A 141,664-nucleotide genomic window follows, 5' to 3' on the forward strand; every position below is an offset into this window, starting at 1 on the left:
AGCCAAGTGAGGCAGAAGTGCTGGCTCGTCCCAGCTGTGGGGCTGTGGTTTCTTTAGAAAGGTCACCCAGCCAAAGCTGAGGGCCAAGGCCAGGGCGAGCTTAACTTAACTGGGATGAAGAATAAGTATTAGAAAGGAACCACATTCTATCCAGGTATTTATGTTTTTGACTATTAAAAACTTGTAAAATTAAAGCCATAAATAACATGCACATGGCTAAAGAAAGGTTAAATAATACTTTGAAGGCTTACGGCAAAAACCTCCTGTTCCTTATTCTTTTTTTCCCTCAGGCCCAGTCCTATCCCCCAAACCAACTTTTTGGCACTTCTCCAACTGTTCTGAGTCCACAAATCCCTGGGGGCTCTTGTTATATGCAGATTTGACCCAGTGAGGCAGGGGCAAGTTCTGAGCCCTGCATTTATGACAAGCTCCCAGGTGCTGTGATGTTGGTGTGTGGGCCACACTTCCTATTGGAAGGTTTTAAGTCATTCTTTTAGCTGTATGGTTTGGCAATCACTTTTAGACATTATTCATTTACAACCTGTTATAATAGATGAGGTTTTCATTCCTACACCAGCCTCAGATACCTTCCTATAGCTACAATATCATTTTATTTACTATTTGTGTCAGTATTTAAAACCCATGTTCATATTATAGTGACTATGTCATGTTGTTCACTGCAGAGCCACGTAACGATCTGTTATTACATTATATTTCTTATGCTGCCTTTTGTTTTCCTTGGAGTTTTGAGTTGCCTTTCTCTTCTTCTTGCCCATAATAATCCTCTGTTTCTTCTCTAAAAGCTCACCAGAGAGATATTTGATGTAGTCCCCTTTTCTCTGGAAGACGTCCCTACCCCGACTCCTTCCACAGATTCTAACAAAAACAAGTCCTTCCTCCCCCTGAGCTCTCCTCAAGTCATTTGCTCCTTCTAGAATACCTGCCCTTGTCCCCTACCATCTGCGCTGCACAGGCTCACAAGCAGCCTGTTGAAGTAGTATTCATGGCTCCGATCAGAACACAACCTTCTGAAGCCATTTAGCTTCTCCACTCCCCTCAGTGGACATGCCTCCCTCTGCTTCCCTTTAATTCCCTTATTCTTCTGTGTGCATGTATGTGCGCACACACATACTCATATGTATATAATGTACATATGTATGTATTTTTACATCATAATGTTTCTTATTCTGTCTTAATTCTTGGATGTTTGCTTTACCTCATGCAGTACAAAGTCACCTCATCCATTCATGGATTGCACTGCACCATGTGGCTGAGGTTTTCCTACCCTCCTCTTTCCCTTCCCTTCCCTTGTCTTCCTATCATTAGCTCCTGTCTTCATTCTTCACCAATACTCCTTTTACTTCCTCTTTTCTCCCATATCCCTAATTTAAGGCAGCACATTTCTTGAGGGAACCAAAACTATTTCATGAAAAGAACAGTCATCGAAACCATCTCCAGGCTTTCAGCAGCCTGTTGGGGTGGAGGGAGGTTCAGGGGTGAGCACGTCGGTGCTACGCGGGTGCTCTGTTGGTCTCCTGCCTGCCTGCTTTTCAGTCCTTTATTTAATCTATGTCTACCCAACAGGTCTGTGTGTAGGACATGGACATTGTCCCCTGGGGACTGTATCGTTTATAATAACTTCTTAGGGGATGCTCTTTCCTCTGTCTTGGAGTGGCTCTTCCTTTTCCTGCTTCAGCTCTGAGCATAAATGTGCCTTCTCAGAGAAGCCCCTCCCTGTCCCCCCATCTGAAGTAGCCTCATACTTTCTCTTTCCCGCCACCCAGCCACCCTCTGTCACATGACCCTGTGTGGTAGGTTAATTTCACTGATGTCCCCAGTCAACAGCCTTTGCTACCCATATCCTTTGAAATGAACTTTGCAGCTTTTCACATCAAGAGGGAAAAGAAATTTTCCACTCTTGACTCTGGGCTGACCTCGTGACTTGCTTTGACCGATAGAATGTGACGGAAGTGATGACATGCCAGTTCTGAGCCCAAACCTTGAGAGGCCTTGTGCACATCTACTCTCTCTTGGAGCCTTACTGTCAGCACCTGTGCAAAGCCCGGCCAGGATGGGAGACCACATGCCCGAGAGCTAAGGTCACCCTAGACAGCCAGCCCTGGCCAGCTTGTTCGCTTACACATGAACAGGCCCAGCAGAGGTCAGCGGGCGTTGGTTGAGACCTGAAGAACTGCCCAGCTGAGCCCAGCTTAAATTGCTACTTACAGAATTATGAGCTAAAGAATAATCCTTGTTTTAAGCCACTATGCTGTGGACTGGTTTTTTACACAGCAATAGCCAATGGATATACTTGGGGGTCCAACTCCTACCGCCAGAGATAGATGGACTATCTCTGGGTCTTAGCACTTGGCTTCGGAAGGCTGCTCTATGTTGTTCAGGGATGTACTTTTTCTAAATGTGGTTAGTATTGAAAAGCAAGCAGTCATTTCTCAAGTGAAACCCAGGGAGCCGTCCGAAGCCTGGGGAGGGGGCCTGGGTTCACGTTCCTCCGCGATCGGCAGGTGGAAGCGCAGGTGGGTGACGGCACCAAGGAGGAGGAGCCAGGAGGCCTGGGGTCAGCTGCTGACCATCAGGAGGCTCTTCGTGGGGCCTCCATCACAGGGACCTGACCTTTGATGTGGTCTTTCTGATGTGGCCATTTTTAAAACTGAGGACATTTTGACACGGTTATTTTAATGCTGTAGACCATTTTTGACTTTTCAAAAACATCAGCCACTGACCGTTCAGCTTTTGAAAAAGTTGTCAAACCTCAGCATAGCCTGGGGTCAGAAACAGGGCGGGGGGCAGAGTCCTGGCCTGCCCTGGGGGCTGGATGAGGCTCCGGGAAAGAGTCCATTTTTAATATGTATTTCTTACAGGAAAAGAAGAGTTCAAAGTTTAACGGTCCGATTTTAGGCTCACGAAAAGCCCCCAAGTTTAAAACAAACCCCGTCAGTATTCAAGGCAGTGTGGTGTCAGTGAAAGAACAGACAAATAGATCAATGAAACAGAAGAGAGAGGCTAGAAATAGACCCCCATTAATATAGTCGCTGATGTTCGACACAAGAGCAGAAGCAATGCAATGGGGCAAAGGTATCTCTTCAACAGGTGGCACTGGAACGGCTGGCCGTCCACACGCAGAACAATGAAGCTAGACACACACCTCACACCTCTTACAAAGATTGACTTAAATAGGTCACAGATCTAAATGTAAGACACAAAACTATTAAACTTTCAGAAGATAACATAGGTGAACCTAAGTGTCCTTGAGCATGGCAATGACTTTTTAGATAAAACTCAAAAGGCACAATCCAGGAGAGAAAGAATTGAGAAGCTAGACGTCATGAAAATCACAAACTTTGGCTGTGCAACAGATACAGCCCAGAGAATGAGAAAATAAGCCACAGACTGGGAGAAAATATTTGTAAAAGACACAACTAATAAAGGACTGTTCTCCAAAATACACAAGGAACTCTTTAAAATGCGTCAAGAAGAAAAATAAACAACCTGAATTAAAAATGGGCCAAAGATCTTAACAGATATCTCACCAAAAAAGATCTATAGATGACAGATATGCTCCACATTTGATGTCATCTGGGAAATGCAAATTAAAACAATGAGGTACCACTACACACCTATTCAAGTGGCCAAAATCCAGACCACTGACACCATCAAACACTGGCGAGGAAGTGGAGCAAGAGGAACTCTCTCATTCATTGCTGGTGGGGATGCGAAAGGGCAGGGCCTTTTTGGAAGACGGGGGGCAGTTTCTTACAAATAAATGTACTCTTACCAAATGATCCAACAGTCATGCTCCTTGGGATTCTCCCAAGTGTGTTTACAACTTACGTCCACCCACAAACCTACACATAAGTATTTATAGCAACTTTAGTCATAATTGCCAAAACTTGGAAGCAACCAAGATACCCTGCAGTGGGTAAATGGATAAATAAACTGTGATACATCCGGACAATGGAATATCATTCAATACTAAAAAGATATGCGCTATCAAGTCATGAAAAGGTGTGGAGGCCTCTTAAATGTATGGCTAAGTGAAAGAAGCCAATCTGAAAGGGCTAGGTGCTGTATGAGTCCAACTATGAGAGCGGACCCTAAAAAACCCAGAACTATATTCTGGAGGGCGGGATCCCTGTAAGACAGGCCTCCTTGGCTACCTGAGTGTTCTAGGAACCCGTCTGTATCAGTGTGCCAGCTGGCGTTGCTGTGAGAGGCTGCGTTCGGCTTCAGTGAATTTTTCTTGAGGACTCTTTTAACGCATTTGCCCATTTCATGGTGGGCGATTTACGAGTGTGACCTGCCCTCACCGCCCTGGGTGTTCAGTAGTTTTTGACCAAAACCCTCATGACCCGGATACCTCACCCTCCCTATTCGCCCGATCTCGCCCTAAGTGGTTTTCTTTTGTTTGTTTGTTTGTTTCCTGAGATGAAAAAAGTCCTCAAAGAGTAATGTTTTGCCGATGTGGAAGAGGTGAAACAAAAACCAGCAGAAGCACTGAAAAGCATCAAAATCATAGAGTTCAAAGGCTGTTTTGAGCAGTGGAAACGATGTCTCGATAGGTGTGTTGCCTCAAGGGGAGAGCACTTGGAGGGTGACTGAAGGTCAAACGTGTAAGAATAAATGCACAATTTTTTTATAAATAAATTCTAGTTGTTGGGGGGTCCCCTCTCTCGTATAGGACATTCTGTAAAAGGCAAAACTATGGAGACGGTGAAAAGATCCGCGCTTGCCAAGGGCTGGGGGAGGCAGGAATGAACAGCAGAGCAGAGAACTTGGGGGCAGAGAAACTACTCTGGGTGCCACCATAGTGGTGGATCCCTGTCGTTAAACACTTGTCCAAACCCACAGAACACACTCCACCGAGAATGAACCTCACGCGAACTGCAGCCATCAGGTGATAGTGCTGTGTCTGGGTCAGGTCACCTGCCCTAGCGGACGACTCGTCCTGGTGGGGGTGCCGACCGCGGAGGAGGTCGCCCACGTATGGCATCAGAAGGCATGTGGTGACTCAAATTTGCCATGAACCTAAAAGGCTCTAAAAAATAAAGTCTATTCAAAATTTTTAAAAAGCCACCTCAGCGCATCCTTGTCATCGTCTCCGCAGAGGTTAACTGTGGTCTGCGGGGTGCCCGCCCTCCGCCGGGGGCGCCGGGAGAGGGAGGGTCTGAGTGTTCTGGGTTCACGCTGCTGCTTCCCTAGAGTCAGAAGTGGGAGAGGGGACAGTGGCCGGCAGGGCACGGGGCCTGGCTCCTGCGGGGCCCGGCTCAGGGGGAGCTGTCATCGGTCAGCTGGTTCTGGCAGGCGGGCCCCACGCCGGGAGCCCGTGGGGAAACCGTGCGCCTCTGCTGTTTCCTCTGAAGGCTTCCACGTAGCAGCCTGTGAGCTGTTAGACGCGGCCTCGGCTCATGTCATTGTCCACGTGAACCTCTTCGTGTCTAATAAATCTCACACCTGGCATCAGATCAGAGCCGTGGACCCCGGCCTCCGCCCCCACACGCTCAGGCCCCACGGACTCTCCCGCTGCCGCCCACGCCCTTCTGTCCCAGCACATTGTGCTCTGGTCCTCAGGCAGGTCAAGCGCTTCCTGCCACTGGCTCCCTCTGCAGGGAACAGTCCGCTCCAACTTCACCTTCAGGGGAACTTCTTTTCCTAAGTGTCACCTCTTCAGTGAGCCTTCCCTAAGGCCTACGGTCACTCTGTCCTGTCTCTGCTTTAATTCTGTTGTTTAATTTAATATTATTTTTCGCATTTACTGCTTCATCCCTACCTCTTAGGTCAGAGCTGGCACCTCATAGGAACTTGACACATAGAAGGCGAGCGAAGGGCTCAGATGGGCTCTTCCACTGAGGAAGAGTGTGTCAGGGCAGGAGGGACGAGTGTTAGCGTTACGAGCTGAGGCACGTGCAATCGCAAATCCTGCGAGTGGGCTCACAGTTCACGTGCTCTGAGCACCAGGCCTTGGGGGTGGAGGTGACAGTTACTTCCCTTCTCAATAGCTCTTGTTCTGCAAGAGCTTGGCAGCTGCACGATGAACTGGACCTGCCTCTGAGCTCCAGACACGCGCACTGTGCCCACACCGCGTCCAGCGTTAAATGGGTCAGCCTCCCTCCAAAGGCACATCCCTCCTGTGCTCCCTCTCTGTGTCAGGTCCTCAACTCTTTCCAGAGCCTCCAAGTGACCTCGCGTTTCCCTGCCTGTGACGCTCCATCAAGTGCCCGCTCCTGTGGGCCACGCAGCTGTGCCTTCCCGTCCCTCTCCTTCCTGCTGCGCCTGCCGGGTGTGGACAGTCGCTCATTCATTCCCTCTCTCTCCATCCCCGCTTCGGTCTCCTGATCGGACTCCCAACTTCCCATGGCTGTTCACGGGAACTGAATTTGGCAAAAAGGAGAGAGCCCTTTGAAGGTGATTGAAGGTCGAATAATTACACAATTTTCTATAAATAAATTCTGGGATTCTGAGGGGTCCTCTGCTTGTATGTAGCTGTTTACATTTAAATTTAAACCGACTTTAATAAAATAAAAAGAAAAAACAAACAAAAAAAAACCAAAAACAGGTTCTCAGTCACCTAACACAGTTCACGTTCGTCGCTACCAAGTGGTTGGCACATGGCAGGGTGCAGATAGGAACCTTGCAGACAGCTGGGGCCGCAGCGCCTGCGGGAGGTTCCTTTCTTTCATTAAAGTGATCAAGCGGGGATTAATACATCCCTAGAATTCTCTGCTGGGCTGCAGCCATGGCCAAAACCCCAGGGGCGCCGGCCTCCTGGAGGCAGCGGGCCAAAGGAGAGTGCCTCGGGATTTTATTCCTCAGAGGTTTGTCCCTGGGGTCCCTTGTCACTGCACGGATCAGACCCTCGGCACCAGACGCCAGTTAACCTCTCGCAGCCGCGCTGGAGTCCCCAAGTGCAGATAAAACCTTAATCAAGGAAGACTAGAGACCTCGCATCACCTTCCCCCAAAGCCCCCAGGGTGCCTTTGGAATATCACTCTCCCAGGGTGTATCGAAGGCTCAGGAGGAGGCCAAGGTCATGAATCTAGTTTACATATGGGGACCTTGGAAAGCAGAGGTTTGAAGCCGAAGTGCGTTAGACAGTCGGAACGTGGGGAAGAGGGAGTATGAGCCGAGGCCTGGCACCCCGTCGGCCCCTCCCGTGAAGCCCACCGGGTCTTTTCTCTTTGTAGACAGCAGAGGCTACGGACTGCAGCTTCCACTCCACAATCGACCCCTGAATGCCCGGCAACTCCCGACACAGCATCCGGCCCTGGGGCCCGGAGCGGACACGCGCCCTGCCACGCCCTTCCGCAGGGTGAGAACGCAAAGAGAGAAGTGCTCTTTGCCCAAGGTAACCTGCAACCTCTTAGCATCACCCGCTCTGAATTCCACCTGCAAAGAGAAAGCCGCAGCAACGAAAACAAAAGAGTGGTCTTTCCTTCTAAGGAATGAACCTAAACTGGGCAACAGCCAGCAACAGACTCACAGTCGTCCCAGGCCCCTCTGGGGAATGAGTAAGCCCTCTCTCCCACCTCCGCACAGCCTGTGCCTCCCCAGCCTCCTCTCTGCCTCCCAGGGCAGGAACCTGGGAGTTCTAAAGCACCTCTTCCAGGACCAGATGCTACCTAAGTGTTCCTGACTCACCCGGACCACGGGGGTCCCACAGCAGAGGGAATGTTCCCCTGATGGTGCGTTTAATCCTTCTCTTCTTCCGTCTTCCCCACTTCCCTCGCCTCCGCCATCTCAGCCGACCAGCCGGCCGGCAAGCAGCGTGTGCACGCAGGCCCTTACCTGGGGAAGAAACAGCCGGAGCCACGAGGAGGCGGGAGGCACAGCATCTTCCTGCACCCACGGTGCGTGCGTGTCTCAGCCTTCCCAGGTCCCCGTCAAACACGGGGGAGCAGCGAACGCATTGCTCCCCTGTGCAAAGACAGCCGGAAAGTCAGCAAGGGGAGGCTTCTCTTTCTCCCATGGCCCCTTCCTTTCCTGCCGATAATTGATCGCCAGGGCGGGGGGAGAAGTGAAAGGCTGACTCTCAGTCACGCACCATTTTAGACACAACACTTAATGTGGGACGAGGGAAGGATCTCATGGCTCCCACGAGGCTGCTGAATCAACTGTTGCTTTCACTCTTAGTGTCACGGCCTGTCCCCTTCAGGGGGACTGATCGTTGGCCTTTCCTGTTCAGATATTAAATTCGACTGCATCTTACATATTGGTTTGTTCTGTCCAAATGGACGGTGAAGGCTGGGTCCCGTGTATAGGCGGCCCGGGCTGCAGCGGAGCCCCACCGAAGCCACAGGGCGCTAAACACGCTGACAGAGTAGCTCAGTCTCCATGGGACTGTGGTTGGGATTCTCCCCGGAAAGATCATAAAAGAGGAGTCTGTCATAGGCACAACAGAGAATCGACCTTGGTCTTTTCTATGTGCCCAGTGGGGGTACAATTATGTCTGGAAGATGTCCTCTGTGAGCTTCATTAAAAAATATAACATTTTGGCTCTGGCCGCGTGGCTTGGTTGGAACGTTGTCCCGTAAACGGAGAGGTCAGGGGTTTGATTCCCAGTCAGGGCTCATACCTAGGTCGTGGGTAGGTGTCTGGTCTGGGCGTGTGTGAGTCACCCAGTTTCTCTCTCTCTCTCTCAAATCAATAAGCATGTTCTCTAGTGAGGATTAAAATAATAATAATAATAATATATATAACATACACACACACACATATACATTTTGTATGTTTAGGCTTTTTCAAATCTCACCTAAACCCCCATAGTTAATAAAATGAAACATATTATGTATTAATGTATCCGATGTATTATGGCCATGTCAAAATAAAACCTTACTGTATTTGATCCCAATTTTAAAAGTGCTTGAGGTCCACCAACATTCCCTGTGCTTCTAGATATGTGTCACATGCTGACTCTAAAGTAGCGCCGTCCGGTAGACTGTTGGGGAGGACGGGCATGCTGTCCCTGGCTACCTCACACTTGCAATGTGGCCAGGGGGACTAGGGAACGTGTTACATTTGAATTAATTTCAATTTAAATAGGCACATGTGGCTGGAGCTACCCTATGGGATAGCACAGCTCTATGGCTTTGGGTGCCTCTGTCCAGGCCAGCACTGGAGGGGCGCTAACCCCGCACAAGCCTGTCCAGACAGCCCCACTGGGAGAAACCTTGTACACGTCCACTGTGAGCAAGCCGGAAGGCTGACTGCCCTCGCTGGGCCTCTCCACTTCCATTTCCCCTGTAGGCAGCTCTGCTGTCTAGGAAAAAGCATTGTTCTTTCATGACCAGCCTGCACGTACATCTTCAGGGAAGACGGTTTTCCCTTAGCCCAGCAGTTCTTGGCTTTTCATTTCCCGTTGTAAATCTCACTGTTGAAAGCTGCAGTTGGTGACACCCTGTTCCCCACCCTCCTGGGCCAGTGACAACACAACAGGGCTGGCCTGGCTTCTCTTCTGGTGTTTTCAGTGGGTCGCTGCTGGCTCAGAACTCATAGAAAGCTTGCCTCTCACACAGGCAGACAGGAAGCCAGTTCCTCCCGGGCGCGCTTGGTGACCTGCCTTCTGCATTTTCTCATGCTGCCCTCCACGGTAAGTACCACCTTTCTTCCTCCTCCCTGGTTCCCAGGGCCCCTGTGTCCTCAGTTGTGTGCTGTTGTAATAGCTTCTAAATCCCAGGCTTTCATGTATTTGTGCAGTGGTCACAAGCACCAGGCTTCTAGGGTAAGGAATGAGATGCCTAAGAGGTGATGGATGCACTGGATTGTAGCCCATGCAGATGATGGGGCACTCAGCAGCCATCCAGTTGGATGTTGTGACTCCATGTCCTGCGGGCATTGAATTGGCAGGGACAGTTCACTAGAAAGCAATTGACCATTTTGTGTGCAGTTGCATTCCACCGCCCATTACGGCGCGCTGTGTGTGTGTGTGTGTGTGTGTGTGTGCACGCGCGCACGTGTGCCTGTTACAGAGGAAAATGTACAAGAAGTTACCTCAGAAAGTTCACAATGGCTAAACTAGGAAGAGATGCTTGTGGTTTTTACCTTCCTCACTGTGCATGTTTGCTTTGGGGGGATTTTTCTGGCACAGTGTGAAAACACTCCTATGTAATCAGATAACAGTCAAGCTACTTTATTTGAAATGACTCATCAGAGAAAGATTGTTTTGTTCTTCCCAACACCCCCTTTGTTTAGTTCTTCATTAGCCGGTGCTCGATTGCCAGTGGGCCACCAGCTTGCAAGAGCCCCTCTCTCCCAATGTCAGCAAGCCATCCCAGAGCTCGGACAGTCTCTTTCTTCCAATATCTGTCTCTCTGCTCTGAGGACCCCTCATAAGCTCACACTGGGAGCCCCCGGGACCCAGGTCAGGGTCTATGGGAGTGGGGGCTGGGTGGGCACCTGACCCTAGAGCAAACTGGACAGAGCTCGAAGGATCCACACTGCTGACTTGCGTGGGTGTTCGGTTTGCGGGGTTGCTGTGAGCCACGGAGGCTCCGTAGCCATTCCCTGCTGACTTTCATATTCGTTAGTTAAGGACAGGAGAGCATAGAGGAATAATGGTGGGATAGTAACTGATACCAGACTAACTTTTCTAATAGGCACTTTCTGCCTTTGGAGACTCGGCCGTTCTTTTGCTCTCCTCTACCTGGGAGGCCTGCGCGCATCTCATGCTCTCTGGCTTTCATGCCTTTATTAGTATGTTTCCCTGCCCTGCAGCAATGTTCTCTCCCCTTAGTTCATGTCCCCAGGCTCTCCAGCCTTCAAGGGCCGGCAAAAACATCACCTCCGCAGTGAAGCCTCCTGGGTTTTCCCCAGTGCTGGAGAACAGGACTTCTCTTTCCTAACACTGAGAGCATTTCATAGCATTTACCCTTGTTGGTATTTGCAGCCATGACGTATCCATTGTACTCAGTGTGAGCTATGAGGATACTGATCATGTCTTATACGCTGATTATGCCAAGTAAATGTAGCAGGTGTCAGGACACATTCAGTAGCTGTGGGACGGACATTCCCTGTTCTTACTCTGCATTCCACAAAGAGCATTCACGCACAGCCGTGCTCTTGACCCTCCCAACAGTCCCGTGGGAGGAAATCTCGCTTCAGTGAGGGTTTGTCGCTCCTTGCCAAGGTCCCACAGGCAGAAAGGGACGGACCAGGGGAAGATGGGGGTCTTTCACGTCTGTTCCATTGTGCTTCCCCACCGCCCCATCCCTCTGTGCAGCAGGCAGGCCTTCCAGGTAGAGGTGCTGCAGGGCCCGTGAAGAGAACCCTGATGAGTGAGGGGCGAGGTTTAGCCAGCTCTGGGCAAATGCCAGGGCCTTCCCAACCGTCTTGGTATGTTTTGTCTCATGCGGGTTTTCCCCAGGCTGGTTTTCTCTCCTTCTCAGGGGCAGGGAGAAAATGAAAGCAAGCTCTGAGGCTCTGCAGTTGATGGAGTAAAACATCCTGATCAAGAGGGGAATAGAGAGACAGGCCATTGGCGGTGTCCTTAGGTCTAAGGAGGAAAGTGGTTCGTTTTTCCTCTTAGGCTCTCCAAATTTTCTGTGAGCCAGAAACACATTTATCGTGTTTATCGAAAGAAAGATGAACTTTTATAAAAAGCTAGGGAAGGGGCCTGACAGGTAGCTCAGTTGGTTGGAGCATCATCTCGTTCACCAAAAGGCTGTGGGTTTGATGCCTAGGTTGAGCTTGTGGGAGCAACCAATCGCTATTTCTCTCTTTCTCTCTCGCCCTCCTTCCCTCTTCTCTCTCTAAAATCAATACACATATCCTTGGGTGAGGATTTAAAAAAAAAAAAAAAAAAAAAAGCTAGTGCAGGATTTCAAAGTCACAAAGAGTAGCCTCGCCGAATTTAACGAGGAGACGTGCTCTTTCGGCCCCGCGGCCGTGGGCTGTGAGTCCCTCCTGCAGCTGAGCTTGGCAAGCGGGTTCCTGGAACGCAGGGACACAGGCGCTTCTTCTTGTTCTTTCTTCTTTTATAAAAAGCTGACAAGTTATTTTTATGATAGCTCATAAAATAAAGTTTCAGGCCCAAAGAATACATTTAAATAGTTTACAAAATCTAAAGGAAATAATGGAAGTCTCACTTTTCGCCGGCCCTCATTGTTCAAGCTCCTTCCAGAAAATGTTTTAGTACTAGACAGCGGTAAGGTGTACAGAGCCCTTTATATATTTTTAAAAAGATCATGCGACATAGTTTTATCATGCAACATAGTCTTCGACACCTGGCGTTTTTACCTAATAATCTTGGTGGCCTCCCAGTATCAGCGAGAGGTCTATTTTATTCCATTTACTGGTTACCGGTGGTTTACTGAACAGGTATATTAGAATATTACCAATTTCTGGATATTTAGGTTGTTTCTAGTTTTTTTGTTCTGGGTGGGGGAACCCCCCTGCGACATAGATCCCCGCGCAGGTTCCTTGATGTTTTCTGGTGAGAATACCAGTAGGTTGTGTTCACAGCAGACGAGCTGCTGAGTCAGAGCTGTGGTACTTTGTAATTCTGACAGATACGGCTTAACCTTCCAAACAGATGACCCAACTTTACATTTCCCACTGCAGCGTCAAAGCTTTTGCCCCAAACTCTCATCAACATCATTACCATCAATCCCTGTTCTCATACTTAAACTAGCTATAATGAACCATAACCAAAGCCAGTCTTTCTTCTTTGTGTAGCTTCTTTCTTTGGACGTTTGTTCTCTCGGATATTATCTGATTAACATACAGTCTCTTCATGCAATTACAAAGGAGGCAACATACGCCATGGCCACTAGAAATATACATGATATGTTTTCTAACGATGTCCCCCAAACCAATCTTCCTATACCCCAGGCTGTAACAAAATTAAATTGGCTGAGCTGGGATCATCCAGGCTTCACTGGGCAGTTTTTGAAAGAGTGTGACTCAGAAAAGCGCGGGGCAGAGAATGACGCAGTCAGTGGGCCGTGGGCCATTTTGGGAGAGATCCTTGGAGATGAGGTCAATGTCCCCTTCCTCACGAAACGTTCCCCCACTAATTTCAATATCTACTGGTGATTTTCTAATTCCGTTATTCCTTCTGGATTTATTAGTTGATACCGCAACAATTTGTTCTCCTTATTTATTTGTTCATATTTTTCATCAGTGTGGATTCATGGATCCTCATTTAATTGAACGAGCTATAGTTATTGCTATCATTATTTAATTGGATGCTCAGATTGCCTCAGGTTTGGAGAGCGGGGGCCCCATTGAATTGGCTCCTATGTCCTTTTGACAAGTTCTCACGGTCCTTTTGACAAGTCCTCACTTCCTCACTTTCTGGTGCAAAAAGCAGTTCCAGGTTCATCTTGTGGTTTCCATGCCCTGGCTCTGGAGTCAGCCCTTCCTCCGAGGAGTCCTGGTTCCTTCTGGTGCAGAAAAGAATTTAGAAACCAAAATCTGGGCACTAAGTGCCCATTCTGTTGTGGGTCACTGCTTTCAGGGCCTCTCAGCAGACAGAGGCAGGAAACACGTATGTAAAACACAGATCTGTGTACACACGAATTATCCCTCTGTCATCAAATCTAATTTTTAAAGATATGAGTTCGCACTGAGCCCTCAGTCCCCATAGGACAGAGCGAGGCGCTCCGAGAGGCTGCTGGCAGGAAGGAGGGCATTCTGACCCCCTCTTTCTTCCCTGCTAATGGCCAGAGGGAGGGAGGTGTGAAGAAAACCAGGTGTTCATTACTTCCTGCTTTTTCTTCCCTCACTTCTTCACTTTAACCACTTTGGTTGGTGTGGCCCAACTCCAACCCAAGGCAAATGCTCAAAGGGCAGCACGTAAGCTTTGATCTGCGAACGCGCCCACGGCCGGCAGAGCCAACGTGCCGGCAGGCCTCCCTCCCGAGGACCCCTCCAGGAGCTTCGCCCTGCCCTGTCCTCACTGTCTCCCTCTTAACAGGAAACCACTGATCTGCTTTCTGTCCTGACAGATGAGCTTGCATTTTCTAGAATTTTATGTAAGTGGGATTACACAGCGTGTATGGTTGGTCTGGCCTCTTTACTTAGCCCAGTTATTTGAGACCTGCTCATGTTGCTGTGTGTATCGGCAGTTCATCTCTGTTCTACTGTGTGGAGCGCCCCCATTTTACTCGCCCGTGCCCTCTCCTTGACGGACGCCTGGGCTGTTTCCAGCAGTTGGCTGTTACGGATAAAGCCGCTGTGAACGTTTGTAGATCAGTCTTTGTGTGGACACGTGCTTGCATCTTTCTTGGGCAGACACTACAGGCGTAAAAGGAAATGCCCACTCAGGCACTGTCCCCTTCCTTGAATGGAGTCCAACTGTTGTTCCAATGGTCCCTTGGGCTCTGGGTTTTACAGAGATTCAAAACACGTGGAAACCAGGGTGGAGATTGGTTTCAATCCACTCAGAGGCCATGAGCACTAGGGAACTACCTCTTCTTTGGTGAACAAACCCAGGGCTTCCTTTTCCTGATGGAGTCAGGGTTCAGAGAAAGTAAGGCCTGTTATCACTCTCTGAGCTCGCACGCGGAGTGTGCAGGTAGGTGCTGGGTGCTGGGCGCCTCCGGGAGAGGGACCTCAATGCTGGTGGATGCCACCAGCTTTCACGTTCTTGCCACCTGGCTACCCAGAGGCCCCTTCCCTGAGGAGTCTGGACCACAGCATTCCCAAGGCACCTGCTGTCCCGTGATCGGCAGGGTGACGAAATGGGGAGGGGGGAGTTCAGCGAAACAGATGCTGACAGAGAAGTTGAGTCCAGAGAAAACGGGCAAATGGAAAAAGGACATGCTGGAATGTTAAGGCCCCAAAGGGCTCTCAAAGGAAGGGATTCTCTCATTTCTATGAGGACAACCAAGGTGATTTTGAAATCTAGACTGTTTGACTGGACATCGGCATGACGTGGACTCCAACCCTTGCTTGAGATTTTCTTTTTCATGAGAAAAACAGATTTAACATCTAACCTCCACCTTTAGTGTTTATTACAGTTCATTTACAAGGATTCCTTTTTATTTTTGCCCTCTTTCTAGAATCAAGCTTGCATCCAACCCACCATGACACCCACAGAATTCCTGGTGAGTACGGCCACGCTCCTCAGGCTCCTGGGAATACGCTCCGGTCTTGCCTTTTTGGGGGTGTGGGAAACAATCCATCGTAGGGGAAGGATTTCTCTGTGAGGTTTCCTGGGCTAAGATCTCTGCAGAGCAGCGCCCCATAGAGGCGGTCAACACCCAGTGCAGGGGGCTTTGCAAACACGAAGAGCCAGAAGCCCTTGGGGGTATGTTGTGAAGACAGAGGAAAGGTTATTTTAGATCTTATTAATAGATAAGGGTTTTTATGATCTTTAACTAGGGCAATCTTCATTCCATGTGTCTGTTCTGGATACAGACAAAAGGGGGCGAGCGTGAATCCATTTACTTTGTTTTTTACAAGACCCCTGGTGGGCACATTGATCGTTATTTCTCACATAACATGATGTAGGTTTTCACAAAGCCACACAATGGGATATATTTCTCAGAAAGAGACAAAGAGGCTAACAAAAATTAGTAAGTCATTAACCAGAGAGTCATTTATGATTTTCTAGCCAAATGTCATCAGTTATAGAATCAAATTGAATTCTCATGCTTTTGTTATATTCATAAACATCTTGCAAAAAAATACCTAAAGGCTTTAATTTTGCTTTTCTCAAAGGGAAAGCCTGGGCCTTGCAGGTAGATAAGTGAAGTCAAGCCTTGTTCGTGCAGGTAACTAACTGGCCTCAGGGGGCACCGTAGGTTTCCCAGCCTGTGGTTTACAGAGCTGAGCTGCGGTGGGTTGTAATCACCCACGTCAGATAAGCCATTTATGATGTGCTAATGATGCTTAGCAATGCGTATGTGTCATCAAGTATTTGTAACAGTAGAAAAAGGTGATTAACTTGGACCTGGTGAAGTAATGAGGTATGTCTCCATTTTTCTCACCAGAATTAGACCCTTTAGCCTCTCCTCTCATTAGAATTTGCCGTTCTTCCTGACGCAGTAGAAGCAGAGCTAAGGTGGGGCTGCTAGAGGGACTGTCATCCGGTTTTCTCATTTGGGATCTTGGAAAGTATCCAAACTTAGCAAGTGAGCCCCAGACTGGAATAAAATACACACTGATGTGATCAGATGTGTCCGGCGTCACCTAAATGGGGACCACTCTGGCCCCAACACCCAGGTTCACTGGGGTTGGGGAGCCGCCATGATGTCCTTGTGGCCACATCGGTCACCACCCAGGACACTGCAGTCCTTCCGCCTCAGAGGAGAGGCAGAGCCCTGTTTACAGATGTGGGACCGAAGCTGAGAGGGTAAACGGAGGGTTCAAGGTCTCACGGAGAATGGGAGGAGGAGCCCTGGAGGGGGCACCCTCTGCTGCCCTGGGTTGCTCCCTGTGGGCAAATGCCATCTCCCTGCTTGGCCGTCTGTCTTCCGGGGGTGTGGGGACAGCACCCCTGGCAGTGATGCCCGCCAACTTCCACTGCTGGCAACGAAGTCCTGTCCCCTGCTTCCATCTCCTCCCCATCATCTCACCTTCCCACCCAGACACCCATCTTGGTGCTAAGAGACAACGGGGGACAGAGCCTGGAAGGACACAGTCTTTGCCCTCCATCCAGAGAGAACGAATCAGCAGGGGAGGCCTCCCCCTGACCCCTGCAGTGCCTGCACAGCCCTTGGCGCTGGATCCTGGGGGGGGGGAGGACACACCTGGGGGAGGGGGAGGGAGGTGGCACCTGTGGTGAGCGCCTCGCGGGACCCAGGCAGGCCCCTCACCCTCCCTGAGCCCTGAGGTCAGCCCCAGCCAAAGGCAGCCCCCTGCTGCTTTTGGCCCAGCGGAGCCTCCGGAGGACCTGTGGTGCTAGGGAGGTGGTGGCCGGGTGGGGGTGGGGGCTCAGATTTGTCCTGGCCATTTTGATATCAGAATGCAGAGAGCAAGGCTTTGGATCAGGAGGGATTAAAAGTGCCCCAGTTTGGGACGGAGGGGGCTGCGGGGCTGCCTCTGGCCTTGACCCTCCCCTGGGGGCTGGGGGCTGAGGGCAGAACATGCCATTTCTCTGGTCTGTCTCCTCTGAGGTGAAGGGGTCAGACTCCGCAGCCTCTAAGATCCTCAAATCACTCCTAGACCTGCTGAGGTTTCAAAGGGCTTTTCCAGAGTAGAAACGGACACCGGTGGGAGAAGAAGGCAGCGCCGCTGCTGAGTCCGGTGCTGGCTGCTGAGAATGCTGCGCGCACTCTCCCGTGTACCCAGATGTGTGGCTGTGGCGCCCTTTCTCTTCTTGATCGAAGTGCTAAAGTTCATCTGAAATAAATGATATAAATCCCTAAATTAGGAGCCCCTTGGGGGCAACCTAACTGTCCCCAAAGGGACATGTCGGGGCTGTGGAGCTGCTGCCAGAGCCCTGTACGCAGGCAAACCCGCCCCCACCCCCTCACCCCGGCCCACCCGCGGGCCTGCCCTGGAGCTGTGGAGGCTTCCAATGCCTCTCCATTTCATCATTGAGTTGAATGGTGTTCTTTGGATAGCGCGTCCTTGCCTAGGATGTAGACGGTGCTCCGGAAGTATCTGTTGAATGAGCGAACAGATTACATTACTTACTGCCCATGAACGAGACATAAAGAGCTAACGGTCCCCAAGCCTGGGGTGACCTGCCACTTTCTCAGTCCCATTTTCCTACAAAACGCCGTCCAGGTCTGGGCCCCTCCCACCCCCATGAATCACCTCTCCTCACAGCAGAAGAACCAAAAACGAGCTTGGACACCAGCTAGTCAGGGCAACAGGTCGCAGAAGAGGTCTAGCTTTGGTAAATACCTCATTTTTTTAAGAGGGGCTGAGAATGACATAGTTTGCTAAGAGATACAGGAAGAGAAACCTTTGGTAAGAGTATTTCTAGACATTTTAATAAGATGCAAAAGGGAACTGGTCAGCCCCTTCTAAGAGCAGGGCTGGGGCACTTCCTATGACCAAGGGCCCTCTCTCTCAGGCCGTCCCCGCCTGCTCCGTGTTCCGTAACAGCTTCGGGCATTTACAAAAAGACATACCTCAGAATGGGGGGAGGAAGAACGTAAACTAAAACAGGGTCAGAAGCCGTGGATCGAACAGGTAGAAAAGACCAAGAGGGGGTTGACTTGGGTTTCCAGCCTGGCAGCCACAGGAAATGTGGCTGCTCCTGCTGAGAGGTCCTGTGAGTGTAACATATACTTGGGCTGAAAACAGTGCCCCCAAAAGGATGTAAAATATCTCAGTAAGCTTTATATTGCTGATATAGTGAGATGGTCGTATTTTAGATATACTGGTTTTCAATAAAATACATTAAAACGAATCCCCCTGTTTCTTTTTACTTTAATGTGGCTACTAGAAAATGCGGGCTTAACCTGCGGTTTGCCTTAAGTTTTTATCGGACTGTGGCAGCCTAAAGGATCTTGCGTGGTTACTGCAACTGAGCTATGAGTTTGGCTTAGCTTCCCAATTAAAAGAGAATCCTGAACAGTCGTAAAATTCCTATGTTTCATGAGAATAAAAACCCTCACATGTTCTTCAGGAGCTACGAAGCCTTTCTTCACAGCTCTTTTGTATTTAAATGCCCAGTAAATGTCCAGAGTAGATCTTAGTGAGCAGGACACAGAGCAAACGACCAAGCCCCTAGAGGGCCCCCTCCTCATGGAGAGAGTGGGCTTCACGGGGCGTTCCTTCAATCCCACCCTGATGCAGACCCTGGGAGTAAAGTTAGGGCAGCTGGTGGGAAATCATTCTAGAAGGTTCTGCCATGTGCTCTTGGATGGAATGTGGGGTAAAAATGTGTGGATTTCAGGCCTTTCCACTAATCCTCTCTCAAGATCCCTGTCTGACTGACTCAGGCTTTGAGAGCAGTGTCTACAGGTTGCTTCTCCAGCAAGAAGTGTCTCTAACGCACAGCTCAGAACAGGGAGGATGGAATAATGACTTTGCTCAGAATTCCTCATGGGAGCCTGGAGTCCCTCATCGAAAGAGAGGCCTGACCCTACCTGGAAGCTTCAGGATAAAATATAAGCACGGCTGTGCTCAGCACTGGGTCTGACAAGCACTAGGTGCTCCAATGATAGTGAATAAATATGTTCGTAAATATTGACATTGACTTTTGCTAAGAGATTTTCAAAGAATCCTGTGTCAGTTATACAAAGGATATCTACCTATCAGGCATGTATGCCGCTATCAGTGTTGTCCTGAGAAGGCAGGACACCTTTGTTCAGGATTCCCCAGGTTGGGTCGTGAATACTCGTTCTGTTATGCTCATAAAGATGGCCAAAGCTTTGGACTTGGAAGGATGATTTAGGCTTACCTCCACAACAAATACGGTCTTGACAAAATGTCTACAAATCCAGGAACGTGTGTGTGTGTGTGTGTGTGTGTGTGTGTGTGTGTGTGAATTGAATCACTTTTAAAATATACCTGAACTGAATCAGCCATTTGGAAGATAAGAAAGCAGGAAACACCCAATCAGAACAGCAAAAAGAAAAAAAATCCAAAAAAATGAGGATAGTTTAAGGGGCCTCTGGGACAACATCAAGTGTACCAACACAGGAATACCAGGAGGAGAAGAGAGAGAGCAAGGAATTGAAAACCTACTTGAAGCAATAATGACAAAAATTCTCTAAGCTGGTGAAGGAAAGAGACATAGAAGTCCAGGAAGCACAGAGAGTCCCAAACAAGATGAACCCAAAGAGGCCCACTCTAAGACACACCATACTTAAAATGCAAAAAGTTAAAGACAAAGAGAGAATCTTAAAAGCAGCAAGAGAAAAGCAGTTAGTTACCTACAAGAGAGCTCCCATAAGACTCTCAGCTGATTATTCAACAGAAATTTTGCAGGCCAGAAGGGATTGGCACAAAATATTCAAAGTGATGAAGGCAATGACCTACAACAAAAGGTACTCTACCCCGCAAAGCTATCGTTTAGAATAGAAGAAAAGATAAAGAGCTTCCCGGACAAGAAAAAGCTAAAGGAGTTCATCACTACCAAACCAGTACTACAAGAAATGTTAAAGAAACTTAGGAGGAGGAGGAGGAGAGGAAGAAGAGGAAGAAGAAGGAGGAGGAGAGGAGGAGGAGGAAGGAGGGGAGGAGGAGGGGAAGAAGAAATACGAATATTGAAATGACAACAACTACATATCTTTCAGCAATTACTTTAAATGTAAATTGATTACATGTTCCAATCAAAACACATAAAGTGGCTGAACAGACAACAAAAAAGACCCTTATATTTGCTGTCTACAAGAAGCTTGCTTTAGACTGAAAGACACACACAAGCTCAAAGTAAAGGGCTGGGAAAAGATATTTCATGAAAATGTAAACTAACAAACAAACAAACAGAAAAAATACTTATACCAGACAAAATAGACTTTAAAACAAAGGCTATAATAAGAGACAAAGAAAAGCCCAGCAATTCCACTTCTGGGTATTTATCCAAAATAACCTAAAACCCTAATTCAAAAACACATATGCACTGATATGTTCATTGCAGCAGCATTTACAATTTCCAAGACAGGGAAGCAACCTAGGTGTTCCTCGATAGAGGACAGATTAAGAAAAAGTGGTGCATCTGTACAGTGGTATGTGCTCAGCCATAGAGAAGAAGGAAGCTTTGCCATCTGTGACAACACGGGCGGACCCGCAGGGAGGGCCTTGTGCTTGCCGAGTGAAATAAATCAGAGAAAGACAAACGCCGTATGACTTCGCTTATACGTGGAATCTAAAAAAAGTGAACAAAACAGAAACTTATAGGTGCAGGAAACACTTTGACGGTTGCCAAATGGGAGGGGTGTTGGGGAGCAGGGTGACAAGGGGAAGGGATTAAGAATTACAAGTTGGGAGTTAGAGTCGTGGTGAAGTAACGGGCAACAAAAGGAATATAGTCAGTAAAATTGTAATAACTATGTATGGTGTCAGACGGGGACTGCATTTATCGGCGTGCTCATTTTGAAAGTCACATAAATGTCTAATCACTACATTATATACCTAGAACTACTATAATATTGTATGTCAATTATAATTGAGAAATAAAAAATTATTAAAGGAAAAAAATGCACTTAGGGAGTCCCTAACTCAATATAGTTCTGTGCTGAAGCACTGGGTCCTCCAACCCTCACCCAAGAAGAAAACGCACCACTTGTGCCGCAAGCAGGATGCAGGGTCCTCACTCCAGGACTCCCCTGGGGAGCGGCAGTCACAGGCCCCTCGCTGGGCAGCAGAGGATGCTAAGTCTCCTGGGGCACTGGGGCTGCTTGAAGTCCCCTCAGAGAGACCCTCTGGGCTGCACCTGGCAGTGGGGATGCCGTTTGCCTCCCTACCTTCCAGCCTGGGCTCAGGCTCCTGTGAGAGTCTATTCAAGCTATGTAACCTCAAAAGTGTAAAATCAAAACAAAAAATCCTCTAAGAAAACAGTTTCAAGTCTCATCGTGTGGATTCGCCGTTGACACCTGCTTGTTTGCATGGTTTTACTGCCGTTCCTCTGAAATGTCATCTTCCCCAAATCTTCGCTAAAGTATGCGTTACCCATGAGGTCCGTCCTCCCAAGAGACTGGCTTTCCAGATAGCAAGGGAAGTGTTTACAGGTAAACCGAGGATGGATTGGTCAGGCCTGGGGACAAGGCACATGGAAAATGGGGACAGGTGGTTCCATCAGCGCCTCCCGCGGCGGCCTTTTCTGGCTGCCCCATCCTGCTGAGCCATCTCCTGGATCCAGTCTCCCGGGGTCTCCCTCTTTGCACTGGGACTTTGTCTTGGTCACACTGGAGATGGGGTCAGGACGAGACTCCAGGTTTTCCTAGTCGTAGTCCAAGTGACCATGGGTGTCCTCCCTGGAATCCTCCTGGTACTTCCTGCCAGCCAGGCCCCGAGTAGAACGGACGTGTCCCATGAGCTCTTGGTGCGAGCTCCAGAAGCCAGGAGACAACCACCTCCTGACATCTACTGCCCTTTATCAGTCGGCTCGGTGCGTCCTGCTACCTTGGTGAGCGCGCAAAAATCAGCCCCTGGGTTCCATGCTCGACTAGCTTTAGGAGGCGCTGTTGTGCAAAATTCAGCAGATCTGAAGGACTTCGCAGAAACCGCACAGTCTAACGTGCAGTTCTAATAAAACAAGTTCTGCAGGACCTTTCAGAGCCTTTAATACGCTCGTGAGTATTGTGAAGGTCAAAGAAGGTGATATAATATGCAGAGATTCTCAACCATTAAACCATTAGTGTTCCACCCAAACACAGTTTGGGAAATGCTGATCGAAACTACTAGAAAGAGATGGAAATTACGATGCATGTAGACAGGGAGACCACAGCTAACAGGAGTCTGGCAGGGGGGATTTTATTATTTCACTGAGTAGTTAAATATGTAAACTAAATAGTTATACTTAAATATTTACTATTGGAAACAAAATAAAAATCTATTGTGGATTTGAGGCTACTTCTGGTCCAAGTGCATCCAGGTGAATTGAACAACTGTTGGAGTTGTCTGAATCGAAATAAAGGTAGAGATGCAGTTTGGCAAGGAGCCCGCCTTGGGGCAAGGGAGCTGGAGCTATGGCTCCTGGGGGAATTTGGGAGCCTCACTGGGAGCCCTGCGGCGGGTGCTGGCAGGAAGTGAGAGTGTTTGAGGTTCTGGAATGTGGCAGATGTGGGGTTGCGTCCCTCCTCCATCCCCACAGCTCTCTCCTCCCCCCTTCCTCCAGACTCGAGGGCTCATGTCTCGGGGTTCTGTTCACCAGCCCTTGTTTCCACTTCCCTTAGCAGGTGTTCTAGGCTGGCACTGGGCCAGGAACCCACCGAAACTGAAATGTGGGGGTGTGTGTGCACATAGACACTAGTTGTATGCATATCTGCGTGCATTGTGGGGGCTCAACAGTATGCACATATACGTGTGTGAATATGTGCATGTACATATGTGTGTGAGCATGAGTGCAGGCATATCTGTGCACATATGAGTGTATGTGTGAATCTGTGCACGAATTGTGCATGCTTGTATGCGTGCGTGCCCATGAGGGCCAGCTCCATGGGCGTCTGTCCAGCACAGATGCCCAGGGTCCTGTACTTAGAAGTGCCGCTTGCTTGATTTAATGCTCTGCTGTCTTGGGATTCTGGACAAATTTTGAGCAAGAAACCCTGAAAATTCTATAGCCTGACCTGGTGCTGGTGTATGTGCATGTATGTGAGAGTGTATAAACGTGCGCGTGCGCGTGCGTCTGTGCATGTGTGTGCGTCGGTGCTTCTGGAGCAGAGGATCCACCGCTTTCAGGAGACTCAGAGGGAGCTGGACCTAGAAAACGGGAAAAGTTTAAGAGCGTCTGAGGACGTTCCAGGATAGGATGCGTTAGAGAAGAGGGGGGACAATCAGAATTGTTCACAGGGTTGGGTGAAAGTCCGTGCGCACCAGTAGTCCCAAGGGGCCCTGCCCCGTCAGGGCGCCTGTCAGTGTCCTTGCAAGGCTCGCTCCTTGCATGTACCCTCCACAGGCAGGCAAGTTCCATGACAGCAGGAACCACGTCTGATTTATCCGCCAACTGTTTCTCCAACACATACAGAGTATATGACATATTGAGAGTGCTCAATAAATATTTGTTGAACAAATAGATCTGTTATGATCCATGCAGATGCTCTCAGAATCCCTACTTTCTACATATACATGTCTTTTTCCTTATCATAGATTTTAGGGATTGGAAAGGTCAAGTGGTCCATGCTTCGGCCGACAGACAGGACCTACAAAACACTGTCCTTGATCTTATGCTGTCTGGTGTTTCCTTGCAGGACCTTGTCCCTAATATGCCTGATGATTACATCTATGACTCCACAGATGACTATATGGCCTTAAACTTCACAAACTTCTTCTGTAAGAAAAACAATGTCAGGCAGTTTGCGAGCCACTTCCTCCCACCCTTGTACTGGCTCGTATTCCTCGTGGGTACCGTGGGCAACAGCCTGGTCATCCTTGTCTACTGGTACTGCACACGAGTGAAGACCATGACTGACATGTTCCTGTTGAACCTGGCCATCGCCGACCTTCTCTTCCTGGTCACTCTTCCCTTCTGGGCCGTCGCCGCTGCTGACCAGTGGAAATTCCAGACCTTCATGTGCAAAGTGGTCAACAGCACGTACAAGATGAACTTCTACAGCTGCGTGCTGCTCATCATGTGCATCAGCGTGGACAGGTACATCGCCATCGCTCAGGCGACAAGAGCACAGATGTGGCGGCAGAAGAGGCTTCTGTACAGCAAGGCGGTTTGCATTACCGTCTGGGTGACGGCGGCCGCGCTCTGCACCCCGGAAATCCTGTACAGCCAAACCAGGGAGGAAGGCGACATGACATACTGCACCATGATTTACCCCCACAACAACAGTGCCAAAGTGAAGTCGGTGGTCTTGATCCTGAAGGTGATCCTGGGGTTCTTCCTTCCCTTTGTGGTCATGGCTTCCTGCTACACCCTCATCATCCACACTCTGATCCAAGCCAAGAAGTCGTCCAAGCACAAGGCCCTAAAGGTGACCATCACTGTCCTTACTGTCTTCTTCATATCCCAGCTCCCCTACAACAGTGTCCTGCTGGTGCAGACCATCAACATCCACACCAAGTTCATCTGGGACTGCGCCATCTCCAACAACATTGACGTCTGCCTCCAGGTCACTCAGACCATTGCCTTTTTCCACAGTTGCCTGAATCCTGTTCTCTATGTTTTTGTGGGTGAGAGATTCCGCCACGATCTCCTGAAAACCCTGAAGAACCTGGGCTGCAGCATCCAGGCCCAGGGGATCTCCTGTAAGAGAAGAGAGGGTAGCGTGAAGCTGTCCTCGGTGTTGCTGGAGACCACCTCGGGGGCTCTCTCCCTCTGAGGGACCTTCTGGCCGAGGTGGCTGGTCCTTTGGGAAGTATAACAATAAATGCAGACATGGCTTCCCCACTGATGGCACCAGAGAGAAACCAAGGAAGAAAAAGGAAATGAGAACGAGAAAACTCGGAAAGGAATGAATTGGAAAATGATTACTCCGAGTCAGAATTTGCCAAGGCAGAGTTTTCAAAATTGACCGGCCATCCCAGGAGACTCTTGACTGGCCCCTGGCCACGCCGCCTGCCGTTTTCAAAGGCGAACTGGCGGACGGCACAGCACGCAGGCCACTCCGCGGTGCGTCTGCCCTCTGGAGGCGGCGTCCGAGTTCCTCTGCACCCTGCGGTTTCAGTCCCGAGGCCACCCCTTCCGAAGGAGACACAGAAGCCGCGGCCATTGTACATAGTCCCCAAGAGCTCAGGGTTTCCTGAAAACTGCCAGCTTCAGGGAGCTTCTGCCCTGGTTTTGAGGCCGATCCCTATGAGGTCTTACAGATTAATCTAGAATCTTCGCAAACAACTTCAGATCTAATATCCCCCTGGTCTCCTTGATCTGTTCTGGGCCAGGGAGAGTCCTTGTTCCTGTTTTGAAACTATCTGGAGGACCGGTCAGTGAGTCCCTGGGCCACTGATCGTAACAGCGGGGCATCTGGAATCCGTTGGCTTCCCCTTGCTCCCCCGCCTCCCCACATTTCTGAGTCCTGCCGGAGGCTCTGTGGCGTGACATCCGCCTGCAGGCGTGACGTGGGTGAGCGTTTCACTTGCCCACTGCTGTCGTGAAAGGTGGTCTCCTCAGCCTGCGCAGGGACACTGGGAACCTGAGTTTGCAGTACTGGCCTGGCTTCGCCGTGGGCTCGCTCTGCCGAGTGGCCTCGGCGATGACCCACTCCGTCCCTTTTAAAATGGGTTCGTCCCTCAGCCCCCCCCCCCCCGCTGCGGATTCGCCTCCATGCTCCTCCCCTCTCACTGTCCAGCGCCAGCAGGTCCACAAGCTTTCAACTTAGAGCTTAGGCTGAAAACAAGGTAATGCCATTCTTTTTTCTTTGTATCTTTTTTTTTAAAGCTATTTGGCAAACGCATCACATTTGAAAACATCTTATATATTAGAAAAGTGCTTAAAATTTTTACAGTATACTTTTAATTACAGTGGACATACAATATTATGTTAGTTTTAGGTAAACTGGAAAAGTTTTTTGTAATGTACATTAAGAATATCCATTGCCAATCACTTTCTTCACCCTGTGTGTGCAGTGCAGATTAAATAGCCACATGAAGAGTATGAAGGGTAAGAGATTGAGATAAGGAAATAAAAAATCTCCAACATACCTGGGAACCACCTTGGCTGACACATTTTTCTGTCTCCTCTGGTCAAACTTACTTCCCAAGTTTTCCCTGGCGAGTCCGGTGCCATTTCCAACGTAAACCACCAGCTTTGCCACGTGCCCAGACGGAGCATCTGATTTTCCTTTCCGGACCGAGAACCCCGAGGCTGGTGCCCCCCTCTGGCCTATCCGTGGGTTTGCCAGCAAGCGGCGCACACGGCAGCTCCTCGGGTGACTTCTGGACAAGCGGCTTTGGGAGTGTTCCTGACCTGGCGTACGTGCCAGACACTGTCGGCCCACACTCAGTGCTTTGCATGTTGTAGACACAGTATGTTGAATGAATAAATGTGTTAAAATTTAAAATTAAATCATTTTGTCAAATTTGTACTTCAGGTATCAGAAATCAGCTACCAGAAAAGTTTATTACTACCGTGGGGCAGTAATGCCGTCCCGTTGCTACAGGCAGCTGGGGGGAGCGGCTACCCAGGGAGGGCTGGCTCGAGTGGGCTGGCCACGGCCTGGGGAGGGGCTCAGACGGCTGCCGGCCGCCCCCTGTGGGACAGGTGCGTGGTTACAACCCCCTCCATTGGCACACAGTGGTTGATAAAAATAGCCCTGCATGAGGAAGCAACCAGCCCCCGCGAGCACCTGCCATTGTGACCTGGTCGCCTGTCACTGGAGGCCATCGCCACCGCAGGTGGTGGTTACACATGGTGTTTCCATGATGGGCTTAAATGCCCAGCAGAGGCTGCTGTGGAGGATGAGCGCTCTGGACACTTCCAGTGACTTTCAGAGTCAGTGAATGAAGAGCTGCCACACGTTCCGTGCGTGTGACCTCTGAGCGGGTGTGCTTGGTTTTCCAAATCTGAGCTGGCCTCCTATGCTGGAGCTTACCACAGAGTCAAGGTCAGAGCCCAGGCAAAGTCGTCGTCTGTCCCGTCCTGGCCTGGCAATTCCTGGTTTACAGGAGGCTTAAAAAGGTCATTGGATAATGTGTGGTCCAGTGGGAGGAGAATTGTTTCCAGACAGTCGCACACACAGCCATGAGCTTCAGGAACAGCATATTCTCCAAATGGCTCAGCCTTGCCGCTCCCTGTGCCTCGGTTTCCTCATCTGCAACAGCTGGCTGACCTATGGCAGGAGCCTGTGAGTTATACAAGCTACGATTGCCATTTGTAACCAGTGCTGCCCCAATCCTTCTCTAGTCTTCCCTCCAAGCCAATGATCCTTTTTGTGTGTATGTCTCGCGTCCCTTTTGGCAACCTGACAAAGCCTGTAGCTTCTATCTCAGAATGTTTTAAAATGAATAAAATAGGTCGGATTTCAAAGGGAGCCAATTATATTGAAATATAACCCCCTAAATATTAAAACACATTTACGAACTAGTACCACAGGGTCCTCTTTGTTGGCGCATTAAATGAAATCTACCAGCAGGTGTAATGCCAACCTTCCTTTCTGAGTGGAGATGAGCTTAACTGATATTGGAGAGTCTTCTACAGCTTTCGTATAACATGAAAACATCTGTCACTTCCACTGGTGACAAAGTCACAGGTCTTGCTAATGTTGTCTACATTCCTAACTGAGAGGAGACCTGAATTTTAGTTAGAAGTTAGGGGAAAGATGCCATCCCCCCAGGCACACTCAGAGCCGCGCAATTCTGTGGATGGACCAGCTTAGGAGCCCACGTCTAACCTGACATCCCCCAACCTACACCCATGGGCATCAAAGTCATATTTCTTCCTCTGATTCTTAAATTTTGGGCATGAATGGAACAATTTTGGGTTCGTGGAAAGGGACTTTTTCCATTGACAAGCAATCTGCCAGGTGGCAACATGCCCCTTGAATATAAATACCAGCCATTAAAACAAAATGTGGTTGCAGAGAGACTTTACCTGCAGAACAGTTTCCCACCCGCCATCCGGTTAGAAAGGTCTCTGAGAACGGAGTTTCCGCCGTTACATCCCAGCGGTTCTAAGACTTCGCGGTCGCTGGTAGAGTTAAATTAGGAAAAAGATCCATTAGCTCATGTTCCCCTCTGTCCTCAAGTTTTAACCAAAGCGGTGACACAGCAGCTGCCCTCGAGGCCCTTCTCGCCGTGTCCACAGGTCGCCTCTGCCAGGATCACCTGGTGGGCTTGCAGAAGGGCCAGAGCTGCGGAGCCAGGCGTGACATGGGCGGCGCCATGAATCTGCACTGTCATAGGCCCCCACGTAGCCAGAAGGAGAGAACTGTCTTTTAAGACACTCTTTGGTACAGGCTTTATGTTTCCCGACACTAAATGAACAGCTTGACTCTGGAGTGAAACTGAGCCCTGGGTCTGTCTTGGGTTTTTCCTGACATCGGTGGCCTGACGTCTGCACCCTCTGTCACTCAGGAGGCTCCGGGCCGACCTGAGATGGACCCTCTGTCCCGATCCCACATCTACATCTCCGGGTAGGAAGGTACGGCTGTCTTCCTGAAAACGCCCAACTGCTCAGTGGGGGTCCTTGCTGCGGAGAGGGCTGTCCTTACAAAGACTTTTGGTTCCACAAACGGACCCCGTCTCTTGTCCCAAGGCGTCTCGGGAGGAATGTCAGTGCTGCTGCTTCCCAGTGCCTTTCTGTGAAAGGGCGCAAGGCCTCGAAGCCACGTCAGCGTCGGTGCAACACGCCGGGCTGTCTTGTGCATGCCTGCAATCACTGCCTTTGCTGTTCGGTAAACGGTCCAGGTCACGAAGCCGCTGACGTGCTGCCTCCACTGAATGGGGTGGTCGGCTTGGGCCCCGCCAGCTCTGCCCTTCCCCACTGCTCCTTTCTGCCACTGAGTTGGGCCACTTCTGCTAACCTAGCCTGCAGTCCAGCCCCGCAGGAAGCCTTGGGGAGGGCCCTTCCTGCCTACCTCTCTTTCTGCACCCCTTCCTTGCTCTCCCATCCTTATAGCTCACCCCCTCCCTCTCCCTTACCCGCCAGGGAGAAGACCGCGCCTACCCCACTGACCTGGCCGGCAGAGGTTCAGGCCGTGGCTTCCTTCTCTCTCATGGCCCAGCCTGGCCCCTTGGGAGCAGGAAGCCGGGGAGGCACTCCTGAAATCTCCATGTCTCTCATGAGTCCATGGAGCCACGGGCCCAAAGCCCAACCGGGTCAGGAAATGAGGCCTTCTTTTCAGAAAGGGCCCTCACGCATCTTAGGTCCGGGGGCCTGTCTCACTCGGCTCCCTTTTTAGCCAAGAGGCCATTCATTCCAGGCTCCAGAGGGGGCCGCCCGCCCTGCGATAACCTCAGTGCACAGGACTGAAGGTGGGAGGAAACCACAGTTTCGGGCCTCCCACAGAGATGGGGGGGACACACACATCAAAGGCCAGAGTGGGGAGTGGCACTTCTGCTCAGCTTCGCCATCTTTCTTCAGAAGCCAGTGGGGCGTGGGAAAAGTAAAAGGCTAGACTTTCTTTCAACCCTAATCCACTGTGAGCGGCTTTCATAATAGCTGTGCCTGCCCCCTGGTTTTTTTTTTGTTTTTTTTTTGTATCACTTTAGCTTCAGCTGTTCCCTCCAAAAAAGTCCGCTTTCTCATCTCCGGCAAACTGGTCTCACCAACTATTTGCTTTTCAGATGTGTGGGTGGTGAGCTCCCTCACTGGATTTCTCCCACGCATCTTCAGACTGAAAAGGCTGACCTTGCTGAGAGCGTCCTTCTGAGTCACCAGGGGGACCGCTACATCCTCCGGCCCCAAGGGCTGATGTGGCCGGAGGACGCGCGGTCCCTGCCGTGCCATGGTGCGGGCGGCACAGCGTCGGGCCAGGAGCCGGGATGGACCACGGGGCTTGGGGAAGCCGGAACGGACCCCGGCACCTCCGCTGCTCAGCGGTTTAGCAGGCGGGGAGGCATGACGGGGATTCTGACCCGGAGGCCCCCGGATCACAGCCCCAGATACCGCACGCACATCTGTGTCTTCCAGCTCCTTGACTGCAAAGCCACTAAGTCCCTGGAGCGGCTGTTCTATTAGCCAAGAAACGCTTCTCTGGGCTGTTTTGGGCATTGGGTGAACCAATCTTCGGTTACTTCTAGCTGGTCGCTGGACAGTGCCAGGTTTGGTTTGAGGGCGTCATTAATTAGGGTGCAGGGGGAGGAGCCCGAGAGTGCTCAGCTCACCCCTATGCTCCTCAGGCCTCCTGCAGCCTCGCCCTTGGTCTTTCTCTGCCACCGGAGTTCCAGGAGCTTCTGTCTCTGGCCAAGTTGGCCAGCGGGGCTGCGGAGGGCCTCTAGCTGACAGAGGCATTGGTACCGACCCATGTCCTTAAGGAGTCAGCCACTGTGGATCAGTCTCCTGGCTGGCACAGTGCTCGATGCTCAGAGGGCGAGGGAAAGGAGGGAGATGGAGAAGAACGAAGCCAGGGAGAACATGGATGCAGACAGGGTAACTTATTCCTGAATTACTGATGAAAGAAGAGGCTGCACGAAGATCTGGGGGTACTGCAGGAGGGAGGTGGAGGGGAGGGGTGGGGAGGTGTTCTGCGAGGCACAGGGAACTCAGGGAAGGTGCTCCGGCACCCCCGGATGCGGAGTCCAAGGTGTGACAGACTGCCCGGCCTGACCTCAGTCTGACTGGTCCAGGAGTGACTGGGTGTGCCACTCCGGCCTGACCCAGCGAGAGCCCTGTGTGTCAGCACGGGGAGCCTGGGCTCCTCCCTCTCCGGCTGCCCGGGCTGGTGGTCTCGCCCAGCTTTGTACCACAAGGGGACTAATTGTGGGTTCAGGCCATCTGCAACCTTCTCCCCAACCTCACTACTCTAGTAAATCATAAGTTTGCTTTTTGCTCACAGTGCTCTTTGAGCACCACAGAAGGGCTGGGGACATTGGGGCTGAGGACAGCTCACTTGGTGGAGGGCGGTGGGTTGGCACAGCGTGCTGGCTTGGACGGGTCAGAACACCCGCCTCAGAGTGGGGCAGCGAGTACCCAGATGGCAGGCCAGGCGGCGATGGCTCAGCACGTCTGCTGGCTCCCTCCAGCCCTCTGCGTCCCTGGAGGGCAGCTCAGCTCCGACTCTGGTCTGGGCAACTTCACTCGCGCCTTATGCTCCCACGGAAAGAAAGATGACCCCACTCTCAATGTCATAGTGTTTATTTAAATCCTGAGGTTAAAAATACATTTCCAAATGGTGCAGCAGATGCTATAAAGAAATGTTTTGGGATACAGGTTTTCACCTCCACCGGGCAGGTGGGGTGTTGGCGTTTGATGTGCTTCTGGGTCATTCTTTGGCAGATAAGGATGGACTGGGGTCCCAGACCCACTATCCCATAAGGCCGCGAGAAGTGAGGACTAGTCAGTTCAAGTGCAATTCCGATAGGAAGCTGTGCAGGGCAGGCCTGGCTGCTGCAGCCACCAGAGGCAGGGGTGTCTCTGGATGGCTCATCAGAAGGTTCTACGTAAGCCTTTTTTCTTTTTTTTAAATCAGAAATGTCTCCCAAAATTCAAAGATCTACTTCATTATTTTAAAAAAGTGATTAAGAGGAAAAGCTCTATTCAGCCTTTCCCATCTCCTTGAAAGAATCACAGTGAAATGAGAAAAATTCACCCAAGTTTCCACTAAAAAGTGCTTTTTGCCTGCTCTGTCGTGGCGGATGGCTGCCTCCACAGTCCCTGCGAAGGGCGAGCCCAGGCTCCACGCGCCACCAATGGCTTCTCTGTGCTTTGACTCTCAACACCCCTGAGCCAAGGATGGGACTCTCACTCAATGAAACTGCTCTAAAATTTACAGGAGAGGACATCTAGCCAGTACCGTGAGATACAGTACTCTACGTCTTCATCCCCAAACGGGGGACTTCCTTTCATGCGAGTCTAGAATGGCTTTGCCATCTTAGGTGGGTGACAAATGTCCAGAAAAACCACCCCCTTTATTTTTGAATTATATTACGTGGCTTTGTATTTCTACTTTCCAACCCCGCGGGGCTTTTCACGTCCAGAATCCTGCCTGGGAACGGCGTCCGCTCCTGGCCCAGTCGGCCCGCTGTCCGGAGAGCTCTGCAGAGGCCGTGCTCCACCCCACACACACTTCCTTGCGGGTGAGTGGGCCTGACAGAGGCCACGCCCCAACTGAAGTTTAGTGGCTTCTGAGGCAGCGATGAACAAGACGGCCAGCGTCAATGCTAAAAAAGTGACTGTTACTCCGGTGGCCGTGGGCCATCGTGGGGCTGCGTGAGTGTCTTAGTGATCTGGGATCCCCCGGATGTTTCCTCGTCATTGATTTCTAGTGTCATTTTGTCTACTGGTTGGGCTACTCCCTTCAATAGTTCCTCATTGTCATTTGCATTTTTAAAGGGTGCCCCAACCCCAAAACCTCTGTCAAGTTTGGGACCTATTTCAAATGATAAAGCTATTTATACAAGCCACTTAAATAGGGCAAGATGTTCTCTAGCTGTGGAGTGCACAGCAAACTCGAGCTCACACAGCAAAATAACAAAGGACAGGAGTCCATCCAGCACAAACAAATAAACAAGCTACAGAGGCAGGACGTGACCACGGGGATCGGGCAGTCCTCCGAGTGCCGCGAAGGCCCTCTTGCTTCACTGTAGCCGACGGCGCAGGGGCGCGCACCACGGGGGCCCCGCTTTCCAGTGGTGGCTCTGGGTCCAAGAGCCAAGTGGTTTTTAAAGCTGCAGTAGGACCCCGGGCAGATGGAATGTCCCAGGCCTTTCGCAGGACGCTCATCAGCTGTTCGCTAGAGGTTGGTTCTAGCCACAGGTGGCCGCGACGCCCGTGGGAAGCCATCAGCCAGAGCTTGTTTCCTGAGAAAGCTAAGTACTCACAAGGTGCCTGGCTGTGTTGGGTTCTCTTTTAACTGTAATTTCCCTTCATGTGGTGAGACCAGCATGAGGCTATGCAGTCTCCGCGGGCCGGGGCGTTTTCTCTTTCGGTGCTGAGCACCAGCAGGCCCGTGGCTAGTGGGAGAGGCGAGACTCAGATGGCTTCCTGTGAGAGGCTGCTCCCATGAGTGAGCATGAGGCCCGGCTTTTCTCTGGAAGGTTCTGTTCACCAGTCCCCATTTAAACGAACAGGAAGCGTCCGTCTCCTGTTTGAATGAGGGGCCCGAGTCCATTGCAAAAGTCATTTCCTTCCACCCCGGCCCCCAGGAGCGCTCTGCGGGTGCCAGAGCCCCGGGAGCCTGTGCTGGACTTAGCCTGGGGCCCCAGCCTGTCCTAAGCTCTCAAAACCAGCCCGACCAGACTTGCAGATGACAAAATGAAGCCCTGGGACGCTGTGACTTGCCTCGGTCACCAGCACACCTGGAAGACTGCCCGGGCCCAGCACTCAGACCTGAACAGTCACAGAGAGGCCACCAAAGGTGACTTTCTGTGACAGGAAAAGGGCCAGAGAACAGAGAGATTATCTCCTTCTTGTCCGCGAAAGGAAACAGGATTGATCTGGCCCCTGGGGAGGTGGCTCCTGGTTGCCAAGCGTAGGCTGAGCAGCAGGAAGTGGGCAGGTTTGGGGCCAGGGAACCCCCGGTGGGGAGTTGAGACCAAAAGGTGAAGAGCAGGTTCTTGAATCGCCCCTGCTTACACTTGCGTTATCAAAGGCTTACTGAGAGTGGCTCTCATCCTGCTCATGGTCATTGGCGAACATGCCTGCAGGTGAAGCGGAAGCCCTTACTTCTATAAGCATAGACAGGTCACCCGCTGAGAAGCGGGACCTCAAGGCCACGGCACGATGCTACCTTTTGGTCATGGCACCGTTGTCGGCCAGCATTTGGCTTTCGTCAACTGCGTGAAGACAGCCACTGCGGCTCTGAGCCTAATGGGCTGTTTCCTGATTTATCTTCAGTTCTGACTCCCAGGGTGATGTTCTGAACAGAGGAGAAGCCTGGGTAAGTGAAGGCCTTTGCCCGAGGACAGAACCGCCCAGACAGGGCTTGGAGGAAGGTGCAGTTGGAGGCCCTTCCGAAGTTGCTGAGTTCGGGAGCAACCGCAAACTCACTGGGGCAGAAAGAGACAGGAGCGTGATGGGAAGAGGCTGGCTGAGGTCTCGGGGGGGCCCCAGGGCACTGTGACTCGTGTCCTGGGAGGGCCTGCAGACCTCACAGGGTCCGGCGAGGGCATCCCGGCACCCGGTCGCCCAGGGTGCGAGGGTCTAGGCGGGGCAGAGCAGGGCGCTTGCTCCAAGGACAGGCGTTGGTGTCACCCCTGGCCTGGGAAACTCTCTACAGGGGCCTTGGAACCAACTATGTCCTTGGGACTGTGTAACCCTTCGGCAGAGCACGCCTTTGGCTGTGAGGGCGGTCAGGTCCCCAGCCAGTGGAAACGCTGCTAGGGCCCCTGGGAGCCCAGGCCAAACGTGTCAGCACGTGGCACTGAGCGCCCACCGCTCAGAGCTGTGCCGCTTTGAGGAGCAGCAAGGGCCTGTCGCCCGAAGTTGCATAGCTGATCGGCTTTGGAGCGGGTGGTTTTTTTCTTGTTGTTTGCTTTTGTTTTAGTGTTTTATGTGACAGGTGAGAAAAGTAGTGTTTCTTGTGGGTAAAGTGACACTGAAAATCCAGGTGCTTGAGGCTATAGGAAATCGCTTCCGTCGTAGATCACTGGCCGGTCAACCGTCAAGTGATAAAATACTTTTTTGGAGACAAACCTGAGGAAACAGAAATGGAAAAGGAGGGTGAGAGCCGAGAGGTCTGCTGCAAAGGCCTGGCCCCTCACCCTGTTTCCTGTCCGTCCAGCCGAGTTCTCTTCCTGCCAAGAAGCAGGGGGTCTTGGGACATCACCATGGGCTTTCCTGGGGCCTGGGTGCAGAAACACCCACTGGGTCCCACGCTGTGCACCCCTCCCTCCTTCTCTGCGGCTCTGAAAAGGCCTGGTGGGGCTCGGGGGCCTGGATGGTCTGTGCTCCACGGCAGGAGCGGAGTGTGGATGGGGCCGGTGCTGTAAGGTGAGGCGAGGGTGGGACTCATTCTGACTGGGCACCCAAGTCTGTTCTGCCACCATCTTTGTGAACAGACTCAACAGGCGAAGGCAGGGTTGGCCACGGCACCACCGCCACCTTTGCCTTCAACCGGGAGCTGGCTTGGGGCTTGAGCTGCGCTCTGCCTTCAACATGCCCCTTCCTGGCCTGTCAGCTCACAGCGAGGCTCCGTGATGCAGTGACAATGCTCACGGTCACTGCAGAGGGAACTGGAGCTCAGGTAAGGCCCGCAGAGGAGAGAGCAGAGCCGGGGCCCGGCCGAGCCCTGCCCCCTCGGGAGGCATCGCATGGGCCATACTGGACCTGTGCCATTGAGTCCTGCCCACTCCGGGCGTGTTCATGGTCACGGGGGCGTGTAGGAGTGGGGCAGGGTGGGAATGTCACCCTCCCACCCTGTCAGTGGACGCCCTTGGCCACAAGCCCTGGGGGTTCAAGGCCTGGCGACGGTGAGGGGATGGCACAGCTTTTCCCTGGAGCATCCTTTCAAGTCATTCTGCTAAGAGCCCAAGGGGACTGGGAAGGGTGCCCACATCGGGGGATGTGGCCACTAGCTTGGGGCACCACTCAGAGAAGATGTGGCTGGGGGCCGATAAGCCAGGTCTCATAAAGAGGCAGCCCCAATTAAGGGCTCATGCTGAAGCCAGAGAACGTCAGAGGGACAGGCACCAGTAACCTTACGCTCCCCTGTCTCGCGTCCCCAGGAGCCCCGGCTTATGGTAGATGCACACCCAACACTGCCTCTCTCCCACTTCCCTCCCTGGGCTCCCCTCCAGCCTGGTCTCCCCACCTCCCCCCGCCCCGCCCCCAGGCCCTGCGCCGCTGGACCTGGTCTGGCACTGACACGGCGCTGCCCGGAGACGGCGTGCGCTGCGCCCGCTCCCTGACACCAAGGGCAGGGGCTTCACCTCGCAGGCCTGGTCCTGTTGTTCTCTCGCCTTAGCCTTCATTCTTTTATTCCTCTCTCTCTCATTCATCCACCTGCCCATCCACTGCATTTACAAGCCTTTCTTTGGGCCCAGCACGGGGAACCTGGACGTCAGGGAGAGGCAGGAGAGTGTGCGGGCAAGTCCAGAGCCTGGGGCTAGGCCGCCTGTGTTCACATCTGGCCCCGCCACTAGGTGTGCGGCTTGGAAGAGTCACTCTTTTACCCCTCTGGCCCTCAGCCCCTTAGCAATAACATGAGGAGAAAGACGGTCCCCACGACATGGGGGCGCCGTGGGGCTCAGGCGAGTCAACGTGTGGGGGGCTGACAACACACCCGACCTGCGCTAAGTGTGTAAGTATTCGCTTGTGTGTTGTAAAGTTGATAACAGACATTGGAACCCCATAGTATAGGGGTCTAACATCCCAGAGCTGCTCATAATAAATTAATGACAATTAAGTAATCTAAATAATCGTTTTTGAGCGTCCACCTCTGTTCTTGCGAGGAGGTGGCAGGTGGCCAGGGCGATGCTGACGAGCGAGGAGGCCCTACCTGGAAAAGGTGTTGTCGAAGATGAGCATGTAGATGCCTGGCGCGCGCACCTTGAGCTGGCCCTGGATGTTCTCCTTGTGGGAGCTGCAGCGGGTCGTGGGGATGAGGACCTGGGGGGAGAGCAGGGCGGCGGCGTCACGGGCCTGAAAGGGCCCCAGGCAGTGGCGGGGTGCCTTCCACGGGCCCTGGGTTTGCTGGTAACGTGCAGTGCGGCGTAGGCACGGATTCATCCGGAATCAAGAACTAGTCACCATCTCAAAAGAGCGGTCCCCCAGCCGCCTCTGACCGGGGCCAGAACGCCCCACCAGCAGGAGAAGCAGTCCCCTTCTGGCTTTAGGAAGCTGGGGGTAAAATCCACCTGTCTGTCTGTTTCCTGTTGGCCCCAGTTTTATACAAAACAACAGTTTTCAAAACACTGGACATGAGGTGATGAAGGACAGCGGTCTCTGGGAGAACAAGGTCAGGCTGACAACTGCCTTAGCTCATGGCTTTGAGGGGAAAAGGAAACCACCACCAGATAGGACGCATGAAAACAAAAAGGGAGATGCTGTGCTCAAACCTACCCTCGCCCATAATCACATTACATGTCAGTAGCCTGAACATACCCGGGAAAAGGCACAGGTCATCAGGCTGGGGAGCAGCGAGACCCATACACATGCCTATAAAAGACGCAGTTTAAATGTAGAGATACCAATAGGTTAAAAGTAGAAGGATATAGAAAGATGCACCATGCTAGCACTAGCCAAAAGAAAGCTAGATGGACTATATTAATGTCAAAGTAAATAGTGTACCAAATAATATAGCCTGGGAGAGTTTCATAATGATAAAGACGCCAGTCCATCAAGAGGACACGCCAATCCTACACACTTATACTCCTGATGACAGAGCCTGAAAACACAGGAAGCAAAAGCAGTAGAATTACAAGAAGAAATAGAATATATTCACAATTACCGTTGGATATTTCAGTATCTTTCAATAACTGAGGGAATAAGTAGACTTGGTAGCTATGTTACTTCGTTACTTGATAAGTAATGGATAACTACAGAACACTCCACCCAACAGGCGCAGAACACACATTCTTTTCAAAGGTACTTGGAATGTTCACTAGGCAGGTCACATTCTACCAGGCTGTTAAAAACAATGGCAACTTACATTTAAAAGGATTCAAGTTATACAAAGTGTGTTTTCTGACAATGGAATTGACTTAAAAATAAAGAGCAGATCTCTACAAAATCCCCAAGTATTTGGAAACGAAATCACACACTTCTAAATAACACAAGTCAAAGAGGAATCAAAAGGGAGATCCCAGAGGCACGGGAGGGAGCAGGCGAGCCGGGAGGGCGCGTCCCTGGCCCCACAGCCTCTGCTGCGGCTGGAAGCTGGTGGTGGCGAGGGAGGAGGGGCGCCCAGGGCGCACCCGGAGGGCAGAGGTGCAGGAGCACCCGCTCTGGGTGAGCTCTGTGGCAGCTCCTTGTGCAGGTTATCTCCTTAAGTTCATTAATGCTCAATGATACTCTAATTCCGCCGGGGACTGAGAGTCCTGGGAAGCTGAGTGGCGGGGTCTGCTTCTGTGGTCCCCAACCTACAACCTCTGCGCCTGGCCTGCGACACTCCTGCGAGCACAGGCAGGAAGGGGCTGCTGGAGTAAAAGGTGCCTCCCGCCCTCAGTCACCACCTTGATTACAGAGCAACAACCGAGAGCTCACGAAATAGGTCCTCTGAAGAGCCTGTTTCGAATAATACTCTTCATTTCTTTCAAACATTCCATTTTATAGGGATTTTGTTCATTTCAGCTGCTGCTTTCCTACCATGGTCAAATATGTAAAATTCTCTCCTTATTTTAAATAAAAACCCAAAAGTGTCCAGGGGACATTCATAACGGTCCTGGTGTCAGAGCTCGTGCCACTGAGGGGACAGGAAGATGACTGGCCGTCACCTGGGAGAGGCAGGGCTCTGCTGTGCTCCCTGGGGACGTCTCCCCAGGCCTCCGGGCCTGAGTGGCCGTGCCCTGATTCATGCCACATGTCTGCAAAGCAGAGCCAGGCGTTTCATTGATCTCTCTATGGGCACCAGCGGCTTGGGGTCCAGGTTCAAAGCAAGGGTTCTGAGCTGAATGGAAGCTGCCAGTCACAAAGGCCACATCCTGTCAGCTTCAAGTCACATGACAGGTCCCGATAAGGCAAGTCCAGAAAGACAGAAAGTGGCCAGCGGTTGCTCGGGGTGGGGGCTGGAGATGGCTGCTCGCGGCTCTGGGGATTTTGGGGGAGGGGTTATGATGAAAATGACCTAAAAGTAGGTGGTGGGGACAGTCGCACAACTCTGTGAGTACACAGCAAGTAAGAAAGACTTGTGTATTTTAAATGTGTGAATTATGTCTCAATAAAGCTATTTACAAAGTAAAAGGTTGCAGGTCCTGGCTCCCAGTCCTGCTTCCTCCCGACTCCCTCTGTGGCCGCAGGCAGGACACTGAGCTTCTCGGGCCAAACAGGGGCCCGCTGCCCAGAGCGGGCAGGGCTTGTGTCCTGCGCATGGGTGGCCTCAAGTCGTTGGTGGGCCGTTCCTTTTATCAGATGCCTTCCCAAACTCAGCCTCCAAGCTTGGTGTTGGGCTCGGAGGAAGTTGCCCTGGAGAGAGGGTGGCCCAGGGTGGGAGGTGCCTGGCAGGTGCCACCAGAGCGGGGGCTGGCCTGCTGCTGTGCTGCCCCTCCTGCCCTGCTCACCGGCTCCCAGGCAGGGCTGATTATGACACTCGCCATGTGGGATCGCAGCTGCCTCTCTACAAGGGTCTCTGGTTATATTGGGAGCTCCCCAACAGCAGGTCCCATGCTGTCCCTTCTCTCTCTATCCCCAGTGGGCCCTACGGAGCCCAGTGCACAGCAGAGGCTCAGTAAACGTCTGGGAACAGACTGCAAATTCGTGTGCAGTTCCTGTGTCTGTGTCTCCGGTGTCACCCCGCACCCCGCTGTTTCCTGTGGGACCCAGGCAGGTCAGGGGCTCACACAGGGAGTCCCTGGGGCAGATGCGTGCTGGAAACAGGCTTCCCAGGCTGCACCTGTTTGGGGACTTCAGGCAGAAATAACCACCTCCGCCCACAGCTGGCTGGCGAGAGTGGGCCCTTGAAGGCAAAGGAGCACCTGAGCACCCGGCGGCTCGCTCACCCTGCAGATGGGCTCCTTCTGCCCCCTGGCGTCCACTGTGGGAAAGACACTGTGGTCATGACCCCTGCTCAGGAGGCGCCTGGAAGCCAGAGGTGAGCACAGCTCCTCCAGGTCCCCAGGCTCCTGATTTCCGGTAGGAACCCCACAACGGTCCGAAGGCCAGGAGGATTTGGCAGGTGAGCGACTGAGCAAGGGAAGAGAGAGAGCCATGGCTCCGCCACGTGTGGGCAGGTGGAATGGGAAAGGCCTGGACGCCCGATTTAGTCACCCCCTCCATCTCCTCCTCCCTGCTGGCCACCAGCATCGAGGCTGGGAGGTCGCAGTGCAAGGCGCCTGCTGGGCACTGGAAAGGGCAGGGCAAACAGCTGAGGCGCTGCCAGGAGCTCCTGGCAGCACGGGGGTCGGGCGGAGCTGGTAAGCGCGCCAGCTTCACTGCTGCTCCGTGAACTCACTCTGCCCCTGTTTCCTCATCTGCACACAGAGCAACGGCACCCCCTGAGCGTGCTCTCGGACCTCACGCCCTCAGGCCTTGCGGTAGGGGTTCATGGCCTCTCAGGAAGGAGGGGCCCCAAAGCCAGGTGGGTGGCGCAGCTGTGACCCCCGCAAGGATGAGAGGGCAGAGCAGTGTTCAGGTAGGAATGAACATGAGACCCCAATAAACACAGCCAACTCAGGGAGGCTAGAACGACATTCTAGGAGTGGATCTAAGAGCACAAAAGGGGCAAGCAATCTCTACAACGAGCAGGACAGGGATGGCGGGTGAGCAAACCCAGACGCCCCTCCCCATGGCACGTGGTGCGGGAGCAGTAGCTGCTGCGACGGAGCCGAGCTGGCCGGGTGCTCCTTTGCCCTCACCCCGAGCCCCTCAGGGTGCCCTGTGGGCCACACGCATGAGGGATAAATGGATAGTATCTTGTTTCACGTGACCTTCAAGCGCTCTCCTCTAGCCTGACTCTTGTCTTTTTGGAAAGTGGAGATTTGGGCGACCATATTAAGGGCTTGGGCTCCTCCCTGAGCTCCTATCCAGTGTCTCACTGTCCTGACCGTTCCCTCCACTTGGTGATTCAAGTGGAACTGGGTTCCCACCCAAACCGGCTCTCGTCCACTAGCCCCTGCACCCTCCCTTCCCCTGCGGGGGAGTGGGCACGGATCCCGACCCCCTGCCTCAGCCTACACTCAATCAGCCACCGCGGGGCCTGTCCGCCTGCCTCGGTTCCGGACTCTGCCCCAGCCGTCCTCACACCGGCTTCCCCCCCTGAGTGCAGTGCAGTGGTCCTCACCCCTGGCTGCTCACAGGGATCACCAGGGATGCCTGCAGCCTAGCCACCGAGATTCTGATTTAGTGGCCTGGGGTGTGGCCTCGCAGTCGGTTCAAAAACACTCCCCAGGCGTTCTCCTACAGTCGTTTCTCTTGGGGTCTCTCTCACAGCTGGGCTCCAGAATATTCCAAGAAAGGCCTGCCCAGGCGTCCTGAGGCGGGAGAAGGGCCCGCTGGCAGGGACCCGGCCTTACCTTACAGTGATCCAGTGGTGTGTCCTCTGCCTCCCGGAAGACCACACTGAAGGAGATGCTCTTGGGGTCGGAGGAGAAGACCCAGCTGATGGTGAGGCCCGCCTCGGCCACGGTGATGGGGATGAGGCTGTAGGTGCTGGACCGCACAAACAGCTCCCTGTTGCCGTCCCCGAAGCTGGCGATCTCTTCCACTGTGAAAGGAACTTTTATCCTAAAAAAGCAAATGCAGGGAGGGACCCGATCAAAGTGGGTAAAAGTCGCCTTTGCTAGTCGGGTTGGTTGAGGCTCAGACGTGGCCAGGAATCTGAAGCTCTTGGGAGGATAAGCCCTGGGTAACCTTGACCTACGGGCTTAATATGGGAGAAAGTTTAATATGAAACTTGTGCCAACAGGCATTTTCTGAGCACTTACTAAGTGCTTGTCACAGTACTAGGCACTGGGGACACAGAAGTAAAAAATACAGATGACAAAATCGCTGCTCGTGTGGAGCTGCAGTGGAACTGAGAGGCCGGCCCGAGCTGCCCCAGCCCCTCCGGGACGGGAGGCCGGTGCTGAGGCGCGGCTGTCCGCCGGTCGCCCGAGCCGCCCTGCTCCTGAGCCGTCCCCTTTCTCTTTCCCATTCCGTCCCCCTTTATCTAATTACCACCAGCAGAAGGCACACCCCTCAACAGAAACCTCCAAGTGGGCACTCTGACTTTTCTTAAATGCAAATACGCCAGATTTTCTTTTTCTCAATTAAAAAAAAATTTTTGTTTCCAATTACAGTTTGCATTCATTGTTGTTTTGTATTAGTTACAGCTGTACGGCACAGTGGTTAGACAATCATGGTTAGACAATCATGTACTTTATTATAGAGTATTCTCCCTGATATTTCCGGTACCCACATGGCACTATACACTTATTACAATATTATTTTTTTTTAAAGATTTTATTTATTTTTAGAGAGAGGGGAAGGGGAGGAGAAAGAGAGGAAAAGAAACATGGATGTGATAGAGAAACATTGATCGGCTGCCTCTCATATGCTCCCCAACCGGGGACCGAACTTGCAACCCAGGCACGTGCCCTGAAGGGATCGAACCAGCGAACCTTTGCTTTGCAGGATGACGCCCAACTGACTGAGCCATACTGGTCAGGGCAGTTAGGACAACATTATGGACTATATCCTCTCTGCTGTTCTTTACATCGCCATGACTGTTTTGTAGCTACTAATTGGTACTTCTCAATCCCTTTACCTTTCTCCCCAGTCCCCCTCTGGCAACTGTCAGTCTGTTCTCTGTATCTGAGTTGCTTTCTATATTGATTGTTTATATTGTTCTTTGGATTCCACACATTAAGTGAAATCATACGGTACGTATCTTTCTCTGACCTTATTCCACTTAGCATAATACCCTCTAGGTCCATCAACACTGTCACAAATGCTAAGGCTTCATCACTTTTATGGCCGAGGAGTATTCCGCTGTGTACATGTATCGCAGCTTTTTTCATCTACTCATCTATACGTGGGCACTTGGATGGCTTTCATAGCTTAGCCATTGTAAATAATGTCGCTATGACATAGGGGTGCATATACTTTTATTCTCCTGAGTTAGCATTTTGGGTTTCTTTGCAATACATACCTAGAAGTGGAATCACTGGGTCATAAGGCAGTTCTATTTTTAATTTTTTGAGGTAACGCCACACTGTTTTCCATGGCGGCTGCACCGGTCTGCACTCCCACCAGCAGGGCACACGCTTTCCCCTTTCTTCACATTCTCGCCAGCACTTGTTTGTTGACATATTGATGACCGCCATTCTGACAGGTATGAGGTGATAGCTCATTGTGGTTTTAATTTGCATTTCTCTGATGATTAGCAATGTTGAACACCTTTTCATATGTCTATTGGCCATCTGTAGGTCCTTTTTGGAAGTGCCTATTCAGATCTTTTGCCCATTTTAAAATTGGGGTTTTTTTTTTTCGGTGTTGAGTTGTATAAGTTCTCATAAATTTTGGTTATTAACTCCCTATCAGATGTATCATTGGAGAATACATTTCTCCCATTCAGTGGGTTGTCTTTTCGTTTAGTTTAAGGTTTTCTTAGCTGTGTAAAAACTTTTTAGTTTGATGTAGTCCCATTTGTTTTTCTTTTATGTCCCTTGCCTGAGGAGACAAAATATTAGTAAGAGAAATGTCCTAGATTTTATTGCCTATGTTTTCTTCTAGGATTTTTTTTTGTGAGATTGAGTCTTACATTTAAGTCTTTAACCCATTTTGTGTTCACTCTTCTGCATGGTGTAAGAAGGTGGTCTAGTTTCATTTTTTTCATATATCTGTCCAATTTTCCCAACACGGTTTATTGAATAAACTCTCTTTACCTCATCGTATATTCTTGTCTCCTTTGTCAAATATTAATTGACCATATAGGTGTAGGTTTATTTCAGAGTTCTCTATTCTGTTCCATTGATCTGTACGTTTGTTTTTATGTCAGTATCGTGCTGTTTTGATTACTATAGACTTACAGTAGAGTTTGATATCAGGTGGTGTGATTAGTCCAACTTTGTTCTTCTTTCTCAAGACTGCTGTGGCTATTTGGGGTCTTTTGGGGATCGACATAAATATTTGGATTATTTGTTCTAGTTCTGTGAAATACATCACTGGTAACTTGGTAGGAATTCCACTGAATCCACAGATTGCTTTGGGGAGTATGGACATTTTAACAAGGTTAATTCTTCCAATCCATGAACATGGTATATGTTTCCATTTATTTGCACCTGCTTCAATTTCTTTCTTCAGTGTCTTATAATTCTCAGAGTACAGGTCTTTTACCTCCTTAGTTAAATTTATTCCTCGGTATTTGATTTTTTGACGCAACTGTAAATGGGACTGTTTTCTTAGTTTCCCTTTCTGAGAGTTCATTATTGGTGTATAGAAATGCAACCTACCTCTGGAGATTTATTTTATATCCTGCTACTTTACTGAATTTATTTATCAGTTCCAATAGTTTTTTGGTGGAGTATGTAGGATTCTCTGCAAATAATAACACTTTTATCTCTTCATTTCTAATTTGGATGACTTTTATTTCTCCTTCTTGTCTGATTGCTGTGGCTAGTAGGACTTCCAGTACTAGGCTGAATAAGAGTGGTGAAAGTGGAAATCCCTGTCTTGTTCCTGATCTTAAGGGACATGCTTTTATTGGATGGGCCAAAAAGTTTATTTAGTTTTTCCTGTATGATGGCTCTAGTAGTACTTAGTTGTCTTTAACTTCATTTGAAACAATTATTTTATTTTTTAAATTTTTAAAATTAATTTATTTTTCCAAATACATTTGTCTCTGCCTTCCCCCCACCACTTTCCCCTGCCCCCTTCTCCCGCCATCAGTCCTTCCCCACTTTGGTTTTGTCCATGAGTCCTTGTGAAACAATTATTTTAGATTGTATTGTTGACAGCTGTCATATCAGGGTGTACTTAAAAAAGATTAAAATTGAATTTTTGTGTAGCCATTTTAATACTGAAGATGGAAAATGATACACAACTTTTTCAGCATTATTATGCTTTATTATTTCATTAAAGGTAAAAACACAGCTGAACTGCAAAAAAAGATTTGTGTGGTATGTGGAGAAATTGTGTGACCGATCAAATGTGTCAAAAGTGGTTTGCAAGGTTTCCTAGTACTTTTGACACTTTGGTCAAATAATTATTTGCTGTGGGGCTGTCTCATGCACTGGAAGATGTTTAGCAGCACCCCTGGCCTCTACCCACTAGAATTCAAAAGCAGGAGACAGCCGGCATACTCAAAATATCCAAATCAATAAAGTTATTTTGAAAATAAAAAATGTGTCTTTTATCTTACAGAAAACACTAAATGGACTTTTTGGCCAACTCAACAGTTTTTCCCCAGTCAGTATGACTTTAACATTGTCATATGTGGCTTTTAATACGTTGAGATATGTTCCCTCTATTCCAGCTTTGACAGGTTTTATCGTAAGTAGGTGCTGGATTTCATCAAAAGCCTTTCCTGGCCCTGCCCAGCGTAGTTCAGTTGGTTGAGCATCGTCCTGCAAAGCGAAAGGTTGCTGGTTTGATTCCTGATCACATGCCTGGGTAGCAGGACAAGTCCCCGGTTGGGGGCGTATGAGAAGCTGCTGATTGATGTTTCTCTCACATGTCAATGTTTCTCACCCTCTCTCCCTCCTTTCCTCTCTGTAAAAAATAAATAAAATCTAAAAAAAAAAAAGCCTTTTCTGCATCTATTGATACAATCATATGATTTTTATCCCTCATCTTGTTTACGTAGTATATTCAGTTAAGTGATTTGTGGATATTGTAACAACCTTGTGACTCAGGAATAAATCCTACCAGATCATGGTGTATCATCTTTTTAATGTACCACTGGATTCGGTTTGCTGATATTCTGCTGAGGACTTTTGCGTTTGTGCCTATCAGGTATATTGGCCTATAATTTTCTTTTTTTGTAGTATATTTATCTGGTTTTGGAATTAGCATAATGCCGGCCTCATAAAATGAGAGAGGTAGTCTTTCCTCCTCTTAAATTTTTTGAAATAGTTTGAGAAGGAGAGGGAGTTTTTCTTGGAAAGTTTGGTAAAATTCACACATGAAGCCATCTGATCCAAGGCTTTTGTGTGGGTTATGTGAGCCCTCCTATAATAACTGAATCTTGATTGCTATTTGCCTGTTCATTGGTGGGATTGAACCTCAGGCTGGCTAACTGTGAGGATCGAGCCCAACCACAGTGTATGAGCTGCTGTGCAAGCACTGACCACACGAAGCAGAGTACACCTCAGCAAGGTCCAGTGCCTACCAAGATGTCCCTTTGCATGTGCCACTCATGAAACTATCAATCCTGCTCTGATGTTGTCTGGAGCTCACCACTGGGTGTGTCTATCCTAGGTCTCTTGGGAGGAACGCTGGTGCCAGTTAATGTCGGACACTGCCTGTGACTGGCCCTGGGCACCCTGTTTGGAGGTACGAACCAGTCCAGTTTCTGGCTGCCTCTGCTGGGCCTGGGTATGTGTGGGAAGAAGCAAGCTGTGCACCAAGGCCGGCTTCCACCAGCACCACGACGAGGGGCAGGTCGGTAGAAAGCACCAGTAAAAAACTCTGAGATTTGCCTCTGCCTTCTGGCCACCTGTTAGTCTTAGTCAGAGCCTCTAGTCCAGGGGAGCTTCTTAGTCAGAACCTTGAGTGAAACAGCCTCTGGCAATACTCAAGTTTTATGAGGCAGGTTCTCAGCCACCAGATAGGGGTGCGTGGTGATTACTAGACTGGTGTCAATGTTGGATCTGAGGCCACTAAGCAAAAGTCCCAGGGTATGCCAAGGCTAGATGCCACCTGCCAGGTACCTGTTGATTTTTGTGGTGGTACAGGGTCTCAGGGAGCCATTAGAGTGAGGCCAGCAGAGTTAATCAGGCCCAAAGAGAGCAGGATTTGGCCATGTGAAGGGAGTGTTCTGCACAAGCTGGGCTTTTAAGGAAAAATGGACCACGTCATAGAATTACACAACTGAGCCTGTCCCAGATTCTGCCCCCCCCCCACCATGACGGGGAAGCACTGGTCAGGCTTGGGGGAAGGTGAGGGGAGTTGCCTCTGTCCCAGAGCCACACAACTCCCAGTCAGATGACTCCTTTGCTAAGTGTGCTCAGCGTGACCTCTGCTATGTGGGGCAACAGGAAGTCTGGAAGCTGGGGCTATTGCATTCCCCCAGGCTGTTGTCTTAGGAGAGCTGTGCTCCACTTAAGGACAGCACTGCGGGGTGAGAGGGGCTCAGCACAGGAACCCTGGCAGCTGACCCTTCAGCTCTCTCCCTTGATCCACGAACCCCAGTCTCTCCTCACAGGACTCTAGTGCCTCCTCCATCCCTCCGCTGGAGCCCAGGGTAAGTGTCTGCATATGAGATTTTGTGTGCTGGACCTTCAAGAGGGCGCCAGAGTTCTAGCGGAACCCTGTCTCTCCCTGGTGGACAGAATCCCCACTGATTTTCACAACCAGAGGTTACACAGCCACCTCCTCCTGGCTCTGGTGCCCTGGGCTGTGCAGCCCGACGAAGGGTTGAGACCCCTCACTCCTCAGGGGGAACCTCTGCCACTGAGACACCCCTCTGGAGGGCTGCCCTTTTTGGGGCCAGCCCTCTTCCAGTCTCTGCCCTGTGTACCAGTCTTGATGTGGCTTCTGTAAATCCTTGGTTATGTCTTTTTTGTTAAGCTAGTCATCAGTTGATACTTCAGGCTGTGTGTTCTATATTCTACTCATAATTCCAGGTTGGTCCCGGGAGCATGTGAATGCAATTTCCACTTACTCCACCACCATCTTGGATCCCCTCCCCAGACTCTCTTTAATGTAATGCAGGGCTGATGTGATGGCTTTGGGGAGAAGGGCTTCTTAGGGCTGTGTTCCTGGGTCAAACTCCCAAGAGGTGGGTAAGAGTGTCTTCCAGAAGGTTGAAGGGTTCAGGGACAGTGAGTTCCTCTGCTTACCGGGCCTCTGCAGGACCCAGGAGTGATGGGCTGAATGGGGTGTGGAACCAGACGGACCTGGCTCTGGCACCTGCCTCTCTTCTTACTGCCACCGGGCTGACCATCGCTTAAGCCCCAGTCTCTTCATTTGCATATAGACACGACCATGCCCACCTCCTGCCTGGTGTGGAGCGGACACAAGGCTGAACTTAACTGAGGCGGGAGTCTCCCAGAGGCTGCTGTCTCGACTAAGTGGCTGAGCAGCTCCAGAGGCCGCACCCTAGCTCGGGGCTACAGCTCAGGACTGGTGTGGGCTGGGGCCGGTCTTACCTGCTCAACTGTGCCTTTGCTGGAGCCAATATATTACTGTCCTCTTAACCACAGGGGCAGAAGTTAAAGAGCTGAGAGGTTAGGTAACTTGCCCAAGGCTGTGTGGCAAGTAGTGGTGCCTGAGGGGTCTGTCTGTCTGTCTACAAAGCTATGAGGAGGGATGGAAACGCTCCCCAAAGAAACACTAATGAAGAAGGCTAATCAATGATTAAAAAACCCCAGTGCTCTAAAGAACAGCTCTGATCTAAGTCACTCACCTCTGTGAAAACTTAATTCTGTAAACCATATTTCCGTGTGTTAAGTTTTATTGCTAATTGCGGGCTGCCCCCTGCACCGCGGCCCCAGCTGGGGTCGTGGCTTGCCGTGCAGGCACGTGCCCTGATCCGGAATCCAACTAGTACCCTTTTGATTCACAGGCTGGCGCTCAGTCCACTGAGCCACACGAGTTGGGGCATTATTTCTAATTATGTATAAAAGACCTTTTCCAATATTTACGTTTTTCAGAGAATCTGAGAGTAGGGAGAGAGGTTCACTGGGGAAAAGAGGTCTTTCTTGGAACATTAAATGTTAATGCACTACCACGTGTGCTTCCACTTGTTGATGACAGAATGCCCCACTGATGCTGGGTCATCTTACAATTTCATGTTCCAGAATCTTCCCCTCACATCACTCTTTGGATTTAACCTTTCTAGATACCATGTTTTCAGTAAAGAACAATACTCAGTCTCCCCAAAGGCGATGCTAATAAAAACAAATCAAGGCTTTGCTATTGCTGTTCAAATACGATCTTAAATGAAAGCCTGCGTCCACAGGTCTCGCACTGTAAGTGTAAACCACTCTGCCCTTGACCCTCCACAGCCATGCCCCCCGCGGCAGCCAGAGCGGTCCTCTCCTGGATGTATATTAGATTAAGGCACTCTTCCGTCCCACGCCTGACTTGGGGACTCCCACTTCCCTCAGATTAAAAACCAAAGTCCTTACGGTGGCCAGCAAGGTCGGAGGTGGTGTGCATGCCCCAGTCCTCTGACGAGGCCACCCTCACTCTCTCTACTTCGGCCACACCGGCCCCTTCCCTGTTGCTTGACCACGCCAGGCGCCCTCCTGTCCTGGGGCCTGTGCACCGTTTTCTCTGCCTGAAGGCTCTTCCCTCATGTATCTGCGCGGCAACTCCTCCAAGTCTTACCTGCTTAGTGTCACTCTACCTAAAACGGCAAGTCCCCCTGGCCTCTTACCCTGCTCTTTGTTTCCTTGCCATTGCAACCACCACTTTGTAACATAGTCTGTGATTTACTTACTCACGTGTATCGTTTGTCAAGCCCCCCTGGACTAGATGCTGAACAGGAGGGCCGGGGTCTGCCCCCGTGTCGTTCGCTGACGCACTAAGGACTTAGAACGGTTCCCGGCACACGGGAGGTGCTGAATAAACACCGGTCAGTGGCTGACTGGACCTATTCAACGCTTATTATGCAGCTACGCAGCCACTGAACATACTGAGCACCGGGGACAAAGGTTGCTATGGGAAAGGACTCATGCAATACGAAGTTTAAAAAGCCTGCAAAATGCAGTGTAGATTATGTATGTTAAAAATTATGTGTATATGTATAGAAAGACTAGATTTACTTTCCTTTCCTAATTTTCTACAATGAAAATGTGTTGCTCTCACGATAAGAAAACGAAACAAAGTTATTTTCCAAAAAGCAGACTCCAGGGCATCCCTGTGGGAGAGGGATGAATATAAAGGGGCACAGAGGACTTCAAGGGCTGAGGGGCCTGCTCTGTGTCTTCACGGTGAGTGGTCCCATGGGGCCGAGTCCCCTTTCCTTCCTAGACCTAGGCTTCCTCTTTGGCAGCAATGGGGAGCCGAGCTGGCGGGCTTTGGGGATCCCCGAGGTCATAGGAGCTGCTGGCGGAGCTGGGCGCGGGGCGGAGCAAGATGACTGGCGATTATTCTGCTCTACATTTTGTCCAAGTCCGAGCTTCCCAGCCTCAGCAGTGGAAAGGCCAGGCCCCTCCCCCCAAAGTACAACAGCGCGGGAGCCCTGCCCAGGGACCCGGCACTTACATCAGCTCTCCAGACTTCAGCAAGCAGATCTCAGCATCCTGCCCCAACGGCGCGTCTTCAGTGTCCTCAGGAGTTAGCGAGTTTGACGTGGTGTCCCTGAAGTGTCACAAACGAGAACACAGGGTCACACATCCTTCGGTCCACAGTCTTGGAGTCATGCAGCCAACCTCAGACCTCGTGGAAAATCCCTCAGTCCCGGAGGCCACGAGAGGGGCCCGGCATACTCTGCAGGCAGAGGGCCACTGAACGGGGGGCAGGACCCCGGGGGAGCAGGGATTTCCCTGACATCGTCCCCGCAGGTGTGGGGAGGGGACGACCGTAACAAAAAGGGACCACCCCCTCCTCCCACCCCAGCAGGCTGCAGCCACAGCTCAGGCAGCAGCCCCGGGGATCCTGCCTTCTCAGCGCCGGCCGCGACGAGAGGAGCCCGCTCCGGCCCACCGCTGGGAACAAGACCAGGTGCCCAGAGCTAATGGGGCAGGCAACTGTGTGGGCCAAGAGGAAGGCTGTGGGACGGGGCCACGGACAAAGGGGTCAGGCCGAGGCTACATCCCCTCCCTCCCTCGTGACCCACTCTCAGCTGTGCAGAGCCAGCAGTGAGGGCCACCTGGCCATCGAGACATCCTGCGGGTCCCGAAGTGTGCTTGGCGGGACACCGGTGCCAGGGTGGGGGGCACCACGTACACGCTTAGAAAGTCACAGCTTTATTTTTTTTTTCTTAGAGAGATTTTATATTATTTTTTAGAGAGTTTCTTTCTTTTTAGAGAGAGAGGGGAAGGGAGGGATAAAAAGGGAGAGAAGTATCGACTAGTTGCTTCTGGAACTCGCCCTGACTGGGAACCAGACTTGCAACCCAGGCATGTACCCTGACCAGGAATTGAACTGGCGACCTTTTGCATTGCAGGATGCCGCCCAACTGAGCCACACTGGTCAGGGCAGTCACAGCATACTTTAAATAGCCACAGTAAATTCAAGGCTCCGAGGAGCCCTGCAGCAAAGTCACCTACTAAATTTTAACTCTAGTGTTTCTATATTTACTTGACCACGGAGTATTTTTAACCCCTACTGACAAGAAAAGAATTGGGGACAAATCCGTGGAGAAGACCCTGAGTGACACATGAGGCGGCAGGTGTGGGTTAGCAGACCCACGTCTGAGGACAGATGCAGCCACCCTCACCTCTATTTGCTGCCCCCCTACAAACCCTCTCTGTGCCGGAGGAGGACAGGCATTGCGGTTGGGGTCGGGGTGCAGAGAGGGGCGGAGCAGGCCTCTGTCCTGCTGGCACATCTCTGAGCTCCAGACCTGGCTCCATCTACAAAGCTCGGACGTTACACCTGCTCACCACCGGCTACGCAGCCGCCCTCCCGCCCTCCCCGCCAGAGCCCCCACCTCCCGGCCTTGTTCCTGCCCGTCTAGCGCTGGAGTGTGGAGGCCGCTGGATGTGGGAATCTGCTCTCGGTGCCAGTGTACGTGGGGGGCGGTGGGGGCTGGCACTGGGAGCCCCCAGGGCTGCCTTGATCGTCAGACACCCACTGGCGGGCAGGGGCCTGGCCGGGGCCCTTGGGGGCGAGGCAGGTGGACGATCACGCCAAGGCGACTGCAGTCTTGGCTTTACAACTAGAGTGTGACTCTGGGTGAGCCCTCTCCTCCTCCAAGGCTTTAGTTCCTCTCCTCCAAATAGGAGGGGATGCAACTGACAGCTTGGAAAGGCTGTGTGTTTCAAAGGACTTGGAGAAGGCATTTTACTCCATCTTTTGGCCAGGAAAGAAGTGGGCTTGTTCTGGTCGGCAACTCCCTGCTCTTGGCCTTCAGTTCTTTCTAGGGAAGGTGCAGCAAGAACATGTCCCAAAGTGCCACCAAGGGCAACATGTCCCCTGCTGCCACCAAGGGCAAGGCTTGTCACTCGCTGCTCCTTTTCCTCCCCAGCCTAGCCACCGCCCCCCCACCCCAACCTCCCTGCATACCTCCTTCTCGTTGCTCCTCTAACCACTGCTCCCAGATCCCCCACCTCTGACCCCAGGACAAACACAATCACACAACGTCAGTGCAAGAAGCAGCTCAAGAGGCGGGCCCAAGGCCACCCAGGCCTGCCTTATTTCATTCGCTTTTAACCTTGTCGGAAGAGGAAACACCGTAAATGAGAGATAAATAACATATGATGAAACAAACTCTGAAAACCGCAGTCGGTTCTCTCAACCTCCCTGCAATTGGGATAAAAGATGTCCTAACCTATTATTCCCTTTCTTCCTGCGTCTCCCACCTCTCTGACCATCATGGCGACAGACAAGTCCCGACTACCTGCAAGCCGATGGTTCCTAGAGCAGGTCCCCCACACCGCAGCCAGCCCCGGCTGAGGCCCTGCAGGAGGGGCTGAGTGACGCGGGAGGACGGAGCCGGGAGTGTGCCTGGGTGGGCCACGCAGTCTGGAAGGTAACGGCCAGGGCAGTTCAATCAAACTGTGGGTCACAACTCATCTAGTGGGTTCTGAATCAATTTAAGTTATGGCCAACGTTAAAAAAGAAATTAGTAATGCATGTTGTGAGGATACATTTTGTTTTATGAGGCTCTTGTTTTAAGTCTACACATGTCCGCACCTAGGTAGTCATGTAAAATGTATTCTTACTATAGGATACAGCAGAAAATGAGCAACTGTTAGAAGATGTCAAAGGATTAAAAAATATGTGAGACAACCGGGAACAAAACAAGGCCACTAGGGGGCAGCCTATCTCCACGACACCCATTTCCTTTTGTGGTCACTGAGGTGCTTTTCTCAGAAGAGTGAGACAAACTCATTGCCCACAAGTGGCCTTCCTCCTCCCCCTATTGCTCCGGCCATGGGAGCTAAGCGGCCTCCTACAGATGATGGCCGGTCACACTTGCCTGCCAAGGGTCACACTCTCTGTCCCTGAGCCTATGGCCAGCCCAGCGGAACCTGCCTTGAGGCACGCACATCTGTGCCATCTCCCTCCACCCTGAGGGCGGTCGCCTGCCTCCCACACAGCCTTTGCTCAGTAAGTGCCCAGATGACGCGCCTCAGGTGAAGGTGGTGTTCTGTGTCAAATGCCTCCAGTGGAGGACAGGACCAAGGCTCCACTTTAGAACCAAGTTGAGAAAGCAGCAGCCACATACGAGAGGGATGCTGAGCAGTTCCCGGAACACAGCCCAGGGTCAAGCCTGCCTGGATGAGGGACGGGTCATGGGCGGGGCTCCTCTAGTTTGGCTTCAGCAGGCGGAATCGTCAGTATTTTCCTCTCAAATCAAAATGCCTTAGTCTCTTTTTTATTTCATTGTTGTACAACTTCAGCCCCGCAGACTGCCGGGGGAGCAGACTCCCTGCTTGTTTAGATTGGCTGGGAGGGAAGAGAGGCTTAGAGGCCCCTGCGGCGGGGGCATCCTGCGGACGGTCGTTCCTGGAGGGCTCCATCCGCTCCTCCGTGCGGCTAAGCCCGGCGCAGTTAGGAGCGCTGGTCCTGTGGCCGATCCACAGAGCTCCGCAGCCCCCCAGCTCAGCCTCCAGCTGCCAACAGTCTCCTGCGAACTGCAGAGGTCTTTGGTTTACAGCTGCACTGTCCAATGCGGTAGCCACTAGCCTCATGTGGCTGTTTAAACTCAAATTCATCAAAATCACACACACACAAAAATGTGTTTCCTTGGTTGCACTTGGTTTCCTTGGTTGGTCACATTTCAAGTGCTCAGCAGCCACATGGGCCGGTGGCCACTGCACCGGACAGCACAGGTACAGGACGGGCCTGTCACTCCAGGAGGCTCTATTGGGCAGCGCGGTTTTGGAAGCCGGGCTGAGTCATTTTGTGGGCCACTTTCACTGTGGATTGGGGGCATCCTTTTATTTGACTAGTCAAGTAAATTCCTAATTTTTCTTTTAGTCATTGGCTTCCTTTCGCCTGAAAAACAAGCGAAGAAGAGCACAAAACACCAGAGGTATTTTGATTTCTGATTACTTGGTAACTATGGTCTGACACAACTTGCAAGCCAGCGAGCCCATCCTCACAACCAACGCTTGCGAGCGAGCACTGCCTGCCAATGGGCCGAGTGCGTGGCTTTTGGAGGCAGGGCCGCAGCAGACTGTCACCTAGAAGCCATAGGTTTGTGGGTCTGGCAATGACAGAGAGCCGGGTCTGTATGCTGGAGGTGCCGGTTGTTAGTTGTATGCACATGGGACTGTCATTGTGAGGATAGCCCCCATGCTCTCCCCTGTAACATGGGGACGCTTGCTCTGCAGGGCTGCTGAGAACGGGCGGCTGTCGCGGGGGAGCGGCACGCAGACACGAGGCCCCGCCAGAGCACGGACCTCGCCCTGGTCCAGATTCGAGCTGTTCCTAAGAGACGCGTGCCTAGTGGGTGAAATAATTTTAAGGTGCAAACGCCACCTTCAGCGGACTGCCAGGGCCAGATGTATTGTTCCCCTTCAGTTTACAAACAGCTCTCAGTTTCTCACAGAACAGCTGGCAGTGAGGGGGCAGGGAGTTCACAGTGACAGAGCCACAGCTTCCTACCTTTGACCCACGGGTGCAGACTGATCATGTGGATTCTGATCTAGATGCTGGGTTAGGTCTCCAGTCACCAACCGAGAGCTTAAAACTATTCAGCGGAAACATGGACCACATCACAGAGGGGTAGAGGTAGACCCTGCTGCTGAGAAGAGCTCATCTCTGGAACAAACTGAGAAAGCATCTCGGCTGGTGAGTCATTCGTCATCTTCTTAGTAGGTAAATTCCAGGGCCTCTGGTTCTGCTGCAAATGTGCAGGCTTAGAGCGTAACTGCTCCGGGTTTGCGTTTCATCTCTGCTGTGTGCGGCCAAGGGTCAGAGGGACGTGAAAATGACTTAACGTGGTCCTGGACACACAGTAAGTGCTTGTAGGCTAACGGTCCTGGGGAGCGAAGGCCTAACCCAACGCTCCCAGGGAGACAAGGAGCGTCACTGTCTGTGCTTGTTCACTGAATAACCTTTCTGGTTTTGTTTCTTTTGCATTTAACGACAGGCTGCTGTGTCAGAATATGGTTTACTTTCTTGTCTCAATGTACCATTGTAGAAATTTTGGAAACTATGAGGGAAATAAGTCACCCTTAATTTTACCAGCTGAAGGGCACTGCTGATAAAATCTGGTCATTTTTCTGTTTAAAAAAAATATATAGTTGTTGAATATATATATATGGCAGAGAGTCGAAGGGTTCCTCATCCCCCAGAATTGCAGGTATGTGTGTACATATTTCTGAAGGACAGGTGTGTAGCTTACATGAGGTTCTCAACGGGGTTTATGATCAAAGGTTAAGAACCATGACCAATTTTACGTTCCTTTTTCACCTACTCATTGTAATAATAAAAGCCGATACTAATTTTGTGCTTGCACTCTTCTGAGCAATTTAAATGTATTAAATTTTTCAAAATATTAAAAGTACTTCCTAAATATTAATTGTATTTTTTCTGAATTCTAATGTGCTTACTTTTTAATTATCAGGCATTTACACTATTTTAAAAGTTGCATATATTACTATTCTTTTAAAATTTTCAGAAATCAACATAGAACGTTGGTTACAAAAGAAAAATGCATGGTTTTCACATTTCTAGAGGAAAAGGAATTTTTAGTACTCCATCTACATAGAATTGTGAAGTTCTAATCTGTTAACACATTATTAGAGTTCACTAATTATCACAAAGGAATTTGCTTGAGCCCTTTAAGGAAATACGTAACGTTAGTGTAAGGATCCAGCAACTGCCCTGATCGGAGGGTTAAAACAAAAGGCAAGCAATAATGGAGAGCTGATGTTACTCCTAAGAGAGGCAGAGCTGCCTGTTTAATATTCTAAATGATGAAGAAAGTTTTTTGTCCCCTCGTGAAGCAGTTAACACCTACACACCCGTCGGCTGACCGCCTGACCCAGCAGCCCTGATATCTATCGGCTGGCCTACTGCCCTGTGAGAGCTCACGGTTGTGGTCCAGGAGCAGGGACTTTTTACTGAGTAGTCTCGCCGTTCAAAGGCACGGCCCTTCCTTGCAGAGAAAAAGGCACCTTGTTCTCAGGGAGGACCAAGGGGGCAGCACCAACGCTGACCCGTTCCCACTCAGCAGAAGTCTCCAAGCAGGTGAGAGAGGACAGATGAGACCTCCTTTAATGTGCTCTTGTCTGGCCGGTTGATATTTTGACTTTGCTAAAACATATACCTGCTTCCTTCCAACCCTGAAATGTGCAATAAGGAATATCTGTTTTAGTTTAAAAAAAAAAAACTTTTTGAGATTCTACCAGGGCACCGCACTGGGTTCCTGGAAATGAGTCACTGTGCCCAGTGACTCTGTGGGCCAGTGGCGTGGTGCTCCCAGGCCGATGCTGCTACTGGGGCCCATGCCCGTGCCACGGTCACATCACCTCTATGTCCTGCCTGTGGTCCTCAGCAGAGTCATAGGTCAAAGAGAAGAGCCCAAGGGAAGCGCCAGCTTTGAAGGGCTGGGAGCCCCAGACGGGAACGGCAGCTATTTGGGCTTTGCTACAAGGCTCACTGCAAGGCTGGCCACAGGCTTCTGGCTACCCACCCAGCTGGCGTCTCACTTCCACCGGCTCTTCCATTTGCTAAAGGGGACCCTTCAGCCCACACTGCTAGCCATTAAAGCTAAAGCCATGTTTCCTTCGGGGGAAATCTACCTTTTAAGAGATGCCTGATGCCCTGGCTGGTATAGCTCAGTGCACTGGGCATCATCCTGCAAACTGAAAGGTCACTGGTTTGATTCCAGGTCAGGGCACATGCCTGGGTTGTGAGCCAGGCTCCCGGTTGCGGGTGTTTAAGAGGCAACTGATCGATGTTTCTCTGGCACATCAATGTTTCTCCCCCCCTCTTCCTCTTTCTAAAAATAAATAAATAGAACCTTAAAAAGAAAGAGATGTCTGAAGGTCAAGAAGTCTTCAGGAAACAAGGCTCTGATGGTGGCATGTCATAAATGTGACAGGCGATGAGAGAGGAAGCTGGGGTTGGGCTGTGAGAACTCCCCAGTCTCTGGTTGGGGGTCAGCTCAGCCAAAGTGCCAGGCCCACGTGCCTTTCTATGTCTTGGTTTCCCATCAGTTGTCTTTTAAAATCTATGCAACTGAGAGCGAGAAGGGCCGGAGGGACGGGCCACCCAGGTGGAAGAGTCCTGGCCATCCCCGATACACCGCCTGGTCTCCAGTCTCCTTGACGGCGGACCCCCTGGAAAGGGAATCTGTGCCTTAGCTTTCACAAGTAGTTCAGGGGCCTAACTGAACAAGCGGGGCACAGGACGGGCGGGCAAGTGCTGTGAGGCACAGGCAGGCGAGGACCGGCCCTGTCATGCTGCTCGTCCGAAGGGCACTGTCCCCATTTCTCCACAGGGGCCTTCTGATTTCAAAGTCAGCACACGATTTTATGGCCTGTGTGTGGTCTCCCAGACGGGTGAGACCCTGAGAACTTTAGCACTAATGAAGGACTCCTCGTCTCGTCTGAGCGGTGTTCCTACTGCCCTTGTTCCGGTGCACTAAGCAGAGCCGGTAGGGAGCTGAACAGGGGCGGGTTTAGGAGATGAGCACCTGCCCCCTACATGTGGTCTGTGGGAAGACAGGAGGTGTGAACCCTCAGTCCCAGATATAATTTCTGTGTTTTGACTTGTTCATCAGAACAGACACCATGGCTGATGACGACTATTACGTAGACCCTGGGCTCTTCAATTCTTCCCTGAACAACAGCCAGGAGCACACATACTTCCTGCAGTTCAGAAAGATCTTTCTGCCCTGCATGTACTTGGTGGTATTTGTCTGTGGCCTGCTGGGGAACTCTCTTGTGCTGGTCATATACATCTTCTACCAGAAGCTGAAGAGCCTGACAGACGTGTTCCTGGTGAACTTGCCCCTGGCCGACCTGGTGTTCATCTGCACTCTGCCCTTCTGGACCTACGCGAGCATCCATGAGTGGGTCTTTGGCCAGATCATGTGCAAAATCCTGCTGGGCATCTATACTTTGAACTTCTACACGTCCATGCTGATCCTCATCTGCGTCACTGTGGACCGCTTCATTGTGGTGGTCCAGGCCACCAAGGCCTACAATGAGAAGGCGAAACGGACGAGCTGGGGCAAGGTCATGTGCCTGTCCGCCTGGGTGGTCTCCCTGCTGTTTTCCTTGCCGCAGATCATCTACGGTGATGTGGAACATTTGGACAGGTACATCTGTGGTTACCACAAAGAGGAGATTTCCACTATGGTCCTTGCCATCCAGATGACCCTGGGGTTCTTCCTGCCACTGCACGTCATGATTGTCTGCTACTCAGTCATAATTAAGACCCTGCTTCGTGCCCGAGGATTCCACAAACACAGATCTCTCAAGATCATCTTCCTGGTGGTGGCTCTGTTCCTGCTGACCCAGATGCCCTTCAACCTGGTGAAGCTCATCCGCAGCACGAGCTGGGAGTACCACAGCATGCCCAGCTTTCAGTATGCCATCATCGTCACTGAGGCCATCGCCTACCTACGGGTCTGCCTTAACCCTGTGCTCTATGCCTTTGTTGGCCTGAAATTTCGAAAGAACTTCTGGAAGCTTGTGAAAGACATCGGCTGCCTCCCTTACCTGGGAGTCTCGAGGCAGCGGGATTTTTCAGAGACCACTTCCAAGACGTGTTCTACCTCCCACCAGGCGGAGGCCACCAGCATGTTCCAGCTTTAGGCCTGGCCAGGCTTGGAGAAGCGACTCAGAAACTGGCAGGAGCAGGGCTGTGTCCTCTGGATGCCACAGGGAAGGCTTTGTATATAGGTTGCACATTTTCATGGAGCTATAACCAAATGCTATGGCTGGTGCGGAATGCTTCTTCTCAGGTGTGAACACATCTGTTCTTTCCTTGAACATGCAGGCCTGAAGCTCAAAGGGGAGCCTGAAGACTGTAAGGAATTTCCTTCTTCCATCCCCAAGAATTCTGACCCCAAGGGGAATGACGTGTGACTCTAAAAACCTCAGATCCTCTTCCACTGAGACCTAGACTGAAGGATGAAGAGGGGGACATGGCCAACAGAGCTGCCGATAGCAGGTGACACTCTTGAGCTCCCAAGTTCAGAAGGTTCTTCTGGCTCCTGGGAGGCAGAGGAGCTGAACGCAGCCGAGAAAACGAGTGCAGGTCAGCAGGGCTCAGGCCTCAGTCACCTCACAAATGAGACCAGGTTCTGCCTCAGCGAGGGGTCTGACTTTTACAAAGGCAGGCGTTTTTGTCCTTGGAGACTATCCTAGAAGGAATAGCACCAGGGAATAGGAATGGGTCAAAACGGATTAGTTGGCTGAGGTTCCAGCGATCCACAGAATGCTATAAAACTGCACTAAAACTGATAGCAGAGTTTAAGGTCCTCATGAATCTAAGGAGTGTTTCTGAAATGGATTCTTTGGTGTGTCCGCTCACTTTAAAACTGAATTATCCTCTGCCTTTCCCACACATGCGTGCACAGATCCTTTATGTATGCATGTATATATATTCTTACACACATATATCAAACAGCATATGGTTTTCATGACTAAGAAATAAAGCTTTTTAAAAGTTTCCAAACCACTTTTATCCCTTGCGCACCTTCTACTTTAATGTGGTATGCCTGGAATACATCAAAAGAGATTATTTGTGGGCTCAGAGCACAAGAAATAAGTTAAAATTGCAAACTTTCAGGGCACTGCTCTACCAAGGAAGTAGAATACACTAGTTAAAAAAAAAACAAGCTCCTTCACTGTGGTTTCCAACCTCCTGCTCAAAACGTGAGGTGCATTTCCTTAATCTCCGTATCGTGGTGACAGAATGAGGCAGAGTTTAAAATATCAGACACTGGCGCATGTTTGGAAGATCCTAACTGTCTGCTTACCACGCTTAAAGTTGCCTTTTTGATTCATGTGTCACGAATCACTCATCAAAATCAGGAGAACCAGCTGACAACAGGGGACGTGGGTTAGAACTGGCTGAATAATGCGGTTTTGAGGTTTGAGATGGACCAGAGTTAAATCCCAGCTTCGCCCCTTATTAGCCGGTAAACAGTCGGTAATCTCGTCACCTCTTCCGTTGTGGCGGAATGCGGAGCGTACCGGCACCCGCCTCTCAGGGCCGGCGTGCAGACCTGAGGTGCTGCGCACAAAACTCTCAGTGCAGTTGCATTCATGGGTGGGAGGGCTCTACGATGGCAGAAGTTACTGTTCTTTCTCCAAGAACTAGCAATACTCCTCAGCCCTAAGGAAAGGTGGAATACTGCCATTTGGATGGATCTTAAGAGTGTCATGCTAGGCAAAGTCAGTCAGATGGAAAAGCACAAGAATCGTGATTTCACTCATTAGGTGGGAAATAAAACAGAAAGCAACAGTGAATGAACAAAAGAAACTAACCAGCCCTGGCCGGGTGGCTCAGTTGGCTGGAGCGTTGCCCTGCACACCGGGAGGCTGGGGCTGATCCTCAGTCAGGGCGCATGCCCAGGTTGCGGTCAGACCCTCCAGCGGGGGCACCTGCAGGAGGTAAGTGAACGATGTTTCTCTCTCTCCCCCTACCCACCACCTAAAATCAATAAATACATCCTTGGGTGAGGATTTAAAAAAAGGAATAAAACATCCACTGACACAGACAACACCATGGTGCTTAGCAGAGATTAAGGGGTGTGGGGTGTGGGGTGTGGTCGAGGAGGGGATGGAAGGGGGCCACGTGCATGTCAATGGAAGGAGACTAGTCTCGGGGCGATGGGCACCCAGCGCAGTACACAGATGATGTGCTAGACAACTGCACACTTAAAACTTACATAATCTCATAAGGCAGCGTCACCAAGTAAGTTCTTTAAAAAAAGAACAAAGAACTAATAACAAAACAGAAGCTGCCGGAGTTGGCGAGGCAGGGGGCGGTGGGCTTTGCCTCCCGGAGGGGCATGGCGTGCCCCTGGTCCAGCCAAGCGCAGGCCGGGCCCTGCAGGGCCCACGTGGCCCTCCTGTCATTTCACAAACGAGCCTACGCATCCACAGGGAGAGTGACTTTACTGTACTCAGGTAGCGCGGACCACAGAGTCCACCATCAAACAACAAAATCTGCCCTCTTCCTGATGACGAGGCCAGCTTCTTCTGCCTCTAAATTTGCTTCAGTGGGAGAGCCTGCCTTCTGCCTTTTGCATTCACCTTCACGCAGAGCGCCTGTGACCAGAGGGGCCACTAGCCCCTGACTCCCTGACAGTGTTTCGCCCAGGAGGCAGAGGCCCTAACCGGGGAGCGCAGCGAGGAGTTGGGGGGTCCAGGGCCCTGCAGCCTCTCCGCAGGTTCCTGCAGCGGAAGCTGTGCGGCGCGGCGGGAAAAGCAGGACTCCAGGTCACTCAGGCATGGGCTCCGTGACAGCTCCGCGCCTGTGTACCCTTGGGAAAGCTATGCAGCCTCCTCAGGCCCGAGTCACCGCCCGCCCCACTGGCTACCAGGAGGGCTTGTGAGGCACGATGGCACACTCTGAGGGCCACTCTCAGGCTGCCTGGCCACGGCGACACAGGGGCAGCTACGGGGACCCCCAGCTTCTCCCTGGCCGGGTGTCTGCCTGGCTGAGTCAAATGAGACCGGGCGCCCGCCAGTCCGCCCCCGACCTCCAGCCTGTTTTCTCTGCGCTCTCCAGGCCCCGCAGCTGAGGAAGCCTGCCTGCCCACAGCCAGCCTTCCCCCACCTTCCTGCCTCATCAGTCACCCACTGCTCCTCCCCCTCACCAGCAACACCTGGGAGTAGATAGGACTTTCCAGCTCCTCCCCTGGGTGCACACCATCGTGACTGGCAACAGACATGGGCACAGCACATATGTGTCACGGGGCTTTTGTGTGTTGACTTCATTCCATCCACACCACAGCCATGAAGTCTAAGGTCCCTTCCTTAGACCTGCCCTGCTCCCCTCCTCGGTCCTCCCCTCAGCTAACACACACCAGCCCATCGTGTAAGAGGCCTGGGGCAGGGGAGGAAGGGGCAGGCCGGGTGGGGACCCTGGTTGAGCCCAGTCTGCTTTGGGTGTGGCCTCAGAGCCTGAAGGTAAAGAAAGTGCTCCTCCCTGACCATGTTTCCAATGCTTGGTAGAAACCAGCGGTGATGTATTGTCCCATGTGAACACGGAGGCTGCCCGGGAGAGGCCCAGGTGATCTCCACCAGCGGTCTGGACTGAGGGAATCGTGCTGTGGGAGGGAAGACCCCACAGCTGCCCTATGGGGGTGGCGGAAGGGAGGGTGCAGAGTGGAGGCAGAGCAAAGAAGACGAGGCCCAGAGTGGTCAGGGCGCTCCTTTGAGCCTTCTCCTGAGAGGGGCTCTCAAGGTGGCACCCCCTTCCACGTGCCCAGTCCATGGTTCACGGGAATAGCCACCATGGCCCTGCAGATGACAGAGCTCTCTCTGCGAGACCAGTATGTGCCAAAGCTTACGCCACAGACCCAGGGCTAGGACCCCAGGGAAGAACCTCTTTCTCTGCCACCAAATGTTGGTAAGATGTTTCAGACCGGTCAGGCCCACGGTACCTGCCAGCTCTACTCATCGGAAGGCAGGGATGGTGAGTTAACCCAAGCATGAAGTGGCTTTCTAACCTTAACCATTATCACCATATCCTGTTCTCATTTTGTTTCTGACATACCAGGTGCCAAATCTCCTGGTCGGTGACAAACCCACCACAGGTCCCAAAAGCAGCTGATCACGAAGCATCAGTTCTAAAGTCATCACTAGCAGAGATGCTCTATGGGTAGAGACAGTCTGTGAGTGAAAGTTCATCATCACCTAGGCACCTGGAATGGTTTTCCTTGGAGAAGACAAGTGGGCGAGGTCCCAGGACTGGACACACAGCGGCAGACGCGCACAACTCAGCTCTATACAACACAATGCAGGCAAAACGTCATGAGAACAACACACCTCCAGGGAAGGCTTCCTGGGTGCAGGCACGGGGCTCAGCACTTTGCACACACTGTTCCTTTCCAATCCTAAGAACCCTGGGGGTGGGTGCTGGCCCGTCTCTTCGGTGCAGGTGGAACCTGCAGGTGGCAGATCAGGACCTGACCGGGGCGTCTGATTCTGGAGCTCAAGCTCTTCATCTCTACTCTGTCTGTTTGGTGATCACCAGGGGAGGCCAGGCCTCCAGGAAGCCACGCCTGGTAGAAGCTGAGCAGAGGCCAAGGGGTCCAAGGCCCAGCCCCAACAGGGCTTTCTTTCCTCTTTTGCCTGCCACCTCAGACCTGAGGGCACCAGTGAGCAAGGCGGGGGGGCCTGGGTGGGTGACTGTGGGCAGTGTACACAGCCACGTCTGGAAGGTTCTGAAGAGTATCATGTATCGCCTCTTCCTGTCCCCCCGCTACCAGGAGGGGCAAGACCGACAGCTTCGTTAGCCCTGAGAATGAGTACGTGCGGGGAGGAGGGGCCACGGGGGCAGGGGAGCCGGGCAGGTGTCTGCTGTGCAGATGGGGAAATAGGGACCTGGCCAAGAGAGCTGCTCTCTCCAACATGGATCCTGTGGGCTGCAGGGAGCAAGTTCTCTGGCCTCCTGAGGCTTCAGACCTTCACCTGAAGTGAAGTGGGGATCATAACCCCAGTCTGTGAAGGGCTGGGTGGGACCAAGTGAGGCCACATGTAAGGGCTGCTGGCCCAGGGATGTTGCTCGACAGAGTGGCCTTCCCCCACATGGCTCCCAAGCAGCCTTCCTTCCCCACGTATCTGGACTCACAATGTTTAATTCCCCCGGGGCCACTTCTGACTTTGGACTTGCTGATTTCTTTTTCTAAGTTTACTGGACTTACACACATCCTGGACTCTACACCTCCAATTTTCTTGGGACTCCTGGTGTTTTTGACTGGTTTGAAACCCGGGAAGAAAGAGGATATAAGAAAAGGCTCCCAAAGATGCTTGGGTCTGCCCCTAGTTAACGCACCGGGAGGGCGCGTCATGGGGCAGGCCCTTAACGGATGCGGAGTACTGGCTCTTCACCCCAAAACAGGGGCGGCAGGTTCTGCCGATCAGACGCGGACCCACCTTGCAGGCTGTGGGCCGACACTCTGGCAGCTTCCTTCCCGGGGACACTTCCTGATTTCCCATGACGGAAACACGCGCACACGTCGGCTGTCAGAACCTCTTCTGTTTTTGTTCTTACAGGGCAATGGGGAGGCGAGGGAAAGGGGGCTACAGGAGGATCACGTTGTCACATGGCCGCCGCCGCCGGCTGCCCTCCCAGGCCCCGAAGCTCAGTCCTGCTCCCCTTACTACCACCTGGCTGGGAGTTGAGGCGCTGTCAGGAAAGAACTGTCTGGTGGTGACAGCAGGGTGACTTAGAGCTAATGGCACGGAACATGCTCTGGGGACCCCTGGGCCATGGGGTGGGGGACACTGCTGCAGGCTGATGCAGTCAGGGAAGAATTCTGAGGTGGCAGTTCCCAGGAGGAACAGAAAAGACCAAAAGTCACAGCAGCGACAGTGAGCAGGGGCTTTCTTGGGTTGAGTGATCAGGGTGGCTTTCTCCAAGGGACCATGGCATGGTCAGTACACTCACTCTCTAGTAAGAGACACAGGATGTGGAGGGACACCTAAGCCTAAAATCCTGTGTCAAGAGCCCCATGGAGATTAAATGCATCACTGCCCATGCAGCAGAAATCCTAGGTGGCAAATCTGACAGGTCAAGCCAAGCCCGCCTTCCAATTCTGTGCAGGAAGAGAGGAATAGAGATTTCCATACAAGTCAGCAAGAGCATCACAAAACTCCCCAACTGGACAGAAGGTGTGTCAAGAAACACCTGGCCCTGGGAGCCAGGTTGGTTCTTTGTTGAGCTTCTGAACCGCCAGCGCTTTGCCGGGGAAACTGCATTCAGGCTGCCGTGGAGGGGTCCCGACCTTTTCCTATGGGTCCCAAGGCATAAACTCTGGACATTTAATGTGGTGGCACTCAGTTCAGTTACTGCATAATTGTTTAAAAGTTGGCAACACTCTCCTCACAAACCTTGGAACAACTAGCCCAGAAGACCGAGGCGGAGGTGGGGCCGCAGAGAATAAGCACTAAGGGGTGCACTGTGGGGTCGTCAGCTGTCATCTACAGCATGAGAGCAGTTTGGGGGGCCGGGTCCCTAATCACAAGCAGCACAAGACAGCGGTGAAGGGCCTGGCCTGGGCTTGGGGACCGGAGGGCTCCCTGGCCCCCGCAGGGTACAGCTAACAGGCCTGCCTGTGTGCTTCTTGCTTTCCGAACCCTGGGGCCTCAAGGGGTTTCTCAGAAGCTAATGGGGCTTCTGAGAGAACCCATCCACCGACTAGTGACATGGAACACGAAACCCCAGCTTCCTTTCTCACGGCCTCGGCGCCCTGCCTGATCAGTGGTCCCAAAGATGAATGGACCCGTTAAAGGGCAACGCACGGCCGGGCACGGTGGAGGGCCGCATGGCGGGGGCCACTCTCATGGGCTGAAGCGGCCCCCTCACATTCACGGTGACGTCCTAACCCGCAGTACTTCAGAATGTGACCGCATTTGGAAGTAAGGCCTTTAAAGAGCTTAGTGAGAATGAGACCCATAGGGTGGGCCCCCATCCAACCCGAGCGGTGCCCTTGTAAGGGGAGGAGGTGGGCCCCAGGTCCCAGGCGCACGTGCACAACTACGTGCAGAGGTACAGTTGTGGTCTGCATGTCAGGGACAGAGGCCGCAGGGGAAACCAAACTGCTGACACCTTATCTGGACTCCCTGTCCATAGAACTGTGAGCAAATAAATTTCTGGCATTTAAGCAGTTGACATAGTTGCCCAAGCCAAGAAAGGCCTTCATTAACGCTGGAATCAGGGGACCAATGACAGTCCCGGGGGCCTCCGACCACCACGCGCCCTGGTGCTCGCTGAGGGCCTTCCCATTCCAAGCGCTGTTCCAAGGCACCGTCCTTTAAGCAGAGACAGCTGATCCTGCTTCCAGCCTGCCTGGCCCCTTTGATAAGGATGCACAAGGGCCAGGCATTCGATGAGCACTTGAGAAACGGAGGTGACATCTACTCACTGTTCGGCCACGTTTGGGTCAAGAGAATCGGTCTCAGTGGGTGTTTCAGGCAAGGAGGAGCCGGACTCCTGTATCTGGCACAACTCCTCGTCTGTGATGATGTCAAACATGGTGTCGTCTGGGGACCTGAAGTCTGTGATCGCGCCTGGACCACAGAGGCAGATCAGGAGAGAAGAGAAATGCATCCGGTTATGCACGGGACAGGGAGAGCGCCTCGGGGAGGCGGGGGAGCGCAGCTACGCAGGACAAGCCACCAGGACACACTGGGTGGTCACCCCGCTGACAGCTCTTCGGCCCAGGTGTGCGAGGAATGGCTGTTGGGACACGCCAGGGGAGCAGAGTGGGGACTACAGGTGAAACTGAGTGCCAACTTGAGAGATTCCTCCCAAGCCCTTTGGTCGGGGCCCCGGAGAGGTGCCAAGACCTTCTTTCAGGCCTCTGGTTTAGAAGGGGGCAAAAGTGTCAAAGCCTCGCCTGGAAAGACCCTGACAGGAAAGCAAGCACACCTCTGTGCTGCCGAGCCCTCGCTCCCTCACACACTTCCTACTCGCGCCTCTTTGAAAATAGGATTCAGCCTGCCCTGCATTTTGATCCCAGTCCACTGGGGCAGGGCGGGGACGGGGGGTGGGGCAAGGGCCCTCCAGCTGCTCAAGGAGCGGTAACAACCGCTGTGTTCCTGACCAGGGAACCTGTGTTTGGCTTTGTGGGCCGCACAGCAGAAAGGATGCTGTATGCGTGCTCCTGTGCCCGTCACCCGCCTACGAGCACTTTCCTGCATATGTCACGGAAAAAATGACAACAGGTCTGAGGTGAAAAAAGAAGATAAAGAATGACAGAAAGAGGGGAAGGCAGACAGACAGAAGAGGAGACAGGATATGTCAGAATCAAAACAAGAGCCCTCAGCACTCTGGCACAGCGCTACGCTCTGTGGTCACTAGAACACAGGCTGATGAGTCGGGGGGGGCAAAAAGAAGATCCCACTTCGCAAGCTACGAGTTCCCAGCTGGCCTGCCACAAGGCCACTGGGGTGGGCTGCGTTTTAGAAGAAAACTTCTTCCTCTTGTCTGAGGCTACAGAATGAAGGGGTTGAGGTGCAGGCTAAAAAAAGGGACCAGTTGTTCGTTTTTTTGTATAGACCGAGGCACAGATGAGCATCCGGAGTCCAAATTGATGTCCACTGAGCAAACTCAAAAAAAGACCATAATAGATGGAGAGCTATACTATGTTTGTGGATTGGAAGACTCAACTGATTTCTGACAAAGATGCAAAGGCAATTCTTTAGGAAAAGAATGCACTTTCCAACCAATGGCAGTAAAAACAATTAGACAACAATATCAAAAAAAACCCCAAAAAACCCACAACTCTCTATTAATAGTTTACACTATACAAAAAATGAACCCAAAATGGACCATAGCCTTGACCAGTGTGGCTCAGCGGGCTGGGGGGGTGTCATTCCACAAAGCAAAAGATCGTCACTTAAACTCCAGTCAGGGCACATGTTTGGGTTGTGGGTTCAATACCTGGACAGGACGTGTATGAGAGGTAACTGATCAATGTTTCTCTCTCACATTGATGTCTCTCTCCTCTCCCTCCCTTTCTCCCCACCTTCCCCTCTAAAAATAAATAAATAATAAAATCTTAAAAAAAAAAAAAAAAAAAAAAGGGGTCACAGACCCAAAAGTGCAACCTGAAACTATAACACTTCTAGGAAAAAATAAATCTTTGAGTCCTTGGGTTAGACAAAGATACATATAGTACACAAAGAAAAGGGAAAAAATCGATCCATGAAAAAAAATGGAATGGATTTCATGAAAATTATAAACTTCTGCTCTTTGAAAGAAAATGAACACAGGTTATAGATTCAGATAAAATATTTGTAAAACACATTACCTGTAAATAGCTTGTATCCAGAATATATAAAGGACTTCCAAAATTCAATAATTAAAAATATTTTAAATGAGCAAAACATATGGAGAAATAGTGAAGCTGTGCAAACAGACTCCCCCACCCCTGAGCAGCTCTTTATACCCAATATGGGTAACGGGGCCCACCAACCCCCTTGACGATCCAGTTAAACGGAGGAGGAACTATTCCTGATGGTTGGCTGCCCTGGACCCAGGCAAAGGCCAGGGAGGAGTCCCCAGGGACCAGAGCCGGGGCAGTGTCGCTGGAGCAGAGACGAGGCTCACCTCCGCCCTTCCCGCATCAGCCCTGCCGCCCGGGCACCCCCGCCAGCCAGGCCCCGAGAGGGCAGCCAGGGCTGCTCAGCGAGGTGGTGCTGGGGGCAGGAGCAGCGGGCACCCAATCCTGCTCCCTTTTACTGCTCCAGGTGGAAGGACACGAAGGAGAACACACCCTCCTTGGCCACTGAGAGAGAACGTGAGCCGCAGGGGGAGTGGAGGGTAATGGTCGTTTCCAGACATCACTACCGGCCTTTGGTTACTCCGGGAGGGGCGGAATGTCGGTGCATCTCCTGAGCGCGGGGTGCGGTCCACTGGTAGTATGTGAGCTACCTCATGCTCCCCACGCTGAATCACACCAAGAGAAAGTTATACCCTTTTCAATTTTCGTTCAGTCCTAATAGAACAAAAAGTCTCAAATTGGTAGCACTCGATTTTTAGCACCTCTTCAGAGCCTAGGTTTGGACAACACTGACTTGAGCTGGTTACAGCTGACTAGCCAAGACGGGGCGGTGGTGTGTGTGTGGGGCGGGGTGGGAGGGTGTGGCTGGCACCTAGGGAACACTGAGGGCAGTGGCAGGAGCCTGACCTTGGCCTTCGGGGGCCTGGAGTCCGGCCTGGGCTGGTGACAGGGTGGGGCTGGGCTGCCCTTGACTGGTGCCTGAGCTGGTGCTGTTGGGGGAGCCCGGGCCTTCGCCGAGCTTCTGGAAGCAGGCTCGGCAGCAGCGCTCCTTCTTGCCCCCGGGCTTTGTCACGATGTAGTTGCTGCAGCAGTAGTAGCAGAAGCTGCGGCCACAGATCCTGGGGACGAAACAAGCACGGCTGTGAGGCTGTATGTGATCTGCTCGGCCCCGGAGGGGCTCTGCGCTGGGTTCTGGATGCCACATGGCCCTTGTCACACCTGGCTCTGCCCCTACTTCAGAGTGTGGCCTTAAGGCCCATTTGGTAAGATTCCAGTAAAGCCATCCTAGGAAGCTCAGTGGGAGAATGTTTCACTTCCTAAGGCCGTGGAGGGCCGGGGGATGAAGCGTGTGGCCAGGACCACCTTCCTTGACATGAAGATCCGGGTGGGGCCGAGGCCCTGAGAGATAACAGGCTTCCCCTCTGCTCTGGCCACAGCCCGAGATTCATTTCTGCCTCCCCTTCTTTGGGCCCTAGCGGGTCCTTGTTCTCTGTGTTCTTCCAGGGAAGCCTCAGCCCCCATTCTCCTCGGGTTCGAGTAGCACCATTTCCCTCCTGGTCCCTGTGGGCCAAGGGAGGGCCCAGGGCTGCTGGGCTCTGGGTGCTCCACATCCTCGTGGGTCCCCTTAACTCCACCCACACGTCAGTATTAAAGTCTCTCCCCCTTCAGGGATCCCTGAGTGTCCTGCCATTACCCTGCCTAACACACCCTCCTTGCCCAGGTCCCTTACAACCAAAAAGCACTGTGCTCTTTGAAGGCAGCGGCCTCCACGCTAGCGCCTGCCAGAGCTGTCTGTCTGTGCTGGTTCTGGGCCCTGGCGGGGCCGGTGCTGGCTGGCGAGCTGCCGCTGACCTGCAGTGGTGCCGCCGCACCATCCAGCTGAATTCCCGCTTGCAGTCAAGGCAGTGGCTCGCCTCTGCATCCCCGAGCAGCTTCTCCTCAGCACGGAGCTTCTGCTGGAACTCCAGGGCATCTGACTTCTGCCAGAGAGCATCCTTGTCCCTGGGACAGAGACACATCAGGAAAAAAGAAAGGATCCATGAAAACAAGAGCTTCTTTTCAAAAGACCGACTCCAGATTTCCCAAGGCACAGAGGGAAAATTCACTTTTACCTTGGACACATGTCCCACTCTAGGTTTCCTCTGTCACCACACATCAGTCCTAGACTCAGTAGGACCCTCCCAACAGGCAGGCCCTTAACTGACACCACATGTGAAGGCAGAGAGGTGGCCTGTGATGTAAATAAAAGGCTCTGGCAACCTCCAAGAGTGGCCAGCATGGACAAGGGCAACACATTGCTCAGGTACCTAAAGTGACAGTGCATAAGGCCACCGTGAATTTAAGCTACAACATGCTGTCAGATTACAGGCCAGTGTGTGTGCTACGAACCCAAGGACTGCAAACGCAATGCCCACTCAAATCTTAAGTGTGCTCTGGACCGTTATGTTTTCATGGTTTACGGTTCCAGTAACCACTAATCATTGCAGGAGATCAAAGATGTCCCAGCCTGAAAATCTGATGGGATGTTCATCCCCACCAGCTCCTCCAAGGATGGAAACCACTCCAGGAAGCAAGTCTGAAAGAAGCGGAGGCTCTTAAAAAAGGTCTGACAGTGTCCAAATACGCCCGATATACCAGAGAAGATATGTACAGAGACTTCCTTATTGCTGCTAGCGGTCATTGTTGGGGTTTATGGCTTCTGACATAAGAAGGTTTCATTCTTTCCTGGAGGGAACCCCAGCCACGCCCTGAGGGTTCACGTGGCCCAGCTGCACCTCAGCCCCTGGTGGCCATCACCAGAGCCACTTAGGTCCTGAGGGAAACAAGTTCCACCACCAGCCAGGGACTCCGCATCAACTTCAGACCGGTCCCGCTAAATCCAAAAGCCAGAAAATGGAATTGATTGGCTTTTTAAGCACATGTGACATTGTCAGGAAGTAGGGAGACTCATTCTTTGGACCAGCTCTTCTCCTGACTGGTGCACAGTTTGTCCTTTCTGTCCGAGGGGGCTGGGCATCCCCACCCCGGGGGTGTGGCAATGCCGTAAACCTGGGATTTTCTGTCACACACCTCGGGAAGGTGTCTGTGCTCAGAGGTCAAGGGCCTGAGTTCCAAGCCTGCAAACTGATGACATGGGGCAAAGCTTTTAAACTTCTACTTTAGTATCACCATTTTGCAACCCCAGATAAATTATTAGGTCTAGCGCTGCTTATCTGTGGCTGCTCACATTCAAAGAAAGGGCTAATCAGATCAATGTGGCTCTTAAAGGAAAGAACCGGAACTGTAATCCAAATCTACGAAGCGTTCTGGCCAAAAGTTGGAACCCCAGTCTGAGCGAGCCTCTATTAGAGCAGTAACCTCAACTCTTGCTCACTGATGTCGGGAACCCACTCCCAGAAATTCCAATTTGGTTGGTCTGGGTGGGGCCTGGATTTTTTTTTTTTTTTAATAGCTCCCCTCATGATTCTAATGTGCAGTCAGGGCTGAGAAAGCCCTGCTCTAACTATTGATTTATAGGAAAAGACAACAGTTGGCAGAACATGTTAGATGACACCATGGGGATGCAATCAGCAAAATCCAGGCTACAGGAAGCTCCATCAGGCAAAGAAAAAAATAGTTAAGGGAGATGGTGGGGAAACCCACAGACTAAAGAGATCTAAGGAAAATATCACCATGCAATGCATGGATCTAATTTAGATCCTGCTTAGGAAAAACTGACAGGCAATTGAAAAAATCTGAAATCGACTAAGAAACTTAAGCAAGGCGATGGTGTGATGATTGTTTAAAATGGAAAGAGAAGTACGGAAACAGTGGAGGATGAAGTGGTATCTGGGGTTTGCTTCACAACAACCTGGAGAGGTGGGGGAAACGGGTGGGACGCAGGACGACGCAAGATGGGCCGTGAACCGCATGATGCGTAAGCGCGGGAACACGCACACAGGGGTGGGTCATGCTATTCTATTTCTGTATATTTAAAAATTTCCCTATGAAATATTTTTTAGAAATTTTAACAACTTGCCAGTGTTTAAAAGTTAGAACAATTTCACATTAAAAAAAAAAAAAAAGCAAGGTTTCCACCTTCTAAGAATTAGGGTGGCTCCTTGGGGCTCGATGTCTGTGTGGCAACAACTGGCAGAAGGGTGTGCGCTTCGTCCTCACGTCTCCAAGTGCCCTCTGGGCCCGGTTCACACATCTACATTTGTCGCCTGCTCCTTGCACTCAGGTCTGGGGACCTGGTGCTGGGGACCGTGTGATGGAGAAGGAGAAGAGGGCTCGTGGAACAGGGGAAGGGAAGGCAGAAATTCCATAAAAGAAACATCGCTTACTGTCACTTGAGGCGAAGCACACAGAGGTTCTGAAAACATTACAGCGCAACATGAAAACACTGACCCGGTGAGCACTTGTGGGAACGCTGAGGTCCACTCTTAAAGGTTGCCAAGGGCTTGAGCAGAACCTGTTCGTGGGGGTGGGGGGTGTGTGTGTGTGGTGGGGGCGGGGCCCTAACAACAGAATGCAACAGATGGGGTGGCAGAGGGGGCATTTCCCCCTGAAGAGTTCTTTTAAAAACAGCTGCACTTCTTTTGAAGAAAACCCGAGCTTGGGGGAAAATGCCAGCCACCGGCTTATCCCGGCACACCCCAGCACTCACCTGAGCAGCTCTATCAGCCGCTCCTCCAGGTACTTCTTGGTTCTAGTCAGGTCATCCAGGTCTGCCAGCAGCTTCTGATCATTCTTCTCCCGGTCTGTCACTTCCTGGCGGAGTTTGCTGCAATACTCTTGGATTTCTGTCGTGGCCTTTTCAAGTTCCTTCTGGGTCCTGGGGGAGGAGGGTCAGTTTTCCTGATTACTGGCTCCTTCCTGCTTCGCCTGTGCCTCCAGGCTCCCCCAGGCCTCTAATGAGGGGGTCCCACTGCCCACCCAGCCTTTCCCCTTCACGGCGAAGGGGTCTCTTGGCACTACCTGCTCACAGCTGATGCCCTCCCCTAGCCTTGAAGACCCCCTCACACCTCCAAACTCTTCACCCTCCCCCCACACACCAAACACAAGGGGCATTCTGGGAAAGCAGGTAACCTCAGGTCACTCGGAGCACCGCAGGTCGAGGTGCACTCTGCGCAGGCACTGAGGTTATGAGAGGAGCCTGCAGGGCAAGGCTCAGGGGCTGGTGATGGGGGGATCTGCAAGGGGAAGAGGAGTCGGGCCAGGAAGGACAGAGGGGCACAGCTTCCTGGAGGTGACCACCCAGAGGAGTCTTCCATGTGTCTCTGTGACTCTGTACCCGGGGCACAGTGCTGGCACACAGCTGGCACGCCACCTGCACGGCCTGCTGTGCTACCCAGGAACCTGGCCGAGGACGCCGGTTGGGCGAGGCTGGGCCCCGGCCCCTGCCTGCCCCGCTTGCAGCTCAGCTATCCCCCAAGGCAGTGGTTTTCCCAGGACTCCATCAAGCCCACGGCTCAGCAAGATGTTTGAAAACGCTCCAGTAAACAGAGATCTCTGCAGAGAAGAACTTGCATCTCATCGAGTATAATGCTGTTAAGAGACTGTTTACTAGAAATTGTCCACCGAAATGATCTCATGGGTACACACACACACCACCATGGTTTATTTGCACAATGAGCAACATAAATCCAGTCTTGGACGGATGGATTATGCAACTCTGAGCCGCTAGAACAATGGCTTTGAGACCTCACACATAATCACTGTTACAGCATTTAAAAAAAACCACACCACCAACTTCGGACGTTCTATGTGAACTGCCATGTGAACGTGGCCTGGCTAATGGCAGCCAGGGAGAGTCCGATGAGCAAAGTGCACATCCAGGGAACCGCACATGCGACAGGCTCCGGATTTCCCACGGGGCTGGGGTCCAGGCCTCAAAGGAGGGTACGGGCGTGTTGAGGGGTGGGTAGAAAAGTGAAACCCTCGGCACAACTCGGGGTGCCTGCCTTTGTGGGGGGCACACATGCAACTCAGTCCTCGCATCTCCTGCTAAACCTGTTTTAACCAGGCCCCGGCTGGACTAGCTTGGCTCCATCAAGAGACGGCGGCCTTTGCTCACAACTCCAGGTGGCCCCGAAGCCTGAAGGCAGGAGGCTCGGGAAAGCCTGGGCGCTGGCTGCACGTAGGCCCGTAAAGTAAGGTTAAAAAAAGCCACGATGAAAGGGTGACAGCCTGAGGTGCTCTCCACGGACGCAGCTCCGGAGAGGCTGCAGGAACACAAGCTGGTCCGGGTCCCCGGCGCTCTCACTTGCTCTCGGGACGAGCCGGGGAGAGCCCACACCTAACACAGCGGGGATGAGGAAGAGCTGCAGTCACCTCCCGAGCGGGAACACGCGCGCGCGCACATGCACACACACCGGTGCCCTGCGGTAAAGCGGAACACAAAACTATCTGTCTGTGTATTTTTAGGGTGGTTGTTGAGAAAACAGACTCTGGAGCCGAGTGGTCTGGGTTCCAGTCCTACCACCATCGCTTACATACTGTCTGACCTGGGAGGGTGGCTGCGCTCCTCGGAGCCCCACCTCCCTCCCTGTAACGTGGGGGCAAACAGCACCGGCCTCCTCAGACTGCCGGGAGGCGAAAGGGGGCAGCTAGATGTGAAGAACTTAAAAATGGTGCCTGCTCCACCTTCGCCGTTATTTGTTTGCTGTTATTATTACCATTATTGTATCCAAACTTTTACTTCCTGTTAGTTTTTCCAAAACATGACATTAGTGAACTGAAATACGCCCTGTCAGAGACAGGAAAGTGGAATTAGGAGAAAGGCCCTGCTGTCTACAGGGCTGTGACAGGTAGGTGGCCATGTTCTCCGTGCAGTGCTTCCGGCGCAAGCACCTCCTGAGTCTGTGGCTTTTCTCGAAAAAGGACTTCTTTACCTTCATATGAGTGGCTGACTTTCTAAATGACTGCACCCAACGCCCCCTCCCCGACAACTGCCGCCGGCCTGGTGAGGCCTGCAACTGACCTGTCCAAGTGCTGGCGCAGGGCGGCCCCCTCCTCGTCCTTCTTCAGCACGGCGGCCTGGCACTCCGACAGGTGCCTGCTCGTGCGGCTCAGCTCCTCTCCTGCGTCTGCCTGGGCGGCCTGGCGAAGGAGGCCACGGAGACAGTGGGCTTGCAAAAGCATGTCACAGCCACCACAGACGCCACCAAGTGACTGCTGTGCTCCCCACCCCACAGGGTGGGCCACTTCTAACTGGAGGGGCTTTTGTTTGTTTTGCAGTTCAAGAGGCCAAGGCCCTTTGTCTCTGTTTGTGGAGACTGATGCACACGCATTTGTGGTTATGGCCCTTAAGCAGCAACTGCAACTGATTGTGGTGGTTGTGGGGGCGGCTGGTATAGGCATCTCCAGGGTGGGAGTAGAGGTGGGTGGTAGGGAGCAGGATTCAGTTAAATAAGTCACTGGCCTGAAGACTGTGGTTTTAGCACCGCCCCTGTTACTGCTCAGTTCAGAGTCACTGGCCTAGAGAACGTCTGCAGAGATGACTAAGAAGGGCCACTGATTTCCTTTCCATAAGGCTGGGTGAAAGACATGTCACAGCTCCAGCCAGGTGTCCCAGGAGTGGAAAAGGACTGTGATACAAAACTCAGGACGACTGCGAAAGTGAACTGAGGACAGCATCAGCTTGGAACTGGGAGTCCTATAAGCAGCCCTTCCATGGTCCCATGAAAACTAGACCAGAGCTGCTCTCCCCTGACAGGGGCGCACACCAGGAGTGGACCTGGCCAGGCAAGAGGCCGCTGCACCGGTCCCTCCCGGCCCCACAGGAGGCCAGCTGCTGATCGGGGCCCCCGCAGGTGCCCTCCCCGGGGCCAGACCTACCTCCAGCTTCCCCACTGCCTCCTTGGCGGCCTGCAGCTGCCGGCCTCGCTCCTCCAGCTGGCCCCTGAGGCTCCTGCACTCTTCACTGGCAGTCTGGAGAGGACGAGAAAGGGGTCACAGAAGTGGGGTCCTTGATCTGAGACTCCCTCAGCTATGTCCCCCAAATGGGTAAAGAACAAGCTACCTCTCTCTTTTTGCCCCAAACTCAATAAGCTTTGGACTTCATTGGTAACAAAACCTTCATGCTTACTAAGACTTAGCTTGGTCCCAAAACAGAATTGCATTTCTGCAAGGGAAAAACTGGCCTCTGAGCCACAGAGCTGCATGGGATGGGATGGCAGGGTAGAGGGCACATCTGTGGAAACAAACACAATAGTTGCCTGAGAGCGACCTGAAAGTACGCAGACCTGGATACAAACAAACGATAAGCACTGGAAACCAAAGCTGTCCTCGCTCTTAATGCCTTTCCTTTGTGCAGCATCAAAGGCACGTGGTAACCGCTGCTCTCATCTATTCCAAGGGCCTGTGATAACTAATTGACTCAGTTCCCTCCAACTGCACCTGCTACCAGAATGGCACCTGAGGAGACAGAGAAGCTGGAGGCAGGACTCGAGGCAGCCAGGAGCTGCGGGTGTTCTGCAGTAGGTTCTAGAGGCTGCAGCAGGGGCCTCAAGCTCACATGCCCAAAAGGGCTGGGCAACTCCAAAGGGACAGCAACCAAAACAATGAGGGCGCCTGCCCCCTTTAACGCAGGCAGCCCCCAGCCAGCTCCTGCTGACCGCTGCCGCTCAGCAATGAGGGTGCAGGCTTTGAGATCTCGCAAGATTTCAAAAAAAGCACTTGAACTAAATTTGTGAAGATCCTGCTCTTTACATGTTGGCTGCTAATTAAAAAAAAAAAATATTCGGTGTGGGCCAAACTTTTCTGCAACGGTCTTGAGTTTAGACTTCTGGGCCAAGGCATCACTCCCAGCGCCAGGCCCCTAGCACTTCCTGCAGAGGGGACACTGACAGCAGAACAGGAGCACATTTGCCCGGGTCTTCAGGGCATCCTTGGGCCTTCATGTGTCACCTGGCTGAAGATGCGGCCTACACCCTCACGAACCCACCAGGCCCTGCTGTGGGAGACAGGTGCGCCCAATGGTCAGGGTAGGGTTACCTTAAGTTTACTCTGGTAGTCCATGATCTCGGCACTCATCTGGAACTTGAGGGTGTCGAGCTCCTGGCACGCAGTCTCCTGGAGGCTCTGGGCCCGCTGCTCGGCCTGGGCCAGCTGGTCCCGCAAGCCAGGCAGCAAGTGAGCTGCCTCCTCAGCCACCTTCAGCTTCTCCTGCAAGCTCTCCATCTCTTGCTGCAGCCCCGCCACCTGCTGTTGCAGGCCCTCTCGCTCCCTGGAGGCTGCCTCTTTGGCATCCCTGAGCTCCTGGACAGTGCGAGCCAACACGCCTTCCAGCCGCTCTTTCTCAGCAGTCAGTGCGCACACCTGGATGCCGAGCTCGGCGGTGTCCGTGTTGGCCCTGTGCAGCTGCTCCTGCAGCTCGGCGTGTTCCAGCTGTGCTTCCTGGGAGAGGCACTCGGCCTGAGACAGCTCCTCCTGCAGGGTGTGGAGCTCCTCCATTTTCAGGTGGGCCTCGTGGGCCCCCTGCTCCTGTAGTGCCCCTTCCTGCTCTGAGCACTGCAGCAGCTCCTGGACGTGGGCCCTGTTGAGGGCTTCATTCTGCTCCTTAAGTTGCTGCACAAGGGCCTTGTGCTCCTCCAGAGCTGCCTTGGTCACGCTCAGCTGGCCCTGCACCTGCTCTTGGTCACCCAGGGCTGCCTGGAGCTTGGCCCGAAGGTCCACCACCTCAGCCTGCGCTCGCTGAGCCTCCCCCTGATGGACCTCTAGCTGCGCCTGAGACAGGGCCAGCTGCGCGGCTAGCTCCTGAGACGCATTCTCTTGAGGTGGGTTGAGCCCCTCTTGGCCTTTTTCTGCAGTGAGGGTCTTGATCAGCTGGGTCTGCTGCTGGCACTGGCTCTCCAAAGCCCTAAGCTCCCCTTCCCGGGCCTCTGCCAGCTGCCGGCCCTGCTCCATCTGCTCCCGCAGCTGCTGGCACTCGGCCTCCTTGCTCTGCAGGGCAGCCTCCTTCTCTGCCACATGAGCCCTCATGGTCTCCTTGGCCTTCTTCACAGCCAGGAGGCTGGCCTCCATCTGGTCACCCATGTGCCGGATGCTGGCTTGCTCTGACTCCAGGGAAGCCAGGGAGCCCCGGATGGCCGCCTCCCGCTGCTGTAGTGCCTGGTAATCAGCCTGCAGGGTCTGCAGCTTGTCCTCCAGGAGCTGGTTGCGCGCTGCCACACTCTGCAGCTCCTTCTCCAGCGCCCTGTTGGCCTGCTGCAGCTCCTCCTCCTGGCTGCTCCCTTGCATCTTGGCATCATTCACCGGTCCCTCCTGCTGGCCTCTCTGCTCCTCCGGCGTCTCCAAGGCCTGTTGCAGGGTGGAATCCTGTGGGGCCAGAGTCTCATTCTCCTCGCCTGCCAGAGGCAGGCCTGTGCCTGACTGCCCTGCCAGCCGCTCCAGTGTCCCCACCTTCTCACTGAGGTGGTCTTTGTCCCGGATGAGCTGCTTCTTCTGCTCCTCCAGGTCACTCACATGCTGGCTCACCTGTGCCAGCTGAGTCTCCAAGAGTTGCAGCTGCCATATCAGGGACCTGGCCTCTCCCTGCAGCAGCTCTTTCTCCTGTCGGTGCCGCTTCTCCTCCTGCCTCACCTCTGCTAGCTCTTCCTTCAAGGAGCTCAAGTTGGCCTGGGCCTCCTGTAGCTGCCGCTGGAGCTCGGCTGCCTCCTGCCTCTTCCCGGACATCTCCTCCTGGAGTGAGGCTGTCTCTGCCACGAGGCGCTCCAGGCGGGCCCGGGCCTCCTCCTTCAGCTGTAGCTCATTGGCTAGCTGCTCCAGCCGGGCACTCTGCTGCTTGTTGAGTTCCTGGGCCTTGGTGCTCTCCCGCTCTAGAGCTCGAAGCTTCTCCCCCAGCTCCTGGATCTCCTGGACGGAGGCACTGGGGATGCGTTCCTGCTGCCCCTTTGTGTCCAGTGTCACTTCTGCCTTCTGTTCAGCTGTGCCTGGAGGAGCTGGGACACTAGCTAAAAGCTGGTTCTTCCTGCCCAGCAAATCCCGGGTGGCCTCAAGCTCCTGGGTCAGCAGCTGCAGCATGGACTCCAGTTGCCGCAGGGCCGCGCGGTGATCCTCATCCTTCTCTGCGGCGCCCAGCTCCAGGGCCTGCAGGCACGTTTGCAGCTCCTTCACGGTGTTCTGTGTGGCCTGGGTGAGCTCCAACTGCTTCTGGAGCTCGGCCACTGTGAGAGTGAGACGTATGTTGTCCTGGGCGGCAGAGCGACCCCTCTCCCTCTCCATCTGCAGCTGCTCTCCCTGAGAGGTGACAGCTGCCCTCAGCTCCTGGTTCTCTCTGTCCAGCTGCTGTATGCGCTCCTGCAGTTGCTTCTCCCGCACCTCCAGCTGGTCCAGCTCCACCCGCATCTCATCAAAGCCCTCCAGCGCTTCGTTGTTCAAGGGGCTGTTCAGGTCAAAGCTGGAGGCCATATCCTGAGTCTGCAGAGGTAAAACAAAAAACAAGTGGCTTTGGGGTGAAACCGTATGGGTATTTGGAAAAGCTTTAGAGTTTAATGAGAACAGAAAGAAAAATAGAGCAATTATATGACCTTAGGTGAGTTGATCGAGCTATTCAAAGAAAACCCCTTCGCTCACAGCCCCTGCTGGCAGCACATCCTAAAAACCCAATGCCACACACAAGCTCCCCTGACACTTAGAACTCGTATTTGCCACTGAGCCTCCTGTAGCTTTAGTAGCATAAAGGATGTTGACTCTTAAATAACTTACATTGTATTTTAAACTACTATTCACCATTGCACTATATCTACAACTCCTATTGTGATTAAACCACAAAATAGGGTAAAAAGTGTAGTCAATTTTATACTCTTAATGCTGCTTGATTACTTTTACTGTGTTTTGTTGGTTAATTTCAGTGTCCTTTCCCATAAAACTATACACAGCTATGACGGTCACATTTCTAACAAAACGAACCCTCCCCACTAACATCTAATGAGCACTTGCTGCGTCAAGCCCTCACACACAGTTCACATGCTCCTTTATTCAATCCCCACAACCACTCCATCAGCTACGGCGATTTTACGCTCCCCACTGAATGGGCAAGAGAGCTGGAGCTTCCAGAGGGTCGGTCACCTTCCAGAGGCACACAGTTGGTAGGTGACAGCTGGATCTCACTCTGTTGCTTTTAACCATAGTGCTAAACTGCTTCTTTTCAAATATTTTAAAAGCTTTGAAAAGCACTGACTTTTTATGAGGCCTAAGTCCTACTGGGTTATAAAAACCTGGGCCCTAGAAAACAGTGGGAATAACTGAGGGCTTGTGTTTGCTCTGGTTGGAAGGACAGGTGTCGGGAGCATCACCCCGAGCTGCGCGGGGAAGGACGGGCCCAGCTGCGACGGGCGTGAGGGAGCTGCTGGCCCTCCTGGCATTACCTGCAGGTAGCTGCTCACCAGGCTGCTCATGCTGGAGCTGCGGCTGGGGGGCTTCCACATGTAAGCGGACGAGCCGGGGGACAGCGTCCTCCTGCGGGGCCACAGAACAGACATGCCTGTGTCAGAGCCGGAAACACATGCGCGAAAACCAGGTGGGGGCAGGTGGGATGTCCCTGTCAGAGAGAGTGTGAAAAGACAAACCCAACAGTTTCCACCAAAGAGCACATTCACCCTGGTCTGTAGCAAATGGACTCCATTGCTAAAGTTGACACATGATGGCTTCCTCCCAGTGTCAAAAAAGAACTAAGCGAACACAGTGTTTCCCAATTCTTGGTTTAAATTTTCCTTAACTTGCAATGCCTGCCACCGTTGGCCTGCTGGTGAGTGACCAAGCAGTCAACCTGGTAACTAAACGTTGCATTGTGCTTAGGGGCTCATGGTCCTCGCTCCTCAGACCTGCTTCTAGCTCAGGTCACCGCAGTGGCCAGTGCGGGCACAGAACCCTCCCCCCACTGCAGAGAGTTCTACCTGACAGCCTAGCAGTGCAAAGGCCTGTGTGAGAATTCCCATTTAGTGGGAACAGTGCAGACTGAACACCTTTCTCCTTAAGCAGAATCTTCTTTATCTACAAGTTTAAAACTGCTGGTCTCCACAGCCCAGCAATTCTACTTCCCAGCACCTACCCTAAAGACAGGCACCCACGTATGCACACAGGGGACATACGGGGGTGTTCTTGGCAGCACCGCCTGTAATGGTGGGGGCAGCACAACCAGCCTAACTCGGTATCCCTAGGGCAACAGACAAGCTGGCTCATGCACATGGCAGAATACTCCACACCAGGGGCCGGCAATCTTCTGTTAGAAAGGGCCAGAGGTGAACATTTTGGGCTTGCAAGCCTTATGGTCTCTGCCAAGACTCAACTCTGCCAACTGTAGCATGAAAGCAGCCACAGACTCTCTGGTTGTTACACACCGCCCTACGGGTCCCAGTTGCTGACCCTACTCCACATCTATAGAAATGCAGCCCTGACTGGTGTGGCTCAGTGGGTTCGGCGTTGTCCTGCGAACCCAAAGGTTGCTGGTTCGATTCGTGGTCAGGGTGCATGGTTGTGGGCCGGGTCCCCAGTTGGGGGTGTGCCAGAGATAACCAATCGACGTTTCTCTCCCTCTTTTTCTCCCTCCTTTCCTCTAAAAATTAATAAATACAATCTTTAAAAACCCACAAACTGCATGTGCCAGTATGGATAAAAATATTAAAAACGATGTGGAATGGAAAAAGCAAGTTGCAAAGGGATAGCTGTCTCATGACTCAAAAAGTACGCAAATTAAACTGTATATATAAAAAATATTTATGCATACAAGTGTGGTAAAATCATTCTTGCCTGACTTATCAATGAATGCTAAAACTAACAGATGAAAAATTAAAAGAACCAGGAGAATAACCTAATCTCTGAGTATCTTACCATGAGACACATAAGAATCACAATGGGAGAAACAGCCACTTTAGAAGAAACCTGGCAAACACCGCCTTAGCCAAAGCATCATGGTTAACTGAGCTCATAATGAAACAAAACCATACCATGTGTCCCCAGATGTAATGTGCTGAGGAGGACATGACGTCTGCGGCATCCTGCCAAAAACGTTCCACCTGACACTAACACGGAGGAAACACTAGCAAACTCTAATTCAGGAACATTTTACAAAATAACTGACCAGTACTTTTCACAAATGTATGCTGTGAGAAACAAAAACTGAGACGCTGTTCCAAATTAAAGAGACCTGTTCCAAATTAGAGACACGACAGTAACTGCACCGGGTGATCCTGGATTACATGTGTAAAGGATATTATCAGGATAATTCTTAGTATTTACATAGGGTCTGTAAATTAGATAGCACTACTGTATCGATGTTAGTTTCCTGATTTTAATAATGGTACTGAGGTTATGTCCTTGATTTTAGGAAACACACACTGAAGAGTATTGGAGTAAAGGAAAATCAAGTCTAACTTACTCTCTAATGGCTTAAGAGATAAACCAACATGTGCAGGTAGAAGAAGAAAACTCTCCTGGTAAAATACTGATAATTGGGGAATCGAATTGAGGTGAATAGATGAATATTCTGTACTACTTTTGTAGCTTTTCTGTAATTCTGAAATAACTTCAAAATCAGTAAGTTACCAGAAAGGACATGTGATATATATATGGCAAAAGGTTAACTATTCGATTGTACATGGGTATCATTACAGTCAGTACTATTCTCTACGTAGAAAATATGTCCTAATATGAAATATGAAGACTCATATTTTAAAAGCCTCATTAACAGAAAGTACAACAAAGAACGCGGAACTGGAGCCTGGCGCCGGCCCTGCTGCGTGGGCCCTGCTGCGTGACCGCGGGCGCATCCCTCCTCTCTGAGCCTGTGCCCTCCCCCTCCCCTCCCCCCTCCCTCCGCAGTGGGGTGGCGACTTAGATGGATGAGTGCCATCCTGGTGTAAAAAGTGAAAACGCTGCCCAGCGCCCCGCACCTGGATGGGCTGCAGCTTTCACTCCCTCCCTTCCTGCCCATGAGGCCTCCCCGATAACTCTCTAAGGACATGAATGGGAGAAAGCCCACCTGCTTCTCCCCAGACTTGCGCACCAAGCCCCTTCCCCCATTTAAAAACCTTGGGTTTCACATATGCATTTCCATAGACTCATACCACCTGGCCAGTCAGGGGAGCCAAAGGTTGGCGCCTTCAGATGTTATTTTGAGTCACAATTTCAACAAAGTCTGTAAAATTAAGAGGACTGAGAGTTGTAAAGCTTTATATATTTACTGAGCAAACAAAAGTGCTTTGACTAGACTGCTGGTGATCTTCAAAATTCCAAACATCCCTCCCCCGTCTTTTAAACCGAGCAATTCTTCAAAATACCTGGCAAACGTCGGCCAGGCAGCATCTAAGTCGTAGCCCCTGGACGCCAGGTCAAACTGAACGTCAGTGAGCTCGTAGAGCTGGCCCACAATGTCAGAGCTCAGCCTTGGCTTCAGAAAGGGGCTTCTTTCATAGTACCAGTCACTGCAGGGAGACAACAAGGTACAGATTACAAGACTAACACAGGTAAGGAAAGAGTGAATTTAATCGGTCCTCTCAGTATGCCTTGGTCTCACCCAATTCTAACTCAGGGTGCTAAATTAAACACACAGACAGACTTGGTCTGATTTCCCATCTGATTTCCACTGCAGGAGCACGTAACTTTCCAGTAAGCTGCACTTCTTCACAGAAATTGCTGAGATGAACTAGATATTTATACGTTTATTATTTCTATCATAGCTTTTCCCAAAAAGGATATGAGAAACCTTAAACCTCAGTCATCTGCCAAGAGAGGGTAGCTGCAGGGGAAAGGACACTTCCTTTGTGAGAGGTAAATAACCTAATCTATTCCTGCTGGAGAATTCAATACAGGACAGCGAACTCACTGCTAATTTCTGTCTTGACACCAATTTAAAAGACAAAGAACAAAAGCTCTGCCCTGTGTGTTGTTGGGTGCTTCCTTCCCTGTAAGCAGGAGTTTAAAAGGACAACACCTATGAGTTTAAAGGGCTTCTGGGCTGAGACTGTGAACCACGGTGCCCGGGAAGCCAAGCTGCCTACGGTGGTTTTCACTAACCTCTAGGACAAAATAACCTACAGATCTAACATGTTCTCGCAAATCATGTGAACTTGCAGAGCCCGTCACACGTCACGTGCCTGAGAAATACACCTTTATGTAAGTTAATCTTAAAGGTGACAAAATGAAACAGAATATTTTCTGCCAACAGTTCTTTTTGAAAAAATTCAGAAGTGATTTCTTTAACTGGAGGAGCGCTCCCTCGGGATGGGGGCAGGCAGAGCTGGAAAGGGGTGCTGGGCAACCCAAAAAGGTGCCTGCCTGACCTGCGGCCCCCGGGTGACTGCCTCTCCCCACCTGCTCCTCGCGCGCGATCCCTGCCCCCGCCCCCGGCTTCATCGCCAGTGGCACAAAGGCTCCCCAAATGGCCGTCCATCTTGTTCCCAGGGAGCCCCGCCGTGCCCGGCAGGGACCATCTCGGTGTCTGGGTCACCTCAGCGGGGCCCAGGCTCAGTGGTGTTAAGAAGCCCGCAGGGGATTCTGCTGAGAGGCCAAGGCTGCAACCCACTGGTGACCAATGGGGCGTGTCCCTTCACTAGTGCCAGCACCAAGGACAGGCCATCCCCCAGCGACAGCCACTGGGCGATAGGAGCAAAGCCAGCCAGCCCCCGGCTCCTGCTGCGCGACTCAGACTCGGCGTCGGGCAGGGCCCAGAGGAAGGCATTTGGCGCCCCTCTGAGCCTCGCATCGCTTACCCGTGAGCACCCACGCTCTCGGCCCCGCCTGTGCCCAGGGCTGGGTGGGGAGGGGAGAAGAGGACCACAGGCCTGGAAGGGCTCTGCCTGGCCAGGGTGTGCCACGGAGAGGCGCTGAGGCCGCAGCTGTCATGATTAACCCGGGGACCTCAGTTCACCTGGGGGCCGCCCGGGGGGTCACCTGGCACCGTCATGTACGCACCTGGTCACTTTGGTGTTCATGAAGCACTGCTGTAAGGTGTCGGCCAACCTCTGGTGCACCAAGGAGTAGCGAATAAATGCTCTTCCTTTTCCCAGAGATGTTCGGAGCTGGAAAAAGAAGGTCACACAGAAATGAAGAACTGTCAGCCTAGGTCTACCTAGTCTCCCGGCCTCACAGATGGCCTGCATCAAGCAGAAATGGGGCAAAAAACTCCACCAGTTCTACCTATGCATTGGCTTCATTCACGCCCCTCACAGGACACAAAGCATTGGGTGATGTCACCCCTGAGAGTGAGGCCTGCGGTGGGTCAGCGTCTTCCAGGCCTCCATCCAAGGATAATCCACAGACTCCAGCAAACGTGTTAAGAAAGATGTATCCACGGGAGCCTCTCCAGCATCTGCGATTCCATGGGATGCTGCTGTCCCCCCTCTACCCCATCAGGTCCTCTGGGTCTGGAGTCAGAGGAGAGCTGTACCATTTAATTTGGGGTATTCAGAATAAAGCTTGAAGGCAAATGAGGGGCTTTGCACACCAGAAGGGAGCTTGAGCGAGAGCTGGTCTCATGAGGCTCATGTCTGGGCTGTTGCGGGGCGTTGGGAGAAGGAATGCGGGGGAAGAGGCCTATGGGGCTTGGCTGGGGTCCGTGTGGAGGGGGAGTGAGGAGGGCAAATGGCAGCGGCGGGTAAGGGAGACTTTAAGGAAGTTTTGATGGGGGTGTAAACCGCCTCCTCTGCGTTCTCATCAAACCATCGGTAAAATCCACACATGTTAACTTTCCCGGTGGGCTGTTTTTTCAGCTACACCAGCTCACTGCACTTGGTCAGAAGGTGCCGAGGGGCTGAGAGCAGGGGCGTCTCCAGGTGGCCGGGCCGCACTGGGTTAGTGGAAAGGCGGGCATGGTTCTATTTCAGAGAGTGTGAGACGGACAGAGGGCCCAGGTGCAGGCCTGTCTGCGAAACCACTCCCTACCATGCCAACGCGCGGACGCTCGTTGTGATGAAGATGGGGTGTGCTGGTCAGAAACTCCGCCAGCTGCAGACACAGCCACCGAGACACCTGGGATCAAGGGATCCGCCACAGGAGACATGTGAGACCAGTTTGTAAATCAGGATTCGGATTGCCCATACCCCAGCCAAAGAAGATCAAGCACCTTTCAAGCCAGGGCTGTACGACTTCTTGCTGATGACTCAAGGAAACGATAAGCACAACATGAGGTTGTTTTAAGAAATAAAAAGCTGCGAAACCCCCAAAATTGTAAAGGCTGTAAGATATTTTTCCATGCGAGTTTTGTGGGCTTGGGGTAAAGTCAAGATGCTGGAGATGAAGTCGGGCGGCAGCCTGACCTCGGGCTTTATAAAACCCTCCGGGGCATGTGTGCAGACGGGCGGCCACGGCAGATGCCCAGGGAGAATCCCAGGGGCGCCCCAGGTCCACAGATACTTTTGCTACTGATGAGCGAGGTGAGAACAAAGTGTCCAGTGGTGACAACCAGGAAAGTCGGGCAGCCGAGAACAGCTGAGCCGGGCACAATGACGCGGAGCGTGACAGTTGCACAAACACGCACTCACACAAGGCCCCACGAAACCAAGTGGGAACCTCACAGAACAGCCCATCTAGGGGCTCCCAAGTGAGCAGCTTGTCTTTATTAGCAAAATGGCCACGGTAACAGCATTTAGCATATTTAATTTTTTAATGCAAAACGTGAGTCTATATTTTTAATCAGACCTACTGACTGATTTTATATACTTATATAAAAAGAGCTCTTTATCTTAAAAGGTCTTTTTAAACATCCCTTGGCAAAGAAAACAGTCGTTTTTTTGTGCTTTGTACAAATGAAAATATGGCACAGCCTTTTCACTTTCTATTTTTTGAGATCACGGGTCCGCTTTCATTACCTAATTCCTGAAATGCTTTAGCATTTAATCAGAACTCACATGCTCTATATTGGGAAGCGATACAGCAGCAGCAAAGGACAGGAAGCCTGCAAGGTACATGAGAACGGACTGTGCCTTAGGCCAGGTCACTGTGCCAGGGGCCTGGTGCCAGGCTGCCCCCAGCTCTGCTCGGGCCCTGGCGGTGAAATGCCCACAGTCCAGGCCGAGCCCCTGTGAGCCTTCGGAAGTGGCTGATGAGGCCTTGGACTGCTGTGGTCCCAGTGGCTGCCTCCACCCCAAAGGGGCAGAAGGGGCCCAGCAGCGCTTCTTATCCATTAACTTCTACCTCCTGGCTTATTGGCCTGGCTGGCACTTGATTACTGTTTCAAGGTGACCCAAGTATCTAGCAGCCCAGCTGGCCTAGTGATATCCCAAGCCATTGTGCCCAGTGTTCCCCCAGAGAGCAGAGCCATCAACGGATGAGACAACCGGACTCTATGGGAAGTGGAGCCTAGGCCAGCCACCCAAACCCCAGCAGTGTTTGTGCAAGCAGGGAATGCTCCTGCTTCTAGGAGACAGTTTCTCCGGCCTTGACAGGTTTCACTGCATTGTGAGAAAAGGCTCAAGTAGATGTAAGCATTTTGTTACCCTGGGCTTTGGCTGTTGCAAGTCAGGGAGTCGAAGGCTTTGGTTGCCGTCAGGAGTGGAAGAGACAAGAGTGGCGGTGAGAACTCCCAGGGGCACGGAGAAGAGGGCACCCACGGGCACCCCCTGCAGGGCTACGAAGCATCAGACACCAGTCTACACAGTGGCCCTGAGTGTCCCACCAGGCAAGATCCCATGAGACCCGTCTGCGCTACACGGACATTAACGAAATTGGCAGGACAAACTCCTCCGAGCCAGGACCCTGCCTCATGAGCTCAGATCTCACAGGGGGCAGCTGGCGGAGAGTGCTCAGCCCTCAAGGTCAGCCCGCCGCCCTGGGCCTGTCTGTAAGAAGAAACCCATCTGGCTCCCGGGTCAGGGAGGAATTCGTCCCAGAGCACCTGACCCTGTGGCTTTTGCAGGAGGCCAGCCACGGAGCATGAAGGCACTTCAGAGTGTCTTCAAACTTACAGACAAGATGCTGAAAGAGAAATGTTCAAACCCTTTAGACCTCCTGTCCTAAATCGAGGGGGTTACTTGCTCCCTAATGTGTACAGCTCTTTACTCCCAGATGGACCAGGCTTTGAGAGAAAAAGATTTGTCGGGAGTGGGAGGTAGGGGAGAGGCAGAGTGAGAGAGAGAAAGAGAGGTCATCCTGGAGTTTTGTAAAACAGCTGGGCCACGGCATTGTGCTCTAGGGACTCGGAACGGAACATGGGCAGCTGCTTGGCACACCAGCACTGTAGTGTCTCTTAAGAGCTCACATTACTCTCTGCACTTCAAATCCAAGTTTTCTGGAAAAGCTGTAGGGACAGAAGCCTAACAAACACTAAGAATTCTATCTAAGAAACTGACTTTTTAAAAAAAATGCCTCGTACCTCGGAGGGGCACCACGGGCAGCCTGCAGCGCGGACGGCCCGCCCTGCCCGGTACCATGCGGGTCGCCGTCTAACCACAGAGCCAGGGCGGGGCCGTCGTCGGCTCGGGAGACACTCACAGAGGGGGCTTCCCTGAGCTGACGGTGGGCGCTGGGTGTGCTGGACCAGCTTTCTTCACCTCATTACCACCTGTAAACCCCCTTCCTCATTTGACTGTCTGCAGCAAAGGTCTCTGCAAGAGATGCTTATGGCGGGTGAGAGGAGGACATGAGGCCCGTGGTTGCTCTGCTCACCTCCGAGATGGACTTGACGAACCGGATGCCGTCGTTGGCTCCTTTCACCTTGGCCAGGCAGGCGCAGAAGTAATCCCAGTAGTCCTTCTTGCTGCCCAAGAGGGTGGCCTTCTCCTTCTGATCGAACTGGGAAGGGAAAACACAGAGACAGGTGGTCCAAAACACTGCCGTTCATCTCATTAAGTGATAAATGATAACACTGGTTTCTTAGTTGCCTGGCGCTGGGTAAGGCCCTTGACTGGCATTATTTTTATTTATTGTCAAATGAGTGTTTTCATCCCCAATTTACAAATAAGGAAACTGAGGCTAGGAGACGTTAAGTACCTAGCTTGAGGCCATATGGCTAGTAAGATTCAGGAATAACAGCAACCGCCCCCAAAATAAAGATTTATGTCTTGAAGGGACCTCTGTGCAGAGCTGAGTGGAAGACCACCAAAGTTGCTATTAACTACTTTGATAAAGATACGTGACACCTTATGATAAATACGAGTGTGAAGTCTTAAGGGCGACATGAAGAGTGCTAACTATGTCTCATCCCAGGGAAATGAGTTAGTGACACTTTACCCCAGTTACTCAAATGTCAATGTTTAATATATGAACAGTAAATTCAAATAGGTGCCAGTCATGAGTCATTTCAAATCCAAAACCAAAATGAGCTACATGAGGGGAAAAAAAGGTCCACAAATATCTTCACCGTGTGAACCAGAGAAGCAGGTGAAGAGGCAGGGACGGTGGGGCCTTCACCACGTCGGGGCCGTCGCCTCCGGCGGGCTCGCGTCCTATGTACTTTGGGGGGATGTGATGATGCCAACTAATGAGGGTCAAAATGTACTGGGATATCTTTCTATAACATAACATAGCATTTTATGGCTTTCTTTTCTGATTATGTATATACTGTTAGGCAATCTGGAGAGAACCCCTCAAAAAAACAGAAAAGAAAAAATTATAATGCCCAACGCCACCACACCAAGCTTAACTTCTGTTAACATTTTGGTCCATTTCCTTCCTGTTGTAGTTGCCTGTATTTTTCCACCTCTGCAGAGTTCTCTAGACCTGTGCACTTGAACCAAGCACACACAAGCATTATGCTGTGGGTGTGTTAAAAGAAAAATTCCATCTTGGGCTGACCTCAGAGACCCCGACGCGGGAGGTCGGAGTGGGAACAAAGAACACATCCCTAATGTGCTCCCAGGGGACGTTGACACTGCTGTCTGTGGACCTCATTTTGAGCAGCACGGCTCTAAAGCAGGCGTCTGGACAATCTTCAGAGAGACCACAGGCTCCTGGAAAGTGTGTTACTGGTTGTGCACACATATGCATATCTGTTTGCAGAGAGATTGTATAGCTTCCACCAGATTTTCAAAAGGGGACGTGACTGCCCCAAAGTTAAGATCTGCTATACAGGGACCTTCTTACTTGCCTTAAGTTGACTTAAATCACTAAAGAGAATGTTCTGGATTTTCAAAATCAGCCTAAGGGGCAACTTCTGATCCCCCAGAGAATGAATGGCACGCGGAGGCCCCAGCTCTTGAGAGGGCTGCTCCGGCCTCCGGCCCACTGAGCTTTCTGCACCCTGTCCTGAGTGCAGACGAGCCACCCACAAGGGAAACTAAAGACAGCAGAGCAGGAATGAACACACTACAGGAGCCACTTACTTGAAGGAGATACTCAAGTTTGTAAGAAAACTTATGCAAGCTGGTGCTGTCATCTGTGATGGGTTCCCCTGCTTCCTTAAATTCTTTGCTTAGTTCTGTCACAGCATCTTTAAGACAACAAATAGGAACATGTAACCAGATGGAGACGGACCTCAGAGAGAAAAGCAAAAAACCCTGGGAGGCCCGAGGAGCAGGTGGTCAATGATGGCGAAGCACACGGGGAACGTGAGCGCTGTGTCCACATCCATGGGGACGCAGGGCCGAGTCAGGAGGCCCCACGGTGTCCTGAGAGCCCAGTCCTTTGCAGCAGCTCACTGGGTGGGCACATTTCCGGGTCACCCCTGCAGGCCTGCCATGTAGGCTTCTAATCTGCATGCAGGGTTCGGTCAACAAGTATTTGCTGAGCGGGTGAATCGTTCCGCAGGCCCCTGCTACTGGCCTTCAGGAAGCCTTATCCTCTATTCTGGCCATACTGCTTATGGTTCTTCATTACCACCTGACTGCTCAGCACAGGGAAGTGCAGGCTTTAAGAAGACCGAGAACGTGTAAATAACACTAAGGATAATAATGCCAAGAAATGACAACAGCAGTACCTGCTTCCGTTAACTGAGTACCTATGAGGGGCCAGGCCTCTGCAAGTCATTCTCATTTAATGTAGCACCAGGCAGGAATGTAATTACAACAAATCTAAGATGCAATTGATTTTAAGATGATCCCAACTGCTGTTAAAATGTGAAAAAGTACAACGCGGAATTTTATACAGGAACCTTGGCTTCCTCAGGATCTTTCCTACCTCAGAGCACACCCCGTAACTTCTAAGATAACTGACCTCCCTGGGCAGGAAAGGGGGAAAGCTACCTTTGACCCCTATTCTCAGCCTCTGCTACGAGACAGAGGGGCTATGAGAAGCTGGGTTTGGTTTAGAACTTGGAAAAATGTCCCCAGCGGAGGTGGCTGGAGCACGCTGCGAAAAACTACCTCCTTCCCCTGACAAGTGTTACAAGAAAAGGAGTCCACAACCCCGCTCTCAAGCACCGTGGCTCAAGGCAGGTCTGCCCGGTGCTGAGTCTAAGCCACAGCAAAGGGCAGCTCATGGTGGAGACAGGTTCTTGGGACCGAATCTAGTGAGGGATGCCCAGCTGTGCCCTGGAGAAGAGTCGGCTGTGGCTGGCCTTGGTGAAAAGACTCAGGGCCTTCCTTCTCCACCCTCAGGCTGGGTTAACGCTCCCAACCTGGCCTGGGAGCTCCTGAAATTTTGAAAGAGACTTTTTTCAAAGAAGCATCAAGATTTTAGCACCAATTTCTGATAACGCAGATGCGTTGCTTGTGGATCTCTTGTTTTCCCATCAATTACACGTGTGCTCTGCCAGCACGCGAGAAGTGGGCGTCATCACCGTCCTTCCCCACACAAGAAGGAAGCGACCTCGCCTTGGAAAGGTGGAGGGACCTGTTCGACATCTTCCAGGGCTCAAAGGCGGAGCCACGCGCTGACCCGCAGCCTGCCTGACACCAAAGCCGCATAACTGCGTCCCCAGGAGAAGCAGGCTGCCTGCAGAGGTGTGAGGGCCGGGCGCCGCACCAGGACACCTCGGCCAACGGTGCGCCGCTCTCACGGCAAATGCCGTCCATCTCTTGGGTGCTTGTTAAGACACCTACCAACGGATGGAAAGAAAGGGTCTTGAGAATGTGGTGCCTTTTAAGAATCCCCACCGAGGTGCTCCGTGGGCTGGGTATAGGACCCGAGACGGCCTTGGGATGTCGGGGAGGACCGGAAGCAGCCAGAACACGGGCTGGACGAGGGCAGCTGAACCAGTGCTGATGCCAGGGCTCCCCTCTTCCTCCCAGCGAGGAGCTGCGGGTTCCGAACCAGAGACTGAGCGGAGAAGGCTGCCTACGCTGTGGAGAAACCTCCCAAGGTCAGCGGCAGAGACTGGCATTTCACCTCCTCTGTACACACCTGTGTGTGTGTGCAGGTTTTTTAAAAGCCTACAATACTTTAGCTGGAAGGAGACTGGTGTGGTTACGAGCAGAGTCTGGAACCGGGTGTGTGTGGAAACCAGACTCTGCGGGACTGGGTGTGCGTGACCTTGGGAAGTCCCTGACCCCCTCTATCTGTTTCCACATCTGCAATGTGGGAATAATGAGGGGTCCTACCTCAGGGTTAAACATGAGGACTCAGTGATTTATTATCCATAAGACACATGTAAGACAGTGCCTGGCATGTGTGAAATGCCATGTCATTATTAGCTATTAGAGGCCCAAAGAGCTACAGAAACAGGGCATAAGCCTGAGAAAGTGATTTTCATGTCATCGACTGCGACCTTCAGAATGGGGACTGTATCGTGGCCTGGGGGCCCTGGTAGAAGAGACTGCAAGTGGTCACCGCTGTGTCTGAGCAGCCAGAAACCTGGGCCATCAGTCTGTCCAGAGAGTGTCACTGCGGGCTCTGTGACAGGAGGAAGCGGCGAGCTGCAGACTGTTACAGGGCACACGCTGGAGCTCGGGAGGGGCTTAGAGGACCATGGCCGGAGGAGCGGAGGTCGGCCGAGGCTGCGGCCAGCAGGGAAGGCAGCCCCCACCGCGCCTCGCAGGCACCCTGCGCCCCGGGCCTCTCTCCAGGGAGGGGCCGCACGGGGGTCTCTCTCACGGGGCGAGGCTGCCGGGGAGGCTGCAGGCCCACAGCTGGGGCGCATCCAGAAGAGGCCATCTCCCCACCACCAGAGGGTGAGACAGCAAAACAAGAGCAACGGGTGTCCAGTCTTCCTGCTCAGAGGAAGGACGGCATTCTCCCCCAACTCCACCAGAGCCCACCGGGATTCAGCCAAGAAAGCATGCGCGCGCACGCACACAGAGAAATCAGACCCGGACCCAGAGAGGGGTATTTGATTCTGTTTACAAAGTGCCTTTACGGGGCCCTGCAGGGAGGGCCAGCAAGCTCTCCCAGCCTCACAGGAGGGACACCTGAGCCCCGAACGTTCGGTGTGCTGTATCCTGAGGGCTCCAGTGACCCCCAGGGTGAACACAGAAGGAAGGGCTGGGCTGCAGCGGGCCACAGCAACAGCACAGTCACGGCGCCCTCCAAACCGAACCCGCCAAGCCGGGTGGCCTAGCCCTACCTTGCAAATCGCGGATGATCCTCTGGAGCTGGCTCTCCGTGCTGGGGGATGCCATGGCGACTGGCTGCGGGCCACCTGTCTTGGCAGCGCACCTCCTGCCTGAGTCTGGTCAGCAAAAGTCAGACTCCATGGGGGCACCTATGTGAGGGAGAAGGAGGCGTGGAAGAGGCAGTCACAGACCAGCGTAGAGACAGGAGACGAACGCTGCTCCGGGCGCAACGTTGCCCCATCTGGGCATCTTCCTGCAACGGGAAGGGCTTGGCCCTTCTGTGTGGGCCTTGCTCTGTGGGCATTCCCTGGTTGGCTTCTGACACACTTATTCCAACACAATGACCTGGTCTGGGCCTTAAAAAGAAACAAAAGCAACCCAATTGCGTGGCCCAGTCTTTGTGAGCTCCCCTCCTAATGTGCCCTCTTAGCACTGCCTCACTTTCTACCTTTAAAAATGCCTCCCTGTGGCCCCCCTATACCCTCAAAACCAAGGCCGGAACTCATCGAGCCCCTCCCAGGTCACTGGCCTGCCAGCACCAGACCCCTACCCCCACCTCCTCCCTAGGATCGCTTTCTCTGAGGACTGCGCAGGGGCAATGGGTGAGGGGCTGGGGACACGTACCCTCGGGGCTTCTGGGCCAGGAGAGCCTGCCTCGGCTCTGGGGCAGCGGCTCCCTCGGGGGAGGTCTGCGGCTGCAGATGCCCGGAGTCCGGCTCTGCCTGGGTGCCAGTCAAGGGGCACTTCTATTTTAAGCTCAGTTACTGTCCTCTTGCCACTGGTGAGTCCTCAGTTACCAGCCCTACTTGGGCAGCTGCTGAAGTGATTTAAGGACACTGTAGTGGCCGAACCCAACAAAGATGAGGTGATATGAGCAGCGCTGAAAAGAGGCCTGGCACGCATTCGAACACTCGCATGTCCTTTTCTCAGAACCTCTCATTCTTTCCTTAGATGCCCCACGTAAAGTTGGAATGTTTGCCGGCAACGCAGCTGCCAAGACTAGAGGTGCCCATCGGAGCGGCCACCACCACATGAGGACCTACTATGTACTGGGCCCACGTGATCATTTTAATTCCCACAATCACCCCAGCAGGATAAGTAATGTACAAAGGAGAAACCGACATTCAGAGGAGTCACGGAACTTGTCTTAGACCACAAACCAGGAGTCCAACTGTGGCTTGAACTACCCTGGTGAGTCTGATTTCACACTCTATGGATTGACAGCTGAGCCGCTGTCACTATGGCAAATGGCCAGCCACTTCCACTGGCTTCCAGGAACCACCCTGCCCCCCAGCCATCTCCCCAACCCTGCGCTGCTACCCTGAGGGCCGTGCGGGCCTCACCTCCTGCGGCCACCTTCCCCTTATTGCTCCGGGAGTCAAGGCAAGAAGGCCCTGGAATAGAAACGGTCACCGACGTCCAGCTCCTCCAAATATTTACGTAAGCATTCCAGTGTCAGCCTGAGTGAGTAGGGCCTGTCACAGGGCGGACAGCCTATTTTTAACTAACAAGCCAGGGCAGCTGTGACTTAGTAAAAATGAGGCCCAGAGAGGGCTGCTCCAGACGAGGAGGGACGGGACCGGCGCAACGGCGCACGCTCCCAGCGACTCAGGGCACGGAGCCCCAGCGAGTCTGGGGGCCCAGAACCCGCCAAAGCTCCCCAGCAGGCGCTGGCACCCTGGCCTCCACAGGCACCAAACTGAGGGCGGTGCCGGTTACAAGAAGCCAGTCCAGCCAGCCCCCATTCACACAGCCTGACCAGGCCCTGGAGAGGCTGGCGCCCAGGCTGGGCCGCGCCTCCGCGGGGGCTCTGCTGCCCAGGGAGACCCTTCGGCCATCCTGGCGAGGGAGAGGATCAAGGGTCATCACTGTCGGTGCACAGCTGCCCTGGCCCCACACTCTGTCATGTGCCTGCTATGTGTGGGCTGGGGAAACAGAGGCAAGCGAGGCCCAGCCCGGCCCTAGGAGCTCAGCTGTGCACCAAGGAGACAGAGAGAAAGCTATCCAGGTGTCAAGATACGACGGAAGAGGTCCATGCAGATGTAGGGATAAAAAGTGATGGGTGCTCAGCAGTGCCCAGGAACGAAGCACAGATACACACGACAAGTGCCGTGCATCGAGTGAAGGAAGCTGGACTGAAAGACTATGCACTTTATGATTCTATCTGCAGAGTCTTGCACAGGCAAAACATCCAGGAGCAATCAGATCACCGGCTGCCTGGAGCTGGGGTTGGAGGGAGGCTTGGACTACAAAAGAGTATGCAGAAACTTGGGGGGGGGGGCAATTCTGTTCTATCTTGGTTGTGGTGGTGGCCACAGGACTGCAAATAGCTGACAAACATATTTTGAGCTGTCAAAACTCACACACTGTAAATGACAGCTCCGCCAGAACAGCTGCACTGTGATGCATTTAGAAAGCTGCATGCGGTGGGCCAGGAGGAAGGGAAAGTTAATTCTGCCTGGGGAAGTGAGAGCAACTGAGTTGGGCCAGGCCTGAAAAATGGGCAGGAGGCCTTCAGAGACACAAGGTGGACAGGGTGCAGGGTGAGGGTGGGGGGTCCAGAGAGCCTGTTTCTCTACCTGTGTTTCTCTTTTTTGAATGTTGTCAACACAGAGAGCCTTGTAGCTTCTCGGAGAACTAACCTTGGAGGAAGATGACTAATAGCCCATGAGTCCTGAAAGGAAGCCTGCTGGGTTTGTGTGTTTACTTACAGTACCGGTAAGACGTGCACACAAGGGAGAGGAGGGTGTAGCTTGGAAGGAAGTGACAACAACAGATCCTGAGCTAACTAGCAGGCTCTGGCCAGGACAATGCGTGAACTATACAACCAGCTGGATTTCCTAGAAACCAGCCCTCTTTGGAGCCTGGCATGCGGGAACAACATCTGTAAATCAAACTGGCGTCTTGGCATGATGAGCCTGAACGCAGACATACGCATGCTGCTTCAGGACATCTTGGCGCTTTGGTGAAGCTGCCCTTGTGTGGGCCCGAGCCCAGGAGGCCTTCTTTGCCTGACCCTAGCAATGTGCTCAGTTGAAGCCAAGCCCTCGGGTCATGGGGTGAGCAGGGCCAGCTGCTGACTACACAGGCTGCTTTTCCAAACAGCCTGTGTCATTGCCGAAGCGATGAGCCCTAAGAAACTGGCTGCTGGGCCTATAGATCGCAGTGGGCTTCCCACCAAGGCTGTCGGTCACCACCTCACAAGGTTTCAGAAAGTCAGAGCCTCCTTGAAAGACACGGTCACTCAGGGATGCTGTTTTCATGGACTTGGACAGGATGTGACTCAGCATCGTGCCCTCCCTCTCCCTTAGTCTGAGGTCATTAGTAACCAATGGGACACAGAGAGGCGCCCTGTCCCTCTCCACACTGCGGTCAGCTTTCTGTGTCTCCCGACAACCTTGTCCTTTGGTTGAGGAATGAAACTTTTTTTTAAACCCATAACACTTCTGACACCCAATGTGTGGCTTTTTCCCACACGGGAACCAATTTTGACACCTGGGTGTCCCACAATTCAATTCAATGCCGCCACTAACCACTTGGGAGAACATTGGGTTCTCTTGTCAATAACTCAAAATTATGTTTAAGCTTAGCCAGAATGTCTGAAACATCTAAGCTTCTGAAAGAGGAAAAGGGACTAAATGCATTTTTTACAATTCTTACTACCTGGGACTACTGCCTGAATATCTAGTCATGGCCTAGGTATTATGTGAGAGGTAAAGGATCTTCCCTCACTTTGAAATTCCTCCTCTCCCTGCCCAGAAGCCTTAAATGACTTAAACAATAGACACAGCAGTTTAGTGCCAAACCAAGATACAAAGACTGACTCATGTAAACTTATTTATGCTTTGGTGTAAATGACTAACATTCTTGTTGCCCAGAAATGGGTTCTGGCAGGAGCGATACAGTATCTGAGTTCCCACATCAGAAATGAAGGATCAGAAAGTGGGTAGGAGGTTTGGGGCCTGAAAGGCAACTTTGCCCAGCCTTCAAAATATATCATACTTGCTCAGTAACGTACTGATAGTAACAACACAAGAACTAAGAACTGACCCAGAGAGGACACCATACAATGGGACTCCGCCCACTCTCAAACAAGGCGGAACATACCAGTTACAAATCCCACCCAGATCAAGGAAGGAGGTTAACAAGTTCATATCAGTCAAAGCAGAAAGCCTTTTTGGATGAGTCCATTGCCCCAGTCTGGTTCAGCCCACCCAACAGCCTCTGTCTCGTTACCATTTGTGGAGAGGGAGCCCTAGGCTGGTACCTGCTGCTTGAAGGCCCACGGTCCTGCTGGCTCAGCACTGGATCGGGTGGTGGGCCACCAGAGCTTCAGGCAGGTGCCCTGGAGACTGCCCAGCAGTTTGTCAGAGGCCAGCTCAGATGGAGACACTGCAGCACACGTGAGCAAAGGCTCATTAGGCAACCCCGCCCTCAGACCTATAATTAAAATGTTGACCGACTGTATGCCTGAGTCATCTTTCCCAAGCACTCCTTCCGGCTCTCAGTCTTCTCCCTTTCTTAAAGGGGAGGAAGACCTGAGACTTGGCTATCTCGCCTTTCAACTTCTCTTGCCGTCCCTCCTTCCCACCAACAGTTTCAGGGTTCTTGGTCGTTCACCCTGGAACACACACAGAACCGGCCCGATTCCAGGCCACTGACCCAGGAGAGCAGGCAAAGGGGAACCTCTGGATGGGAGGTGTTCCTTGTGGGCCTGGGGAAGCTGTTTTTTTAAGAAGGTGGGCTGCTGCTCCCAGAAGGGGCTACACACCAGTACTCAGGGCTGCAGTGCCCCTGGAAAGCGCGAGAAGCATCCAGGAGGCCATGAAAGTGTGTGTGTGGAAGCCTTGGCAGCTTCTGGAAGAGCTGCACCAACAAATGACAGCAACTTGTGTACTTAGCTCCTGCCCCCTAATAACATGGACCCCACACGGGCAGGAAAACAGCAGGGCTCCCACATCATACCCTGGGCGGGGGAGGGGGCGGGCTCAGGCAGCAGGTACCCTGCACGGCCCGACACACCTCCTGCTGGCCAAGCCGGCTTTGCTGGGCACCACCACTGAGGCAGACCTGACCCAGGAGCTGGGGCTGCAGCTGTGAACAAGGCAGCTGAGCCCTGGCCTTCACAGAATTCCCGCTCCAGAGGGCGGAAGCAGACAGCAGGCACCCGATAAGCTTACAGACAGATAACAGAGGCCTGAGAGGCACTTTGGTGAAAACAGGTGAACACATGGGCAACAAATGCTACTCTGCTCAGGATTTGAAGCCCCACTGCAGGGGGGCTCTCCCTTCTTCTACTCTTGTGGCCGTTCACCAGCACAGTAATTTCTTGTTTAGTCTGTCTTTCGCACTTGACTGTAAGCTCCATGGCTATTTATGATTTCCCCAGCACCTCGCACAGTTCTGACACGGAGAGCAGTCAATGAATTACTTACTTACTGAATGAATGAATGAATTAGACAAAACCAAACCATTGACTCCTATTCCACAAAAAGACCTAAACTTTAAGCATAGAAACTTTAAACAATTAATCTTTAGGCATAGAAATGTACCAACCTGTAAATAATGCCAATTTCCCTTCAGTGGTGGGAAATATGGGTCCATCTGCAAAAAATTTCTATTTCTCTGATTTTTCAATTTTCCTTTATTGAGTATGAAATGCTTTTATGTTGACTAAAATAATGCATTTAAAAAGTCAAGTTGTAATTGCAGACATTATATCATCGCCACTGTGGGAATATTATGGAGTTATTATTCAGAGAATAAACGGAATCGTATAATTTAGGGATTGGATGGATTGAGTGCATCGCAGGCGAGTGTGTACCACAGCTCTGAACCCGAGACAGCCTTACCCAGAAGCCTCCTCTGTCCCACCCAGGGCAATAATAACCACAGCCAGCACCACCATCTCCCACTCACCCAGCCCTTCCCAAGGCCCTTTGCTTCCTCTCTTCCTGAAGTCTGGATCTGGAACCATCAAACAGGAAGGCTACAAGGGTGGGGTGGGGAGGTGTTGATGGATCTGAGTTTTGCTGTGCTCCCAGCGTGACAAGAGCAGCAACCTAGGCAGAGATGGGCCAGGGGCTGGCGCCAGGCTGGCAGACAGGAGGGGCAAGCAAGAACCAGGACTGTGGGAGTTGTGGCAGTAGGCAAGAAGATCGTCTTCTTTATCGACTGTAGCTGAGTCTTGCCAATTTAGACCCTATTCAAATTTAGAATCAGACTAGTCATGTGAAATTTCCACTACCTATCATGCAATGAATAATGTAATAAAGATCATGCCAGGATGGGGTGAGAGCCATGGCATGTTTAGCTCACCAAACTATTTTCAGGCAGTTTTGGCAAATCTATCTGTCCTGAGGATGTTAGTTGACCTCTTCCTACCTGGTATGTGTATGGCGGCAGAGGGAGAGGGGGATTTCTTTTTTGTTTGGTTGTTTTTTAGGTACAATGAGGGGAGGATATCCTTGACCTTCCTTCACGCTGGAGTTGGGGAAAGAGAAGAGCAGACATTCTCAGTGGCCAACTTTGGTTGCAGCTCCTCCCAACTGCCCCCTACCTGACTGACCAAGGCTGCAGGTGCTCTGGAGGAAACAGCCGGGGCTCCAGGCTCAGCCTGCGGGAGTTCCTGCCAGCTCCACGCTACAGGGCGACTTGTCCAGCCCATCCTGGACCCCTTACAGGGGTTCTCTTGGCCTAGCCCTCCACATGCTAACAACGTGCATGGAGTGCTTTTTTTCTGCTTCAGCCTTTTCTTCTAAATTGCAAGGGTTTCCCTAACAGTTTTCTGCCCCAGGCTGAGGGGCACTACCCGCCCCCGCCCCAGGTGGTTGGCCGAACCTGCCCCTGGGCCCCTGAACCAGCCACAGGGCCACAGTTCTGAAACTGGACTGAAGGTTCTCAAATCTGTCCTCATAACTACACTGATGCACACACCCTTGTCCATGAAAACAGGATCTGGCCCAGCAACAAAGAGCCACTTGGTGTCTTTTAAGAGCTACAGGGACAGGAAGGACCACTTCCTGTGGTTGGTCACTACAACCATTGGGCTGACTGGCTTCAGTGGGAAGAACAGAGGAAACACGCCTCTGGGAAAAGTCAGCACATCTCTGCCACACTCACCTTCTAAAAATCACAGAGCCCATGTGCTCTGCGGGTGAAGCTCTCATTATTGGGACAGTACAGCGACACCTCTAAAAGCAGCAAGAAGATAAACACAGCCTCATGGAAACGATTCAATACCCACCCTACTGGTTACTTAGTTGTTCAAACAGAGGGTCCTACTCCAATCAAGAGCTTGAAAACAAACACGCAAACAAACAAACACTGGCACTGAGATTACAACTAGAAAACATAGTTTATCTTTCGAGCAAGACAGGGACATTCATCCACTAGGTGAACAGACGTTGACAAGGCCAAACTCCACTCATCTCTGCTCACAGGCAGCTTCAGGCCATTGAGGGACCAAGTTAACGAACTTCACCTGCTGACCAGGGCCGCCTGTGTGCCAGAGCTGCGCGCCGAGCTCCTGGCCAGGATTTTCACCAGGCAACCACAGCCAGACGGCACGCTTCCTCTGCCTCCTCGGAAAGGCCTCCTAGCCCTGAGTCACCAAAGGAGTCCTTGGAATCACCAGAAAACAGTTTACCCTCCAGCCAAGCCTCTCCCCTGGAGGGAAGGAGGTCGCTGTGGGTGCCAATTGTGTGCTTTGAAGGCAGTGGCCCATGGCCTCGGTGACCAATGTGGGCCAGAGTCACCAGCGGTTCTGGGGTCTTGCTCTCAAAGGGAGCAGAGTTTACCCCTCCGAAAGGTGCCTCTTTGGGAGGCTGATTATTTTCCGCTACTGTGTTTTACCGTGTATAATGCGCACTCATGTTTTTGGACCAAACTTTCAGGAAAAATCTTTCATTTTAATTTTTTAATTCAATTGTTATATTTATTTATATTTAGATACTTGTTTTTTGTAGTATAAAGGCATTTTAGCATTTATTTTGGAACATATTATGGTACAAGAAATTTTAGGCAACAAATAATTACAAAACACAAGAACAGATACAAGGTATTTCAGATACTACCCATGTATAATGTGCATCCTTATTTTTCCACTCAAAAATTTGGGCAAAATGCACATTGTGCACGGCAAAATATGGAAACAGCAGATGCGGGAGAAGCTCGGAAACCGTGGAAGCTACCCCGGGTGAAAGGACATTTACGTGTGGAAGGGAAACCTCCATTGGTAAGGTGCCCCCATCACTGTACCAGGCCTGCTTTTACATCCCACGGAGAAGGCAGGCGCTTAAATCTGCGTTACAAGCACACCCTGGAGTCATCAGGCTCACCTGGCAACCCCCACGGCCTCTGCCTTTGTCCTTAGCAGTAGGTGGTATTTTAGGTGATGGCTTCCACCATTTTGGTGAGTTACCCAGTTTTCCTGGGTCCCTCCCATGTATACAGGAGGTATACATATGATTAAACTTTAATTTGTTTTTCTCCTACTAATTTGCCTTATGTTAATTTGATTCTTAGTCCAATGAGGAGAACCTTAAAGGGTAGAGTATAATTTTTCCTCCCAGGCATCTGTTTTAAGTAGTTCCTCTCATCACAAACATCAGTGGGCACCCACCCCCACCCCCGCCCCAGAAGTACCAGGCTAAAAGCGTGGCTTCGGAACCCATGCTGGTGCCCCGAAACCAGCCACAAGGGGCAGAGACCAAGGAGCAGCTAGAGGGCCGACTCGAAAGCAACTACAAATATCGAAGTAAAATATTACTTGTAGAATCTAACAGGCGGGCGTATGTTCACTACACGATTCTTTCAAAGATCCTGTATTTAACTCTTTTCCTAATAAAATACTGAAAACAATTTCAAAACTAAATGAAGCAGAAAACCCATTTCCTCAAGCAAGAACCCTTTCAGATCCTTTTAATCAAATAAGGCTACAGCCCATCTCTGAGAAAATCGACTCTGCTTTCCCTGGTGATAACAATAACGGCTCACAACTGGCACAGGGCATTCAATAATTTTTGAACGGTTCCTGTCACCCAAGGGGGATAGGGGACCAAGTGCGGCCCACTTCGGAAGGTGCTAGCCGCAGAAAGCAGGAAACCTTCAGCGTGACACCTGCCCCCACGCCACCGGCTGCTGCAACACTCAGCATTCGCATTAGGCAGACAGCGGGCGAGGGCAGGGGCCAGTGAGCAGATTAAGGCCTGATCCTCTGTCCGCAGAGCCCCTGACCCATTTCTCCGTCGGAAAAGGAAACTGCTGTGGTCAGACAAGCAGAGAGGCAGAGACGCTGTGGCCAACGCAGGCCGCTTAACGCTCTTTTTTTTCTTTTTTTTTCCTGGAGGGGGCAGCCAATGAGAACTGTTAAGAGTGACAAGAGGAATCGGAGGATGCAGTAACAGGGAGCCACGTGGTTAATGTGTCAACCCCACGCGATTTCCTATAAAAACAGTAAATATTCAGCCCTATCTCCCCCCCCCCCCCCCCCCCCCCCCCGCCCCCTAGTCTAGGTTCTGAATAGCACGCACTCCATCAAGTCCGGAGCAGCCACCCCAGAGGAAATATGCAAAGCCACAGGTGTTTCAGGAAGGACGGCCTGGGGGCGATCCTGAGACCTTGCACCTGGGCACAAGGGGCAGTGGGTACAACACGATGGGCCGCGACCTGAGGATGTCCTGGGATGAACAAACTGTCCTCTTACGGGAGGCGGGGAAAGACCTGCGCGTCAGCGGAGTCTCGCCAAGGGAAGGTCTCGACTGTCCTGGCCCAGATGAGCCTGGAACTTGCTTCTTAAAGTCAGCAGTCTCTTGGACAATGCAAGCAGAAGAGTGGGGACCTGTCCTCCTGTGCCTAAAACACCCCAGGCTTGTTCTGAGACACCCCTCACCACACACGCGCGCGCGCGCACACACACTTCCCAAGCGGTGTGTGTGTGTGTGTGTCTCTCTCTCTCTCTCTCCCTCCCCCCACCCCCCAAGCGGCCCCTCGGCCGTTGGGGGTCTTGGAGCTGGTGTTGGGGTCTTGGAGCTGGCCACCAGAGGCCGCCTGGGTTCCAGGGTCAGTTTCACCCGGCTGAGGAACTTCCCAGGCCCCCCATGGGCAAGGGCTCGGGAGGGGTCTGTTGGAGACCCAGGATGGGCCGGGAAGGAAAGGGCAACAGGTGACAAGCCGCGACTGGCAGGAAGTTCTCCGCTCGGGGGCCAAGAGCAGCCTAGGCACCCCCAGAGTCTGGCCGGTCCCCGGGTAGCACTTACGCGCTCATGGGTCCACCTCTGGACAGAACTGAAACTTTCTGGGGCCAAGCGGAAGACTGAAAGAGCACAGCGTAGACGGCCATGATACGCAGACCCCACCACAGGCGGGTGCGGACTACAATTCCCGGCATGCTCCACAAGCCCGAGGCCTACAACGCCCAGCGGATCCACGAGTCGATGGGCGCAGACTACAACTCCCGGCATGCTCCGCAGAGCCGAGCCTTACAACTCCTGCTGGAGCTCCTGGGCTGTGGGTCGTGTGTTAACTCTTGCAATCTCGCAGGCCTATGTGTCTGCAAGCTGTGCGTCTGGGATGTTTCTTGAAAGCAGAGCTGTCTCTGCGTGACTTCTGAGAATTTGAAATGTGGCTAGTTTGAGTTGAATTGTGCATGTGTTTTAAGTGCAGAATACATCTGAATTCCAAAGACTTAGTACGAAAAAGAATGTAAAATGAATATTTTTATTTTGATTACATGTTAAAATGATAACATTTTTGATATGCTGGACTAAATAAAAAGTATTACATATCGCTGGGTCTAAAGTCCCATCTTTTGAGCTCCCTCACATCTTAACACAGGAATCTACTTAAAATGGGTACTCGAAAACTGTGTTCATGAATGAACTGCCATTCCTAACTGTTGTCCCACACTCAGTGCAATTTCTATTCACCAGTTTTATTTTCTATTTCTAAGTTGCAAAGCACTCTAAGGCTGGACTCAATAGAACAAAATGCATTCATTAACAGCAGCTATCTGCAATAATATCTCCTCTTTTAGTGTGTATGTGAGAAAGGTAATAACAAAATCATTTCGTTTTCTTGTTGATTCCCCAGGAATGCTGTAGGTAACATTCTGTCATAGTTGGGTCTGGTTGGCTGGGTGGCCTTGCCATGAAAAAGAGGAAGCTGGGGTTCGAACTTGGCTACTGTCCAGTAGTGTAACCCTGGCTGGGTGGCTTTTCCTCTCGATGGATGCTTCCTCACCAGTACAACGAGGAAGAGTGTTGTGAAGACTGAATGATATAATAGGGATGAAGTGTTTCCCAAATTCCTGGCACCCAGGATGCACTTAAAAATAATATTAATGGTTATTATTATTGTTATGTGAATTCTATTAACACACAGCAAGATGTAATCAGCAAGGCAGCCAAACAATGATTTTAGATTTTGCTATATTTTCTCGTTCACAAAAAGTGAGAAGTTCAAAGGGCAGGGTATCACCAGCATGTGTCCATGTCACATGCTTGACTAAAGGGATTGTCATGTGAATTTCAAAAAAAAAAGTATCCCAAAGGATATTTTTCCAAAAGCAAATAGCTTCTGTGGGTCACACCTGAGGAAGTCACGAACATGCAAAATTCCCCTCTCTGTAATACTGCTTTGCTACGTTGATCAGTTTTCCTACCTTAACCTTTCTGAGTCTGTTCCTCTTTCATAACTGTTGTTAGTGTCTGGTGTACTAGATGTTCAGTGGATAGTACAGTATATTGATTCTGTGACATGATGTGCGCCAGGCACATAGCACAATGCCTGGCACACAGTAGGTGCTCATTAAATATTTGTTGAATGAGTGACCAAATGAATAAATACACTAGATCTGGCTTCTCAAACTTGGCTCTACATTAGAACCACGTGAGGAGCTTTTAAAAATCTTGATACCTGGCAACACCCCAGACCAACTGCATCAGAATCTCTGGTGGTGGTGGCGGGGGTGGGGGGCACCCAGGCATCAGTATTTATTTGCGCTCCCCGTGGGATCAAGCATGCGGCCCAGAATGAGAGCCATACCCTGCATGTGGGAGTGCGACCTCTCTGAGCCATGATGTCCTCCTCAGTCTAAGTGGGGAACAGACGCCCTCGCAGGGTGGCTGTGAGATGCGGAAATGTGTGCGTCCAGCACGGAGTAGGCCTCAGTAAAAGTCAGTTCCCAATCTCCTGTGTGCATCTTTACTTAGGTGCCATCTTCTGTGTGGGCGAGGGAGACAATGAAACCTTATTGGGGGCGTCTGAGACTCACTGGAATTCCCCACACACCCACTGGAATTTGTGCTTTGTGTTAGTTTGTTCAGACCAAGAGATCAAGGTGTTGACAGAATTGGTTCCTTTTGAGGCTAATAGGGAGGATGTGTTCCATGACTCCCTCCAGCTTCTGGTGGTGGCTGGCAATCTTTGCTGTTCCTTGGCTTCTGGTAGAAGACCCCCAGTCCTCACATGGCATTTTCCCTTTGTTCAGGTCTGTGTCCAAATTTTCCCTTTTTTATAAAGACATCAGTCATATTAATTAGGGGCTTGCCCCTAACCAGTATAACCTCATCTTAACTCATGGCATATGCAACTACCCTGTTTCCAGTTAAAGTCACATTCAGAGATACTGGTGGTTAGGACTTGAACATATGAATTTGGAAGGGAGGCACAATTCAACTCATAACATGCCCTAAGCTAATGGAGATGCAACCCATGACATTATAGGCCCATAGACTTTATTTTTTAATCATGGGAAGGGATCTTTGACATCAATGAGTTCAAACCTCTCCAGTGAATTTGAAAAAAAAATAAACTCTAAAGGAAGGAAAGGGCCTTGCTAAGGACCCAGATAGAAAAGTGGGTGTGACTTCTTATTGGGACCAAAATTTGTGGGTCCTCTAATTTTGAAATAAGCAGAAGATACTTTGAAAAATTATCAATGTTTGGTGTTATTTTTTTAAAAATTTATATTTCCTTTACTATTGGATGAGATCAGAGGCAGATTGTTGAACCAGTCATAATCAAAGTGGGGGAGCAGATACAGGTGGGTACTTCCTTCCCCAAGCTCCCATAGTTCATTGCAAAGTTCCTTGGAATAGTGTCAACGACATGTTTCAGGTGCGTGTTCCCAGTTGTGCGGGCAGTCAGGCAAGCTTGTTTTCTCTTAGTCCAGAGGGTTTGTTCAGACTATCTGGAAAAATCAGGAATCCCCTGGGACTGGAGGAATCCCATGGAAACCTTTCTCCAAATGGGAATGGCTAGAGGCTGACTTCCTTGAGAGCAGGGTTAATTAATCTTTGCCATCTTTCTCCTCCCAACACAGTCTCAGCACTAGCTTGGCACAGAGCAGACCCTCTGCAAATGAGGCCGGGGACCACCTAGAGGTCTATACCTCCTCCTCCCATCCCTGTCTCTTGTCTCTAACCCTTGCAGTCATCCAATCTCCCATGCTCCCATGCTGTCCATTTCTTCTAACTACAAATGATGCTCAAGACTGATTTTCTGAAAAGGTCAAAATCAATTATTTGGGTTGCCGTTGTCTTCCTGTGGTCCCTCTGACTACATTTCCTTTTGTGGGAGTTGGGGAGGTTGTGTGGGAGGGGACTGCAACAACCTCACACCGAAAATCTGGACTGGCTCCATCCATGGTGGAGAGGCGAGCTCTGTGCTCAGGGTAACTTAATGAGGAGTTAGGATAATCCCACTTCCCCTTCTCAAACTCCTCCCCAAACCTGGAAGTAACTCCCACCAAATCTTCAGGATGCCTGAACTTCCCAGCAGGAAGCAGTATCATTCCTTCTGGTTGGAGGGCTGATCTCTGAAAGGTCCTTGTTCAGACACAAACGGATCATAAGATACAAACAAGCCCTGGACTTGGAGGCAGAACACTTGGGTGTTAGGCCTGAGGAGAGGTAGGAACAGAAAACTGAGCCACAGAGCACTCAAGTCAGACTTGGCCTCAAACAATTTTTTCTAAGGTCTAAATGGAACCAATTTCCCACCCTCCCAGCCTGCACAGGGCTTGTTCCACATTTTGTCTCCAATGCTTCTTCTGTATCCCTTCCTTCACCCCAAGTCCTAACCCAGTTCCCCCCATAAGCAGAGAACTTTTAGGGTCTTATGTAATGATCTTGGGTAGAAATTTATTTGTGTGTATGATATAATGATAATTTCTGTTTTCATAAGATGATCGTAGTAGTAATTCATATTAGTCTGCAGCTGAATGATTTACAAAGCAAGCACTTTATATACATGGCCTCAAGCACAGCTCCATTGTGTGGATAGAGTCTGTCTTTGTGTTGTTATCATTTACACAGTTGAACAGATGAGGACACTGAGGCTGTGAGAGACCCAAGGTCACAGTGGGTGAGTAAAAGAGCTTGGATTCGGGGTCTGGGTCCAGGGTTCAAATCCCAAGAGCCTTCTCAGGTAGTTTACTTTGGGAATCTTCTCTATTAGGCTTTCCATACTTGTGGGTTTCATTGTCAGCTTTCCCAAGTGAAAGCCAGCAGGAGTTTAGCATGAACAGGTGATGTCTGGGCTGGTGGACTCTAGAGGAGAATTCATGGCAAGCCCACGGGTGGTACTGGGAGTTGATTGGAAGATGTAATATATGCAAGTATCAGAAGAGGAAATGGAAGTAGGAAAAAAAGAAAGAAAGATGGTCTCTGATCCACTTACTCAACCAACCACAAATGCTTCAGGGCACCAATAAGAGTTCTCGACATATAATACATATTGTACTCTTGAGGAAGTTCCACTCTGGCTGGGCTCACCTGAGGTTGGGGCTGCCCTGGGTTTGGAGGCACGTCCCTATTTGGAGGTCAACAGGGTTCCTCTCCTCTTGCCTTTGTTTGAAAGAATGTGGAGATGGAAATGCTGTGACGAGGATCTTCCTTAGGTTCTGCTGGGGATTTTTTTAGGTCCTGGGAGGGAACGTCTGCAGCCAAGTGTCCGGTGCATAGTTTTTCAACTGTTGGGAGAGCGATAGTCCCACAGAGTCTAGTTGAGGTCGAACAGTGGTTTCAGTGGGTAAGGGAGGGGAAAGCAGGAGTTTGTGGCCAATGAAAGAGGTGGTCAGAGAATGTAGAATGTGGTCCCTGGTCTCACCCACACTCGCCTTCTGATAGGATGTCCCTCTATCTTTCCATTAATATCTCTCTGTCTCCATGCCTTTCCCCTTGGATTCTCAAGGAGCTGGATCAGGAGAAGACTCTTGGTTAGAGATCTCTCTGAGAGCTGGTCTATCGGGAGTGCCAAAACATCACTAGAAATGTAAAGAGGAGAACACGATTGTAGTTAATGAAGTGCTCCTAGGGGTATGACTGTATGTGTTGAAAGAAATACTTAAATATGCATCTTGGGATTTGAAGGAATGGGATGGGTTAAGGAGACAGTGGATTGTACCTCTCAAAGGGCATGCTCCGTGGTAACACAAGACCCCCTGCCTCCAATTTGCCTTCTAAGAAGAGCGCACTCAAAACCCACAGGGCTTTCGTTTGGCCAAGCAGGTATGTGAGTTGGAAACCTCTGTCCTTCTGCTCCTTGGAGTCAGCCTGCCATCTAAATCAAAATTGAACAAAAGTTTAATACTATCACTTTCGGGGGTGCCGAATGATTAGCCTGCCAGAAGCCCTGTGCTTGGCAGGGGGCGGGACCAGCTTCCTGCCCTCAGGTGGTCTGCAGTGTCCAGCAGGGAGCTAAGACAGGCATGTGCATAACTGTGACACGTTGTAGAAAGTGACAAAGCATATTTTCGAAGGGACAAGCAGAGTGCCAGGACAACCCAGAAAGTGCTCCCTTGATTCGCAGGTTGGGGAGGGCTTCCTGAAGGAATGGTTAGCTCTGACCCGGAAGCCATGTCACTGTCTCGTCCCTTTTGCTCTTTCTTCCATCCGTGATGAGTGACGGCCCCACCTACTGGTTAGCCAGTCCCTTCTCCGGTGCGCCGCCCAGCCCTCTCCAGCAGGTGTTACTGACCTAATCCTTAAAATTAGACTGTCGCTCTCCCCTACAAGGTCAAACTCCTCCACGGTTGGCCACCCAGGGGCAACTAGATCATTGCCATTATAGCTGGAACTGCAGGGGGAAATGCCATATACGCTCTCTAGGCTCCAGCCGAGGGCTGTATTAGTAGCTACTTTATCCAACAAGCATACATTGAGTGCCACAGGGACTCTGTGCAGAGTCCTGCTCAAGGAGCCGTGGAAGATTCTGGAATTCCCATTTTCAGGGAGTTGCAGCGAAATGTTTCCAATTAGGGTGCATGTCTGGATCACCAGGGGGCTTTTCCAAAGGCCTCGCTCCGGAGCTGAACCAGGTTCACAGACTGGGACCAGGGCTGTGTGTACGGGAACATTGAGAGGGTGGCTTTCACCTCTGTCCTTGGATGTGAAGCCAAGGAGCAGTGTAAGAGGCAGGCATGCATACTATGAGCTAAACAGCAAGGTCAAGCATAGCCATTGCCATGGAGAAGATTAAGCGATGTGCTCTGAGTGTAGACCAGGGAAGGAAGGTTAATATCTATGAAGAAGCAGCCAGGGGCAAGGGAGGTAGAAAGTGCCCCATGACACAGCTCCTCAAAGAGCACAAATTAGAAGAAGAATGACAGCTGCCATTCTTTGCTCCCACTTAGCACACAGTGACAGGGTGCCAGGTCCCTGCTTGTCAGGGAGCAGGACCAGGTTCCTGCCCTCAGGCGGTCTGTAGTGTCCCGGGACAGGGAGATAATACAGGCACGCACATAACTATGACATGTGGTAGAAAGTGATGAATAATATTTTTGAGGGGACAAGCAGAGTGCCACGACAACCCAGAGATCTGAAGATTGGGGAGGACTTCCTGAATGTAAAGAGGTGGCATTTCAGCTGGCGCTTGTGGATTAGGGAACAGAAGGACAAGTGTCCCAGGCCCAGGTGACAGCGTACCAGAAGCCCAGAGGAAATCGGGAGAAGGATGTCTGGAAAAGAGCCTGTGGTCTTTGGTGGTCTAATCCCCAGCTAGTGATGGAATGAGAATGGGAAAGTCCGTTGGCACTGCATTGTAGGGGCCTTGGAGCACTTGCTAAGGTGTTTGCGCTTTATTTCTATGTCATAAGGAGCCACTAAAAGTTTTGAGCACCCTGGTTTCAATGCAGAGGACCCTGGTAGGGGAAGAGATGGGCAGCAGGAAGACACTGAGGAAGTGAGGCCGTTTGCAGAGGGATCCGTGGGTGTGCAATGGCAAGAACAACCGTGAGACCTTGGGAAGGCAGAATTGGTGGGACCTGGCTACGGGCGTGAAGGGAAAGGAAAGCAGGGCTGGAAGATGCCGGAGGTTTGGAGGGTGAGTGACTGGAGGGGAAGCCGTTGCCATCAAGCGGGGGAAGAACATTCCAGGTGGAAAGCGATGAATCCGAAGTGTCTGTTCAATGTCCACCTAGAGAGAATGAGATGCTGGAGGCATTCGCACCTTGGGTGCCTTCACCGAGATGGGTGCTTATTTATCTGGGCCTTCGGAGCTGGGCTGCTGGTACCCGGTGGGTGGCAGCTCCACCTTGCTCATCTTTACTTCCTCTAAATCCATGCTTCAGGCAGAAGGCAGTCCTTATGGCATTGAGATATATATATATATATTTATATATTTAAATAACAGACTTAGGGACTAAATATGCAAGGCTAGTTCATATGCTCGAAACTGGAATTATGATATGCATCTGCAGTCCAGTTGTGGGCTTTTAGGCTCCAGATTTCATTCTGACCATGCTTATTTTACTCTTTGTCGAAGCCTCTGGCAGGCGCCACTGAGGAACACAGAACCAACACTCTCCAAAATCAGCTGGGACGACCGTGCAGTCAGGAACGGGAGAGACCCTCTCGCCAGCAGCCTTCACCTGCGCCGCTGTCCAACCCAGTGAGTGCCAGCCCCTCGTGAAGAATGCTCCTTCAGGGAGTCCTTTCATGGTTCCGATTTATTTAGAACCTTCTGAACTAAGCGCTGATAGGAAATCCATGTCTCAATGAGCGAGTCAGTGAAGAAATGAAGAATACACTCAGAGTCCCAGACATGTTTTTCTTGATGGCAATATAAAATTTTCAGGTGGTGAGCCACTTTTTTGCAGGAGAGGGGGCATGTGGACCTGGCGTAATGCATTTCTTTCACTCCCCGCCTGCAGCTGGTAGCATCGCCCATGTCGCACCGCCTGCCACGCTCCTTCCTGCACCACTTCTCTTTGCCCCCCCCGCCAGCCCCGCTGTCCACCCCAGTCTGCAGCACCAAACTCTCTTTTAATAGAAGGAGGCGCCCTCAGAGTGGAAGGCACCTGGGGGGGAAGGGCTGGGTGGCTGTGATCGGCAGAGCCAGAGGTTCCGGAGCAGGCTTTTGAGGTGTCTGCGGAACTTGACGCCCACAAAGACGTAGAGCACTGGGTTGAAGCAGCAATGGGAGAAGGCAAAATTGCGGCAGATGAGCAAGGCGTAATGCAGCTGCTCGATGACCGTGCAGCTCTGAATGACCCCAAGCGTCTGTAGTGTCTGCAGAAACAGGACCAGGTTGTAGGGAGCCCAGCTGACGAAATGTGCCAGCACAATGGTGAGGATGAGCCTTACTGTCCGGTGGTGCCGTCTGGACCGGGAGCGGAACAGAGTCCTGAGAATCTCCAAGTAGCAGAACAGGATGACCCCCATGGAGAGCAGGAAGAAGATGATGTGCTGATAGGTCGAGGCCAGGAACCACTTGGTTTCGGAATACTCACAGGTGGAAGTTTCTGAATTAGTAAACACTTGGTGGAACATGGTATCAGGGATGGAGGACAAGATGCTGGCTGCCCACACAGCTGTGGTTACCAATGCTCGGCACCGGAGGGTGTGGACTCGCAGGGAGGAGAGGGGGCTCACCACAGACCGGTAGCGGTGGATGGTCATGATTGTCAGGAAGAAGATACTGCTGAAGAGGCTGGTGGAGAACATCATGTTGGAGAGCTTGCAGAAGAAGTCTCCCAGCATCCACCCCCAGTGGTATCCCAAGGTCCACAGTGGCAACAAGCAGGCGAACACCAGGTCTGAGAGGCACAGGTTGAGGATGAAAACATTGGTGAGGGACTCCAGGCTCTCGTACTTCACCAGGACCCACAAGACCAGGCTGTTGCCCACCAGGCTGAGGAGGAACACCAGAGAGTACAGGATGGTGGTGTTAAAGGCAGCGAAGGTGAAGGTCTGCAGCTCACACATAAAGCTCTGAGGATCATAATACCAAGGAGTGGTGGACTCTGGGATGCCTGAAGGCTCCATCTAGACACTGAGAGCATCTGAAATGATAAAGACATGGAATTTAAAGCCACGTGGTTGGCGAGAGTGCGAGAGAATTCATATTACTGCAATGTGTGGTCCATGGACCCGCTACTGGTTGGTGAATTATTTGTAGTAAGATTAGGAACTTTTACCAGAACATGGAGTCGTTAAGCATACTCTAGTTTGCTTAGCATTTTTTGCTTAGCGAGATTTTCTTGATGAAGAAAGAAGGGAATTAATTTTCATTCTGTCCCTTTTCTCCTTGAAGACTGGCATTTGAGTAACGCTAAGGCAGACCAGTGTCCTAGGTGTAGGAAAAAGAAACGAAACTGGGTTCAGAGATGTGAGACCTGATTCTGGCTCCATTGTACTGTGTTCCTGGACAAGCGATTGAATCTTTCTGAAACTTGTGTCCTCATTTATAACAGGGAGCTAACGATCCCAGAGTCACTCCATCATTTATTCAACAAGTATCCAGTGAGCATTTACGACGTCTGTCTCCACCCTCCCACCTTCTCTCTCATCCTTTTTTTTTCTTCCTTCATCCCCTTCTTTCCTTTCTCCCATAAAATGCTGAAGCCCCTATAAAATGGCAAGATTGTTTGAAAAACCTTGCTGTCTCCGGGAGCAGGTTCAAAAATAGACAACGTAAATGGAGCAAATCTCTCTCTTAAGAAAGGGCAAGAACCCCAAATTCTGTGTGTATTTCTGCCATGGAAATGTTTGGCTGACCACTGAGCCATGCATACACCAGCGCAAGCTCAAAGGACTGAACTGAAGTTTCAGCTGCTGCCTGCTTCTGGGGAGACAGTTTGGAATTTGAGCCAGCTGCATTAATTGTCTGCTAAACAAGCAACATACAAACAATCAGTACTTCTCAGAAGAGTAAAACAGAATTCAGCCTCCACAACACAACTTTTACAATGTTCAGGATACAAAACAAAATTACTCAGCATATGAAGAAATAGGAAAATATGGTCTGCATTCAGAACAAAAGATTGCCAAAAAACTGACCCTCAGATGACCTGGCTGTTAAAATTTGCAAAGAGGATGAAAATGCAACTATTGTAACAATGCTCAAAGGAATAAAGGAGAAATATTCATAATGAATGAAAAGATAAGGAATTTCTGCAGAAAAAGAAAATTATATAAAACATCTGAAAGGAATTAGAAGTCAATAACAAATAAGATGTCTAGAAAAGTGTCAATAATGTGGAAATCCAACTTCCAAAAAAAAAAAATCTATGAGTCAAAGAAGAAATAACAAGACAAATTGTAAAATACAGGATCTGGCAGAAAAAACCCTGCCTGAGTGTGGTTGGTAGGGTAATAATATGGGTATAATAATTTATAGTTATAATTTGAACAATTTCATCTAAAATGTCATATGGTGTGCTTGAGTGTGATATTGTTATGTTACAGAATTACATGCTTATGATTTTGTAATAAAAAGGGGGCATTATTTATGCCAAAACTTGTATTTTTGAACTGAAAAATAAGGAAAATAGCACATATGAAAATTAATGGGATGCAACTAAAGCAGCACTTAGAGAAAATGTTATAGCTTTAAATGCTTTAATTAGAAAGAAGGAAAGTCTAAAATCAATGCTCTGAAATTGGTGACTCAGCCCTGGCTGGTGTGGCTCAGTGGATTTAGTGCTGGCCTGAGAACCAAAAGGTTGCTGGTTCAATTCCTAGTCAGGGCACATGCCTGGGTTGCAGGCTAGGTCCCCAGTAGGGGGCGCACTCGAGGCAACTACAGAGACATTGATGTTTCTCTCCTTCTCCCTCCCTTCCCCTCTCTAAAAATAAATAAATAAATAAATAAATCTTTAAAAAAAGAATAATAGTATTTAAAAAAATGAAATAAAATTGGTGACTCAGAAACCATAAAGAGAATAACAAATTAAAAGTAAGTAGAAGGATAGAAATAAAGATAAAAGAAGACATACAGAAATAGAAAATAAAAAAGAGAGAAACTACAAAACAAAAACCGGTTGTTTGAAAAATATTTGTAACGGCACTACAACTCAAGCTAGATTGAAAACAAAAAGAGAACAGAAACTGTCAACAGCAGGTATGAAAGCATAGTTATTGCTGCAGATGCTTACTGACTTTAAAAGAATAAAAATGAAACAGTACATTAATTTTATCTTAACGAATTCAGTGACTTAAATGAAATGGAAAAAAACTTTAAAAAATTCAACTTATTAAAACTGATATGAAATGATATGGCAAACTCAGATGTCCTGGATTTATTATAGAAACTTAGTTAACTATAAAAAAAGCTTTCCCACAGAGAAAACTCCAGAGCTATATGGTTTCTCTAGAGAATTCTATCAAACATTTATAAAAGAAATGACACTAATCTTATATAAACTATCTATCCGAACTATAAGACAGAATCCTTCACAGACCGTTTTATGAGGCCAGCATCATCCTGATACCAAAAACAAGGCAAAAACATTGCAATGAAAAAAATAACTACAGACCCAAATCCCTCAAGAACATAGAAACAAAACCCTGACCATCAGGTCCAGCAATATATTTAAAAGGGATAATACACCATGACCAAGGGGTGTTTACCCAAGAAATATGAAATTGGTTTAATATTTGAAAAAATAGAGAAAAACATAACATTTAAAGGAACTCACCTATATCTACACCTCTTTACACATGTCTTGAGGCAGAAATCAGTGCTTCCCATATTTTGCTCAAAGAAACTGCAACACTTGCTCTGTCCAGAAGGCTGGGGGAAGGTGGGTACAGGGAGTCTTTGTTAACCCTTTCTCTTCCCACCACCAGGCTTCCTGGTTTGATCCACTGCCAGACCCGCTCCTGCCGTTCTGGACCCCTTGTTAGAGCCCGGCTGCAGCGCTGGCCGCACAGAGAAGAGCTGGTACCCAATCTGTCTCCACAGGCAGGTGGGGCCAACAACATGGGGTCATCTGAGTACTGAGTTCCATCAAGGGTAGATTTGGGTAATTTGGGGGATAAAAGGGATATTAAAGGATAATGTGTTTTTTAATCTGTACATTTTATTAAACATTATATTCAATTAATGTACCAGTTATATATAATTATGATTGTTTCAGATTGAGGTAAAATTCGTGTAACATAAAATTTACTATTTTAAATTGTAGAATTCAGAAGTTTTTAGCATAGTCTCAATGTACAATCATCTTAACTCTCCACTTCCAGAACATTCTCATCACCGCCCCCTCCCCCAGAGACACCCCAGGCTTGTTAGTAATCCCCTCCTCCCTCCCTCTCTTGGCAACCACTACTTCCCGTCTCTATGATTTTGTCTATTCTGGGCATTTCATGTAAATGGAATCATACAATATGTGACCCCTTGTGACTGGCTTCTTTCACTTAGCACAAAGCTTTGAGGGTTCGTCCTGTTGTGGCGTATGTCAGTACTTTATTCCTTTCTATGGTTAAATAATTGATCAAGTAATATGGTTGAGTAATTCCATTGTATGGTTAAACCGCATTTCATTTATCCATTCATCAGTTGAAGGACGTTTGGGTTATTTCCACTTTTTGGCTATTATAAATATTCCTGCTCTGAACATTCATGTACACATTTTTTGAGGACATATATTTTTAATTCTCTTGGATATACACCCAGGAATAAAATGTATGGGTTGCATGGCAACTCCATGTTTAACTCTTTGAAGAATTGCCAAATTTTTCCACAATGCTGCACCATTTTACTCTCCTACCAGTTCAATAGGAGTTTCAATTTCTCTACATATTTATCAATACTTGTTAGCTTCCTTTCTTTTTTATAAAAAAATGATAGGATATGAAATGGTAAGTCATTATATTTTATATTCACATTTCCTTAATAAATAACAATGTTGAGTATCTTTCCCTGTGTTTATTGGTCATTTGGGTTTTTGTTTTGTTTTTTGGAGAAATTTCTGTTCAGAACATTTGCCTTTTTAAATTTTGGGTTATCTGGCTTTTTATTATTAAATTCTAAGAGTTGCTTTATATATTCTGGAAACTAGTCTCTGACCAGATACGCGATTTGCAAATAACTTTTGCCATTTTGGTTCCTTTTTAATTTGTTGGTAGTGGCCTTTCACACACAAAACTTTTTCATTTTGCTAAAGGTAAATTTATAAATAGTTTTTGTGTCCTGTGGTTTTGGTGTCATATTTAGAAATTATTGTCCAACTCAAAGTCACAAAGACTTGTACCTATGTTTCCTGCCTAAAGTCTTTCAGTTTTAGCTCTGAACTCTAAATTATATTCAAATTATATTCCATTATTCTCTAGGTCTATCCTTAGGCCAAGGATAGCCTTGTGTTTTGATTCCTGTAACTTTGCAGTAAGTTTTTAAGTTAGGAAGTACGCATTCTCCAATTTTGTTCTTTTCTTCTATTTAAGACTGTAAATGTAGATAGATTTTTCTATCTACAAGTGGCTTCAACAGGGTGCCATGGCCACTCAGTGGGGAAAGATTAGCCTGTTTAGCAACTGGTGAGGGGACAGACTATTAAACAAGCCAAATCTCAAAATGATGCTAAATGAAGGAAGTGAGAAAGAGGATATACTGTGTGATTCCGTTTATATAAAGTTGTCAACAAGTCAAACTAACCTATAGTGACAGAAGTCATATCCATGGTTGCCTGAGTTACATAACTCTATTGCCACAACACATCTGATATGACAATAGAGCTATGTAGCACATTGTCAATGTGTAGTCCTTTTTTAAAATTTTAAGTATATTTTATTGATTATGCTATTACAGTTGTCCCATTTTTTTCTCCCCTTTATTCCCCTCCACCCTGCACCCCCCTCCCATCAGCATTCCCCCCACTCCACTTAGTTCATGCCCATGGGTTATACATATAAGTTCTTTCATTTCTCCATTTCCTATACCATTCTTAACCTCCCCCTGTTTATTTTGTACCTACCATTTATGCTTCTTATTCCCTCTACCTTTCCCCCTGTTCTCCCCTCTTCCCCTCTCCTCTAATAACCTTCTATGGGATCTCCATTTTTGTGATTCTGTTCCTGTTCTAGTTGTTTGATTAGTTTGTTTATGTTTTTGTTTTTTAGGTACAGTTGTTAATAGTTATGAGCTTGTTGTCCTTTTACTGTTCATAGTTTTGCTCTTTTTTTTCTTAGATAAGTCCCTTTAACATTTCATATTAGGGCTTGGTAAGGATGAACTCCTTGAACTTGACCTTATCTGGGAAGCACTTTATCTGCCATTCCAGTCTAAATGATAGCTCTGCTGCACAGAGTAATCTTGGATGTAGGTCCTTGCCTTTCATGACTTTGAATACGTCTTTCCAATACTTCTTGCTTGCAAGGTTTCTTTGGAGAAATCAGCTGATAGTCTTATGGGAACACCTTTGTAGGTAACAGTCTCCTTTTCTCTTGCTGCTTTTAATATTCTCTCCTTGTCTTTAATCCTGGGTAATGTAATTGTGATGTGCATTGGTGTGTGCTTCCTTGGGTTCAACTTCTTTGGGACTCTCTGAGCTTCCTGGATCTCTTATTTGTCTATTTCCTTTGCCAGATTGGGGAAATTGTCCATTATTTTTTAAAATAAGTTTTCAATTTCTTGTTCTTCCTCTTCTCCTTCTGGCACCCCTATGATCTGGATGTTGGAATGTTTAAAGTTGTCCCAGATATTCCTAAGCCTCTCCTCATTTTTTTGAATTCTTGTTTCTTCATTCTGTTCTGGTTGAATGTTTATTTCTTCCTCCTGCTCCAAATCGTTGATTTGAGTCCTGGTTTCCTTCCTTTTACTGTTGGTTCCCTGCATATTTTTCTTTATTTCACTTTGCATAGCTTTCCCTTTTCCCTCTATTTTACGACCATACTCGACCATTGCTGTGAGCATTCTGATTTGCCAGTGTTTTGAACTCTGCACCTGATAGGTTGGCTATCTCGTCATCATTTAGTTGTATTTTTTGTGGAGTTCTGATCTGTTCTTTCATCGGGGCCATATTTCTTTGTCTTGGCGCCCCTGTTACATTATAAGGGGCAGAGGCATAGGTATTCACAGGGGGGTGGGCAACCCATGTGCTGTGTTGTGGCACTGTATGTAGGCGAGGGGTCAGAGAGGGAACAATGCCACTCACTCAGCTCTCGCCCCTGCCCCACTTTCAGTCATGTCCCCTGCTACCCACTAGCAAATTGGGCCCTTCCGATGCTGATTCCTGGACGGATGGGTTTGTGTACATTCTAGGGCACTGTGGGTCTCTCCCATGACCCTCCTGTGAGGCTGGGAGTCTCTCCTGCCACTGCCACCCCTAGAGATTTTCACAGCTGGAGATTTTGAGGCTTTCTTTTTCCATATTGGAACCCTGGATTGCATGGCCTGTCTCACTCCTCAGTTGTTCTCCCAAACTTATCTGCATGCAAATGTGGGACTGCCCAGTCAGCCAGATGATGCCTTGCCATGTGTCCTCTCTGTCCCTCCTACCAGTCTGAATGAATGTTTATTCTTTAACGCCTTGGTTGTCAGACTTCCATACAGTTTGATTTTCTGGCATTTCTGGTTGTTTTTGTTTTTAAATTTGTTGTTGTCCTTCTTTTAGTTATGCAAGGAGGCAATGTGGATCTACTACCTACGCTTCCATCTTGGCTGTAAGTCTCCAATGTGCATTCTTAATCAGATACTTACAAAGGCAAGGTTCTGGGTGACTATCCATGTATTTGATGCCTTAGGACACTTTAGTCGCACTAACAGGTATAATGAATGACATTGGCTGGTGGCTCTCTAGTGTCCTAGAGAAAGTAAGCAAAGAAAAGGATTAGCTCAGGGCTTCAGATCATCAGCTCAAGCTCTGCATAAATGATACAAAAACTTCTGTTTGTCTTTAAAGAAAACTTTAAAGTGCTAGCAGGCTGAGATTTCTGGGAGCTAAACCACCTCACAACCTGCAGTGACCGAATTATAATGCAGGTGAAATCCACAGCCTTGCCAAGTGTCTTCTGATGAAGGGAGGGTGCTCACTGGGAAAAAAAGAAATCCTGAAAATTGGAACAGGAACATATGGAAAGATCCCAAGGAAGCTGGGGGTATAGAACCCCAAAGTTGCTAGTAGAAGCAGCCCTTTCACCTCTGTGTGTCCTACCATGCCATCATCAGCTGAAGGTATTATATATGAGACTGGGACCAAGCAGACCCTGAAAGCACAATGAGAAAGTTACATGAGGAAGTGACCCAAATACCCATGGCCCCTACTCTTGCTGTGCCACCTTCTCACTCCCAGCTCACATACGTATGTCCTCGTGAGAAATTCCCTAAGTCCAGTTGAACAAGAAGAGAAAAATCCATGTCTTGTTTATAGATGATTCTGCATGATCTGCAGACACCACCCAAAAGTGGTCAGCTGGGGAGAACTGCAGCTTCTTCCTGAGACAGCCCTGAAGGACATCACTGGAGGGAAATCTTTCCAATGGGCGGAATGCGAAGCACTGCACCTGGCTGTTCGCTTGTTTGGAAAGAGCAGTGGGTACCCACACTCTCCGTTATGCCATTTATAGGCCTCTGGGTTCAGGCCTGCTGATCTCAACCTGTGCACATCAAATTTTCTGGTGGATTCTGGAAGGAAAATCTCAGTTCTTGATTCCCTGATTCAGGTTCCAAAAGGACTTTCACTTTTACTTCTATGTAACATGTGGCTTATATTTCTCACTTCTAGCAAAAAAGAGGAAAGATGCTTGGTAATTCTCACTTTCACTTGACCGTAGTACCTATGACCACAGTAGCCTCCAAGACTTTTTTTTGGTTCAACTTTACTGAGGTATGTGTAAGTCAAGGTTCTACCAAAGAAAGAGAACCATTAGGAATAAATATATATGATATTTAGATATATTTATAAGTTATGTATTTATTCATAATATAAAATCATATATATTATATAATCTAAATTATATAGACATTTATATAATATAAAATATATAATCTATATAATATAAATGATATTTACATTTACAATATAAATATAGTTTATAGATACATTTATAATAACACATATATACACATTTACAATAACAAAGTCATACTTCCACCTAATGTGATATGACTATCTTGCTTACAACTGCAAATGTGCTCACTTCTTCCCAGATAGGTTGCAAAGTTCTCGAGTGATATTCATTTTTTCACTGGATATCTGGTAACTTGAATATATAATATAGTTATTTGTTATTAATATATTTTATGTTAGAGGATAAAAGGGAAGAAAAATTTATTAGCTTAGTACATATGTATATAGACATATTCATTACAAAATAAGGAAGAGATACCCCTAACAGTTATAGTTCTCAGTTCTGCATCGGACCACATGGTCATAGCTAGTATCGTAGCTCCTTTCTTCCACTACCCACTCCGTATTCTCACCGCCCTCGGCAAGCACCTTAGCTGGTCATGGTTCTTTTTGACTGACAGGTGATCCAAGCCTTCATTCTCCAAACCTGGGCCATTCGCATTTCAGCAGGTAGTAGTACTAAGGGATGCCCCAAGGAATCACCTGTATTCCAGACGTATTCTTCGTTACTTCTCCCGTGGAGTGGCAGGTCAATTTCCTTTGGTAGTCAGGATCAACCACCTCAGCCAGCACGGCAACTCCCGTCCTTGCCTGCTGATTCAGAGGCAAAAGGAGCCCAATGTGTCCGGATGGCTGTCTTAACTTCTAGTTCAGTGGAATTATCCCCTAGTGGAAGGTTCTTCTCTTTGGAACCAAGACCACAAGACTAGCAGAGCATAGAGTTATGGGAATAAGAAGCAAAAATTTTGCTGAAGGATCACCAGGGGTAACAGCGGGTAGTACTACTCTCCCTTCTACCCTTTGATTCCTGGGCTAGCGAATCCTGGCCACCATACGGGAGAAATAGCACCATATATTGGATGCTGATTTACAGCATCTTGGAGGGGACCGCCCCAGTTCTACAAGGTATTGCCAGCTAGCTGGCATCGTAACTGAGTCTTTAAAAGGCCTTTCCATTGTTCTGTCAAGCCAGCAGCTTTAGGATGGTGGGGGACATGGTAAGACCACTGAATTCCATGAACACAGGCACATTGCCACCCTTCTTATGCAGTGAGGTAAGTTTCCTAATCAGAAGCAATGCTGTATGGGATGCCATCACAGTGGATAAAGCGTTCTGTGAGCCCATGGAGGGTAGTTTTTGCAGGAACATTGTGTGCAAGGAAAGCAAATCTGTATCCAGAGTAAGTGTCTATTCTGGTAAGAACAAAACACTGCTCCTTCCATGATGGAAGCAGTCCAGTGTAATCAACCTACCACTGAATAAGCCAGCTGGTCACTCTGGGGCATTGTCCCTGTTAGGGACCCAGTGTTGGTCTCTGCCGCTGGCAGACTGGGCACTCAGTGGTGATTGTAACCAAGTCAGCCTTGGGGAGTGGAGTCTATGTTGCCGGGCTCCAGTGCTACCACCATGGCCACTTGGCTCATGAGCCCACTGGGCAGGGAGAGGGGGGTCTGGAGGAAGAGGCTGACTGGTACCCACAGATTGGGCCATCCTGTCCACTTGACTATTACAGTTCCCCTCTGCCGAGCCCACCCTTTGGTGAGCACTGACGTAAGACATTCCCCTGCTTTTCTTTCATGGAATTTTGTTCAACGCCCTTATTGAGAAGCCTCGGGCTGAAGCACGGTGTCTGGTATCTGCTTTGACCAATAAGGACCACTTTCATGCCTTATTTCCTGGGTTCCAAGGACCCTCTGGGACAGGCCTCTTAGAATCAGAAGACAGAGCCTTAGCCTGTGGAGTTTGAAGGCTGGGGTCCTGCTGGGGGAAAGGATTGTGATGGGTGAGGGGTGCAGAGGGTGGGAGTCACGTGGTTGGTGCTGGAAGGGATCATGGGCATGCAGCGCCTGGGCCTCTTTCCTTGGACTCCTGGCTTCCGTAGGTGAGTCTGAACATTGGAGGGCGGGCTTGGATTCAGAGGCCCAGAAGGGTCCAGCGCGGGGGATGGGGGGCAGCCTAAAGCTGGGACCGGAGAGTCTGGCACAGAAAACATCTCTGGATGATCTGTTCCTGGAGGCCCCAAGGGCAGGGTTTTGCGGGGGCAATGAACCAGGGAGGGAGCGGCATAAGGTTGGGGGTCTTAACTAGCCAGAGAGCAATATTGGCAGCACCCATCACACAGAGGCTGACGGAGCGGTGGGATGGGGCCCAGGCGGTGCTGGGGCTTCTGGGCTCCATCAGCGCGCAGCTAGGGTTCAGAAGGCAGAGAGTTCTGAACTTCTAGAGCCAGACAGTGTGAGAGCTTAAACTTCCCAGAGGGGAATGTAGGCCCCTGGGCAGCAAGGCCAGTGGGTACGAGGTCCTGTGGCGGCCAGGGAAACACCAGCCCAGCTCTCCTGGGGGAGCCGCCTACAGGGCACCGGGTTGACTGAGGGCCCCGGCTGCCTCCACCATGTGCACCCTGAGGCTGCGCCCCTCTCCCCGACGCTCCCTGCTGCTCCTAGCCAGTGACTGAGTTTGGCAGACATTAGAGCCCTTTGATTCCTGTCCAAGGGCAGGTTTTTCTCCTAGACTCCCCACTGACTTGTCCAAGATCTTCTCAGAGCTGCGCTGTGGTGGGAGGCTCCTGCAGTTTGATTCTTCTTCCTCCCGTCTCCTCTCACAAGTCGGATCCAGCAGCATCATGGCCTAAGGGCGCTCCCTGTCCCTGCGGGCTCCCTCTCCCTTTATCCCTCCAGGCATTTCCCCCAATAAACCTCTTGCCCATCCAATCCTCACTTGGTGTCTGCTTTTGAAATTCCAAGAGAACAGGAGCTGCTCAAGGGCCTTGTGAGGGCCTCGGGTCTGGGGCGGGGCCAACTCTTCTCCTGGGAGGAGCAGGTCCTCGGGATCAGGAACGGGAAGGAGGAGGCCAGCAGCATGCAGAGGGCCCATCCCCCTCTCTAACGGGCCGTCCAGCCTGTCTCTGGCTGAGGCGACTCTAGTGGTGGAAGAGACCTGCTGGGGAGACCATGTGGGAGGGTCTGGGCCCAGCTTCCCAGGTTCCTCTGCCAAAAAAGCCGGACACACACTGGAAGCTGCCTTGGGGCAGCCCGTCCCCCAGCTCAGGAGCATCGAGGGACCTCCGCTGATGCGACACGCGCAAAAATCCCGCAGCTGAGCCTCGCCCAAGGTCTGGAGTCGCAGAATTATAAGAAATAATAACATGGTTCTTATTTGAAGCCTCTCTATTGGGGTGTTTCATTAACCAGCAAGTCGGACCACGGAGCTAACAGTGGTTACGGGGAAACCCCCACCCTGCCTTCAGCCATCCCACACTCTGAGATAACCCGTGAAAACTACCGTCACCAAGAGTTCTGTTAATGCTCCAGCAACTTTGATGTGGCTTTAAGAGAGGAGTCGTCTCCACTTAGCTTCCATTTGCAACACAGCCGGGAAATCCCCCAAATGTGCGCCGACTGGCTTCACGGCAAAGCTCCAACAGCTGAGTTGTTCTGGGCCTGCCAAATCTTCATATGGTGCCCCTTCAACTTTAGGTGACAGCAAACTCAGTGACTCCAGGGAGAGGCCCTCTCCTGAGAAGCGCACTCTGCCCACCCGACCACGCGCGGGTCTGATTCGAGGGTTTTCACACTGAGCTGGGGCTGCGTAGGCGGCTGGCCAGGGCTGTCCCTGGCTGCACCTCCGCCTTGCTTCCCAGGTGGCAGAGCAAAGTGCTTCTGGAGTCACCAGCACTGTGTGGGAGGAGGGTCCGAGGGCAGCCACGGGGGGCAGCCAGAAGACTGAACCCTGGCGTGTATGCCCTCAACATATGCAGCGCTCTGGATGGAGCCTTTGGGCGTTTCTGGTAGCGCCATGACTCGATGGGCACCTGAGAAGCTTGAGGCCTCCTGGCCTGCTCCAGGGCCCCTGGCAGGGGTGTCATGGGATGTCCCTGCCACATGGGGCATGTGCCAGCTCATCCTGAGTAGGGAGGGCCCCCTCTTCTCACTCCCTTCATTGCTTGGGGAGGGAGCTGGGGAGCTGGGGACAGCCTTCCTGGCAGAGAGAACAAGAGTTTGGAGAAGAGTAAGTCCAGGATCTGTTCGTGATTTGGTGAGGCGGGCACATCGAGGCTGGACCTTGTAGAGGTCTGGATGCTCCTTATGCTCTTGGGGCACATCCGTCATTTCTAAGCAGGGAGCTGGAGCTTTGTGAGGCTCGTATGGACTCAGTTTCCCAGGCTCTTCCCCGACCTAGAGAAATAATGTCTTCGGGTGGGGCCTAGACCTCTGCTTTTGTGACAAGTGTCCAGCTGGTTCAGGAGGCAGAGGCCAGGTAGCGTAGACTTCAGCATCGCAGGCTCTGAGATGAGATGGCTGGGGCTCAATGCCCGAGTAATTTTTGAATTAAGATATAGTGCAGATAATTACAGCATACAGCTCCCTGGCCGTCTTATGTCAGGTCTGGCATTATTTTAGGTGTGGGGGGCTCAAAAGGAATAAACCCTGTTCCTTGCCCCTCGGATGCTCGAGGCTCACAGATATGGAAATGAACAATTAAGATGCAGTGTGCTAAGTGCCATGTGAGGGGCTGGCTCCAGGCACGCCAGCCTCGGAGAGGCCAGGAAAGCTTCCTAGAGGAGGTGATGTCAAGGAAAATCCTGAAGGACAAGTAGCAGTTACCCAGGGGGCTGAACACCGGGCTCAGGGGACCCATGTCGTAGTGCACCTTCTGGGCCACCCAGTGACTCAGAGCAGATGAGGCGCCTGGTGTAAGAGGCAGGGCTCCCAGGGTGTGAGGCGGGAAAGATGAGCACCCTCAGCCGGTTGGGTCGGCTTGGGTTCCCCGATACCTTTGGTTCTGGCCAGCTCAGCTCACGCACTGCACGTCCTTACCCCAAAGGTCACCTTGCGTGCCAAAGGATAACACTCCCCCAGCTTAGTCAGTTAGCGCTCTGCCTTGGTGTTCCGAGTGTGAGGGCCGAATCCTCACACGCGGAAATAAACGATCACTCTCAGCTAGAGGAGCGAGAAATAACTTGGGGTCCGTGTTTCAAACCCCCCACATGGAGATGTAGGGAAAACTACCGCGGGAGACGACATGGGCTATGTTCTTGAAAGGTGAGCAGACGTGAACAGGAGATAAGAGGAGGAAGGACATGGCATGGAGAAGACCAACCATGTGAACATCAGGGCTGGTCCAAAGGGCTACAAAGGAAAGGCTGGTAAGAGATTAGGAGAGGGAGGCAAAGGCCCTTGGGTGTTAAGCTAAGGAGTTTGAAAAATCATCCTGACTGGAGAACTAGTGAAGGGTCGTGAGTAGGGGAATAAGGGGACCTGCAGATTCCTCAGGATACTGCTGGCTGCAAGGGCCAGAGCACGTGACTACAATGGTTTAAGTGAGCGGAGGCCGCTAATTTCCCAGAGGAAGGGAGGGCTGGAGCTGATGCAATAACTCGGCAATGTGACACGGACCAGGACCCTTTCTATCCCTTATGCCAGCCCCAGCACCTTGGTGGTATCCATCCTCATGATTGCAAGATGGCTGCCATGGCTCCAGGCATCGTGGCTTTTACAGCATCCAGAGCAGAAAGTAAGGAGGCACATGTCTAAATAAATGGCTCTCATGGGGGCAAATGTTGCAGTGTTTGGGGGAATTTTTGATTATTTCAACTGAGGGGATGCTAATGGCATCTAGCAGGTGGAGGCCAAGGATGTAGCCAAACAGGACAAACTCCCATGTAGGAAAATGACCAAAATGGCAATAGTGTCGAGGTTACAAAGCCCTGGTCTAAATCAATGGGTGCCCTTAGCTTAGATGGGGAAGGTAAAGTTCCCTCCTTCACTCTGTGTTTGGAGCTGAGGGCCCAAAGATCCTATTCTACGGCTCAGTCTCTGAGTGACCGTAGACACTGCCAGGTATGTAAATGTGTTATAAAGCTACAACCATATGGTTTAATTTAAGTGTAAGAAATAAAACCATAAAACCTAGAAGACAGAAATAGTTATCAGATGGATAGGGAGACTTTATAAACATATGTTCATATATATTGTATATAAACATAAATAGAATATTATCCATGCCCTTCAGCACATCCTATTTGAAAAGGGAGCTACCTCTCAGACATTGAATTGCTTTGCAAGACAAACCTTTCTTTCTGATACATTTTTAGTTCCTGGAATTTCCATTCCATTGTTGTATTAAATGTAGTATCTTTCATTTTTTCAATGTTTCAAAGCAGAATGAGTGGACCAATCTTGAGGGATGCGGGGGCAGGGAAGGGGGGAAGTGGGGAGGGAACCGACTTGGCGGTTAACTGTTGCTGACCTACAAGAAACAGAGCTTGCCTACTGCCAACCCAAACTATGAAATATCTCTGATATTTCCGCTGGAGGTTTCTGGTTTGGCCTAGTTCTTTCAGAGATGCTAAGTGGACCCCATACTTTTTTTTTCCCTTCCTTTTCCTGTTTTTTGTTTACCACGGTGTCTGCCATCAGTCTTGCTCTTTGTAAAGGAGAGTTTGAGCTCTGCTGGTTAGGTGTGGATAGAAGAATGCATGCCCATATGTGTATGCATATATGTGTGTGTGGTTCCACATATGTCCCCATGTCAATGAAGTTAGCTCACACAGTTCCAGGCTCCTTCAACACCAAAGGTGTGGTTCTCTTTGTAGCATACCCTCACTATGAAATCGACAGCTGAAGAAACATATAATAAAATAGTAAATGAACTTAGTGTCCCTGAAAATCTCACCAAGTGAGTTATTGGAAACTAGGTACCATACTTTTAAATAACTCAAGGACCAAAGAAATCTATGGGGGAATAAGAATACAATAAATGAAATAAAAATACAAATACAACACTTCACAGTTTGTGAGAAACATTGCCGAGAGGAATAGTCACAGCACTAGATGCTTACGTTAGAAAAGAGAAAATGTGTCACATAAATATCTAAGCTCTTATCTTAAGAACATAGAAAAAGAAAAGCAAAATAAATCCCAAGTACGTAGAAGGAAGGAAATAAAGGCAAGAGCAGAAATAATAAAATTGAAAGCAAAAGCAACTGAGAAATTAGGCAAAAAGTTTGTTCTTCGGGAAGACCGACAAAAAAGAGGAAGACACCCATAACTAAACTCAGGAAAGAAACAGAAGGTAGCACTACAGACTCTGTGGCTACCAAAGAACAGCAGTTGAATCCTACAAACAGCTGCCCCTGTTAGAAGAAGTAGACGGTTTCTTCAAAGCACCGACTACCACAACTCACTCTATGTGAACTAAATAGCAGGATTAGCCTGATAACTATTAAGGAAGCTTAAGTCATCATTTAAAAGTCCTGAGAGAGGAATCTTCAGATCCAGATAATTGGAAGAATTCTTTCAAAAGTTTAAAGAAGGATTAACATGCATTGTACATAATCCCTCCCAGAAGACCTAAGAGAACACTTCTCAACTTTTGTTGTGAGGCCATTAATACCTTGATACCAAAACCAGATAAAGAAAGTACAAAAATAGAGGTATAACTATAGACCAACATCTCTTACAAATACACATCAAAAAATCCTTAACAAAATATTAACAAATAGCACAGAGATGGGAAGCTGGTTCAACACTCCGAGTCAATCAATATAACCAACTTCATGGGAAGGCTTAAGAAGAAAAATCACATGATCCTATTAAATAATACAGAAAAAGCACTGGACAAAATTCAACACCCATTCAAGATAAAGCTCTCAAAAAAACTAGAGATGGGGCAACTTCCTCAACTTGATAAAGAACGTCTATTTTAAAAGCTATAGCTAATGTCATATTAATGGTGAAAAATTGAATGTTTCCCCATAAGATTGAGAACAAGGCAAGGACGTCAGCTCTCACCACTCTTATTCAATACAGTGCGGGAAGCTCCAGACAGTTTGATAAGCAGTGTGGGGAGGAATGCTAATTGGAAAGGAAGCAATAAAACTATCCCCGTTTGGAGATGACATGATGGTCTATATGGAAAATGCCAAAGAGTATTAAAAAACAGCAGAAACAAGAAACTGAAACAATTCCTAGAATAGGTGAACTTAGCAAAGCTGCAAACACAAAAGCAACATATGAAAATCAATTGTATTTTTATATACTAGCAATAAAAATGTGGAAAGCAAAATTAATGCAAAATATCATTTATAGTCTTTCTCTCAAAAAAGAAACACTTGTGCATAAATCACCAAAGCATGTACAAAACAGGTATGCTGGAAACTATAAAATGTTGATAAAATAAATCAAAGAGCATCTACATAAATGGAGAAACATACCGTTTTCATGGGTTGGAAGATTCATCATAGTAAAAATGTCAATTCTCCCTAAAAAGACATATAGTTATAATGCAATTCTTAGCAAAATTTTCCCAAGAATTTCTGTACCCATGGATAGGCTTATTCTAAAACTTATATTAAAGACAAGGAACTAAAAAAGCTAAAAAATTTTGAAAAAGAAGAAAGAAATAGGAAGGATCACTCTATTCTATTTCAGGACACAAAGATTCACAGAAGAGAATGAAAACCCAGAAATAGTCCTATGCATATATTACCGACTGATTTTTGATAAAGGTGCAAAAGCAACTCAGTGAAGGAAGAATAGTCTTCAACAAATGGTGCAAAAGCTATTGGGTGTTCATTAGCAAAAAAAAAAAAAATTCCCCAAACAAAAAAACTCCAACCTAAATCTTGGACCTTATCAAGTTTACTCAAAATGCATCAAAGATATAAATGTATATGAAACTATAAAACTTTACAAAAAATTTTGAGACCCAAAACTTGGCAAAGAGTTCTTGGACCTAACATCAGAAGCATAATAGTAGAAAGTAAAGATAGGTAACTTAAGATTTCATCAAAATGAAAAACTTTTGCTCTTCAAAAGAACAGACTGGGAGAAAATATTTGCAAACCACATATCTGATAAAGAACCTGTGTCTAGAATATATATATATTTCTCAAAACTCAACAGTAAAAAAAAAACCAATTCAGTGAAAAATACGCAAAGGGTTTGAAGAAAGTTTCATTGCAAAGGATATACAGATGACAAATAGACACAGGAAAAAAGAGCCAACATCATTAGCTGTGAGGGAAATACAGGGTAAGACTATGGTAGATATTACCACACGCCTATTAGAATAGCTAAAATTAGACATAGTGGCGATACCACATCCTGGGAAAGATCTGGGGAATCTCCATCTCTCACCCGTTGCTGTTAGGAACGTACGGTGGCATAGCCATTCTGGGAGAGCGTTGCCGCCCTCTATACAATGGAATACACACTGTATGATCCAGCAATTGCACTGTTAGGCATTTATGACAAAGAAATAAAAACTCATGTTTTCACAAAAAACTATACATGATGTTTGTAGGAGATTTATTCTTGATAGTCCCAACCTAGAAACATCCCAAATGTCCCTTAATGGGTGAATGGCTGAATTGCATACCATGGGCTACTACTCAGGGGTTTCATGATTAGTACAAAAAAAGAAAAAAAAAGCAGTTTCGCTCTGACCAGTGCAGCTCAGTTGGCTGGGTGTTCTTCAGTAAAGTGAAAGTTTACTACCAGTTCAACCACAGTCAGGGCACATGCCTGGGTTGCACGTGCGGTCCCTGGTCAGGGCAGGTATGAGAGGCAACCCATCGATGTTCCTCTCCCACATCGATGTTCCTCTCCCTCTCCTTCTTCCTCCCTTCCCCTCTTTCTAAAAATAAATAAGTAAAAATCTTTTTTAAAATGTAGTTCAAAAGGTCACATATTGGGTAACATCACTTACATAGCATCCTTGAAATGGTAGAATCATAGAAATCATAGAGATAGAAAGTAAGTCAGGGCTTCGGTATGGTGGGGGCAGATGTGACTGTATAGGTAGCAGGAGGCAGGTCTTTGTGGTGATGGAGTAGTTCTGTATCTTAGCCCAGGTGGTGGTTATAAGAATCTATACATGTGAGTGAACGAAGCAGAACCGTACACACTGTTGGACATGCACATTGTGCCAATGTCTAATTCCTGGTTGTGATATTCTACTATAGTTATACAAGATGTATCCCTTGGAGGAGAACGGGTGAAGGGTAGGTGGGATTCCTCTATGTTCTTCTTACAACTTCCTGTGAATCTACAATTATTTAAACAAAAAGCTATGATCATAGTTTGAGCTATTGTTCAGCTCAAAAAGAGTCGAAAATTTTCCATCACCCACCACAGTGGCCTTACATCTTTAGTGTATTTAAGCATTGCTCACGTAGTATTAAACATGCAACATGCAGACCCCCAGCCCCAACCCTCCCCCCCGCCAAATTCCGATGCAGGGATCTGTGCATCTCATGAGCTCAGCATGCATTTAGGCTGCAAGAGGTGTCTTCAGCTCCCACTTAGGGAAATTCAGACTCTGGCTCTTGAACACTTAGTGTACAGTTACAGCCTGTTCCACAACAAAATGTCTGTCCACCAATTCCAGGACTAGAGTAAGGCCAGCAGGGAGGTGCAAGGTGTGGTATTTAAGGAGGACTCACTCTTGGGTCTGCAAAGGTGCAGAGCTGGTGCCTTCCTGAACCTGAGGGTTGAATGGTTCCTTAAATTTTGCACTTAGATACCTCCATCCATTCCTGACCTTGATCTCTGCACAGCGATCTATCCTCAGAGGTTGGTAGAAGCTTCATTCAGTTTCCTATCTTGATTGGTGGTGGTTACACTGGTAGACACTCGGGGAAATGTCCATTTCGTTGTATGTCCATTATGGCTCCATAAAGCTGATTAAAGAAGCAAAACAGAAATGTCTGAACCCTGTGCTTGCGGGGAGAAGCCATCTCTTCCAGGGGTACAATGCCATTGAGTAGGACCAGGCTTGACGAGGGGTCAGGACACCTGGATTCCCGTCCTGGTTCTAGTGATGACTGGCTGGACCACCCAGGGCCTACTGACCAAACCGAGTCCCTCCTTCCTCCTCCGCTCTGAGTACCTTGCAGCGCTGTGGGGAGCAACAAGCTGACATACGTGAAACCGCATGGCGAAGAGCTATCCATCTGTCAGGGGGCTTAGGGCTCATGATGGAAACGTCCGTTTGCACAGCCCTTTGACTTCAGGGCTGGAGTGGCTCTGTGACAGAAGAAATTTCAGTAGCAGGATTGAGGACCACTGCCCAGGGGCTCAGAGTTTTTATATAGAACTATAAGTAGCCCTGTAATTTAGGCAAATTTGGGTGACACTTGAGCCTCGGCGACCTCTGCTATAAAATGGGGAAGACACTCATCTCACAAACTTGAATGGATAAGGTGGGATGTTGGCCTGTGACTGCCACTTAGCAATGGCTCAACACAATGCAGCCATTCTTATTATTTTCTTTTAAATTAGATCATTGAATTCATTGTCATCAAAGCTAAGAGAATTGTGAATCCTGACATGTTCACACTCTCCCTGGGGAAGAGGGAAACATAAAGCAAGGGCTGAACCTCATGGCCCTGAATGTCGCCACCAGGTCGGAAAGCTGGGCTTCTTGTTTCAGCTTGAAGACTCTAGAGAAATATGCTATGGGCCACTGCCCTCTATTGAAACAATATTGTCATTTCTTTTTTTTTCTTTTTTGGTATTTTATTGATTTTGCCATACAGTTGTCCCATTTTTTTCTCCCCTCTGCCCTGCACCGCCCCTCCTACCAGTATCCCCCCTGCCCCACTTAGTTCATGTCTGTGGGTCATACATATAAGTTCTTTGGCTTCTCCACTTGCTATACTATTCTTAACCTTCCTCTGTCTATTTGTACCTGCTATTTATGCTTCTTATTCCCTGCACCTTTTCCCCCATTTTCCCCTCCCCCTCCCTGCTGATAACTCTCCATGTGATCTCCATTTCTGTGATTCTGTTCCTGTTCTAGATGTTTGCTTAGTTTGTTTTTGCTTGGTTTTTTTTAGGGTCAGTTGTTGATAGTTGTGAGTTTGTTGTCATTTTACTGTTCATAGGTTTTGATCTTCTTTTTCTTAGGTAAGTCCCTTTAACATTTCATATAATAAGGGCTTGGTGATGATGAACTCCTTGAACTTGACTTTATCTGGGAAGCATTTTTTCTGCCCTTCCAGTCTAAATGATAGCTCTGCTGCATAGAGTAATCTTGGATGTAGGCCTTTGCCTTTCATGACTTTGAATACTTCTTTCCAGCTCTTTCTTGCCTGCAAGGTTTCTTTGGAGAAATCAGCTGATAGTCTTATGGGAACACCTTTGTAGGTAACTGTCTCCTTTTCTCTTGCTGCTTTTAGTATTCTCTCCTTCTTTTTAATCTTGGGTAATGTACTTTGATGTGCCTTGGTGTCTGCTTCCGCAAGTCCAACGTCTTTGGGACTCTCTGAGCTTCCTGGATTTCCTGGAAGTCTATTTCCTTTGCCAGATTGGGGAAGTTGTCCTTCATTATTTTTTCAAATAAGTTTTCAATTTCTTGTTCTTCCTCTCTTCCCTCTGGCACCCCTATGATTCGAACGTTGGAACATTTAAAGTTGTCCCAGAGGTTCCTAAGCCTCTCCTCATTTTTTTGAATTCTTGTTTCTTCATTCTGTGCTGGTTGAATGTTTATCTCATCCCTCTGCTCCAAATTGTTGACTTGAGTCCTGGTTTCCTTCCCTTTACTGTTGGTTCCCTGTATATTTTGCTTTATTTCACTTTGCATAGCCTTCCCTTTTTTCTCTATTTTACGACCATACTTGACCATTTCTGTGAGCATCCTGATTACCAGTGTTTTCAACTCTGCATCTTATAGGTTGCTTTCTCTTCACTTAGTTCTATTTTTGCAGTTTTAACCCGTTCTTTCATTTAGGCCATATTTCTTTTTCTCGGTGCGCCTGTTATGTTAGAAGGGGCAGAGCCTTAGGTATCCGCCAGGGCAGGGGAACCCAGGTCGCTGTGTTGTGGAGCTATATGTGGGGGAGGGGTCCGAAAGGGAACTATGCCACTTGCTTGGCTCGCAGCCGACTTTCAGTCACTTCCCCCACTACCCACAAGCAAATTGGGCCCTTCTGGTGCTGATTCTTGGGTGGGTGGGTTGGTGTACATTCTAGGACCCCGTGGGTCTCTCCAACAAACCTCCTGTGAGACTGGGAGTTTCTCCTGCCACCACAACTCCCACAGGTTTTTACAGACTGAGGTTTTTGAGGCTTTCTTTTCCCACACTGGAACCCTGGGTTGCAAGGTCTGTTTTGCTCCCCACCTATTCCTCCTGGCTTGTCTGCAGGGAAATATGGTACGGCCCGGTCCTCCGGCCGCCACCTTGCCTCATCCTCTCTACCATGGCTTCCCATCTCCGCCCCTCCTACAAGTCTAGATGAATGTTTCTTCTTTAGCTCCTTGGTTGTTGGACTTCCATACAGTTCAATTTTCTGCAGTTCTGCTTATTTTTTGTTTTTAAATTTGTTGTCCTTCTCTTGGTTGTGTGGAGGCAAAGTATATCACTTATGCCTCCATCTTTGCCAGAACTCTGTATAATATTGTCATTCCTAAGTGAGGGATATTCAGACTTCGCCATGCAATTGCACTTGAACTTCAACTCACTGGGGAAGAGGCTGACTCTTGCGTGAGCACTAACAGAAAATGTTGCCCCTCTAAAGAAATTCTTATAATCATAATTATGGGACTTCCTTATCTTTATTCTAAGCATTTGACATGTTATTAGGAAAAAAAGAATCTATCATTACCAAATACAACTTATCACACTGCAAGCACAAGAGGCAGCTACTATTGTTCTGCCTATTATATAGATGAGGAAAACTGAGGCATGGGAGGTAAGTTGCCCAAAGTCATGCAGCCAGGAAGCAGCAAAGCTGCCTCCAGAGTCTATTCCTAACCAGCTCTGCTATTCTGCCTCTTGAATGCCTCTGAGTCCTTGGACTTGAACATGACAATTGTTCTGTAGCCTGTACTATTGTTTAAATAATTTTTCCCAGCTTAACATACCCTTGTCTGTGCCCCATTCTCCTTTGCCTGGAAAGAATAGTCCACATCACTCTCTTCCTCGTAGTCACTCTGCCATCAGCTCTCACTCCCAAATCCCTCGAGAGTTTGGCTTTGACCCATGTCTCTGATTTGCATGCGTTCTCCCCAAATGCTCTTACTATATATGTATAAAACACTGACATGATTCATGACCATTGAACCAAGGAATTGAGACAATGCCTAGATGTCATGAAAATCCCATGATGCTGGAGGCGTCCAAATGAATTTAGGACCTCTTCTGTCACGCTCAATCCTCTACCTTCGCCCTCTGACTGGACTGCGCCACCCGCACTCTCATGCACCCAGGGCTTCTCCGTGCTCTCCAGTGTTTTGCTCGTTGTAATCCTTTGGCCTCCCCATACTTTCTTGTGTTGTCCACCAGGGGGCAGTCTTCTCTTAAAGCCCTGATTGCTCCTTCCTTTCTCCAGGTCAGGCACACGATTCAAACTACCGGGTAGTGGAAGTGTGACAGGTCCAAACGGAGATGTGCTTAAGTCTTCAACCAGCCATTGAAGATTTAGTACAAAAAGTGGAATGTAAAATATCTTAACAAATGTAATAAATTGATTACATATTGAAAGATTTATTAAAATTCATTTTACTTATTTATTTTTAGATTTTTAAAAATGTGGCTGCTAAAATAATTTAAGATTGCCTACGTAACTCCCTTTCTATTCCTATTGGGCAGCGCTGGTTTAGAGGTTCCCTCCCAATGGCAAACTCGAAGGTAGGTCTGCAGAACCCAACGGCTCCAGGAAACCCACTTTGAACACCATTTGCTTGACTTTTCTGATGGAGAAACTGAGGCCAAGATTGGCCAACAACTTTTCTAAGGTTAGCCATGTGGTGGAATCTTGAGTTTAGATCACAACCCAGTGTCCTATACCCTCTTGTTCCCTACTGTGGAGGTCCTTGGATGCCACACAAGGTCATAGGCCCAGGGATCTCTGCTGGGCTGTTCAGGTCCTTTGTGAAGAAATGTCACTGCCTCAGGTGTCTTCTTTGTTCCCTCCCACAGGCCTGCACAGCCAAGGGGCTGCTCTCTGCCACAACCTCTGCCCACCCCACCAGCATTTCTCTGCTCCCTGCTGCCAACCCCCACCCCTGCGTTAGGTCTCTATCTGGTGTGCCCTCCACGGTGCTGACGGACTTGAGACCCTGAATACAAGCAGCTACTGTTTCCCCTTTTGTCTTAAACCACCTCTTGATGTGCCCCAGGAACCCGTAGCAGCCCTCGCTGGAAAAAGTCCCATCCAACTAGAAAGATGGAGAAGCAGCCAGGTAGACTGGCCCCGTGCTGACTGCAGGACCACCACACAGTGTCGCTAGGGCGCGCTCCTGTAGACCACAGGCCTGGGCTGCAGCCAAGTGGCCAGCGATCACATGGCCAGTGATTCACATGGGGACTGAAAGTGCCCCTGACTGGGGTGATTTCTCTAAAGCGGACGTGTGAATCAGCTGTGGGGATGCTGAGGCGGCCAGGCCAGAGCCTGAGTCACCGTCAGTGGTCTTTAAAATAAGCACTGCGCCCACATGTCCACCGCAGGCCAGGAAAATTGCAGCATCGTCACTCCATAGTAGCTTCCTTTGTGGTGGTGGTGGGGCGGGGAGGGGCTGAGGCCCAGAACAGGAGTGAGCTTGTGCGCAGGGAGGGCTGCCCAGGTGAGAAGGTGCGTGTGCTGGCTGGTTTCTCCTCATCATGGGGGCCCCATGCAAGCGGGGCCAAGGGTCTCAGCCACCCTCCCCAACCCTGGATTCCTGGGGCGGAGCCCTGTGGGTCTAGGCTGGGTGTGGCCAGGTTGCCTGCGCAGTCACTGCCCCGTGCCTGCAGCCTCATCTCTCCCTCTTCTGGGGCCACACTGGAGACCTACTGAGTCATGAGCTGCAAGAAGGCCTGTGCTGTACGAGTCAGCAAGCACAAGATGTGGGCTCTCTTCCCAGTTCCAGCTCTGTGACTTTGGGCTAGTCATTGTGCATCTCTGGGCCTCAGTTTCTCATTTGTACAATGGACAGATTAATTACCGATCACTCTTTTGGAAATTCCTTCCAAACTTAGTAGCTTAAACAATAAACATTTGTTATCTCGCACAGGTTCCTTGGGTCAGGAATTTAGGAGCAACTCAGGTGCATGGTTTTGGCTCGTAGTCTTTTGTGAGATGAGGTCAATGTGTCTGCTGGGGCCACGGTCATCAGAAATCTTGACTGGAGCTGGAGCATCTGCCTTGAAGGTGGTTCCCGCATGCAGCTCACTGCATGCATGGCAGGAGTCACTCATGGGGCGGCTTGAGGGTCCTCTTGACATGGTAGCTAGCCTCCCCCGGCATGAGCAGTCTGAGAGAGCAAGACAGAAGCCACGTTGTTGTTTATGACCGAGCTGCTGAAGTTAAAGCTCTATCCTGTTAGTCACCTGAGGCAACCTGTTGAAGGATATGAATAGCAGGAGGTACAAACTCCTGGGGGTCATCTTGAAGGCTGGTTACCACAATGCGTTAGTGACACCTGCCCTGCCCACCCCACAGAGACCTTGTGAGGTTTTGTTGTTTGCACGGCCTCTTCAAGGAAAACCCTTAACCAGAGGGTGTAGTTGCTAAGAGTCAAGGTGACAGCTGCTAAACACAGCTGTACAAGGGGCTGCGGGGACTGGACCCTGAGACTCGGAGACCCTGAGAGGAGCGCAGGAGGGCCACCTGGGAAACACGGGAGTTCAGAGGCCTCTAGCCCTCTTAGCTGTCCCCACATGGAGGTACACTGTGGAGACGATGGGGAAATTGGCCAGCATTGTTCCCATTGCACATGGGGCTCACTGAAAGGAGGTTTTGCTCATCCATTACTGTTCTAAGAAAAATAGGGGCATCACAGGCTCAGGGATTCCAGGAGAGGGACTGAACAAAGACAGAGATTAAATTGTGCCCTGGCCATTAGTTCTGACATTCGAATGAGTTGCCCTTCATGAACCCCAAAGGGCTACAAAGATATGAAGGTCCATTGTTATCACCTCTTGCCAAGACTCCCCTAAGTCATTCCTCAAAGAATTTCTCCACCTGAATGCTTCGTAGCCACAAAAAGGAATTTAAGTATTTTCAGTGTTTTGCAACTATCAGAAACTATCTCTCAAAGCTGAGTCTAAGTCTTTCCCCACTCTGAGTCTTATGCCCACTCGTCTCTAAGGATATTCTGGTTACCACTGAGATGTAACAAATCACTCCAAAAACAAGGGTGTAGAACAGCAGCCACTTCATTTTGCTCATGATGTTCTGGGTCAGGAACTCTGGACAGGCTTGGCTGGACTGTTTGTTCAGCTGTGGCATTTGTCGTGGAGTGGCAGTGTGATGCCAGCCGAGGTTTCGGTCATCTGGAGGTCAGCCTGGGCTGCAGTCCAAGGTGGCACACACTCGGGGCTGGTGCCTGATGCTGGCTGTGGGCTCGAGGCTCGGCGAGTTCTCCACACGGCTGCCTGCCGTGGCCTCTCCAAGATGGCGGTCTCAGAGTAGCTGGATTTCTTACATGGTGCTGGATGCTCTTGCTGCTAGTGTTCAGAGGGAACCAGTTGGAATCTGTGTGGTCTTTGGAAAAGGCCATCGGTTTATTAGTTAGAAGCTACTATGGCCCCTGGGTGCAGGCGAGCCATCCGGCTAGTGCAGATCCAAGGGGAAGAGGACTAGGCAGAGTGGCAAAGTCCCACCAGAGGTGGGCGTGAGGGCTGGGAAAATTGCTGGGGCCATCACTGGGAAGTATCAGCTTCCACAAAGGACTGGAATCATTTCCCATACTTGAAGGCCTGCCTTGAGTAATTCATGAACATCTTATTTCATAGAATCTAAGAGGACTTAAAGATTTTCCAGTTTAATCATGTTGCTATAAGGTGGAAAATTTGAGGCCTCAAGAGCAGAAGTGGCTCCGCCCAGCTCACACAGCTGGTCAGAGGAGCGGCAGTGAGAACCCAAGTCTGCTGCGCCTGCGTGCCCTCCGTCCTGCCCTTGGCATCATCCCCTCTCCTTCCTCTTCACAGAAGGATGATTTCGTTTGGGTGTCTGTCCAGCCCATGTGGTCCATGGGGAGCTGGCCCCGCAGTGTTGCTCGGTCCTCACCCAAGGCCAGCACGCAGCGGCCACTCTCTGCCAGCCTGCGGACGAAGCCAGCGTCCCACAGTAGGCAGAGTCCAGAAGGTCACCAGAAGACGGAGCTGGACCCCCTGGATTAGGTCGGCCATAGGTCTGCTCTGCTGACCTGCCCATTTGTGCATCAGTGATCTCATGGTTTCAGCCGCTTGTAGTTCAGTTTCTGGTTACTTGCAGCTGAACACCGCTGAATGAAAATACTCCTTCTATCTCTGGGATTAGCCCTGCCCTTAGGAAGGGGCATTTAAAGAGATGTTCCGCCACATTCCAGGCCTAAGCTTCGGGAATGGCCAGGGCTTTCCGACAACTGGGATTTTCTGTCACTCTCTGCCTGTCGTGGACTCAGAACCTGCCCTTCTTACCCCTGCTATCCTCACTTTCTGCTCCGGGCTGGAGTGCTCGCCTCTTTCTCAGTCTGGTGGCTGCAGCCTTAGAACCCACTGCTGTCCTAGGTGCCCTTCCACCTGCAGCGTCTTCCTGAGTTCGGGAGGCTCGCTGCTGTTGGGGTCCTCTTCGCGGGGTTCTGCCCCTCTTGGTGCATGGCTGGCTGGACTCCAGTGCCAAATGCACACCTGGTTTTTGTCTGTTGTACCAGCAGGTGCCAGACACTTGCCCTGCCTGCTGGCCAGGATTCCTCCCTGCCCTTTCCCGCAACTCCCTTTGTGTCTTCATGAGGGCGTCTCCTCGTAGATCTTGGTGGACACCTTGGGGGGAAATGCTTGTTTTCGGAGATACAACATCCCATATCTAGACCTTAAATATCTACACTTTGGCAGAGTAAAGAACCATTCATGTTTCGCAGTGCACAAGGCTCGCTTGCGCTGTTGATGTTTTATCATATTCCTCCCCTGCTAGTTGGGGAGAGAGGCCATGTGCAGTTTTTGAAAGCAAAGCAAGTAGTCCCTGCCTCCAATACGATTTTGAGTGAAGTAGTAGGTGTGTATAAATAAACACACCAAAAGCCCATTTGAATCAGTTCTCACTAAGGTGCGTTCGCCTTTGCTTGAGGTTCCTGTTTTCAGCCTCACCAGCTCTGTGGCCCCAAATGATCCTCCTGCCCTTGATTGGGTTGCCTGCTTGCTAACAAATGTCAGTATTGGGGTTAGAATTCATTCTGAGACTTGCTCTTCTGGTGACCTGGAGTGAGGTCAAAATGGGGTAGGTGGCTTTCAACTTCTTTAACTACTGGCAGCTGATGGCATTAACCAAAAGGAACTGCATGGTTTCACATGACTAAACTGGGAGTTAGGAGGAACACGCACATTAATGAGCAGTGGGGAGTTTGCTAAAGATTTCAGGGGTCGGGGGGAACCAGGGCAGGTCAGCCTCACACCTGCGTGTCCAGCATGTTCCTCAAAACCTTCCTCCGGGCTACGGAAGCCTCTCTCCCCTCTTCCCGGGCTTTCTGCCCTTCGCACCCAGCCCTCCTCCTCTTCCTTCTCCTTTGTGTGTCAGAAAAAGCCCCTTCATTGTGCAGAAAATACGGGCAGACCGCAACATCCAGGCTGGAGACTCCCTTTCCTCCCTTTGAAAAGTAGACTTCTCAGAGGCTCTTTCTTTTCAAAGAAACTTTCATGCCAGCAGCTGCAAAGGTGTCTCCCTATAGTCTTTGCAGTGACCTTCAAAATGCTGGTCAGTGAAAAGAAAGGGTAGCGATTCAAGGCTGTCACTGGAGTGAGGCACCTTGAGCTCCCATCTCCTCGCACTTTCCGGGAGTGGATCCACGTGTCGGGGGAGCGGGGGGTGGCAGAGGGTGGCCAACCTCGGTGTGGTTTCAGTCTCCGCAGCCCACAGCACCTCGGGGTCCTTTCCGCCTGGGCTCTAAGGGGGCTGCATCCCAGACCCTGAGGCCCACGGGCATGGTGGTGCCAAGGTCCTGCTCCAGCCTGGTTACTGGGCCTCATCGCTTGGGTCTCCTCTCTCTCCCTCATGGACACTGCTCACTTCTCGGTCCCGCTGGGAATGGCCTGGCCTTGTACCCAACACCCTTTCGCCATCTTTCGGGGTTGGATTCACGCCCCAGATGGAACCCTGAGACCTGATGGGTGACTAATCTTTCTGAGGAAAACTGATAAGTCCTTGGGTTTGCAAGAGCACCTCCTACTCCCCATTTGGTCACGTAGAACCCCAAGGTCCCCTTGGGCTACTGGGTGCAGCCACAACTAGTTCCAGAAGCCAAGGCCAGCTCCGTCCTGCAGCCCCGCTCCAGGTTCCCACACAGCCAAGCCTCCAGCCTAATTCTGCCCGGAGACAGACGTTTATTAGCAAATAGGCACAAATCAGTCCCACGGCCTCCTGTGAGCTCGATGAAGCACTGTTCTGTAGGGCTCTCTGGCAAGACTGTGCACGAAAGGAAGTTTGACTTGGGGTAAATGTGACAAGAGTCCAGCAATAGTACTTCATTCAAAGTCAGTTGTAGATACCCTTTTACCAGAGCCCCCCGATCTCTGTAGGAACAGTAATAAGCAGCCCTTCCTTGGCTTACAAGCTCTTATTCCATGGCTCGCAGCCCCTTGCGCAGTCAGTGCCCTGAATGGTTTCCAGGCACTCCCGGGAGTTCCGCTCGCTGGAGCTCAGCACAGCTCCCACTTCATCCCTTCCCACCCCCAGCTCCCTTTGCAATGGGCATTTGCTGTTGTGCAAGCCGACAGCAGCAGTCCCCATTCTGGGGGCGGGGCAAGCAGCTTCTTCCCCACTCCAACCATCCGTGAGGGCGCAGGGACGCGCACGTGACCTGCCTGGGCCAATCAGCGTAGCCTCGTCCTTCTGGCCCGGGGACTGTCCAGGAATGGGCAAGCGGCTTGCAAAGCCAGTCAGGAGACTTCGTGGAGACTTTTGTCAACCCAGAGTTGGTGAGGACCCTCTCTCCTCACTAATGTTTAGGTCCAAAGCTGCCTGCAGTCATGACTTTGGCCTTGTAGGGGGAAAGCTGAGTCCTGAGAATGAGTCCAATGTGCAAAGAGAATCAGAGACAGAGGCTGCGAAGGACCGAATGTTTGTGTCCCGCCCCCACCACCAAATTCATATTTTGAAGTCCTAACTCCTACCCCTGAAACCTGTATACTTTTATTAACACATGTTCCCCCAATAAATTCA

The 141,664-nt window shown here is 50.5% G+C and overlaps 4 protein-coding genes across 7 annotated transcripts; 2 read left to right on the plus strand and 2 right to left on the minus strand.

Annotated features, from left to right (window-relative positions):
* The first annotated feature begins 15,038 nt into the window (after positions 1–15,038).
* Positions 15,039–24,848, plus strand: CCR9 (C-C motif chemokine receptor 9). Its single transcript, XM_054594527.1, has 2 exons — positions 15,039–15,059; positions 23,769–24,848. Exons 1-2 carry the CDS (start codon positions 15,039–15,041, stop codon positions 24,846–24,848), a joined length of 1,101 nt encoding a protein of 366 aa, XP_054450502.1.
* Positions 24,849–31,231: 6,383 nt separating this feature from the next.
* Positions 31,232–103,619, minus strand: FYCO1 (FYVE and coiled-coil domain autophagy adaptor 1). 4 transcript variants are annotated; one of them, XM_054594540.1, is made up of 18 exons: positions 103,510–103,619; positions 93,262–93,399; positions 90,146–90,252; positions 88,491–88,616; positions 84,801–84,907; positions 83,168–83,311; positions 80,258–80,348; positions 76,884–79,307; positions 75,726–75,818; positions 74,869–74,987; positions 72,553–72,720; positions 69,756–69,905; positions 68,811–69,022; positions 66,042–66,186; positions 50,069–50,164; positions 41,230–41,440; positions 36,561–36,670; positions 31,232–34,756 (listed from the first exon to the last, which is right to left on the minus strand). In XM_054594540.1, the coding sequence occupies exons 2-18, from the start codon at positions 93,314–93,316 to the stop codon at positions 34,681–34,683; spliced, it is 4,434 nt and encodes a 1,477-aa protein (XP_054450515.1). In that variant the 5' UTR covers positions 93,317–93,399; positions 103,510–103,619; the 3' UTR covers positions 31,232–34,680. The 4 variants fall into 4 exon arrangements, with proteins under 4 accessions (XP_054450515.1, XP_054450516.1, XP_054450517.1 ...); XM_054594541.1 differs by lacking the exon at positions 103,510–103,619 and adding an exon at positions 97,518–97,642; XM_054594542.1 differs by lacking the exon at positions 103,510–103,619 and adding an exon at positions 93,875–94,007 and having other exon boundaries at positions 80,276–80,348.
* Positions 54,654–58,793, plus strand: CXCR6 (C-X-C motif chemokine receptor 6). The gene is made up of 2 exons (XM_054594543.1): positions 54,654–54,796; positions 57,711–58,793. Exon 2 carries the CDS (start codon positions 57,721–57,723, stop codon positions 58,747–58,749), a length of 1,029 nt encoding a protein of 342 aa, XP_054450518.1. The 5' UTR covers positions 54,654–54,796; positions 57,711–57,720; the 3' UTR covers positions 58,750–58,793.
* Positions 103,620–111,516: 7,897 nt separating the features above from the next.
* XCR1 (X-C motif chemokine receptor 1) lies at positions 111,517–112,527 on the minus strand. The gene has a single exon (XM_054594562.1). The coding sequence runs from the start codon at positions 112,516–112,518 to the stop codon at positions 111,517–111,519; it is 1,002 nt and encodes a 333-aa protein (XP_054450537.1). The 5' UTR covers positions 112,519–112,527.
* Between the last annotated feature and the right edge of the window lie 29,137 nt (positions 112,528–141,664).

The sequence above is a fragment of the Pteronotus mesoamericanus genome, unplaced genomic scaffold, assembly GCF_021234165.1.
Source record: "Pteronotus mesoamericanus isolate MK-2021 breed Mesoamerican mustached bat unplaced genomic scaffold, CSHL_Meso_final scaffold_533, whole genome shotgun sequence".
NCBI classification, from domain to species: Eukaryota; Metazoa; Chordata; class Mammalia; order Chiroptera; family Mormoopidae; genus Pteronotus; species Pteronotus mesoamericanus.

Excerpts from the sequence above, each read along its gene's own strand:
- CCR9 (XM_054594527.1), top strand. The coding sequence starts at position 15,039 with ATGACACCCACAGAATTCCTG. Across the intron at positions 15,060-23,768 it reads TGACACCCACAGAATTCCTG|GACCTTGTCCCTAATATGCC; the intron begins GTGAGTACGGCC and ends GTTTCCTTGCAG.
- CXCR6 (XM_054594543.1), top strand. The coding sequence starts at position 57,721 with ATGGCTGATGACGACTATTACGTAGACCCTGGGCTCTTCAATTCTTCC.
- FYCO1 (XM_054594540.1), bottom strand. The coding sequence starts at position 93,316 with ATGGCATCCCCCAGCACGGAGAGCCAGCTCCAGAGGATCATCCGCGAT. Across the intron at positions 83,312-84,800 it reads ATGAACACCAAAGTGACCAG|TGACTGGTACTATGAAAGAA; the intron begins GTGCGTACATGA and ends GTCTCCCTGCAG. Across the intron at positions 34,757-36,560 it reads TTCGACAACACCTTTTCCAG|GTTTGTCTCCAAAAAAGTAT; the intron begins GTAGGGCCTCCT and ends CTGTTTCCTCAG.
- XCR1 (XM_054594562.1), bottom strand. The coding sequence starts at position 112,518 with ATGGAGCCTTCAGGCATCCCAGAGTCCACCACTCCTTGGTATTATGAT.